Source organism: Dendropsophus ebraccatus, chromosome 3 (assembly GCF_027789765.1).
Source record: "Dendropsophus ebraccatus isolate aDenEbr1 chromosome 3, aDenEbr1.pat, whole genome shotgun sequence".
Classification (NCBI taxonomy): domain Eukaryota; kingdom Metazoa; phylum Chordata; class Amphibia; order Anura; family Hylidae; genus Dendropsophus; species Dendropsophus ebraccatus.
In genome coordinates this window covers 106760143-106876961 of record NC_091456.1, presented here as the reverse complement: position 1 = coordinate 106876961, position 116819 = coordinate 106760143, and the positions used below count along the sequence as shown (strand labels likewise).

At 46.1% G+C, this 116819-nt stretch overlaps 2 protein-coding genes across 8 annotated transcripts; one reads left to right on the top strand and one right to left on the bottom strand.

The window, feature by feature from the left end:
* Positions 1-4643: 4643 nt before the first annotated feature.
* Positions 4644-68748, bottom strand: PCSK4 (proprotein convertase subtilisin/kexin type 4). 6 transcript variants are annotated; one of them, XM_069962451.1, is made up of 15 exons: positions 68695-68748; positions 55470-55574; positions 45920-46015; positions 44645-44773; positions 44466-44542; positions 26965-27053; positions 26713-26885; positions 25190-25402; positions 24134-24234; positions 23948-24051; positions 23747-23864; positions 23479-23658; positions 23280-23404; positions 20276-20395; positions 4644-5262 (listed from the first exon to the last, which is right to left on the bottom strand). In XM_069962451.1, the coding sequence occupies exons 3-15, from the start codon at positions 45941-45943 to the stop codon at positions 4853-4855; spliced, it is 1863 nt and encodes a 620-aa protein (XP_069818552.1). In that variant the 5' UTR covers positions 45944-46015; positions 55470-55574; positions 68695-68748; the 3' UTR covers positions 4644-4852. The 6 variants fall into 6 exon arrangements, with proteins under 6 accessions (XP_069818552.1, XP_069818549.1, XP_069818551.1 ...); XM_069962448.1 differs by lacking the exon at positions 68695-68748 and adding an exon at positions 62956-63159; XM_069962450.1 differs by lacking the exon at positions 68695-68748 and adding an exon at positions 57111-57192.
* A 29-nt stretch (positions 68749-68777) lies between these two features.
* REEP6 (receptor accessory protein 6) lies at positions 68778-82760 on the top strand. 2 transcript variants are annotated; one of them, XM_069962454.1, is made up of 6 exons: positions 68778-68990; positions 70380-70473; positions 76400-76538; positions 79041-79209; positions 79331-79404; positions 82491-82760. In XM_069962454.1, exons 1-6 carry the CDS (start codon positions 68876-68878, stop codon positions 82506-82508), a joined length of 609 nt encoding a protein of 202 aa, XP_069818555.1. In that variant the 5' UTR covers positions 68778-68875; the 3' UTR covers positions 82509-82760. The 2 variants fall into 2 exon arrangements, with proteins under 2 accessions (XP_069818555.1, XP_069818556.1); XM_069962455.1 differs by lacking the exon at positions 79331-79404 and having other exon boundaries at positions 68786-68990.
* The last annotated feature ends 34059 nt before the right edge of the window (positions 82761-116819 follow it).

Sequence of the window (116819 nt, the reverse complement as noted above, 5' to 3'; positions counted from 1 at the left end):
AACGGCAAACACCATACCTAAATACAGTGATCCCTCAACTTACAATGGCCTCAGGTTACAAAATTTTCAACATACAATGTTCCTTTCTGGACCATGGTAACTTGAGACCATACTTAATATACAATGCTACAGATAGTCAGGATCTGCGGCACATGTGAATACCAAGATAAGTGACCAACAAAAGTGGGCATTTTACTGTTAAAACCCAAGTATTAATGAAGAACGAGCACTGGTTGGCTGTCTGGTATCACCTCTCTTTGTAGTACAGTGTGATACTACATGTCCTGTACTGCTCTTTAGCCCTGCCAGGATGAGCACCAGGTGAGGGCAGCTTCATTTTATTTTTCTGGGACCCTGTGTGATCTGTACAGGAGCTAGAGATGAGCGAACCTCGAGCATGCTAGAGTCCATCCGAACCTGAACTTTCGCCATTTGATTAGCGGTGGCTGCTGAAGTTGGATACAGGACCGTCTTAACAGCATTATAGGCCCCTGGGCAGAGGTGCGAGTTGCCCACCCCCAGCCACCGCCATCAAACCCCCCCATCTTTGCATATAGTGCCCCACATAGTAGCCAATGCCCCCATATAGTGCCCCCCATAGTAGCCAATCCCCCCCATAGTAGCCAATTCCCCCATAGTAGCCAATCCCCCCCTTATAATAGCCAGTGCCCCCCCATAGTAGCCAGTGCCCCCAATAGTAAGTAGTCAGTGCTCCCTGCCAAACAGAAAAACAACAAACCAGTTACTCACCCGTACGCCAGCCCCAGCAGCTGATGTCTCCTGGCAGTGAGCACACTCCCATCATCCTCCGGGCACAGGCAGTGGGGTACAGAGAGACTGCCTGTGCCGGAAGTGTCCTGCAGCCTCTATCATGAATGCACGACACATCCGGGACAAAGGCAGCGTCTCTGTACCCCACTGCCTGTGCCCGGAGGATGACGGGAGCACGCTGCCAGTTGACATCAGCTGCTGGGGCCGGCGGACAGGTGAGTTCCAGGACGGACCGCCCGCCCAGCCCGCCCCTTCTATCGCCGCTTAGCTGAGCTGATCAGAAGGCTGACCTGATCGGCTCAGCTGAACGGCGATAAAAGGGGCGGGCGGAGGGGGTCGCTCACTATGCATATGCATAGTGAGCGGCAATAGAGGGGGCGGGCAGGACGGCTTCCTCGGGATCGCTCATCTCTATACAGGACCATGAAATTGCTCTGGTAAATCTACGTAGGAAGTAATTTACCGTCTCCGGTAGCTTTTTCTGACTGCTGTATGTGAAGACTTGCTTTAGGGTGACCTCACACACAGATTTTTGTTGGCATTTTTTATGCCCCAAAAAACGCCAATGTGATGTATGGTGTTTTTTCTGGTGTTTTTGTCAGCGTTTTCCCTGAACATGGAATTCAATGCTGAAGCCCGTGTTCGGGTCAAAATGCCGACCCAAATCCACCTGTTCTAGAAATGAAGGGGTTAAGTGACCCCTTCCTTGCTGGGAGGGTGGCAAATACAGCACACAGATGGTTAACTTACCCTCCGGTCTTCTCCCTGCCTTCTTCTCATCAGGCAGCAGGGACATGGCTTCTGATGCTGATTGGCTGAAATGACACTGGAGCATTGTCATCTTAGCCAATCCTGGCTTCAGACGCTGAATTTTAGGCTCCATCTTTGAAGAGGCATAGCCTGGCACAATTGTAGCTCAGTGTGCCAGGTTTTGCTGAATAACAAAGATGTTGGGGTGAGTATGAATAGGGCACCATTGCACCCATCCCAGCAATGAATGGGGGAAATTAACCCCCTTCCTTGCTGGCATGGGTACATGATGCTGCCTACTTTAAGGGTACAAACACACACGCCGTATATGCAGTGTATTTACTGCTGCGATAAGCAACAGATATGCAGGTGTTACGCAGCAGATTAGATCTAAATAACTGAACAAAGCATCAAATCTGCTGCAGATTTGCTGCGTATACGGTGTGTGTGTGTTTGTACCCTAAAGGTGCAGACTACCTGTCACAATGATGGGTGTTCTGCTCCTGTCTTTTTGTGTGTGTGTGTGTGTTTTTCCCTTATGTTTTTGAGATAACGGTATCCAGACGATTACGTTGGCTTTGCTAGATTGCATCCACACTTAACCCTTTGTGTACCCGACTGAGCAATGTGGCCCCCAAGGGGTTTAGTGAGGATGCATGCCACCCTCACTTAATCCCATGGGGGCTACATTGATGTTAGAATGTACCCATCCCAGCAAGGAAGGGCGTTGATTGGCCCCCTTCCTTGATGGGATGAGTACAGTGCTGGGTGGAGAAGGGGGGCCCTATTGATACTCACCCCGACGTCTACGTACACCATGGCGTTTTATTTATTTTTTTTGCAAAAAAGCCTGCGGCCAGATGTTAGCCAGAAGTCAATGGAAGTTAATGATCTGCCTTGCACACATGGCGTTTTTCTTTTTTTGGGGGGTGGGGATTGCAGCTCTTTGGCAGTTTTTGCAAAACGCAGCATGCTGAGGGTTTCTTTTTGCAAACTATGGCATTTTATCTGACATATGGTAGCTAATAGGTATAGGAAGACTTGAGATCTTTTTATAGAAGTAAATTACAAATCTATATAACTTTCCAATATCAGTTGATCTGAAAGAAAAAGATTTTTGCTGGATAGCCCCTTTAAATTTTAAAAATTTTTTTCTCATTTTGAGGTGATATTTTGGGGAATTCAGAACCAATTACCAGTTATGGTCTCAACATACAATAGTTTCAACATACAATGTTCGTCCTGGAACCAATTAATTTTGTATGTTGAGGGACCACTGTATAATTTTGCACAATGGGAATATAATACTGCTACACATGGAAGTGAATTATGACACACCCTTCCTCAATTTAATTTGCTACACACTGCTTCCCCTCATTAGAATGCACTGTGTCTCCTAATGAGACACTGTGGTTTATACTCACCTGTGCAGCTCCTGTACTGTCCACAGCTGCTCTGGTATCTGCTAGTAAGTAGTGATCAGTGAACTTGCTGAACTTTTGGGTTCTAACCCGAATGCTTGGAATTTGACTCCCGGAGGCTGAGACACCGAGGGTCAAAGGCAAAGCATTCAGGTTCAGATGAACCCGAACATTTGGCAAGTTTGCTTATCACTACTCTTAGGGCCCTATTACACCAACAGATTATCTGACAGAAATTTTTAAGCCAGAGCCAGGAATGGATTTGAAAAAAGGCAAAGTCTCAGTCTTTCCTTTGTTACCTGTTCTCTGTTTATAGTCCATTCCTGGTATTGGATCGAAAAAATCTGTCAGATAATCTGTTGGTGTAATAGGGCCCTAAGAGTAGTGATAAGCAAACTTGCCACTCGTGTCATAGACTCCATTCTATGCATGGGCAGATTCCTTCCGCTGTCCAAAGAATGAACTTGATCAATCTTTGGACGGATGAAGGAATCCGCCCGTGCATAGAATGGAATCTATGACACAGGCGGAGACGCGCGCGCCGCAGTCCGCGAGCGGCGGATTACACGACTACATTTCTGTCACTTTTCAGCAGTGTCAAAGTGTTAAGTATTCTCAAGAGACTGCACAGTAAAGCTATTCTACTTTATCACTGGGACTCAGTCATCTCTTCATCTGCACCAGCACCTATACACACACCTTGGGTAATTCTTCCCCTTTCTGCGGGTGGCGGTACCAATAGTCCAGGTGGGTCGGTTGCCACTCAGGACGACAGTGACAGGAGCCCAAGGGACCCATCACAGCCCAGCAGGTCACTGGCCATTTTAGGGCAGTAAAGCCAGCCATCCTCTACAAAGCAGGTATCACCATCACACCTGTGTGCTGGACTAGCACTGGCGTCACAACATTTACAAGTTTGGCTGAGCTGTACCATGTCACTGATAATATCTCTCCCAGTGGCACTGTGCTGTACCTACCACACATCTACAGTGTTAAACTGCCACCATTGGAGTACACTCTGGTGTCGGCAAATGTGTGGGGAGCTAGGCTTTCTAGGCCTGTGTAAAAAGACCCTTAGCTTTAAGCCGAGTGGTCAGGATGAAAAAGTCAAGCTTCCAGATTTTTTTTTATAATACAGCTAATAAAATGGAAATTTTTAATACCATCCCCAATATATGTTTTACAAAAACCTTGGCCAAAACAATAGGCCATGTTCTAGTGACACATTGCTACTTTTTCCTGCAGTGTGTGAATTTTATTAACCTTCATATAGAAGAAAGCGAGAGCACTCACCAGCTCCTTGGGTTTAACACTTTATTGTATAGCAGGCATTAAAAGACAGTCTGGTGTGTTTGCATAGCAGGAGGGGACAACAACACAAATCCTTTGTCCATGTTGCCGTCCTCTTCGGTTATGGAGACACGCCAGACTGTCTTTTAATGTCTGCTATACAATAAAGCGTTGGACCCAAGGAGCTGGTGAATGCCCTCATTTTCTTCTATATGAAGTTTATCTTGCAAGACTGTGCTATATGGATGCACCACCAGTGGGACACTTGAAAAGAATACTCTTATCATATACCTTCTGCTATTTCAGAGTGAGGCTAGTAGTGCCGGTTGCTATATCTTTGTTGCTCTTGAGTTTTCTTAAACCCATGTATATATTTATACTACTGCACACATATAGTCATGAACTGCCTCAAATAGCTGTAGCTTTAATTTAGACATTGTAACAAACAACCACATTTTGGACTGGTAGAAGGACTGGGATGTTAATAAAAACACAATACTCTTTTTTTCATTGCTCTATGAAAACATTCTTCTTCCATTCTGATCAGAAGAGAGACATCTTTGTTTTACATGTTTTGGAGCATTATTTTCCTTCCCAATTTCTATTTTCACTGATGGTGGCTAAGAAGATGTAGAAAATGCATAACTGTTTATAGACATTCCACTCAGGAATAGCATGGAAAGGGAGGAAATAAAGCAGTACATAATCACAGTGACTCTTACACCAATGGCTGCCATTAATGCAATTCCAGATGTCATTACAGAGTCAGCATTACTAGAATATAAGCCTGGAAAGTGAAGTTGTGAGCATGACCTTTTTTTGATATCATGGATAGAAAATGGAGGACAGGAGGTGCAGTTGTTAACAGAATCACCACTGCAAGTAAAGCAAGAGTGGTGGCATGGAGCACAAATGCGAACAGTTTGGGACTCTTTTTCCATTGTCTTCACTTTATGAGGAGCCTTGAAGTATTTCGGTGGACAGTAGGATATGCAAAGGTTTCCAAAGATATAAAAGGGTGCTTTGCATTCTAAGGGAAAACAAAATTGTAGAAATTAAAGAAATTGTAAACATTGAGATTAATAGTAACAACTTTTTAAATATGTAATACAATATACAATAAAGAGAGACTGAAATGCTCTTTGTTATCATCAATTCATATCAAGGTAACAGAAGAATGGATCCCACCCTCTGTGTGATCCATTTCTTGGTGCCTACATACGGCACTATATACATACGGACATTATGGGTAAGCTGATATTACATTACCATATGCTGTACATTTAGGTATTAATCAAACAAAAAATAGATCCACAAAGGGATCACAAAAAACGCAGGACAGTCAGAGATAAATATTAGTGTATTCTTTATTCAAGTACTACATATTCAATAAAATTCATTAAAAAATAAGGGACGTGAAACAGAACCATACAGAAAAGAAATCAGTGAGGGGACACAAATGTATTTCATGAGGTCTTATATTGCACATGCACAAAAATGCTAGTAGAAAGTGGAAAATTTACTCACCGGTAATTTTCATTTCCTGGAGTCCGTAGGCAGCACACCATGGGTTAATGTGACGTCATCTAACCGGATAGAAGAGGGGTTAACCTAGCAATAAGCATAGTTAATTAGATTAATTCAAACCACGCCCCTTAAGGGGGCTATATCTAGCTGCTAGGTCCAGATACCATCGTATTATACAAATAGCAATAGTACATCAGGGTGGGAAGTTTGTGCTGCCTACAGACTCCAGGAAATGAAAATTACCGTTAAGTAAATTTTCCACTTTCTGGTCGTCCTACGGCAGCACACCATGGGACATGGAAAGCAGTACCTTACATCAGGGTGGGATCATCTTGTAGCTCCTTCGATTATTCCTTTGCCAAAGGCCGACCCCTCAGAGGCTAATATGTCAAGCCGGTAGTGTTTTACAAAGGTGGAGGCCGATGACCACGTGGCTGCCCTGCAGATCTCCTCTAGTGGAATGTTGGCTCTTTCGGCCCAGGAGGCAGCGGTTGATCTTGTTGAATGAGCTCTGAGAGATAATGGTGATTCTAGGCCTTCAGCTATGTAGCAGAACTTTATAGTCTCTTTTATCCATCTCGACAGTGAGGCTTTACTGGCTTTAGCTCCTCGATTAGGTCCGGAGTAAAGTAGGAATAACGATTCAGATGATCTGTTTGTTCTTGTCCTTTCCAAGTAATAAGATATGGCTCTTTTTACGTCCAATAGGTGGGCATTAGAGTCTGAAGTTTCTTCCAGGACTGGAAGAATAATTTCTTGGTTTAGATTTGTAGATGAAGCTACTTTTGGTAGAAACCCTGGCATTGTTCTTAGTACCACTGCATTCGGTAGAAGGTGTAGGTATGGATCTTTACATGATAAGGCCTGAAGTTCGCTGATTCGTCTTGCTGATGTAATCGCTACTAGGAATAGCGTCTTCCAGGACAGCATCTTTATATCCGATGTTTCTAATGGCTCGAATGGGCTGTTGCATAGCTGCCTTAGCACTATGGTAAGATCCCAGGAGGGTACAGGGTTATGGTATGTGGGCCTGAGCTTTGCTATGGCCCGGAAGAACCTGGATATAAGGGCCACTCCTGAAAAACGACCCTCAGTATGGGCATTAATGGCCGTAAGGTGGACCTTCAGGGTATTTAACTTGAGACCCTTGTCATACCCATTCTGGAGAAATTGAAGGACTGAGGCCACCTCCTGAGTTTCTCTGGATGTTTCCCGGCACCAAAGAGAGTATAGTTTCCAAATTCTGGCATACGTTCTATTGGTACTTGGTCGTCTGGAAGCTAGGATAGTATCCACTACTTTCTCAGAGAAACCCCTCCTTCTTAAGGCTGACCGTTCATCCTCCACGCTGTTAAGTGTAGATGGTGCACCTGAGGGTACTTCATTCCTTCTTGCAGTAGAAGATTCTCCTGTTGTGGTAGTCTCCAAAATTCTCCTCTCGATAATTTCAACGCGAGTGGAAACCAGGCTCTGCGAGGCCAGTAGGGTAGTATTACTATGGCCTCTACTTCTTCCTGCTGTATCTTCCGCAGAACACGGGGAATCATCGTAAAGGGAGGAAACACATAAACAAAGATTCCTCTCCAATTTTTTGACAATCCGTCTATGGCGACCGGATTCCCTTGTCTCGACAGGGAGCAAAACCTTTCTATCTTCCTGTTTCGATTGGACGCCATCGTGTCTAAGGCTGGGCGTCCCCACCTGTCCACTATCTTCTTGAAGATGTTGGGGTTTAATTCCCATTCTCCGGGAAGGAGGAAGTTCCGGCTTAGCCAGTCCGCTTGAATGTTCAGGATCCCCTTGATGTGGATTGCCGATATCGAGTCTACGTACTTCTCTGCCCATATCATTATCTGGGAACATTCTTTTTCCAGTTGTGGACTTCTTGTCCCTCCTTGTTTGTTGATGTAATATACAGCTGAGAGATTGTCGGACTGTACCTGGACTGGCTGATGGCATAAGAGATGTTGGAAATGAGCTAGTGCTAGCTTGACTGCTCTCAGTTCCCTTAGATTGGAGGAAAGTTTTCTTTCTTCTGGTGTCCATTTTTCTTGTATCCAATGATTGTTGACAATGGGCACCCCAACCCAAACCTGATGCATCCGAAGTGATGACTGTAGGAAGACGATGGACTAGAGATCTCCCCTGGGTCAGATGAGGTGTAGTCAGCCACCAGTTGAGGCTGTTCTTTACTGATGGGAACATCGGTATTTAGTTGTCTAGGCTGCCCCGGGATCTGTCCCAGAAATGGAGAATATGCCTTTGTAGGGGGCGGAAATGAGCCTTCGCCCAAGGAACTGCCTCTATTGAAGATGTTAGTAGTCCCAAGACCTTCATGGCTTATCTCACCCTGCAGAAGTTGTAACGCACTAGGTTGCGTACTGAACTCTGGATCTCTGAGATCCTGTCCTTGGATAACTGAAGGTTCATCTCTCGAGTGTTGATGATGAAGCCCAGGAATTGTATTCTGGAGGTAGGAATCAAGTGAGATTTTTTGTAGTTTACCAGGAAACCGTTTTTGGAGAGGCACTGTAGGGTGACTGAAAGATGGTGTGTAAGGGTTTCGGTAGAGGGCGCTCTGAGGAGCCAATCGTCCAGATAGGATGTGATGAAGATTCCCTGTAGTCTCAGGACTGCTGCTAGGACTACCGCCACCTTTGTGAAGACCCTGGGTGCCGAGCTTATGCCAAATGGGAGGCACGTGAACTGGTAATGAACGACTTCCTGCGAAGTGCGGACTGCCAAACGAAGATATTGCCTGTGGGCTTTCAATATCGGAATGTGCAAATACGCATCCTGCAGGTCTATTTTCACAAGCAGATCGCTGTCCTGGATGTTCATCACTGCTGATTGAATGGTTTCCATCTTGAAAAGTTTCTTCAGAAGAAATCTGTTTAGGTAGGTAAGGTCTATAACCAGACGCCCTCCTCCACTTGCCTTGGGGACTGCAAATACTGGTGAATAAACCCCTCTTTGTTGTTGGTGGTGTGGAACAATTTCCAGGGCTCGTTTTTGCACAAACTGATCTAGCAGGTCAAAAATAACAGGCTTTACATTTTTGTTTATCATAAACCTTTCTGGTGGGAAACTCTGGAACTCTAGGCAATATCCTCGGGTTATCGTTGAAGTGACCCAGGCATCTTGAGACGTCTTCGACCAGTGATCTGCAAAATGACTTAATCTGGCTCCCACTGGTGGATTGGAAGGCCTGATGTCATTGGTCTGATTTCTTACCCTGGAAAGGCTTTCTCTTTGCGGAATTATCCTGCTTCGGCTTATATCCTCCTCGTCTGCCTGAGGGGCGAAAATTACGTTGCCGTTTCGGGGAGTTTCTGGATCTTCCCTGAAAATACCTGGGATTCTTCTTCCTATATGCCTGAGGGAATTTCACACCCTTTTCCTCGTTAAGGGATTTTAAAATTTCCTTCAATTGTGGACCAAACAGTGAGGACGGATGAAATGGCAGCGAGCAGAAATTATGCTTCGCCGGCACATCCCCCGCCCACTGTTTGATCCACAAAGCTCTTCTGGCTACATTGGATACAGCTATAGTTTTGGAGGCGAATTTCAGTGAATCCATCGCACCATCACAAAGGAAGTCTGTCGCAGATTTTAACATTGACATATCCTTCAATAAATCCTCTCTTTTCACTCCCTGCTCTATATCCTGAGTCAGCTGACTCAACCAGACTCGGAGGGCCCGGGCTACCGGGACACAGGAGGAAGCCACTCTGGCAGAGCAGGAGGCAGCCGAAAAAGATCTTTTTAACATAGAGTCTGCTTTTCTGTCCATAGGGTCGGGGAGCAGGCAAGAATCGTCCGCCGGGTAGACCGATTTCTTTGGTGCAACAGGTAGATCAATCTTCGGGGGGTTTTCCCACTCAGAAAAAAAGTCAGGTTCAAGTTTATAAATTGATTTAAACTTGGCCCCTTGGTCAAATCGCTTTTCAGGTCTGATCCAAACCTTCTGAAGCCAGTCCTTAATAATTGGATGATTGGGCAACACCTTATTTCTAGAGATGGGAAAATGAAAAAGTTGCTGTCTTTTTGTATTCTCACTAACATCCATATCTGATTCCAGAGTATGTTTAACATTGGAAATTAATTTGGGCATACGATCTTTATGGAAGAGATAGATTTCATCCTTCTCCTCTATTTCTGACTCATAATCCGCAGAATCAGCATCAGAGGCCTCAGGAGAGGCAGATGATAGAATAGGCTGAGACTGAGCATGCTGAGCAGATTGAGCAGGCTGGACTAACTGCAGGGGCTGTGATTGCTTTAGAGTAGATTTGACCTCTTGGAATGTATCCAATAGCTGGCTCTTAAACCATGACAAGAAGACTGCTGTTTCCCCCTGAGAAGATTAGTCTGAGGCCAAACAGTTGGCACAGGAGTCCTGGTCCCAGGTTTCCAGCATGGGCTGTTCACATCTTGTACAGACATTATGTTTAGCCTTGCGTAACCTTTTGGAAGGAGGACTCGACATCTGAAATACAGAATGGAGTCTATGAGAGGGTAGAATCTCTCTGATTATATCAGCAAGAGCAAACATAATAAGCCTATCATATGAAAACACACAGCCCCCTTATACTGGCTATATTCCCGTGGATAATCAGAGAAACCTCTAATGTAAACCACCAGATAGCACTGCCATATATATACAGGGCCGCCATCAGGAATTTCGGGGCCCCATACAACCAAAGTGTCTGGGCCCCCCACATTAATAAAAAAAAAATAGTGTGTTCGCCCCACGCCTTGCTGGGAGGTATAATTTGGTTCCGATCAATTCTAGAGAACTGGCTCATATACCCCATTTTCCCCAGTGGCTTAAAATGTAACCTCTGTTATACAGTTATAAAATTGTAGAAACTAAATGTGAACAAGGTGCAATTTAAATGTCACCATATAGACACTTACTTGTATAGCTGCCTCTTGTGCTCTGTATGCAGTGCATTATATCCACCCCTGCAACGTACAATTTATAGCGTGTCTACAAGCCCAGCGGGGCTCATTATGATGGAGACTAAAACTTATACAAGAGTGGGGTAGGGGTTCCCCTGTATTCAGAATGCTGTTGAGTACTAGGCAATGCCCCGTTTGGGGTTATTGAATTTCGAGGGTCTGGGGGGCTGTTTGATTTGTATATGTTCACCAATATCCACCCCCCTCCCCCGGTATGCTCACTAACATAGAATATGTTGATAAGGCTAATATAATGAGGCTGTTCCATGTTAGTGAGCATATACAAATCACACACCCCCCAGGCAGACTAGTTTAGCTCACCCAAGACAGTGATAGCGAATACATGGCGGTGAGAACGCTTTCTAGGAGATCCTGTTTGTGCAGCAGAGGTGTCTTTATCCTGCTCTGCATAGACCCTCGAAATTCAATAATCCCAGACGGGGCATTGCCTAGCACTCAACAGCATTCTGAATACAGGGGAACCCCTACCCCACTCTTGTGTAAGTTTTAGTCTCCATCATAATGAGCCCCGCTGGGCTTGTAGACACGCTATAAATTGTACGTTGCAAGGGTGAATATAATGCACTGCATACAGAGCACAAGAGACAGCTATACAAGTAAGTGTCTATTTGAATTGCACCTTGTTCACATTTAGGTTCTACAATTTTATAACTGTATAACAGAGGTTACATTTTAAGCCACTGGGGAAAATGGGGTATATGAGCCAGTTCTCTAGAATTGATCTCACACACAGACACCAGCACACATGTATACACACATACAGACACCAGCACACATGTATACAGACACCAGCACACCAGGGCACAATAAAGTTTGAACTTCTGCAACCTGGAGAAATCACCTGATATCACCTGCAGTCCTATGTAACACCACATAACACAGTGGTATCTCTGAGTACAGATAATGTAGTAGATTTCACCTGCAGTCCTATGTAACAGCACAGATAACACAGTGATATCTGAGTATAGATCATGTAGTAGATGTCACCTGCAGTCCTATGTAACAGCACAGATAACACAGTGATATCCCTCTGAGTACAGATAATGTAGATGTCACCTGCAGTCCTATGTAACAGCACAGATAACACAGTGATATCTCTGAGTACAGATAATGTAGTAGTCACCTACAGTCCTATGTAACACCACAGATTACACAGTGATATCTCTGAGTACAGATAATGTAGTAGCTGTCACCTCGGGGCGCCCCTACTAAATGATGTTCTACAAAATAAGAAAAGTGTCATACAGTGACTCACAGGTGACGTCTTCTTTGATCTGAGGCGTCACTTTCCCTTTTCCTCTCCATCCGGCCCAGACCTCCAGGATGATTCCTTCCAGATATGTTTCATCTTTTCAGAACCTGCGAGACAAACAATTTAGGCTCCGCACATTTCTAGCAACTTCCTTCCCTTTCTCCCTCCTGTAGGCTCCCATAGTAACTGCGCTGTTTAGTGTTATGTGCAGTAAAGCGAGTAGGAATGTGGGATGCCCCCTGTATGTAGGATTCCCTGCTGTGCCCCCTGTATGTAGGATTCCCTGCTGTGCCCCCTGTATGTAGGATCCCCTGCTGTGCCCCCTGTATGTAGGATTCCCTGCTGTGCCCCCATGAGCTAATAATGCCCCTAGAGGTGGCCCCCATGAACTAATAATGCCCCCAGAGGTACCCCCATGAGCTAATAATGCCCCCATGAACTAATAATGCCCCCAGAGGTGGCCCCCATGAACTAATAATGCCCCCAGAGGTGCCCCCATATACTAATAATGCCCCCAGAGGTGCCCCTAAAAAAACAAACATCCTACTCACCTAATCCACGCTGTGCAGGCAGCAGCTCTTCCTCCTCTTCGGGCTCCATCTTGCGAGCCGCAGGGACGGGACTTTCGGCAGGCGTGATGACGTCACATCATCACGCCTGCCGGAGAGGTCACGGCCCGGCCTCCCATAGGCTGCTGGTATGAAGTGCCGGCTGCCTATGGGAGAGAATACAGGAGGAGGACACTGACAGGTCCTTCTCCTGTATTCTGATCTCTTTAATGTTCTGCCCGCTCACTGTGCTCACTGTGCGGGCGGAACATCAAAGCGATCAGTGCATCCCGAGAAGCTGCGCGGCCGCAGCTTCTCGGGATGCTCAAAAACAGGTGGCAAGGGGGGCCGTGCGGGCCCCCCCCCCCATGTCTCTTAGGGTCCGGGCCCCATACGGCAGTACCGGTTGTACTGCCCTATTGGCGGCCCTGTATATGTATATAAGTACCGTTTGTGCTGGAGTGAAAAGACAGGTGCACTTAAAACCTGGAAGGCAGGGAGATACCACTACAGACATTCATGCATAATAGTACCCCCCTCCTTCATATCCATCAATGTAACTTCATATGCTGTGTCATCTTTGCCTGTGAAACCACAGGCAGATATGATATTGGTTACTTACGATTGCAGAGTAAGAGACCGGCTTCCCGGCGGCACGCAGGCTTGGCGCCATGTGCTGCTTCTTTTAACCATACCGCCGTGGCGTCCGTCCACTTCCTGGTGCATCACATCCTGTGACGCACTTCCGGTTGCGGCCCAATGCCCGGCAGCCACGGCTCCCGCTGTCGTCACTTCCGGTGACGTATTACCGGTCCCCGATCAACGTCTTGCTGACGCCAATCTTCCAGTAGTTGCGTCTCCAGGAGGTTAAGCCTGACAGCGTCCGCGCACGTGGTTCAGTCTATATGTACCGGTATTTCCCAATATGTTTGAGCCGTGGCGCTATTATTGACATTGTCCACATAAAACATGCAGTATGTCTGGTCAGCGTATTGCGTGGTACAGGTAATCCAGCCTCTGGAGTCACTAAACAGTGTCTCCTAACTGACTTTTCTACCTTATTATTGTTATGCTATCCCTGGATAAACATCCCAGGACTCCTTACATGGAATAAAAATAAAATAAAATAAAGATATTTAGTTAGCCACAGGGAAAAACCCCGTGGCTAACCCTCTCTATCAGTTCAGAAGAGAAAAAAATACGATGGTATCTGGACCTAGCAGCTAGATATAGCCCCCTTAAGGGGCGTGGTTTGAATTAATCTAATTAACTATGCTTATTGCTAGGTTAACCCTCTTCTATCCGGTTAGATGACGTCACATTAACCCATGGTGTGCTGTCGTAGGACGACCAGGAAATGAATATATGGGTATTGTAATACAAGCAGCCTCCACTAGATGGCAGAAAAGTGTTTACAAGTAATTAAATTGAATGGCAAAGAGAAAAAAAAATATATATAATATTATATACATATATATACACACTACCGTTCAAAAGTTTGGGGTCACATTGAAATGTCCTTATTTTTGAAGGAAAAGCACTGTACTTTTCAATGAAGATAACTTTAAACTAGTCCTAACTTTAAACAAATACACTCTATACATTGCTAATGTGGTAAATGACTATTCTAGCTGCAAATGTCTGGTTTTTGGTGCAATATCTACATAGATGTATAGAGGCCCATTTCCAGCAACTATCACTCCAGTGTTCTAATGGTACAATGTGTTTGCTCATTGGCTCAGAAAAACCTTGTGCAATCATGTTCACACATCTGAAAACAGTCTAGCTCGTTACAGAAGCTACAAAACTGACCTTCCTTTGAGCAGATTGTGTTTCTGGAGCATCACATTTGTGGGGTCAATTAAACGCTCAAAATGGCCAGAAAAAGAGAACTTTCATCTGAAACTCGACAGTCTATTCTTGTTCTTAGAAATGAAGGCTATTCCATGCGAGAAATTGCTAAGGAATTGAAGATTTCCTACAACGTGGAAGGCCACGTTGCACAACTAAGCAACAAGATAAGCACATTAGAGTCTAGTTTGAGAAACAGACGCCTCACAGGTCCCCAACTAGCATCTTCATTAAAGGACAAGTGCCATGAAAAACTTTTTCCCAGTAACTGAAGCACATTAAAAAGTTATATAACTGTGTAATGTGTTTCAATCACCTATCTGCCTCCCTTCCCTGTCTTTTCCCCCCTCCACCCCCCAGCAGGAAGCGTCCTAACTCAGACCTAACACAGACCTGATTACTGTCGTCACCGTCACCAGGCAGCTCCTTCTTGTGAGGATGAGTCATCAGCAGGAGGGCTGCTCTAGGTCCTGTTACACCAGCCTCCCCCTCCCCTCCTTGTCAGGTGACTCTGCTTGCTCAGCTTATCTTCTCTAGTGACATGACTCCTTCACTGAGTCCATGGCAGCAGGAGAGAGGGTATGAGGGGAGGGGGAGCTGCCTATGTGCCCGAGTCAGTCTGAAGGAAGATAAGCAAGTGAGATGTGACAAGTGATGGCTTGCAGTTGTTCAGCCAATCGGAGGTGAGCAAGCCTGTCACCTGACAAGGCAGGGAAGGGGGGAGGCTAGTGTAACAGGAGAAGGAGCTGAGAGAAGAGCTTGGTGAAGGTGACGACAGTAATCAGGTCTGTGTGAGTCAGGACACTTCCTGCTGGGGGGTGGAGGGGGGAAAAGACAGGGAAGGGAGGCAGATAGGTGATTGAAGCATATTACACAGTTATATAACTTTGTAATGTGCTTCAATTACTGGGAAAAAGTTTTTCATGGCACTTGTCCTTTAAATAGTACCCGCAAAACACCAGTGTCAACATCTACAGTGAAGAGGCAGCTACGGGATTTTGGCCTTCAGGGCAGAGTGGCAAAGAAAAAGCCATATCTGAGACTGGCCAATAAAAGAAAAAGATTAAGATGGGCAAAAGAACACAGACATTGGACAGAGGAAGACTGGAAAAAAGTGTTGTGGATGGATGAATCCAAGTTTGAGGTGTTTGGATCACAAAGAAGAACGTTTGTGAGACGCAGAACAGGAAGGAAGGAAAAGATGCTGGAAGAATGCCTGACGCCATCTGTTAAGCATGGTGGAGGTAATGTGATGGTCTGGGGTTGCTTTGGTGCTGGTAAGGTGGAAGATTTGTACAGGGTAAAAGGAATTCTGAATAAGGAAGGCTAGCACTCAATTTTGCAACACCATGCCATACCCAGTTGACAGCGCTTGATTGGAGCCAATTTCATCCTACAACAGGACAATGACCCTAAACACACCTCAAAATTGTGCAAGAACTATTTACAGCAGAAGCAGGCAGCTGATATTCTATCGGTAATGGAGTGGCCAGCGCAGTCACCAGATCTGAACCCCATTGAGCTGTTGTGGGAGCAGCTTGACCGTATGGTACGCCAGAAGTGCCCATCCAACCAATCCAACTTGTGGGAGCTGCTTCTAGAAGCGTGGGGTGCAATTTCTCCAGCTTACCTCAACAGATTAATAGCTAGAATGCCAAAGGTGTGCAATGCTGTAATTGCTGCAAAAGGAGGATTCTTTGACGAAAGCAAAGTTTAATGTAAAAACAATGTTATTTCAAATACAAATCATTATTTCTAACCTTGTCTCTTGACTCTATTTTCTATTCATTTTACAACGTATGGTGGTGAATAATTGTGACTTTTCATGGAAAACACAAAATTGTTAGGGTGACCCCAAACTTTTGAACGGTAGTGTATGTGTGTGTATATATATATATATATATATATATATATATATATATATATATATATATATATATATATATATATACATACACACACACACACACACACATACTACCGTTCAAAAGTTTGGGGTCACCCAAACAATTTTGTGTTTTCCATGAAAAGTCACACTTATTCACCATCATACGTTGTGAAATGAATAGAAATAGAGTCAAGACATTGACAAGGTTAGAAATAATGATTTGTATTTGAAATAACATTGATGTAAAAACAATGTTATTTCAAATACAAATCATTATTTCTAACCTTGTCAATGTCTTGACTCTATTTCTATTCATTTCACAACGTATGATGGTGAATAAGTGTGACTTTTCATGGAAAACACAAAATTGTTTGGGTGACCCCAAACTTTTGAACGGTAGTATGTGTGTGTGTGTGTGTGTATGTATATATATATACATATACATATACACACACATACACTACCGTTCAAAAGTTTGGGGTCACCCTAACAATTTTGTGTTTTCCATGAAAAGTCACACTTATTCACCACCATACGTTGTAAAATGAATAGAAAATAGAGTCAAGAGACAAGGTTAGAAATAATGATTTGTATTTGAAATAACACTGTTTTTACATTCAACTTTGCTTTCGTCAAAGAATCCTCCTTTTGCAGCAATTACAGCATTGCACACCTTTGGCATTCTAGCTATTAATCTGTTGAGGTAAGCTGTAGAAATTGCACCCCACGCTTCTAGAAGCAGCTCCCACAAGTTGGATTGGTTGGATGGGCACTTCTGGCGTACCATACGGTCAAGCTGCTCCCACAACAGCTCAATGGGGTTCAGATCTGGTGACTGCGCTGGCCACTCCATTACCGATAGAATACCAGCTGCCTGCTTCTGCTGTAAATAGTTCTTGCACAATTTGGAGGTGTGTTTAGGGTCATTGTCCTGTTGTAGGATGAAATTGGCTCCAATCGAGCGCTGTCCACTGGGTATGGCATGGCGTTGCAAAATTGAGTGCTAGCCTTCCTTATTCAAAATCCCTTTTACCCTGTACAAATCTCCCACCTTACCAGCACCAAAGCAAATTACCTCCACCATGCTTAACAGATGGCGTCAGGCCTTCTTCCAGCATCTTTTCATTTGTTCTGCGTCTCACAAACGTTCTTCTTTCTGATCCAAACTCCTCAAACTTGGATTCATCCGTCCACAACACTTTTTCCCAGTCTTCCTCTGTCCAATGTCTGTGTTGTTTTGCCCATCTTAATCTTTTTCTTTTATTGGCCAGTCTAAGATATGGCTTTTTCTTTGCCACTCTGCCCTGAAGGCCAAAATCCTGCAGCCGCCTCTTCACTGTAGATGTTGCCACTGGTGTTTTGTGGGTACTATTTAATGAAGATGCCAGTTGGGGACCTGTGAAGCGTCTGTTTCTCAAAACTAGTGACTCTAATGTACTTATCTTCTTTCTTAGTTGTGCAACGCAGCCTCCCACTTCTTTTTCTACTCTGGTTAGAGCCTGTTTGTGCTGTCCTCTGAAGGGAGTAGTACACACCGTTGTAGGAAATCTTCAATTTCTTAGCAATTTCTTGCATGGAATAGCCTTCATTTCTAATAACAAGAATAGACTGTCGAGTTTCAGATGAAAGTTCTCTTTTTCTGGCCATTTTGAGCGTTTAATTGACCCCACAAATGTGATGCTCCAGAAACACAATCTGCTCAAAGGAAGGTCAGTTTTGTAGCTTCTGTAACGAGCTAGACTGTTTTCAGATGTGTGAACATGATTGCACAAGGGTTTTCTAATCATCAATTAGCCTTCTGAGCCAATGAGCAAACACATTGTACCATTAGAACACTGGAGTGATAGTTGCTGGAAATGGGCCTCTATACACCTATGTAGATATTGTACCAAAAAACAGACATTTGCTGCTAGAATAGTCATTTGATACATTAGCAATGTATAGAGTGTATTTGTTTAAAGTTAGGACTAGTTTAAAGTTATCTTCATTGAAAAGTACAGTGCTTTTCCTTCAAAAATAAAGACATTTCAATGTGACCCAAAATTTTTGAACGGTAGTGTATATACAGTATATACATATATATATATAGCGTATGACTATCATTGGGAAAAGTTGATGATGTTTAATACATGTATAGGCAAAATGCAATGTTTTATACTTGTTGACTAGTTCTCATACGCCTGTTTGTGATGGTGCAATGTCTTTATGGGGTAATACAGTAATATATTTTATGAAAGGTATGCCCATGGGTGTTTCTTTAATATAATTTGTATCTCTGGGTTTCCAAGTTAGTGAACCATCTAGTTACTTGTGTCATGTATTGGAGATAGGAATATTTACTATGATGAGAGTTGTTGAATTCATTTGTTGCCACACAGAGCTTTTGTGAATACATGATACATCACATAGCTGGAACAACAATATAATACAGGTGTATTTTGTAATAACAGTAAGAAAATAGGGTCAAAACACATGCCTATAATCATTAAAATCTAGCTCTGTGATTCATCCGGCAATGGAAACCAGATAGGAAGGAGAAACGGGGGGGGGGGGGGGGGGTAGTGAAAAGAAGTGGAGAAGAGGAGGAATGGGGTGGGGAAATAGAAGAAATTGGGGGTTGGGGGAAGAGTGTTGTGAATAACTTTGGCGCAAGAGGGGGGTAAGGCAGGGGAGCATTTTAGCACTTTTAAACCCATAATTATTATTTTATCTGTAAAAGAAAACAAACATAGCTCCTCCCTAGGTGCCTGGAAAAGCTAAATCCAGTCCTGCAAAACTCCTCTCAGTTTCCCAGGATTGGATCCAGCTTTTCAAGGCACCCAGGGTGGAGCAGCACGGCATTCAAAGGCAGCTGGCTGATAAGCTTCCTGCCGAGATAACAAAGCGCTTTGCTTCATTTTTACTGTAAATTTGCTTATCTCTAGTCCTAAGTCAATGGGAGCTAATGTATGATTGATTCATATGGGCACCATAACTTCCTGCACCATGGACTGTTTTTACACCAGCTCTACAAGGAGGGGAAGACAGTCCAAATGGATGAATATACTAAGGTCAGATAGATAAAGATATGATAATTAGATTGTTAACTCTAATAGTACTGTTTCTAGCTGCCTCTGTGGTGTCATGCTGGAATTCCATAAGACATAAGCCCCTATTACACGGGGTGACTTAAGGAGCAAACGAGCGCTGTCAGTGCTTGTTGCTCCTCGCTCCCTGCATGGGAGGCTGCCCGGGTGATCACTAGATTGTCCGAGCAGCCCATAGAACATAGTGTCGGTCTGCTGCCGCCGCTCCTGTTCCACGTGGGGGGCTGCAGATCACTGCTATATGAGTCGTTTGTCTTTAAACATGTTAAAAGACAAACGACTGCAACAATCAGCCGACATTGTTCATGTCGGCTGATCCTTGCTTTCTATTACACGGAACAATTATCCGTCCGATAATCATGCCGTGTAATAGGGCTTCAATTTGTCGGCCACTGGGGGGAAAAGGGGGCACAAGATTGGCACTCGTTTGCAGTGCCTTTACATCTTCCTGCAAAAAATGAGTCCAAAACCAGCTCTGTCATGTGAAAGATAAGGAAGCTATGGATCTCTCAATGTGGCAACAGTTTTTGATGTGTTTTTTTTTCAGGAAGATCGTTTCTATTCTGCCAAAGTGGTAATAGTTAAAAAACCCTATACAAATTTTGTATCACTGTAACCGTAGTGACCCAGAGAATACATTTATAATGTTATTTTTACGAACGCGGAATAGTGTATATTTGATATTAAAAAGAAATATAACCGGCTGCAGAAGCGTTTCTAGTACCACTTGTGCCTATAATCAGCCTGTGCAAAAGACCCTTTATAGCATAGCACAGGAAGATAGTCAGGTAGTCTAATATTCATTATTTTGCTTGATCATTAGCAGATAGGAGGCTGAAATACAGGAAAGTGAGTGCAATATATAAAAAATGTATTCCTCGGCAAACAGAGCGCATATAACATACCCTGGCATACTCCACTGGGGTCACGGCTCCAACATTCTGTTAATACAGGACTTTTAATTTTTCTAGCCATCAAGTCTTCATTAGTACCATACAGAATAAGCACAAAACTGTGCAAGAATCCTAGGAGACATAGAAGCTAATAAGAGTTTTTAAATATTTAAAACATAGCTGAAAAAAAATTAGAGACAAGAAATAAGATTTATTTCAGCCGCTAAGAGGCACTGAAGTTCCAAAGAAAGAGTACTATAAACCAAAGCTGGTCATACATTTCAGACAGCTGTCCGCTGAACAATCTCACCATACATAGTAGATGTTTGTTGGGTTTAGGTGTCATTAATCTAATGTGTATGGCAGGCATAAGGGGCCATTCACAATTGACATGTCAATTCTTTGGGGGGAGAGGCGCGGAGACCGGAGGTAAGCGAGGCCTCCTATTGAAAGAGATATCCGGCGGGATTCGGCGCAGAGTCTGTGGGCGGGCGTTCAGAGCTAAATTTCGGCACCAATTCTGTAGTGTGAATGGGCCCTAAGAGGCACAGACCCCTGGAAAATCAAACTTTTGGTCCTTCTTATAATCCAGACAATCAACAACAATAATTTGACAATCAACAAAAATGTAGATAAAAAGCTCTGCATGTGGATTTTTCAAGTCAACACACAAGACCGGAGGGAGAAATACCACTTTTCAGCACATTCTGACAAGGTTAAAGGGGTATTCCTATCTCAGGTAATATAGCTAAACTTGTATCAGATTGAATATTTTTGCTAATACATTCATTTACATTTAGCTCATTCTGCTATGTCCACTCTTTTCCTCCCACCATTGATAGCTCATTGTTTAAGTTACCGAACACCACTTTGCTCTAAAAGCAGTGGTCTGGCTGTGGGGAAGGGGGGACATAGCAAGGTGCTGAGGAGGCACTGCTTCCCCCTGGGCCTAAATTTTCATGGTTTATGCCTGCACACCATGCAGAAACCTACACCTGATCTGGAGCAGGTGTAGATTGCTGCACCAGTCTGCAAGCTTTACTATAAGGCATGCGCCTCTTAGTAATTCTGGCTGGGTAAATTGGAATAAGGTTTTATTTAAAAAAGGTGAACTGGAGTATGTCCCCCATATTGTCTATGCATATGTATCTATACCAGTCAAACCTCTGTTTTTCAGCAGAGAGGTAGTCAGTAACGAGCTGTAAACAATGGGAAGGCAAGAGTAGACATATCAGGAGAAGGAGGCAAGTTTTCTAAACGAATATTAATTGCAAAAATATTTACACCTAGATGTGTTTTATAAGTATGACTGTGTTGGTTGGGATGGGAATTCCCCCTTATGTATCTTGGTGGTTCATGTCCTTTATGTCTTTATAACCTTTTTTGCTTCTGTGTGATCTCTTCATTTTAGGGATTAGTTTAATCATAGTTATTTTCCTGTGTTACTTCTATAGTAATATCATTCATAAGTGATTATGAAGGCCCCTTTCACACATCCTTATAATACTGTCTGCAATTACAGATCCGTAATTGTGGACAATATTGTACCCATTGATTTCTATGTTCCCTTTTATACATTACTAATTGCTACAGATCCGTAAAAGAGCAGGGATCAATCCATTACAATCAATAGGTTTGTGCAAATGTGGATGGCTAAGGATGCACATCAATAATCCTGTCCGTGGTTGCAGTTCCACAATTATGGATATGATTACTGATGTGTCAATAGAGCCTTAACCTTATGGGGTTTACAGTTTATTATCCTGACACACAACACTGTAATAAGGGTGGACTAGAACTCACTGTGGAAATTGAGGGTGGCTAGAAGAGAAAAATGGACAATGCTTGTGCTATCATGTGATGATCACCTTAGCTGGGGCAGAAATGGGAAGTTTGAGGTATCTCTTGGTACATGGTCCTGGTTGGGGCAGTTGAATTACAGTTTAATGGCGCTAGGAGGCAAAGGGAACACAAGGGTGCGCCTAAGGATATTAAAGAGGAAGTCCGGGCAAAATAATTTTAAGATATGTTATTGACCAACAAAGTTATGAAAAGTACTAATTGACACTTATTATGGGAAATGCACCTATAGTGTATTTTCCCTGCACTTACTACAGCATGGCGTGTTTTGGTCTCTTTAAAGTTGGTGATGTCACATAAACTGCTAACACCTGCTGCAAGTGTCGGCAGTTCATGTGACATCACCAACTTTAAAGACCAGAATATGCCATGCTGTAGGGAAAATGCACTATAGGTGCTTTTTTCCATAATAGGTGTCTTAAGTAATTTTCATAACTTTTGTTGGGCAATAACATATCTTAAAATTATTTTGCCCAGACTTCCCCTTTAAGTTGTGATGGACAGTGGTTTAAAAGTGAACTGCTGGCAGATGGTAATATGTTGAACATTTGTAATTCTAATTTTGATATGCATATGCAAAGGGATGTTATGGGGGTCAACGCCCCACCTTCCAGAAATCACAGTAGACCGTAAAGAAAGGCTCTCCTCTTCCAGCACATATACATATTAGTCATAGGGTTGTGTTTTTAGATTTTGAAGCTGAATCTGACACTATGTTTATGCTGCCTGAAATTGGGACAGCATAATTTAGTTGCAGATATACTGAACAGAACAATGTATTAATTACATAATTCTGTACCACTGTTCTCCTAATACGCATTAGAGTGGGTTCATGCCGCACCACTCCCTCCACCCTCTGTCTGACTATATACAGTATATATAGACAACTCCCAATTAGTAGCTGGTGGGCAGAGGATGCTGTTGCTCATGAACATTGTGGATTACTCAGCACACGCACATAATGGAAAAGACTAGTGTGCATTGCTCTGAGTCCTGCTCAGTGTTACATCAATATGTTTAGCTTCTGTCACTAGTTAATGATACCCTCAGAAAGATCAGCAATCATTAAAAACATAATCAGTTATATAAAAGAATGTTTAATTTCTTCATAACAAATGTTCAGTATTTACAAAACATAAAGAAATGTAGTACCTACCAGTATTCCTGTAGTCTCCTTTATTCACCAATTCAAGAGTCCAAGTGCCTTGTGGATTCTCATCCCATGTGTGTGTACTCATGAAGGACCAGTTTTTGTAACCTGCGGAACTAGTATCATATGGTCTAGAAAAATGAAGAACATTTTAGACTTCCTTAGTTTATATAATCCAATATCTTTATTTATATGACAACTTTACCTCAATGCCACCAGCACAGAACGTGTCCCCATAGGGCTGGTCAGGTAGATTTCAAGATCACCCCGGCGAGTATAGCTGAGGGAGAGTTGAACTTGAACATGTTCAAGAGACAAAATGTAGTTTGGTCTTCCTGAGCAGCTGCTGATGTTGTGACTTACTACAAGATGGGAAGATACTTTTCTACAACAGCAACAAAAAAAATTCTACAGTACAAGACACTGGGCAAGATTTTAGTCAGATCCACATAAGAAGACACATTTACACTTACTGAGGACTAGTCACAATCTTTACCAAACACATTCTCTGAGGACGTGTAGTTTCCCACTTTAAAGCTAGGTCCACCAATTTTCCAGCATCCAAAAGCCCATAACCAAAATGGTGACTCACTCAAAAAAAAAAAGAAAAGAAAAATAAGTTACAATTATACAATTGTTAAGTGACCTGTTAAGTAAATGGTTCCAATGCTTACCTTCCCTGCCAGCTCCATTAATCACCCAGTCATCAGCTTTTAGGTGAGCAGAACTGGATGCACGCACCACAATGTGTTGCACATCTCTCCATGTGAGAGCAGGACTGTGTTCACAAAGTTCACAAATCAGTCAAAGGATTCCTTTAATGCTGGAATATAAAAACTTCTAATACTTATACTTCTTACTTTGCTTCCAGGGCAAGTGCAATAATTCCAGCAGCTAGAGGAGCAGATGCTGATGTTCCAGTGTGGTGCTCTGTACAACGGTAACGTATATCAGTAGTTATCTGCAATAGATTGACAGCTCTATCTGAAGTCATAGAAATGTCTTGTAAAAGTGTACCTTTAACCCCCGACATTATGTAAACTGGATTACCTACTATATTCTCTTTACATCATTTGTAAACATCCCCTCATTGTGCCATCAGATAATGACCTATTGATTGTGCTGAACAGCTGTATGCAAAATAAATGGACACCATATGGAAACAAATAGTGAAAAAAATAAAATAAAAAACAGGGTACTTCTTACTCAGCGCTGCCCAAGGAAGACATCCAAGAGTTGCCAGATAGAATAAAGATGCAATTTATTCATAAAAAGCACAGAAATTGACACGTTTCGGGAACAAGCAGGTCCCCTTTCTCAAAATAAGGTGAATAGCTGTCTTGGCTAACTAAGGTATAGGACTGAAAGCTCAGCCATGTATATTAATAAAGACAGAGAGGGTGTGAAATGGAAGAGACGTGCATGCTTTGGCTCAGCATCTGTAGCATTTCAGCTTCCAAGGATAAATTAAACTTTGTAACTCTGCCAATGGCCATCAGCAAAGACAAAGACATAATTTTTTTTTATCTTTCTTTAATTTTTTGTATGTGTCTGTGTATGGACCTGAAAGATTCCCTTTAACCTCACTTAAAGGGGAACTTTGACAGGCACCTCTTTTTCAGCAAGGCTGACATGAGCAAGGTATGGAAGCTCCTGGAAGTGCCAGAGACTGAACTGTAACGCACTTACAAAACTGTCCATGGAAATTTTGTGAGTTCCCATACCTCGCTTGCGTCAGGAGAGACAGCCTACCTGTCGTCATTTTCAAAGTATCCTGCTGTGCTGACCAAGTGATAGGTACCTTTTAAGCACAGCCACGTGGCAGCAAGTCCAGAAAGAGCAAAAAAAGAGACATTAAAGGGTTTTTTTACAGCGAAAAATAAGGTTGCATAATGAAATAAATATATAGCCCTCACAATTTGTCTGTTTTTGTTGGGGCCACTGCTGTAGGTGGTAGTGAGTGTTGATGCACAAGCCTCACTATACCATGGGACTTCTCCATCCTCTGTGGTGCTGCCAACTGATAAAGTGAAAATATTGTTGGTGTAACCATCGCAGTTGCAGTTATCATAACGCGAGCCACCATTTCCTGATGCCCAAACAAAAATAGAGCCAAGACCATTACGTCCCTAGAGTGGAAGAAGCACAAAGGAAGAGGCTGAGTGACATCAATACAGGCTATGCAGAAACAAAGGGGGAAATTTATCAAAGAGTGTACAATTTAGACTGGTGCAAACTGCCCAGAGCAACCAATCACAGCTCCTCTTTCATGTTACCAGAACTGAAAGCTCAGCTGGGATTGGTTGCTGTGGGCAGTTTGCACCAGTCTAAATTTTAGACCCTTTTGATAAATCTCCCTCAAAATGTTATAGGAAGAACAAACTTATTACAACTTAAAGAATTTCACATATTACAGAGGTGCTCATGTTTCCATGCCCCAAGCATAAATTTTCTAAGCTGTGTATCGCTTTTTATACATATGATTTGGTAAAACACAGGTAATAGAATATTGGTCAGGTGAAGCTGCTTCAGTAATCATAATGATACAATGATACCTGAGATCATAGACTGTCCTGATCAAACACTAAAAAACTCTCAGGTTGAGATGAAGCTCTTTTTTAACTTAAGGGTGAGGCACTTTAATCCAGATTTATTATTTTATTTTTATTTTTTATAAACTAAGTTAAAAGAATGCTGAAGAACATTTTTATACTAGGAAAGCAAAGCTATTTAGACTGATCAGCAGGACTGTTAAAAATGAGCTATAAACATGAGCACACATTTCTGCTCCACTAGTTCTCTGTCCTATTCTCCTGGCCTCAACACCAATTAGAAACTTGGAGAGAATTCAAACAAGATGTCATCCCAGATAACTAAAGGATGTATATGACCTGGAGGATTTTGCCAAGAGGAGATGAACGTCTTCGCACATGACAACACAAAGCACTAAGGAGCTAATGTCTGGTACTAACGGCACTTTTACACGGGCTGAAAGGTCGGTGATTGTTTGCTGAGCTTTCCCAAGACTTCATCAAATGTGTTGCCAGGGGTATAATCACTGGATCATTTGTATGGCCCTTAAAAATCATTATTGTTGCTCATCACCCTCCGCATTACATATAGCGATGGGTGGCCAATGACAATAATCTAAATGGGCACACAATAGTGTCTGCTCATTCGTCAGGTGATGGCTAACCCATTTTCAGGTTTTTGTATAAAATATTACATAATGAGATCTACCGTCTGTCTGGAGTATATACAGTTATGAGCACAACTGTAAACTGAACTTCCTCGTCAATGTTATTCTTTCAGATATAGAAGAATATGAAGCAGGCACTGTTAACCAGTCAAGAGACCTGTTATTGTTTACGATGGACACTTAAAAAGGCAGACAAAATGTAATGTTAGTGAGGAAAAAGAAAAAATATAAAGGACTCACATTTACAATTCCCTTATAAAAAGCCTCTGTGGCCAGTGGGCCTGGTCCATCCAGAGTTTTGCCATCATCTTCTGGTCCCCAGCTGGCACTGTAGATTTGTATATACTGTGAATTAAAACTTAGTGACCGAGCCTCTATAACATCAGTGATCAATCCATCAAGCATCCGCACCCCTAATAAGAAAAGGATGTGTTTAGAACAACTGGTGTCAGCAAAAAGAACAGTGTCAAGAGCTGGTGGCCCTTACATTACCTCCAATCCTTGCATTGTATGCAATCCCAGCACCACAAATGTCATTATTAACAGCTGCAGCCACCTCCCCAGCACAACGGGTTCCATGACTGGAAGCAGATTAAGACATACACAAATAAATGCAGAACAATGGATACTGCAAACGTCACATGTTCTAGTGATTTATTATTAGTAGGGCAGAAAAATTATCACAGGCACTTCCTGTCTGTATGTCCATTTCAGATACATAAAAGTCATGGTGGGGGGATCCTCTATTGGAGGCCCACCATAAAAGGCAACTCCCACTCTGAAGGGCTTAAAGGAGAGGTCCGGCCAAAAGTATTTTTTTTAATATGTTATTACTTATAGAAAGTTAGACAAATTTCTAATGTACATTAAAGGGGTATTACCCCCAAAATTATTTTTGCATTAATAGGTTGCCCACCCGTAGCTTTCCATCTTTCCAATATAAATTTATTATGGATTCTGCACAGTTTTGCTGTTATCTAGGTGCCCCCACCCCCACAGATTGCATAGAATCATCAGACCTCAGTCCACTCCAACACGCTCCCTGCTCCTGGCCCGCACCCTCTGAGACGGCATCACGTGTCCTCCTTCTCTTCAATGGGCTGGGATAGCACTTCTAACCCAGCCAATCTGAAGTGAAGGAGGACGGCAGTGGCTGCTGTTAGAGAGGGAGACAGTGATCAATGCAGCTGTCACTGTCTCCATCTCTAACAGCAGCCACCCTAGTCACCGGTACCGTGTGCCCTCCCCCCCCCCAGCCCCAGAGCTCACCCCCTGACTGTGACCCCTGACGGCACCCCCGTCACCCTTGTCGCCCGCAGTACCCTGCGACGCTTACCGGTGGCACATGCACCCCCCCCAACCCCCCACCCCCCCCGTGGCAGACTGTCCTCCGTCACCCACGACGGCACCCCCCCCCCCTTCCGTCCGTCACTGGCGATGCTGGCCCGCTTACCGGCGTGACAAACTGCTACACCATCTCAGCTCTGCTATGCCATCACCATCTCAGCTCTGCTACATCATCTCAGCTAGGCTATGCCATCACCATCTCAGCTCTGCTACATCATCTCAGCTGTGCTATGCCATCACCATCTCAGCTCTGCTACAGCATCTCAGCTCTGCTATGCCATCACCATCTCAGCTCTGCTACATCATCTCAGCTCTGCTATGCCATCACCATCTCAGCTCTGCTACACCATCTCAGCTCTGCTATGCCATCACCATCTCAGCTCTGCTGCACCATCTCAGCTCTGCTATGCCATCAACATCTCAGCTCTGCTACGCCACCATCATCATCTCAGTTCTGCTACGCCGCCATCATCATCTCAGCTCTGCTAATTCATCATCAGACATAAGCATTGCATGATGGGAAATGTAGTTTCCTATCTTGATTATGGACCATCTTTTAGAAAAACTTGTAACTCAGGAACGGCAGCAGCTAGAAAGATGGGAGACGGCTCAAAATACTCGAGGAGACTTGGTGAGTAAGAATAGCTAGGTTTGGGGGCATTACATTTTTTTTGCTTTTGGGGGGAATACCCCTTAAATTAAGGGAAATAGCCCTATATGTGCATTTCCCATAATTAACTAGATCAGGGAGACTTCAATTTCTCAGAAATACTGTGACGTCACGAACCAGGGTGTAATTCCAATGGAGTGTCCAGCAGGGGGTGCACTATATATAGAACTCAATGAGTACCATTGACTTCTTTTTTTATTAATTCTCAATTTTATTTATTTTTCAATTTATATAACAGAACATACAGTAACTTGCCGCACCCGCAGGGTGCATTGACATATAATCATACCAACAGAATGTAGTCAGGTGTACAGTAAAAATCAAAAGTAAAACTATAACAAATACCAAGGCAATCCACAGTTCCCAGTGGGTGGCTAAGCATATCGGAAAGGAAGTGAGGGGAAGGGAGGGGGAGTAGAGGGGACCATTCCTCACTGAGTCAGGAGAGATCGAAATTCGGTTGATTCGGTAAACTGATCCCAGTGGAACCATGTCCGGAAAAAGCGAGAGTTGCAGCCATGCAATTGCGCCGTAAGGTCCTCCGTGCGCTTGATATCTTCCACTTTACGGAGCCACATGGAGATACTCGGGGGATCAGGCTGACGCCACAGCACAGGGATACAGGCACGGGCAGCGTTGACCAGGTGACGGAGTACAGAGCAACGGTAGGACTTCAGAGGGATCTCCGACAAGTGCAGGAAGAAGAGTGATGGGGAGAAAGGAAGCTGATAGTCAGTGAAAGTAGAGGAAATGCGCCATACTTCCCTCCAGAAAGGTACCAGCTTAGGACAGCTCCAGAAGGTGTGGAGAAGGGACCCCTCTCCACCACAATTCCTCCAGCAAAGCGGGGAGACCTCGGGGAAGATCCAATGGAGTCGGTTGGGCACCCGATACCAACGAGAGTAGTTTGTATCCAGCCTCTTGCAGACGAGAGGCAATGGAAGAGGAGTGTGAACACATGAAGACACGTTCCGCCTGCGCTGCAGAGAGTGTAACATTAAGGTCCTCTTCCCACGCGGCGATAAAAGGTGGCGGGGGCTGTTTGGGAGGCGAACCCAACATGGCATATAGAAGGGAAAGAGTGTGGCAAAGAGGGCCGGAGCCCAGACAGAGGGATTAAAACTTAGTAGGTGACCGTGCAAAGCAGGAGGGGTTAGGAAGGGAATGAAGGAAGTGGTGGAGTTGTAACGCCCGCCAGAACCCCAGAGGTGAATGGTCCGTGAGATCATTGAGCAAAGACAGAAATAGCCAATACGAGCCAGAGAGGAAAAAGGATGCACGGAAATTGCCAGCACGGGACTATGTACGAAACACTGGGTCTTCTATGCCGGCCAAAAAGGAGGGATTGCCCAAGACTGGAAACAAAGGAGAAGGGTGTGATGCTAGGAAGCCAGAGGAGACATGTTCTTGGCATATCTTCAGGGTCGGGGCAATGGTAGGGTGTTGGGCAAGTCGGCGACAGGCGTCTGGTAGCCACGGAGCCGCCAGCAGCGAGAGGGGAGACAATGCCATTTCTAGGCCTACCCATATTTTCGTGTGAGCGTGACGTTGCCAATCTACTACTCGCGAAAGGTGGGCAGCGACATAGTAGTGATAAAGGTTAGGAAGCCCTAGTCCCCCTCTCAATTTCGGGCAATACAGGACCGCCTTCGCTAGCCGAGGCTGCTTATGAGCCCAGATAAACCTGGTGAGGATCGTTGAAAGTTGCCTAAAGTAGGACAGGGCCACCGCCACCGGGAGGGCCTGGAAGAGGTACAAGAGGCGAGGCAAGACATTCATTTTAAAGATAGAACAGCGCCCAAACCAGGAGAAAGTGCCCCTGTGCCACCTCAGCAAGTCTAGTTCAATACGTTTCAGCATAGGATGGCAGCGGATATCGGATATCGGAGGCAGAAGGCGTCAACTGGACCCCCAGATACGTTAGGGAGGAGTGTGACCATCGAAAAGGGAAGGCGGCCTCCAGCAGGGTGGCTCCTGTGGAAGAAGGGAGAGAGAGATTAAGCGCCTCAGATTTTGCAGGTTTATCTTGTTGTTTGAGAGGGTTTGGTACTATGAAATTTCTGAAAGAAGGTTAGGAAGGGACACAGAGGGACGTGTTAGAAAGAAAAGCAGATCGTCTGCATACGCCGCTACCTTATGCTCCACTCGCCCCACACTCACCACAGAGATATTTACATTGTTCCTAACATGCCTAAGGAAGGGTTCCAATGTCAAGACAAAGATGAGAGGGGACAGGGGACATCCCTGCCGTGTGCTGTTAGAAATAGAAAACGGGGTGGAGGGAAGGCCGTTGACTGAGACCTGGGCTGAGGGATGGAAGTATAGCGAGCCTAACCACGTCAACATATGAGGGCCGAGGCCGATATGTTGGAGTGTGGCAAAGAGGAAGGGCCAACTGACTCGGTCAAAGGCCTTCTCCGCTTCCGTAGATAAGAGCATTGATGGCAGGCCTGAAGACCGGGCATGGTGAATGAGATTGATGGCCCGGGTGGTATTGTCCCGTGCTTCCCTCATGGGCATGAAGCCTACTTGATCCGGATGTATAACGGGCTGAAGGAGGGGCGTCAAACCGTCTGCTAAGATTTTAGAGAAAAACTTTAGATCTAAATTTAGAAGGTAGATGGGACGGTAGTTTTGACAGTAAGAGGGATCCTTACCCTCCTTGGGGATTACCGAAATGTGGGCCTGTAGGGAGTCTGGAGGGAGTGAGGAGCCAGTGGAGACGGCATTGTATGCAGACAGGAAATGTTCCTTCAGAGGCCATATACACTCACCGGCCACTTTATTAGGTACACCATGCTAGTAACGGGTTGGACCCCCTTTTGCCTTCAGAACTGCCTCAATTCTTCGTGGCATAGATTCAACAAGGTGCTGGAAGCATTCCTCAGAGATTTTGGTCCACATTGACATGATGGCATCACACAGTTGCCGCAGATTTGTCGGCTGCACATCCATGATGCGAATCTCCCGTTCCACCACAAAGATGCTCTATTGGATTGAGAACTGGTGACTGTGGAGGCCATTTGAGTACAGTGAACTCATTGTCATGTTCAAGAAACCAGTCTGAGATGATTCTAGCTTTATGACATGGCGCATTATCCTGCTGAAAGTAGCCATCAGATGTTGGGTACATTGTGGTCATAAAGGGATGGACAGCAACAATACTCAGGTAGGCTGTGGCGTTGCAACGATGCTCTATTGGTACCAAGGGGCCCAAAGAGTGCCAAGAAAATATTCCCCACACCATGATACCACCACCAGCCTGAACCGTTGATACAAGGCAGGATGGATCCATGCTTTCATGTTGTTGACACCAAATTCTGACCCTACCATCCGAATGTCGCAGCAGAAATCGAGACTCATCAGACCAGGCAACGTTTTTCCAATCTTCTACTGTCCAATTTCGATGAGCTTGTGCAAATTGTAGCCTTAGTTTCCTGTTCTTAGCTGAAAGGAGTGGCACCCGGTGTGGTCTTCTGCTGCTGTAGCCTATCTGCCTCTAAGTTCGACGTACTGTGCGTTCAGAGATGCTCTTCTGCCTACCTTGGTTGTAACGGTTGGCTATTTGAGTCACTGTTGCCTTTCTATCAGCTCGAACCAGTCTGCCCATTCTCCTCTGACCTCTGGCATCAACAAGGCATTTCCGCCCACAGAACTGCCGCTCACTGGATGTTTTTTCTTTTTCGGACCATTCTCGGTAAACCCTAGAGATGGTTGTGCGTGAAAATCCCAGTAGATCAGCAGTTTCTGAAATACTCAGACCAGCCCTTCTGGCACCAACAACCATGCCACGTTCAAAGGCACTCAAATCACCTTTCTTTCCCATACTGATGCTCGGTTTGAACTGCAGGAGATTGTCTTGACCATGTGATTGGCTGATAAGAAATTAAGTGGTAACGTGCAGTTGGACAGGTTTACCTAATAAAGTTGCCGGTGAGTGTAGAGTCACATAATAAGATCGGAAGGCGTCGGTTATTTGGGAGGTTAGGGAGAGTTTAGAACCGGAGGCTGAAGAGACCTGAGGAATAAAGGATCGAGCTCTTTGCGATCGTAAGGCCCAGGCTAAGGTCTTGCCTGGCTTATTGCCGAATTCAAAATAATGACGGCGGCAGCGTGCTAGAGCAGGCTTGGCATTCGCAAGGGTAAGGGCTCGCAATGTACCCCAGAGGGCTGCCAACTCCTCCCCAGTGGCTACCGCGAGCGTCCTCTTATGTTGCTTGTCCAGAGTCGCAATTTTGGAGACAAGGGAGAGTATCTTAGCAGACCGTTCTTTCTTGAGGCGTGTGGCCAGTTTAACCCTTTAAGGACATGGCCCATTTTCGTTTTTACGTTTTCGGTTTTTCCTCCTTGTGTTTAAAAGGTCATAGCACTTGCATTTTTCCACCTAGAAACCCACATGACCCCTTATTTTTTGCGTCACTAATTGTACTTTGCGCACGCGGCGATAGCAAACATGTTTATTTATTTATTTATTTGTTTACTTTTATTTAAAACCTGGGAAAAGGGGGGTGATTCAGACTTTTATTAGGGGAGGGGGCTTTTTACTATTAACAACACTTTTTTTTTTTTTTTTACACATATACTAGAAGCCCCCCTGGGGGACTTCTAGTATATACACTGTGATCTCTCATTGAGATCTCTGCAGCATAGATATGCTGCAGAGATCCATGAGATCGGCACTCGTTTGCTTTCGGCTGCTGCAGCCGAAAACGAACGAGTGCCGAGCCGAGGACGGCGCCATCTTGGACGCGTCCCCGGCCGGCATCAGTAACGGAGATCGCTCCTCCGGGACAAGGTCCCGGAGGAGCGATCTCCCCCACTAGACACCAGGGAAACGTTGCCTCCGGTAATCGGAGGCAGCTGTCAACTTTGACAGCTGCCTCCGATTAGCTAATTAGCGGGCACGGCGATCAGACCGTGCCCGCTAATAGCAGCGGTCCCGGGCTACTCGCGGCACCCGGGATCGCGGCACTTCAAAGCGGGGCCGCCGCGCGGCCCCGCTTTGAAGTGCAAGTGAGGACATATGACGTACGCATACGTCCTATGTCCTTAAGAGGTTAATGAACGTTTTGCAGATAAAGCATTTATGGGCTTCCCAAACTACCAGGGGAGAGAAATCTGTGGTGACATTGGTTGAAAAGTAGTTGGTCAAGTCCGAACGCACTTCGGCAAGGACCTCAGGTTCTCTAAGTAGAGTGTCGTTGAGGCGCCAACGCCACGTCCGCGGTTGAGGGGGTGTAAACGATAGGGAAAAGGAGATCAGCGCATGATCAGAAAATGAGATGGAGTCAATGGAGCCAGTGGTTACAAGGTCAAGGTGGGTATGCGAGAGAAAAAAGTAGTCAAGACGCAAGTAAAGATTATGCAGATTGGAGAAAAAGGTGTAATCTCTGTCATGTGGGTGGAGGAGCCTCCACACATCCATCAGTTGGTACGAGTGTAGGGTTTGTTTGGTGCGCCGGAGAGAAGAGAAAGAGAGAGAGGAACGGCCCGAGGAAGAGTCTAGGAGGGGGTCAAGGGCCATGTTGAAATTGCCTCCGAGAACAACCACTCCCTCCAGGAAATCGTCAACTTCTCCAAACAGCGCTCCAGGAAGTCCACCTGTCTAGAATTGGGAAGGTATACCGTGCCAAAGGTACACAGAGTACCTGCCATCTTGCCTTTTACAAAGAGGAACCGGCCCTCAGAGTCCGACACCTGATCAACGAGTTCCCACGGGGCAGAGCGGGCAATCAAGATGGACACCCCTTTCGTTTTAGAATCAGACGAGCAGCTATGGAATGCATCAGAGAAGTTACGATCCAACAGATTCTGGATTTGATCTTTCCGGAAATGGGTCTCCTGGATGAACGCCACCGAGGCACGTTTGGCCCATAAGAGGCGCAACAGGGAGGAGCGTTTCTCCGGGATGTTCAAGCCCTGCGCGTTAATAGAGACACATAAAACCAAAGACATGGTCAGTGAGGAACGGCCCGCGGGAGGGAAGGGAAGGAGGGAACGACGAGGGTGGGTGGGGGGATAAAGCTAGAAATAGGAGACTACACAAGGAGAGGGGGAGAGAAAAAGGAGAAGAGGGGAGAGCAAGAAAACTCAAAGATGGGTATCAAAGACCCAGACACTAGGTGTGGCAGGGACACTACGGCCACCGGCCATAAACCTGTGCAAAGAACCAAGCGCTAGTAGCTAGTGTAGCATACTGCAAAAGGGGGCACTGACAAAGGGTGCATGTGCCTCCCTAAAACACTGTGCGGTCAATGTTGGTGAGCAGGTAAACAGCTGGTCAGGTCCAGGTCAGAGAACAGGGTGACCGTGTATCAGTGACGATAGAAGACACGGGGAAGGGACTGCGTAACTGCCGGTCAATAAAAAGGACGGGTACACAGCCACTCTGCGCAGACCTGTTGACCCTGCAAAGGCATGGCGACTACGTCTCCAGGGGAGAGTACCTGTAAGGTATCTGCAATGCTTGATCAATTAGCAGGTAAACATGCACAACATACAGCATAAACTAAAAATAACCAGACCATAGAGGAACAACACGTCCACCCCCCTCCCTCCTAAGAACTCAAACGGACCCCCCCACCCCCCCAAACGGTAATACGAACAGTTCCAGTCACTGAAGAACGGAAGGAGGTCTAGTGCAACCTGTCTCGTCCTGTTCCCGACAGGTACGCAGTGATTCATCTTTGTGCAGGGGGAAGATAGGGGGAAACAGGGAGCGGGGGGGGGGGGAGGGAGTCCAGATGAGGGTAAGGAGAAGGGATGAGAAGGCACCCGGATGGCACAGCAGCTAGAGTGAAAGGCACATTGTGGCAGCTTCGCTCCAGCCTCAGAGTTGTGTAGCCGGAAGAGTAAGACAGTCTCACATGACTCACGGCAAAGTCCCGAGGTGTAGCGGAGGTGTTCAGGCAGACAGGGCTTCACGTGCCTGATCCCTGCGAGTTTCAGCCGGCTGACGGGGCTGGAGAGCGGGGGGTCCCATAGGCGGGGGGGGAGCGGGAACCTCTTCATAGCGGAGACCTAGATCTTAGTGTCTCTGAACGCGGGGAGCGGCCTCCCGGTTGCGGACCCAAGGCGGGAAGCGGGAGAATCGGCAGGGTCCAGTCAGCAATCGCAGATCACCGTGGTCTAGCAGCTGTAGCGCACCAGGTAAATCAGCAGGCGTGCACAGGATGTAGGAGGTGGTTCCTGAGCTGATAATCAGATGGAACGGGTAGCCTCATCTATAGGAGGCCCCAGAGTCCTGGATAATGTCCAGTAGTGGTTTTAGCAGACAACGCATGGCCAGAGTGCGTCTGGATAGGTCGGGCAAGAGAGTGATCTCGGCTCCTTCAAAGGTCATTGGGCCCAGTTCCCAGGCGCGCTTTACGTTGTTCCGACGACCCCGATTTTCTAAATCGTCGACATGCAAAATCAGGTCTCGCAGGACGGCCTCCTGTGCGTCCATGCGGGGGGTCAGTTCATTTACCGCGTGGTCCAGAGCGGCATGTCGGGTCTCCAGTCCCGATACAGCTGCAGCGACTGCTGTCATGGAGGATTTGATGTCCGCCATGTTCCCTGCATGTCTCTCCTCCATACGGGCCAGCTGCGTTGTGAGGTCGTCATGGGTCGGGAGAGCGTGCAGGAGGGACTGGACTTCTGTCAGGAGCAGGGCCAGGGTTAGAGAGGAGCGGGGGACCTGATCAGAGGTGGCCGGGGAGGTCAGGTCAAGTTGACCAGGAGTCTGCAGGATCTCCGGTATTGTCTGGCTCAGGAAAGGCAGGGGCTGTCTTCAGAGCAGTGCTTCTGGTCACAGGCGCGGCGGCTATCTTGCTGCGCTGCTGGGCCGCGGGCGGATTGCGCCTTTCTGAACGGGCAAAGCGGGCCAAAAATGCCTGGGAAGATGCCACAGGTGTCGAGGGCGTCTTCCGAGATCCGGTGGGCATAACGGGACAAGGATAGTGTATGGTATAGTCCCGATAGTGAGGAGCTGTGCCCAGAGCTAAGAGCTAACACGTCCTCACACGGCCATGCTCAAACCACGCCCCGAGTACCATTGACTTCTATATATAGTGCACCCCTGCTGGACACTCTATTGATTCTATGGATGTGTATGTAAAAATGTTATGTACAGTGCGTTTTTGATTGAATACATTTATGGAATACTTTGGGGAGCAAGTGTAATCCAAGTGTGGAGCAAGTAATTCATAAATGTATTCAATCGGTACATTTGGAGGGCACCGAGCAGGGATGGAGAGGGCTGCCTGTGCATCTACCTGCCCCCTCCCTCCCTGCTTGGTGCTGGACACATATACACAGTACTACTCCTCCCATCATGTGCTCACAGTATGAGCAGATGATGGGGGAGTAGTACATGTGCTATCCCCATCACCAGCACCCCCTGCCGCCGGCCGCGCCGCTCCTAACACAGGGGCTTCAGCATGCCCCCTCCGCCGCTCCCCCTCCTCCTCCCAGCTTCAAATGTCAAACTATCCCGCCGCCGACTCGCCGTCCGGCCGCACTGGCCGACTCGCCGTCCGGCCGCACTGAACCACTCACTGCCTGGCCCCCGCTCTCTGTTTAAATGCATGCCGGCCGGGGACACCGGGAAGCATCTGGAAGATGTCGGCGACGCTTGCGCTCCAAGACGGTGGCGCGATGACGTCTTCCGCACGCCGCGCACGCGCAGTACGTCAGCGTCTTCTCCCGCCGTACTACGCATGCGCGGCATGCGAAAGACGTGGCGCGCCGCCGACGTGAACGCGGGCCAGAGATGACGTCGGTGGAGCGCAGATCTTTGAATCACGCCCGTCTGGGCGTGATTACAGCGCCCGGGACCGTTCAGCCCACCTTGACTAGTTCAGCCCACCTTGACTACTTGGGGCTGATTAGCATACACCGCGGGACATCACAAAAGTAAGATTACGGGGTAATAAAGGAGGGGACGGAGGGGACAGGGGGATGTTTGGGAAGCGTGCTGGCTGATGTACCAGCACGTTTCCTTATCAATGGGGGCAATTTCGGCGTGATTGGTTCCCTTTAACACAACAATGTTATATATGGTTTAAGACTGTGTAACAGGGGTGCAGCAAGCCTCTGGTTACCCAAATTAATCGACTGGTAAAAAATCAAAAATAACTTTACTGTTCTCCAGACGTCCTCTTTACGCAGAAAGTACCGCCCATTGTGCTGCATACTTCCTGCCATGGAGGAGCAGACATACCAGGCCACAGGCCTGCCCTACCAGCAGGGTGCAATTTGCTACATCATGTGCACAGAAGGAGGCATTTTCTACATGGAAGTGCACTCAAGGGGGCATTATTTCTATGGGGGCACAGCAAGGGGAATTTTACATTGTGTGGGTGAACTGCAGGGGGCATTTTTCTATGTGGAGGTGCACAGCAGGGGCATTATTACCACATGGAGGGCACAGCAGGGGCATTATTAGTATATAATGAAAGGGATCCCACATACAGGGGGCAAACCAAATACCTACTTACTTTCCAGCACATGACCAAAACCAAACAGTGGAATTACTGATGTTTGTGACCCTATAGAAGGAAAAAAGGGACACACGTTGCTGGAAAAGTGCAGAGCCTAAGATGTTTGTCTGGCAGGTTCATGAAACATGAATTGTAGCTGGAAGAAATCGTCCTGGTGGTCCGGGACAGATGGAGAAGAAACAGGAAAGTGACGCCTCAGATCAAAGAATACGTCACTAAATGACTTTTTTGTATTTTGTAGAACATTATTTGGTAATGGTGCCCTGAGAAAAAAAAAATTCTCAAGGGGTGCACTGAGGTAAAAAAAAAGGTTGGGAAGCACAGCTTCTAAAACTTAAAGGGGTACTCCAGCAAAATACTTTTTCTTTCAAATCAACTGGTTTAAGAAAGTTATACAGATTTGTAATTTGCTTCTATTTAAAGAGGATGTACCATAAGGTACATCCTCTTTAATCTGACCCAGGGATAGAACGGCGCTGTCGCGGGGAAGCCGGTGCCGCAATCTATTTTTTGAAGTGCGGCCCGGTTCCCGTGTACGGCGCCGCTCAATCCACGGGTCCCGGGCCAGAGCTGAAGCACAGGAGGTGGGCTGGCCCGCCCCCAGTGGGAGGGAATTCCCTCCCCTCTATGACGTGGCTTCATTACAATCAATGGAGCTGCCTTATACAGGGGCGGGAGGTTCCTTCCACTGGGGGCGGGCTGGCCCGCCTCCTGTGCTTCAGTTCCGCCCGGGACCCGTGAATAGAACGGTGCCGTACATGGGAAATGGGACGCGCTTAAAAAAATGGACCGCGGCACCGGCTTCCTTGTGTTAGCGCTGTTCTATCCCTGGGTCAGATTAAAGAGGATGTACCTGATGGTACAATCTCTTTAAAAATTTCTAGTCTCCCAGTATTTATCAGCTGCTGTATGTCCTGTAGGAAGTGGTGTATTCTTTCCAGTTCGACATAGTGCTCTTTGCTGACATCTCTGTCTGTGTCAGGAACTTCCAGAGCAGCAGCAAATCCCCATAGAAAACCTTACCTGCTCTGGAGAGTTCCTGTCTTGGACAGGGCTGGCGGCAGAGAGCACTGTGTCAGACTAAATATAAAATACCACTTTCTGCAGGACATACAGCAGCTGGTAAGCATGGGAAAAAAGATTTTTAAATAGAAGTAAATTACAAATCTATATAACTTCCTGAAGCCAGTTGATTTGAAAGAAAAATACTTTTGCCGGAGTACCCCTTTAATGGCCAATCCTCTGCACCTCCTCTATCAGTTATTAAAAGTGCCACAGCTCCATCAAACAGATAATACATAGGGTGCCAGGACTCAGATATCCAATGATCTAATATTAATTAATAGACTATCTGGAAAATAGGCCTCTTAATGTATTGTATTTTGGAATATTGCTTATCACCTGTAGCATGGATTAGCCCAAGACTTTGGTGGAGGCTCCACTTAGCTAGAAATTGTCAAGCTCTGCTTCCTAGGCTACTGTCTTCAGTGCACAAGCCAGCACTATATTGGCCTATGGTACTGGGTCCCATACTGCAGTGATTTTCAACCAGTGTGCCGCGACACATGGTCGGGTGTGCCGCGGGGAAAGTTCCCCAAACTATGGTGCCCCTGCAGATCGCCCCGCTGCTGCTGTCCACCTCATCTACTGTCCGCCTGTAGCGCCCGGACGTGCTCCTCCTATCCAATCAGGGGAGACCGGGAGCGTGGAGCGCACCACGCTCCCGGTCTCCGCTGATTGGATGAGCACGTCCGGGCCCTACGGGAGGCCAGTAGGTGAGGCGGACAGCAGCGGCGACCATCTCGGAGGAGGTGAGGAGGAAGGGGGGGAGAGAAACCTGGGGATGGGGGAGAGGAACAGGAGAAAACAATGGGGGAGAGAAAGCTGGGGATGGGGGGAGAGAAACATGGGGATGGGGGAGAAACAGGGGAGAGAAGCAGGGGGGAGAGAAACATGGGGATGGGGGAGAGAAACAGCGGAGAGAAGCAGGGGGTAGAGAAGTATGGTGGAGAGAAGCATGGGGGAGAGAAGCACAGGAGAGAGAAGCATGGGGGAGAGAAGCACAGGAGAGAAGCAGGGGGGAGAAGTATGGTGGAGAGAAGCACAGGAGAGAAGTAGGGGGGAGAAGTATGGTGGAGAGAAGCATCATAGTGGTAACCCCCAAGGTCTTTCTTTTACGGCCATCGATGGTCTAAAACCATCTCCAAGAGGGGGAGACATGGATAGAGCCCTTCCTCAGAAAGAGGCCAGATGGATCTATTCCCTACAGACAGTCTCCCCTCGAGGGTTAAATGAAATGATTAACTTTGCCTGCTTTATTTGATACAACTGTATATATATCACAACATATATGGGGTAGTATACCAGTCTGGGTAGGTAGAGAGGAACGGTCTTAGAGGACCGTACTTTAGATAGTAGACTGGTCTTTTTTTCCCCTTAAGTAGGGGGCTATAGGGCATTTAGGGGTAGGATCCAGAGTGGGACTGCCCTTTTTAGGGCGGCCTCCCCACCTAGGCTTAGGGAACCCGAATTTAGGGATTAATAGGGATATATAGGTCCAACTGTTGTCGTGTCCCATTGTTCCCGATCATGATATATTCCCAGTCCCTTAAATATGTGATATAAGTCTGGCGTATGACCTATAGACCTCTTCCCTATCATGAAAGCCGTGTTCATGTATTCCCTGCATACCTATTTCACCCCGGTCCATTTAGTTACGGCACCCCAATTTTTGATGCCCCTTTCCCCCCCCCCCTTCTCCCATGCAAATAGCTAATAGGCACCTTCTGTATATACACTCTTATTTTGACATATCCAACTTGATATAACCATGTCTTACTACATTTGAGCCACGTTTAATTCATTTAGTTTAATACTAGTCCTTAAGCCTCTTAGATTGTTAGCATTTGGGTGTCTTACAATTAGCCCTTTGCTTTGTGCATCGCTAGCCTCGGAAGCGCACATTTAAGTCGGTCCGATACGGCTCTGTTTATTTACGGAGCTTCAGACACTCCTCTTGGGGCGTTACGGGGGAGTGTCATTGAACCGGCGCGCTCCAGTGGAGCTGGTGACGTCAGACGCGCCCCCGGGCCGCGCCGCCGACATTAAAGGGCAGCGTTGCTGGCGCTCTGGTCATTCTGCCACTGCAGGATGATGAGAGCGGTTCTGGTCTCCGGATAGAGGTCTGCTTGTGAGTACGTACTTAGTGCCATATATATGCAGTATTTATGTGTGAGGAGCTAGTCATGATCCTTACGGGATTTTGAATATTATTTTCCCTAGGTAGGCGATGTATTGACTGTTAATACTCACCTGTTTACATTGACCATACGGATAGAGTGAGTAATCTTGTCCCACTCCTTTAATTATTATGGGACTGGGACCTCTGGGACTAACTCTAATGTTTTACACGTGCCCCTCCTTTGGCCACTGTCTTTTGGGACATCTAGTCCGTTGGTCTTCCTTAAAGGGTAACAGTGAGTAATTACCTGCCACAGGCAGTCCTCTTATCTACACATTGTTCACCATATTAATAAATTAACCAATGTTGGTGGTGTGTATGTTTTGCTGTACTATGTCCTGTTACCTCATTTGCCCCTGATGACGTCACATTGTATCAGTGACAGAAACGCGTAGGGTGAGGTGTACGGCATTTGGGCACTTGTGTGGTTGGTTCACTGACAGATATTTGGCTTTTTAGCCTAGTTGGTGACTCTTCTGCGACACAAGTGTGTTTTTTGGATTAAAAGAGTGACTGAATCTTTTCCACTCATACGGTCTGTTGGACCTCTGAACTACTATTGGCATACATAACCTAATTCAGAGGCTAGCTACGTTATGACCTAGTGGATCTTTAGTCACTCTAGGAGATCTTTTTTGATTACACTAGTCCCGGATGGGACCTATTTAATTGTGGATCTTATTTTATCTTGATCTTAATAAAAGTTATATTTTAAGCTATACCTTCATATTTCATATTTCTGTACTTCTAGCGAAGGTTCCCTATACTACTGATTGGTGGGTGTACCCTATCTACACCACTGTTATATTATCATGCTTGGACAGCCTAAGCTTTGGCTGTCCAGACATGATATTCTTAATGAAACGTCAAAGAAAATGTATTAAATAGCCATTGATGCCATTATCTTTTCTTTATTTCCTCTTCCATCAGACTCCTCTATAACAGTGTTTCTCAACTCCAGTCCTCAAGACCCACCAACAGGTCATGTTTTGCGGATTTCCCATACAATGAACAGCTGTGGCAGTTACTGGTGCACTGACCATAATTATATCCCCTGTGATATCCTCAAAACATGATCTGTTGGTTGGTCTTGAGGACTGGAGTTGAGAAACACTGCTCAATAACTTATTCTTGTAATTTACACAGACATCTATGTAGACATCTATGTCTAGATCTATAGACACCTCCTCCAGATAACACCACATTGTCTTAAAGAGACAAGGTTTATGTTTCCTTAAATGAGGGCAGAATAAACTATTGATAGAAATGCTGTCCTGATCTCATCAGTGTATTAATTACAGCATTCTGTTCAGCTGTTCTCCTAATATGCAGGAGAATAGGATTCTTTCCACACCCCTACCCCCTGCCCTCCAGCTTCTGATTGACAGGTGACTGCCTATACATAGAGTGGATAGATAACTACCAATCAGCAACTGGGGGGCAGAGTTTTCTGTATCTCATGAACATCCAGGACTACTGGGCTCATTCTTCTAATGGAGAGGACTACTTATTGACCATGTTATTCAGGTGGTTGTCTCCATATCAGCTGCACAGAAGAATGTAAGTGATACATCATTCTGTTCAGCTTCTCTGTCACAAGTTGATGCTACCCTGGGACGGGACAACATAAATCTGCTGACAGAGTCTCTTTAAAGAAAAAAATGCTAGAATGACATCATAGAACATACCCCATAAATGTTCATTAACCCTTAGACGACCCAGGGCGTATAGTTACGCCATGGAAGTCTGTCCCCAGACGACCTAGGGCGTAACTGTACGCCCTGGGTGTTTCTCACGCTATGAAGCGTGCTCCGGAGCGGAGCGCGCTTCACAGCAGGTGGGGGCCGGCTGCAATCAGCAGCCGGGACCTCACCGGTAATGACACGCTGCAGCGATCGCGCTGCCGCGTGTCATTAACTCCTTAAACGCCGCGATCGCGGCGCGACCACAGCGTTTAAGTGTAAGTGACAGGGGGAGTCCCCTGACACTTACCGATAGGGACCCCCGCAGTGTGACTGCGGGGGTCCCGATCGGTAAAACGGGCCGCCGGAGGTCTCTCACCTGCCTCCGTGCGGTCCGATCGGCGATCTGCTACACTGAGCCTGCACAGGCAGGCTCAATGAGCAGAGCGCCGATAACACTGATCAATGCTATGCCTATGGCATAGCATTCATCAGTGTAAAAATCCAAGTAGTGGATGTAAAAGTCCCCCAAAGGGACTTCAAATGTGTAAAAAAAAAAAAGTTAAAAACACACACACACACAACCCCAAAACCCCTCCCCCAATAAAAGTTGAAATCACCCCCCTTTCCCATTATATAAATAAAACATATAAAAATAAATAAATAGATAAACATATAATATACCGTAGCGTGCGTAATTGTCCGATCTATTAAAATATAACAAGCGTCATTGCGAACGGTAAACGGCGTACACGAAAAGAGGGAAAAAAGTGCGCGGATTACCGATTTTATGTTACATTATATATATAAAAAAATTAATAAAAAGTGATCAAAACGTCCGATCTTCACAAATATGGTATTAATAAAAACTAGAGATCATGGCGGAAAAAATGACACCCCATACAGCCCCGTAGGTGAAAAAATAAAACTGTTATAAGCGTCACAATAGTCCCATTTTATTTATAATTAATTGCCAAAAAAAAGGATTTCATTTAAAAAAAATATATAACATTAGAGAATCTGCGTAAACCTGCATATGGTTGTGTTCGGAATGACCTATAGAGTAATGGTATCATGTCGCTTTTACCATATAGTATATTACGTAGACACAGGAACCCCCCAAACGTTACCATATTGCATTCTTTTTTGCGATTTCACCAATTTATATCTTCATAAATAATATATTTGGAATTCCATCATACATGTTATGGTAAAATGAATGACGCCATTACAAAGTACAACTATTCCTGTAAAAAACAAGCACTTACATGGCCTGTAGATAAAAAACTGAAAGTGCTGGAGCTCTTAGAAGGGGGGAGGGGAAAACGGAAACACTAAGATCAAAATTTGCGCGGTCCACTGGGTCATTTTGGGCCTGGTCCTCAAAGGGTTAAACATATGTTGTTTTGGTCTGTTTAATACGAGTGAAATACAAATGCATTTGTTCTACAGCTGAAATTTCTGGCCTGGCCACGAATCTTACTACTAAGATTTGTCACTATATTGCAAAATGTGTTTGTATTCTGCTCATAAGGAACTGGCCTTGGCTATATGCATATACAAGCACTAACCGGTTTTCATCAGATGGATTATACCGAGGCTGGGGATCTGAGTCATCATTATTAAAGTCATAGCTTGCCAAAGGATCCTAAAGAAAAAAAAAAGTGTAATTTCTCAGTGCAGTCGCAGTGGACTAATATACTTTTAAAGGGAATGTTCAGTCTCAGAAGTGTTTCTTAATAAATCTTACATAATTCTCTTCGAGGTCAGGATGATCTTTTTCAATTCCATCATCCAGGATGGTTACGACTACTCCATGTCCGGTGAAGCCATGACCCCATGCTGACAGTACATTCAAGTCTTGGCTAATATTGTGGTTCTGGAAGGCAGTCCCAAGAATGTGTTACAGTAGTTTCTAGCATTTCTATGTACAGCTTTTTCAGTGCTGGAGGCACACATGCAAATTCTAACAAGAGTCTCCATTCTTGAGACTGAGTGGGGGTATGACCACCGGGGCCCCCAGAATCTTGAAAGCAGGACCCCAGTCTCCTAGAATGTGAATCCCGTTGTACATGTGGATAGGATATTACTTTGTCGATTGGAATGCCCATTTAATAGCAATAAATCAAATGCAAAAAATAGTTTTGCTAAAAATACTTGTAGATAATAGACTACAGTATGTCACACAATGTCAGTCCGCTGCTTCTAAGGCCAACAGGATATTGTCATGCAGTAAAACAGGCATGGACTCTCAGGACAGGGGATATAATATTAGTGTCTATATTAGGACATAGTCAGGAGTCAAAGTCAAGAATCATTTTTACACAGGTCTGACACCTGACTCTGATACGTGGGTATTGACAACTGACTTCTGATAACAGACAACTGACTTTTGATAACTGATCTCTGATACCCAACTAATGATAAGTGCTACCCGATTACTGCTGCAACCTCATCTGTAGCATGCTGTTTGGTTTTTGGTCCCTAGAGCTGGAGAGGGTACAAAGGCAGGCAACTAAACTAATAGGGGAATAGAGCATCTTAGTTATGAGGAGAGATTAAAAGAATTATATTTGTTGTGAAAGGAGACATTTAAGAGGAGATATGATCAACTTATATAAAATGTCCCATAAAAGAAATACAGTACAAAAATGTTTCGGGTAAAACTTCTTTAAAAGACAAGAGGGCACTGCCTCAGCCTGGAGAAAAAAAGGTTTAATCTTCGGAGACAACAAGCCTTCTTTAACATAAAAACAGTGAATCTGTGGAACAGTCTTCAAAGCTTCAAAACCGGCCAAGACAAGTTCTTAGACCAAAATAACATAAATGCATATTTATAGAACCTACCTGTCATCCCTCCCCCCTTCCCTCCATGGTTGAACCTGATGGACATGTGTCTTTGTTATACTGTAGTAACTATATAATGTAGACATGACAAAATTGCTGATGTAAGCTCAGTGATCTTTGTGCTCAATTAGAAAACTTTAAAAATATCAACTTATCAAATCTGAAGGAATTAACTTACCATATACCACTGCTTTCGGAACATGGGATCTGTGGGCACCACACTGATCTGTCTTTTCGTCCTCTTCTTTACAGTCTGCTGCTCAAACCAGTGCACCTGGTGGTTGCAGGGAAAAAAAAAAATCACATTGCGGGGAAATGTGCAGGTCATGATCAGAACATAAGCACCAGCGAAGTAGAAATAAAATAACAGCTTGTCATGTACAGATGTAAATAAGAAGGCAGACACAGGGCCAGATCAGGTGGCCTATTATATATGTGGTATTAGTGTGTTCATACAGACCCACAGTATAAAGATAAAGGGGGAGATTTATCAAACTGGTGTAAATTAGAAGGGGCTTTGGGATATTTTTAAAAACATTTTTGAGGCAGGCTCTATGACAAGAATGCCGACTGGACTACATATAGGAAAGCAGTATACCTTCGGCAGTCCAGGAAAGCGAAATCACACTGTGGGGATCCTGATCGGTAAGTGACAGGAGATGCACCTGGCACTTAAACTTAAACGCTGCAATCGCTGCATTTAAGGGGTTAATGACAGGTTGCATTGCGGTCGCTGTAGCCTGTCATTAATGATGAGGGCCTGGCTGCTGATAGCAGCTGGTCTTCACTCGCTATGAAGCGAGCTCAGCTACTGAGCACCCTTCATAGCGTTGTAAAACTATTGCCATGAGAGTACAGCATGGATCATCTGGCGACAGTCGCTCATGTCATACGGCAAGGGTTGTCCAGTGGTTAATGTGACTGCTAAGTGGTAAATATGTATATGAGGCGGTTTGGAGCATTGGGGGGTGGTCCTGCAGTTCTTAGCACACTGCTCTGCCACCAATTCCTGCAGTACACCTCCTTATGAATATTCATAATGGCCGTCTGCAGTGATGGCACTCTCTGCCACCACTCACTGCAGAGTGCCATCATGAATGGAGGTGTGCTGCAGGAGTCGGTTGATCGGTGAACTAAGGGCTACAGAGCTATGTTTGATGCAGGCTTTCTACAATTTTCACCAGATAGGACTAACTATAGTGGACACTCTTTGATATTTGATGCAGGCTGTATGTTTTACAAGACTCTCTAGGGCTGCATCCAACTTCTCCAGCCACCAGGAGTCAAATGCCAAGTATTTGAGTGAACGTTTGGCAAGTTCGTTCACCACCACTAGCAAACCACATAAAGCAACTAGCCCTCTCATGTATGTCTGGAACCATGTACCATGTTACTGTATCAGAATAGTTTTTTCTTTCATCATTACCTCAAAATGACAAGGGCAGCAAAATATTTTTAGGAGACTACACTCTCAAAGGGCCAAAAGCCCAAAGCACACCTGAGTGGGTTCCCACTAGTACAATATAACTTTTATTGGCTTATAGTAAAATGAAATATCTATTTTTGTGGTGAAATTAAAATCACACTCAGCTGCTGCCCTGTAACATACATTGATCAGACCACAGTGGGTGCTAGTAAGTGGTAGCTGCAGACTACTAACTAGCTGATAGAGTTACTGGCTATCTATTTGAAGGACAGGTACTGAGTGATATTTAAAAACATAACCGCATTTCCTCTTAACCGCTTTCACCCACAAATAGGCGTCATCAGGAGGAAGGCATATGGCAGTGCGGCACCCCACAAGACTCATTAATTGACTTACTTGGCCTGCCAGTACAGACAGTTGTTGAATGACGTAAAATGTCAACAAAGCTTACCATAGGCTGGTCCCATTGATCGTCAGCATCGTGACCATCCTTGTCACGGCATCAGTGTGCGCCACTGACCCCTGTTAAGGGAATTACTTCCGGTTCACCGTCGCATCTCCTAGTGGTCACGTGACCCGTACCTGTCATCTGACTCACTTTCAAGCGCGATACCTCTGTTTACTGTCAGCTGTAGACACTGTGTGGTATGCCACAATGGGTGTTGTTAGCCTGTACACCCCTCGCAAAAGTCTGTACTCAAATAAAAGTAGTAATGAAGTTATGCCTAAGTTTTGCCACTAGAGGTCGCTAGTATGTATCTTTGCACTTGTGTATATTGCACAGCTGTAGTGAACAAGGGGTTATTGTTTATTTGTAATCTGTGCACCAATGAGAGCTGTTCTTCTCTACCTATCTCTAATCTCCTTTTACTTTGCACTCACTTCTCCACCACTCACGGGAGTCATTACACACCCTGTAGGAAGTTGTCACACTGGGGGAGAAGGTGTACACCCACACTTAGGGAGTTCTCCTCTGGTTCTTGTGGAAACAACACACATGTAGTCTAGTCTAGAGCGAGGTAGTGGAGGGATCTAAATGGAAGACACAGAGACTCTTTCTTTTCAAGCAACACTTGAAACTTCTAACTATGCAGTGATAAACCACTCAAGAGAGGACAAGTCAGGGATCATCCCAACCCACGCCGAGAACATCTCTAAAGGTGCAGGTAAGTATCCTAAAGCTAAAGGAACTGATCCGAATAAAGCAAAGTTGGTACAAGATTACGTACTCTATCTCGCAGCGCAGATGTAACCAGGTAATTTTGTCCACCTTGCTTAACTCAGGTAACAAGGTGTGGGGCTTGTGTCACCTTGTTAGGACGGGTCACCCGACATTCTTCTACTCTCAAGAACTCTCAAGTATTCTACTTATTCTTCTTCTAAAGTTCTGGCAGAGCACAGTAATAAATTGGGTTGGGACTTTCAAGACAAACTCCTCTCCACTACTCTGGACTCTCACAACCTACTCCTCTCCTCTGAACTTACTCAACTCTTCAGCACGTACCCAAGTCAGCACTACTATTCTACCTCTAAAGCTCTCAGAACATATTTTGTCTAGTCAAGTAAGAAGTCTATTATCAGCTGGTGTACTAAGTGTTCCTCCAGTAAAGAACAGTTTATTTATTATTACAGGACTCAGTGGTTATTGCACCTACACAGTAGTTACACCGTCCTTGGGTCATCTCCCCTTTCTTTGGGTGGCGGTAGCGACAGTCGGGGTGGGTCATAACTCTACTCCGGACCACAGTCAAAAGCACCCAAGGGACCCATCACAGCCTGACAGGTCACCGACCACAGGGAAAGGATATAGCCAGCTATCCTAAACTAAAAGCAGGTGTGCCTCCATACCTGTGTGCTGAGAATACCAGTAAGTATAGCTTTGTTTTACAGTATGATAGCAAAAAAATAAATAAATAAAATTGCAAACTTGCTTTATATCACATCTACTGTTGATTTGGATTTTAAAAGTTATAACAACAGCAACACTTTTAAAGGGGTTATCCAGCGCTACAAAAACATGGCCACTTTTCCCCCTACTGTTGTCTCCAGTTCAGAAGCAGTTTGCAATTAATCTCCATTTACTTCAATGGAACTGAGTTTCAAAACCCCACCCAAACTGGAGACAACAGTAGGGGGAAAGTGGCCATGTTTTTGTGGCGCTGAATAACCCCTTTAACTGCTAGATTCTGTGGTTCCTCACCCTACACCTGCACCACTCCTGCACTACAGGAGCAGTTCTATTTAAAAAAAAAAAAAAAAAGTGTGTGTCAATAAATCCAGGGGTGGGCACATACCACTCCTGGCCAACGTGACAAGTGCCTCAGCGGTACATTTTATCTTTCCCAGCTAAAGACCACCTGTCTCCCCTGGATTACCGCACGTTCAGCAAGGCAGAGCGTTTCTGTATTCTTTATTAGGAGGGGAAATCTAACAGTTCGGCTTATCTCTCACCGACAACAAAGGGGTTGGGCAGAGATTTTTCTATCATGCCAGACCCCTATCTTCACTGACATTATCTTTTGGTGGATGGTCAGAAGAGCACCATATACCTGTGAGAGGTGGGTATTGCTGCAAAAGTATAAAATGTATGGGGACCTTTTAGACAGTAAAATGCATGAGGGTCAACAGTCCCACTGAGGCTGTCCAGCTTTCCTGAGCATGCACCAGTCCCACTGAGGCTGTCCAGCTTTTTTGAGCATGCACCAGTCTCACTGAGGCTGCCCAGCTTTCCTGAGCATGCACCAGTCCCACTGAGGCTGTCCAGCTTTTCTGAGCATGCACTAGTCTCACTGAGGCTGCCCAGCTTTCATGAGCATGCACCAGTCCCACTGAGGCTGTCCAGCTTTTCTGAGCATGCACTAGGGATGCACGATGCACCGAAATATCGATACTACTATCGATATTTCGGGCAAAAAAACGATTCGGTACCAGGATTTCCTGGTATCGATACTTTATGTTAAGCTGCCTAATAACGCAGCTTAACATAAAGTATAGAGCAGAGCACACGGCCGGCGGCTAGCAGAGCGCCGGCCATGTTCTCTGTGTGCCGCCCCCTGCCCCCACTTCCTCCTCCTCCTCCTCCTCCTCCTCCGCCCGCCCCTTCCTCCGCTCACTGCAGGGAGAAGTTATAGCCGGCACACAGCGATCGCATGTGCCGGCTATATAACTGTGCAGAAGCCGCTGTTACAACTGACAGCGACATCTGACCCATCCTGAGCCTCTCCAGAAGCAGTGGGGGTCGGCTACTATGTGTAACAGACCCCCGCTGCTAATGACCCGCAGCCCGTCACACCGCAGCCTCCTGTACCTCCTGGAATGCAGCCGGTGTGAGGAGCTGCGTCTAGGGCTGCACTCAGTGTGAGGTTGGTGAGACTGACTGATGCCGGCTCGCCCTCCGTCCATCCCCGGCGCTGTTCCTATGCATATTCATGTGTGCACACTCTGGGTGGCTGCGCTTCCTGACCGGCCTGAGTGTGCACACATGAATATGCAGGAGGAACGGAGGTCCGACAGCTGGGGGCTTCCCGGAGCTGAGGGGAGGGGGGATTTGTAAAGGGAGCTAATTTAAGGTGGAACAGACCGCCTGAATCTTGGCCAGCAGCAAAGGTTAATCTTCCTGGTGCCCGAGGTTCAGGCTGTCTGTTCCACCTTAAACTCCCTTTACAAATCCCCCCTCCCCTCTGCTTTGACAAGCCTCATGCTTTGAGTGGTACCGCAGTAAGTGAGAGCAGGGGATGTGTGCAGACATTGCAAACATCCCTGCCCTCTGGTGTGCCCCCCACATCCCTGCCCTCTAGTGTGCCCCCCACATCCCTGCCCCTCTGGTGTGCCCCCCCCCCACATCCCTGCCCCTCTGGTGTGCCCCCCCCCCCCCACATTCCTGCCCCTCTGGTGTGCCCCCCCCCCCCACATTCCTGCCCCTCTGGTGTGCCCCCCCCCCCACATTCCTGCCCCTCTGGTGTTCCCCCCCCCCCCACATTCCTGCCCCTCTGGTGTGCCCCCCCCACATTCCTGCCCCTCTGGTGTGCCCCCCACATTCCTGCCCCTCTGGTGTGCCCCCCACATTCCTGCCCCTCTGGTGTGCCCCCCACATTCCTGCCCCTCTGGTGTGCCCCCCACATTCCTGCCCTCTGGTGTGCGCCCCCCCCCCCACATTCCTGCCCTCTGGTGTGCGCCCCCCCCCACATCCCTGCCCTCTGGTGTGCGCCCCCCCCCCCACATCCCTGCCCTCTAGTGTGCCCCTAACATTCCTGCCCTTACACCCCTGCCCTCTGACAGGAACTGACCTGCCAGGCAGAGTAACCCTCTCTTGTCTGTCCAGACCTGGCAGCCTTCACCAGCTCCCTGCAGTGTGGGGGTTGTAGTCTGTACCCAGTGGCGGATTAAATGTACCCTGGGCTGTTCACCCAACCTGGATCCCCCCCCCCCGTCAATCCGCCCACTACTGCCCCCCCCCCCCATGCTGTCCCCAATAAACACAATGTTTGGTCCCTTGCTGCACAGAGGATGTCAGGAGAGGAGGGGGCTGATCTTATAGGGGAGGTCACAGCAGCACAGAGAATGTCAGGAGAGGAGGGGGCTGATACTATAGGAGAGGACACAGCAGCACAGAGGATGTCAGGAGAGGAGGGGGCTGATCTTATAGGGGAGGTCACAGCAGCACAGAGAATGTCAGGAGAGGAGGGGGCTGATCTTATAGGGGAGGTCACAGCAGCACAGAGGATGTCAGGAGAGGAGGGGGCTGATCTTATAGGGGAGGTCACAGCAGCACAGAGAATGTCAGGAGAGGAGGGGGCTGATCTTATAGGGGAGGTCACAGCGTCCCAGCAGCACAGAGAATGTCAGGAGAGGAGGGGGCTGATCTTATAGGGGAGGTCACAGCGTCCCAGCAGCACAGAGGATGTCAGGAGAGGAGGGTGCTGATCTATAGGGGAGGTCCCAGCAGCACAGAGGATGTCAGGAGAGGAAGGAGTGTGCTGATCTTATGAGAGGTCACAGCAGCACAGAGGATGTCAGGAAAGGAGTGTGCTGATCTATAGAGGAGGTCACAGCAGCACAGAGGATGTCAGGAGAGGAGTGTGCTGATCTATGGGGAGGTCACAGCAGCACAGAGGATGTCAGGAGAGGAGTGTGCTGATCTATAGGGGACGTCACAACAGCACAGAGGATGTCAGGAGAGGAGTGTGCTGATCTATGGGGAGGTCACAGCAGCACAGAGGATGTCAGGAGAGGAGGGGGCTGATCTTATAAGGGGGGGGTTGTATTTTTTTTCGAGGTATCGAACTGGTATTGAGTATCGAACTAAAAAATCAAGTATTGGTATCGAACTCAAAATTCTGGTATCGTGACATCACTAGCATGCACTAGTCTCACTGAGGCTGCCCAGCTTTCCTGAGCATGCACCAGTCCCACTGAGGCTGTCCAGCTTTTCTGAGCATGCACTAGTCTCACTGAGGCTGCCCAGCTTTCCTGAGCATGCACCAGTCCCACTGAGGCTGTCCAGCTTTTCTGAGCGTGCTGCAGTCTCAGTGAGGCTGCCCAGCTTTCCTGAGCATGCACCAGTCCTACTGAGGCCATCCCCCACTCCTGAGTGTGCTGCAGTCCCACTGAGGCCCGTCATGCTGGCTTGAGTCCCCTCCAATAAACCTTAGAGGTCAATCCACAACTGCTTCAGCAATATCTCCCCACCCTTGTCTTATGGGAGATGGTACCAGGACAGGAAACAGCAGGAGTGAGACATCAGAAGACGTGTGGAGCGTGTCCTAAGTGGAGGAAAGGAACCGTGCAGGAGTTTGACGAGGTCAAAGGCAATGGCTTTCTGAGGGACATCCTACATGGCCATACCTCATTTGTGAACAGAAGCTCTGTAAAAAGGGACTAGCACTTGCAGTAAATAACCCAGTGAGGAGGTGGACTACATCCCTATGCAAGGGCGTGTGGATGGTGGGCTGTGGCAATCACCCTGCAGGTGTGGTCACTGGAGCCGCCTTCTTTTCCCAGAGAGAGTCGGAGAAGTGGGACAAAGAAGATCTCCTGCAACAATGTTACGCCCTGGTTGACACACCTGAAGGCCTGAGATCTGGACATGAAAGCCACCTCCCGTGAGCAGTAATCATTACTGCGGCACCCAGTTTTACCTCACTAGCTTGAGTCCCTCAAGCGGTGACACCTTCTCCCACAGCGTCAGTCCTTTCCCCCCAAAACCCACCTCTACATCCAAAGGTGTCAAATGTGGTCCTGTGTACCCCATCAGGAGTCCTCCCATAATATTATTATGGTGACTATGGTCTCTACCCCTTCTTGCCTAACACTGCACTTAACTTCATTTGTGTGTTTTACACTGTCACTTTGTTGTTTTCTATGCAGGATTGTGAATCCAGAGTTACACAGCCTACACTACTACCCTCACACTATTCTTTATCTGTCGCTAATACCTAATAAATCTTCTCTAACCCTGTCTGCCTCTCAGTCTCTACCTATCTCTCTCTAGTATAAGGTTGGAGGGGGGGGGGGGCATTTATGGATAAACCCTTGCAGCCATACTTTTGCTGTTATGTACAATGTTCCGTACCCATTTCGGATCAGGTTTATATGAACGTTGTAAAAAGTTCAAGTCGGGAAAGTCAATGAACTGATCAGCTGCAAGACACTACTGCCACTGCACTGTGAACACTTAGCTCCTCCCTGCAGTCATTACAGCAGATCACCACTAGCAATTGACCTACCTACCTTTACATCACGCAGGGCTAGAGCCTACCAACAAGATACAACTCAGAGGACACACAAACACTGCCTGTGCTGATTTGCAAAGGAAACAATGAGTAATAAAGAGCACTCACAAGATACACAGGCCCATAACTTTCTCCATCCTCTTGTCATCACTTCAAGCCAGCAAGCTCTACAAACTGATAGTGGGTAGAGCTTGGCCACAGAGAAATTACAAGGAGAGTGTGGGCTGGTTGAGTCAAGCACCCACCCTCTTTCTTTAAAGGGGTAGTCCGGCGGGGGAGGGGGGCATTTTTTCCCTGACATCGGGGAGGAGGTGGCTGAGGGAAACTACGCCCACTCACCTCCCCGGTTCCAGCGGCGGCTTCCGCATTGTGGCGCTCCGGTCCCCGGCCGCTTCCTGGTGTCTGACGCGGGCCCGAGACGTGACGTCTCAGGTCCGCTCAGCCAGTCAGTGACGGAGGCGGGATCTGTTTCAAGTCCGCTCAGATCCCGCCTCTGCCCGCCAATTCAATTCAGAAAACAGACATGTCAGTTATTTGCGGCGTTGCACGGGATCCCGGCTTGAGTGTATACGATGTGTATATGCTAGAGCTGGGATCCCATAGATCAATAGGAAGTGTTCACAGGCGCATAAAGTACGTCCGTTGTTGCCGATGACAACAACGGTCGTACTTATACGTAGTGTGAACATAGCCTTAGTGTGTGGTTCTGCAGCTCAGTTCGGCTGTTTTACTGCAGTACTGTTGCTTGAGAAAGAGGGTTCCTCCCTCGAAACGTAACGTACGTCTTACGTCATCATTCCCTCGAATGGACAGAGACTTGCCGAGCACTGGAGCTTAGTGCGAAGATCATCTGGCGCCTGTTCATACACACTGTGGTGACGTTTATTTTTCACTTCTGTCGTTTTGTTATGTTGGAGATTTGTAACTATCGTGATTGTTACTATTCACACAATATAAAGAAAAACTAATATTTTTGCAACTAAAAGTTGTCTCTAGTCCTGTGGTTTCATATTTTGCTGGATTGTATACCAAGTTGGCGGCTTGGTTGGGACTTGGTCACACAGTGTGAATAGCACCAACATTACCTATATATAACTGCAGCGGCAGTGTGTCAATGCAGTAGCGCAAAGATTTCAACAGTTTTGGAGCTCGCAGTATTATTAAAAATGTGATAACTCATCATGTTTAGTGGCTGCTGCATTGTAAAGCCATACTGTATATCATTATAGGCACGGACAGTCAGATGTTCAGGAAAAAGGGAATGCTAGGACGAATGGGAGTAGAGCAAGAGGTCACAGTGCCATCTAGAGATGAACGAACCTCGAGTCCATCCAAACCCAAACGTTTGGCATTTGATTAGCGGTGGCTGCTGAAGTTGGATAAAGCCCTAAGGCTATGTGGAAAACATGCATATAGTCATTGGCTGTAGCCATGTTTTCCAGACAACCTTAGAGCTTTATCCAAGTTCAGCAGCCCCAGCTAATCAAATACCGAACGTTCGAGTTCGGATCGACTCGAACCCGAACGCTGTTCACTCATCTCTAGTGCCATCACAACTATGCAAAAATCACCTGAGGTTCTTTCTTAAGCCAGACTTGTCTCCCCCAGTGAGGACTAAGAGATTTCTTATGCAGTCCTCGATGTTGCAAATGGTAATAATGACTGCCATGTATAACCTGTGTGTATAAAAACAAAAAGAGAAAGAAAGCACTATAAAAAAAATTGTGCACACCCAGGCAATGTATAGATTAGCATTAGTAAGTCAGGCTGCACTTAATTAATGACTTTTATAAGTGACTTGACTATACAAATGTATTTAACCCTTAGGGGACACAGCTAGTTTTGGTGTTTATGACACGGACAAATTTTTCAAATATGACGTGTCATTTTATATATTAATAACTCTGGAATGCTTTTATCGATCCTTGTGGTTCCAAGATTGTTTTTTCGTGACATGTTCTACTTTATGTTAGTGGTACATTTGGGCTGATACCTTTAACTTTTTTTTGTGAAGAACTCCAAAATGTTGTTGAAAAATTGAAAAAATAGCATTTCTCTAAATTTGAAAGTCTCTGCCAATAAGGAAGATAGTTATGCCACAAAGGTTATTGATTAATTCACATCTATAACATGTCTACTTTATGTTGGCAGCATTTGGTGAACATGCTTTGACTTTTTTAGGATTTTAGAGGCCGTGATTGTTTAGTAGCAATTTTCTAAATTTTTGTGAAAATTTAAACTCAGAATTTTTTAGGGACCAGTTCAGTTTTGAAGCATATTCTAGAGGCCTGTATACTAGAAACCCCATTTTAAACTCTTCACCTTTTGAAGTATTCAAATTGACATTTAAAACAGTTAACCCTTTAGGCATTTCACAGGAACAACTGCAAAGTAAGTATGAAAAGTAAAAATTTCCATTTTCTTTGCAGACATTCCAATTCAATCCTATTTTTTTCATACCAAACCTGCTATAAAAATTGAAATGCAATAAAACATTTATTCCTCTGAATCTGCAGTTTTAACAAATACCCCATTTGTGGAGGTAAAGTGTTGTGCGGGCGCACAACATGGCTCAGAAGAGAAGGAGCACCCTTTAAATTTTGGCGTGTGGATTTGGCTGGAATAAGGGGTACAGTGGGCATTTGGACCCTACAGGTTTTTTACAGTTTTTTTGCAAAAGTGGGCCGTGAAAATGAAAAATCACATTTTTCACACTTATACATTGGTGAAACCCCAAATTTTTCAAATTTCCAAAAGCTTGGAGGAGAAAAAAAAAACAACATTTGTAAAGCAACTTTTCCTAAGTACGGAAATACCCCATTTGTGAACGTAAATTATTGTACGGGTGCACAACAGGACTCAGAAGAGAAGGAGCACCTATGTCTATGTGTGCACTACTGCTGTAGCAGTAAATGCACGGACATTTACTGACACTAACGGACACTGACTGACGTTTACTCACACTTACTAACGGTCACTGACTGATGCTTACTCACACTTACTAATGGATGCAGACTGACGATAACTAACTGACACTGATTGATGCTCAGTAACGGACACTGACAGACTCTTACTAATGGATGCTGGCTGACACTTACAGAAGGTGACTGACGCTTGCTGACACCTGCTAATGGACGCTGACTGACTCTTACTAACGGACATTGACTGATACTGACGCTTACTAATGGACACTTACTGACACCGACACTTACTAATGGACGTTGACTGATACTGACGGACGCTTACTGACGCTTACTAACGGACGCTGCCTGACGCTTACTAATGGACGCTGCCTGACACAAACGGACGCTGCCTGACGCTTACAAATGGACGCTGCCCGATGCTTACAAACGGACGCTGACTGACGCTTACTAACGGACACTGACTGCTGCTTACTAACGGACGCTGACTGACGGATACTAACTGATCTCCCTTATAACTGGGAGATCACAGGGGAGGGGGTACTTTTTATTATAGGTGTGTGTGTGTGTTTTACACTATATGGATGCAGGCTTTAATTTCCTCACAAAGTGAAGGATCAGAGCCTGCATCCATGATCAGATACTGTGATTGGCAGCTCTGATCACAGAGCTGCCAATCACAGTATATAGCAGCATGTACCAGCGTCATTACACAGACGCTGCTACATGCTGCTGCAGCAGGAGGGGGTCACAGCAGAGATCGCTCCTTCCCACTCCTCCTCGCAGCACTGGCTCCCCGGTCCCGGAACCCACTCTGAGCTCCGGGATCCGGTGAGCTAGTGCTGCTGGCAGGAGGAGGGGGATGGCTGTGGCCCTCAGGTGAGCGGCGGCGGCGGGTGGGTGGTTGTATATGGATGGATGGATGGGGGGGGATTGGGGCCGGATGGCACAGCAGCAGGGGGAGGATCGGGGGAGGACACGACATCAGGGGAGGTGGAGGAACGGAGGACACGGATCAGGGGAGGACGCAGGACACAACATCACGGGAGGAAGTGGGGTACGGAGGACACAGGACACGGGAGGGGGGGTACGGAGGATACAGGACACAGCAACGGGGGGGAAATCAGGAACACACGGCAGCGGGGGGCGGGGTCCGAACGGCAGCAGCTTCCCCCGGATCCCAGAACTCGGCAGAGACCGGGGGTTTACTGCTTATTTCACTGGCATCCGTGGATCATTACCGATCCACTGATGCCGGTGATCGCCTGTGCTCGACCCCTTCAGGGGGTCCAGCAGCAGCTACACTAATCTGTCAGCTATCAGCTGACAGTTTAGTTGCGGCTCCCGGTCACTGTTTATGTAAACAGTGAGCACCGGGAGCCGGGCAGTTATAGTACGTCCTGGTGCGGATAGTAACCTCCTGCCAGGACGTACTATAACTGCCTGGTGCGGCTAGGGGTTAAAGCGAAAATGTTCAGAAATCAATAAATATCAATAGTACAAGCAATTGTAAGAAACTCTGTAACAGGTTTTATTCAGCAAAAGAGTTTCATTCCTTACTCAAAAAGCAGTTTTCCTTCTTCCTCCCTCAAAAGAAGCAGGATTTCTGTGTCCATTATGGTCTGCCGAGGGGGATGAGCGAGCATGGAGAGGAGAAAAGGCATCCCTGCACAACACATCATCCTGCAATCTTCTCTCACCAAGCTCCCAGACCAGCAGTGAGCTTTCTGACCTGTGAATCCAGCGTTTTATCTGCCCAGACAGTCTCCATACTGCAGGGCTACCTGTCTGCTCTTCCTGCTCACTTATCCCCCTCCATAGGTTTCCATTGTTTTCTGCAAAAAAATATTAAATGACAGTTACACTTTAAGGCTAGGTTCACACTACGTATATTTCAGTCAGTATTGTGGTCCTCATATTGCAACCAAAACCAGGAGTTGATTAAAAACACAGAAAGGCTCTGTCCACACAATGTTGAAATTGAGTGGATGGCCGCCATATACCAGTAAATAACTGCCATTATTTCAATACAACAGCCGTTATTTTAAAATAACAGCAAATATTTGCCATTAAATGTCGGCCATCCATTCAATTTCAACATTGTGTGAACAGAGCCTTTCTGTGTTTTTAATCCACTCCTGGTTTTGGTTGCAATATGAGGACCACAATACTGACTGAAATATACGTAGTGTGAACATAGCCTAAGGCTGGGTGGTCCTCATATTGCAACCAAAACCAGGAGTGGATTGAAAACACAGAAAGGCTATGTTTACACAATGTTGAAATTGAGTGGATGGCCGCCAAATATTTGCTGTTATTTTAAAACAACGGCTGTTGTATTGAAATAATGGCAGTTCTTTACCGTTATATGGCTTCTATCCAATTCAATCCACTCCTGGTTGAGGTTGCAAAATACTTACCAAATACTGACTGAAATATACTGTGTATGAACCCAGCCTAAGGGTCCTATTACACCAACAAATTATCTGACATTTTTTTGAGCCAAAGCCAGGAATGGACTATAAACAGAGAACAGGTAACAATGGAATGACTGAGATTCCTCATCTTTTCAAATCCATTCCTGGCTTTGGCTTACAAAAATCTGTCAGATAGTGTGTTGGTGTAATAGGGCCCTTAGGGCCATAATCTACATTAGGCCACGGTCACATGTGACACACACTAAAAACCTGCAACAATGTACAGTAAAATGTTTGTGAGTTATAGTTTACAGAATTAAAAAGATAAGCCATTCTGTGTGTGCCACCGCCCTTGTGATATACTAGGTACAGTACCATTCCTGTCATCTGCCAGCAATTAGATTTTTCAGGAAACAGTTGATTATACAATTTAAATTGTCTTCTTAGAGAGGTAAATAAAACGATAATAAAAGAAAAATAGTTTTTTCACTTGGATTTATACTGAAAAATAGTGGCACGCTTCTTCTGATGTAAAAGAGTGGATATAAAAAGTTTTTAAAGCCCGGCTACAATGCCAGACCTAGACAAATTACAATTCCAGATTCATATCCACCTTCAATGTGATCTGTACAATTTCATTAAAAACCAATTGAAATCATTTCTAATTTTAGCTGTGTTTAGAATGAGTTTGTTTGCTTACACGATCAGAAGCTAAACTGTCTGAAGATCAGGTTGTTTATTAGGAGTAGAGATGAGCGAACCGGGTTCGGGTTCGAGTTGATCTGAACCCAATCGTTCGGCATTTGATTAGCTGTGGCTGCTGAACTTGGATAAAGCTCTAAGGTTGTCTGGAAAACATGGATACAGCCAATGACTATATCCATGTTTTCCCACATAGCCTTAGGGCTTTATCCAAGTTCAGCAGCCACCGCTAATCAAATGGCGAACGTTCGGATTCGGATGGACTCGAACCCAAACCCCCTTCGCTCATCTCTAATTAGGAGGCTTGAAAACTGGAGGGAAAACCACTGGAAAAAAAAATGCATGCAATGTGGTTTTTTAGATTGAGCTTAAAAAAAATGCATAAAAAAATGACGGCCATTATGTTAGTGCCAAATGACGGCCACAAATAATGTTATCGAGCATCATAAGCGGCCATCATTACCGACAGACGGCAGTCTTTTCACACTAATATGACAGCCGCCCAGAAAGAGTCCACAAAAACCTTGGAGCGTTTTTGCAATTAAGGCTAGAGTCATACATCTGTGATCTATGGTCCGCAAGCTAGTTGTATATCATGGACTGAACTCTATGGGACTTCCTGCATCATAATTTAGTATGATACAGGAATAATTAAAGGGGTTGTGCAGGAGAAATTCATAATTGGACATCTTACCAGGGCTGCGGGGGACATGTCAGTAATGTATACTTACCTGTCCTGTTCCCCCGCAGCTGTTGGTCTCGGTCCACCAGTTCTCCACCAATGTCAGTGTTTTGGAAACATTCTGTGACGTGACGCTCTCTCCTGAAATGGCCAGTCAGCATAGACCGTATAGAATCTATGCTGACTGGCCATTTCCGGAGGAAGCAGCACATCAGCGGATGTTTTCATAACACAACAGCAGCAGAAAATAGACGGTCCAAGAGCCAACATTACTGACTTTTCCCCCCAAACCTCTGTAAACACTAAGCTGTTTAAACTGACAGAGAAGTGCCAGTTTAGTAGCAAACAGCTGTAGCCATTTGGGAGCTCACTGCATCATATTAAATTATGATGCACAGAGTACCATGAGAGGGTTCAGTCTGTAATATATGGCCTGCTTATGGACTATATATCACAGACATGTAAGAGTAGTATTAGAAAGTTAAACAGATTTGTAAATTACTTTTATTTAAAAATCTCAAGTCTTTTAGTACTTATCAGCTGCTGTATGTCCTGCAGGAAGGGGTGTATTCTTTCCAGTCTGACACAGTTCTCCCTGCTGCCACCTCTGTCCGTGTCAGGAACTGTCCAGAGCAGTAGAGGTTTTCTATGGGACTTTGCTACGGCTCTGAACAGTTCCTGTCATGGACAGAGGTGGTAGCAGAGAGTAGTGTGTCACACTGGAAAGAATACACCCCTTCCCGCAGTGCATACAGCAGCTGATAAGTACTGGATGACTTGAGATTACCAAATAGAACAAAGTTACAAATCTGTATAACTTTCTGCCACCAGTTCATTTAATTTTTTTTCCAAGGGTGTGCATATTTATGCAAACACATTATTTTCTTTATTTGTGTTTTCTACCCTAAAAAACGTTCAGCATTTTCAACTGAATTCACCTATTTACCAGATACTAAAACATGTTTTTTTTTTCTAATCCATTTCTATATTCTGTTTGTAATTTTTTTATTTCATTTTTGTATGTTATTGCTGCCATCTTGCCTTTTGTTCACAGCATTTAACATCATACTTTACTACAAGCCTCTTGGACATAGACAGCAATAGACATAACATTTCTTATAAAGGCTTACAGACTCCACAGCCCTGGTGATGTGCTCCATTTTTCAAAACGCCACTGATTCCTGCAATCTACGCCTGTTTCTTCATGTGCACCAGTCCGCACTATGCACTGGAGGCGAGCCTGGCACTCCCACTGTAATGGTATACCTTCCCCTTGGTAAAGTGCCCAGACTTGATTCTAACGAAGGGGTGTCACTAAGGGGAGGGGATATTATTACATTGGGGGCACCTGGCGCGCCTTCAGTAAATAGAGTAGGTTGGTGCACATGAAGAAATCGGCACTGATTGTGGGAACCAGGCGGCATTTTGAAACATGGACAGTGTCATTGCGATCTCTGTGCCGACCGGGTAGTAAAAAAAAAAAATTTACTAAGCAAACTGGTACATTCACTTTAAAGGTCAAAACATGTTTGTATTTTCTCAATAGAAAAATGGCTTTTGTCCACAACTTTACAGCCATAAAATAAATTGTCACGTCTTTATCAGCCGTTTACAAAATTACTCAAAAGCAAGCAAATAAGCGATTAATTTTTTGTTTTGTTTCACAATTTACACCACAGCTACACAAAAAACATTGATAAATGTGTGAATTAAGGACATCTATAAACAGAGATCAGGTCAGAAAGGAAAGACTGAGATTTTCCCTCTTCTCAGATCCATTCCTGGCTTTGGCTTCAATAATCTGTCAGATAAATCTGCATGAGTAGAGGCAACCTTAAGGCCCTATTCCACCAACAGATCTGACGACAGATTATCTGCCAAAGATTTGAAGCCAAACCCAGGAGTGGATTTGAAAAGAGGAAAAATCCAGTATTTCCTTTATGACCTGATCTCTGTTTATAGTCTGTTCCTGGGTTTGGCTTCAAATCTTTGGCAGATAATCTGTCCTCAGATCTGTTGGTGGAATAGGGCCTTAGACTGACCTAATAACATCCCCCCCCCCCCCCCCCCCATTACAACCATCTAAAAGATTTACTGGGCAAAATGATGAAAAGCAAAGGAAACTTGAGCCATTGCCCATAGCAACCATGGAGTCCAGGTGTCTTTTCTGAAAGGACCAATTGTAAAGGATGTAAGGCAGTCCCATATAGGATTAGGTTTGCTAAATCTGGAAACTAGGCCTCCGGGTTCCTTTGCAGCATCTATGTACCGCCAAGTACCACACTAACACAGTGTGTACATGGCCCTTTATGGACCAATCTGCTGCAGTCATCACCTGGCCCTTATTGATGAAGCCATACTTCCTGGCTATTCTGTCCGCCTCCTCGGGGCCTCCAGGCACTTTCACCGCCCAGCTGTTTGTGTATACCCGCAGAGCCAACCCCAAGGGCAGCCAGATGAGCAGGGTCAGTGCGGCACCCCCCTTTAGCATGGTGCACAGTGCCCCAAAGCTTGAGATAGATGCTAGAGTGTATCCTCTCCTTTGAGTGTGATGTCAGCAAAGAGGCGGGGTCTCATTCAGTAGGGGCGGAGTTATGTTAAGGTTAGAAGCAGGAAGCAGCAAGCTACTGCGCTATCCACTGGTGTATGCTCAGAGGGAAGGAAGCTCCAATATTGACAGTAAGATGGATCCCCCTGGATACAGGGGAGAGGACTGGTGTGTGGGGTCTGTATACAGGGGGAGAGGACTGGTGTTTGGGGGGTCTGTATACAGGGTGAGAGGACTGGTGTGTAGGGGGTCTGTATACAGGGGGAGAGGACTGGTGTGTAGGGGGTCTGTATACAGGGGGAGAGGACTGGTGTGTGGGGGGTCTGTACACAGGGGGAGAGGACTGGTGTGTGGGGGGTCTGTATAAAGGAGGAGAGGACTGGTGTGTGGTATCTGTATACAGGGGGAGAGGACTGGTGTGTGGGGTTTGTATACAGGGGGAGAGGACTGGTGTGTGGGGTTTGTATACAGGGGGAGAGGACTGGTGTGTGGGGCCTGTATACAGGGTGAGAGGACTGGTGTGTGGGGGGTCTGTATACAGGGGAGAGGACTGGTGTGTGGGGGGTCTGTATACAGGGGAGAGGACTGGTGTGTGGGGTCTGTATACAGGGGAGAGGACTGGTGTGTGGGGTCTGTATACAGGGGAGAGGACTGGTGTGTGGGGTCTGTATACAGGGTGAGAGGACGTGTGTGGGGTCTGTATACAGGGTGAGAGGCCTGGTGTGTGGGGTCTGTATACAGGGTGAGAGGACTGGTGTGTGGGGTCTGTATATAGGATAGAGAGGACTGGTGTGTGGGGTCTGTATACAGGGGGAGAGGACTGGTGTGTGGGGGTCTGTATACAGGGGGAGAGGACTGGTGTGTGGGGGTCTGTATACAGGGGGAGAGGACTGGTGTGTGGGGGGTCTGTATAAAGGAGGAGAGGACTGGTGTGTGGTATCTGTATACAGGGGGAGAGGACTGGTGTGTGGGGTTTGTATACAGGGGGAGAGGACTGGTGTGGGGGGTCTGTATACAGGGGAGAGGACTGGTGTGTAAGGGGTCTGTATACAGGGGAGAGGACTGGTGTGTGGGGTCTGTATACAGGGTGAGAGGCCTGGTGTGTGGGGTCTGTATACAGGGTGAGAGGACTGGTGTGTGGGGTCTGTATATAGGATAGAGAGGACTGGTGTGTGGGGTCTGTATATAGGATAGAGAGGACTGGTGTGTGGGGGTCTGTATACAGGGGGAGAGGACTGGTGTGTGGGGGTCTGTATACAGGGGGAGAGGACTGGTGTGTGGGGGTCTGTATACAGGGGGAGAGGACTGGTGTGTGGGCGGGTCTGTATACAGGGGGAGAGGACTGGTGTGTGGGCGGGTCTGTATACAGGGGGAGAGGACTGGTGTGTGGGCGGCTCTGTATACAGGGGGAGAGGACTGGTGTGTGGGCGGGTCTGTATACAGGGGGAGAGGACTGGTGTGTGTGGGGTCTGTATACAGGGGGAGAGGACTGGTGTGTGTGTGTGGGGTCTGTATACAGGGGGAGAGGACTGGTGTGTGTGGGGTCTGTATACAGGGGGAGAGGACTGGTGTGTGTGTGGGGTCTGTATACAGGGGGAGAGGACTGGTGTGTGTGTGGGGTCTGTATACAGGATAGAGAGGACTGGTGTGTGTGGGGTCTGTATACAGGATAGAGAGGACTGGTGTGTGTGTGGGGTCTGTATACAGGGGGAGAGGACTGGTGTGTGTGTGTGGGGTCTGTATACAGGATAGAGAGGACTGGTGTGTGTGTGGGGTCTGTATACAGGATAGAGAGGACTGGTGTGTGTGTGGGGTCTGTATACAGGATAGAGAGGACTGGTGTGTGTGGGGTCTGTATACAGGATAGAGAGGACTGGTGTGTGTGGGATCTATATACAGGATAGAGAGGACTAGTGTGTGGGGGGGTCTGTATACAGGGGAGAGGACTGGTGTGCGTGGTGCCTGTACAGGATAGAGAGCACTGGTTTGTGTGTGTGTGTGTGTGGGGGGGGGGGGGGGTCGGTATACAGTGGACACACCAGTCCTCTCTATATACGGACCCTATACCAGTCCTCTCACCCTGTATACTGATCCTGCAGCGGTGGGGGTGTGGGGTGGCTCGGGGACAGATCTGTAGGGTTACCGGAGGTGGCTGGGGCCAGATCTGTGAAGTTACTGGCGGCGGGTGTGGGGACGGTGGTGGGGGCTTGGTGCTGGGGATGTCCCTGGTACTACTCCTCCCATCATCTGCTTATACTATGAGAAGATGATGGGAGGAGTAGTAGTGTCTATCTGTCCCACTGCAGCAAGCAGGGAGGGAGGAAGTAGTTAGATGCACCGGCTCCTCTCTCCCTGTTCGGTGCCCTCTATTTGGGGAGCAAATGTCCTTGCTCCCCAAACTATCCCATAAGCATAGTCTATCAATAAAGTGTAGTTTACATTACATTGCAAACATATTAAAAAATACTTTTGGACGGAGTTGTCCTTCAATGACATATTAAAGGGGTAGTGCGGCGCTAAAAAATTATTCACAAAATAACACACATTACAAAGTTATACAACTTTGTAATGTATGTTATGTATGTGAATGGCCCCCTTCCCCGTGTTCCCCGACCCCCACCCATGGACCCGGAACTGTAGTGCATTATACATAGCTGATTCGTGTCAACCCCGTCCGCATTTCTTCTGACAATAATGTAATCTTCGGGAGGCCGGCCGACCCGCTCCTGCTGTCCCTCATGCTGGCCCCCCTCTGCCGCGCCATAACTGTGCTCAGCCGCGATTGGCTGAGCATAACTGTGCTCAGCCAATCGTGGCTGAGCAGCTGATGACGTGTGCCATGTCATCAGCTGCTCAGCCGCGATTGGCTGAGCATAACTGTGCTCAGCCAATCGAGGCTGAGCACAGTTATGATGCAGCAGAGGGGGGATGGCATGAGGGCAGTTATTACAAAGTTGTATAACTTTGTAATGTGTGTTATTTTGTGAATAATTTCTTAGCGCCGCACTACCCCTTTAATTCTTTGGGCGGCCGGCAGAATTCGCTGGCAAAGATCATTGAATCTATGGAATAGGTGGAGCTACAAGTGGAGGCCGCCCAGCGGAATCTGCTTAAAGTCTCTGCAGATTCTGCCATGTGAACGTACCCGAAAATCAGAAATTTAGGGTGGGGGAGGATGACTTTGTGTCCCTAGTTCTGAGAGAGATCACATACACGCAAGTCTAATTTCAAGTAGTATTCATTTTTATATATATATTTTTTTTAACATTGTAGACTTGTTGTTCCTTTCAGAGTTTGTAATGTTCCTTTTTTAAAGGGGGTTGGTTGTTTATATTGAAAATTAATAAAGATTTAATAAGAAGCACTGTGAGAACCTTTCGGTTTGTGTGTGTGACATCATAGTGAGAAACTGTGAGAACCTCTGTGTGTGACATCACTTCGAGAATGTTTGACATCACTGCAAGATCTGGTGTGTGTGAGACACATCACTGTGAACTAGAGATGAGCGAATTTACAGTATTAATGAATTGAAGCGCGTTTTCTCCAAAATCCGCTCACCAACTGGCTGACGTTTAACTGACTGCCACTCCGTACTGCTCCTCTCTGTGTGCTGGGAAAAGTTCCAGTCCTGGGAAACTGGGACTGCAGCACAGTACTCTGTCCGCTCTGTGTCAGTGAAGAGTTGGACTCCATAGACTTCTCCTGGCTTGTTCACCTGACTGGTATGGGTCTGAACAAAATTTCTAACATGTCAAAAGTTTTTTTTATTTTTTTTATTTTATGATGACAGGTACACTTTTAATGTGATACCATGCACCTTCTTATAGATAATGGACCAAAGATTAACTAAGTTTATCTAACAGCCTGAGCCACTTAGAGAAATCTGATTCTCTAAATGCCCCAATACACTTTATGGGTGCCTTCACATGTACCGGATTCGCAGCAGATTTCACACTGCGAGTTTGCTGCGAATCCTTGTACAGTGTAGTTCAATAGGGTTACATACTCGCAGCAGAATTTTCATTCCACTGCTAGTATGTAACCCGACCCCTTTAACCTCACCAGCATACATTACCTGCTCTGTGGCTGCATATAAGGCTCCCGGCTACCATCGGTCCCCATCAGCCAATCAGTGCTGATTGGCTGATGGGGACCGCCGGTAACTTCGCATGCAGCCGCATCACCAAACAGGTTATGTAGGCTGCAGGCTGTGTGTGTGTGTGTGTGGGGTGTTTAAAGGGGCCGAGTTACATACTGGCAGCGGAATAAATTACGCTCCGGATATGAAATCCATTGAACTTCACTATACAAGGATTTGCAGCGGATTTTACTGCAAACTAGCAGCGTGAAATCTGCTGCGAATCTGGTACATGTGAAGGAAGCCTAAGGCTATGTTCACACAGTATTTTTGCAACAAAAAACAGGAGTGGATTGAAAATACTGAAAAGCTATGTTCACACACTGTTGAAATTAAGCGGATGGCCGCGGCAAATAATTGAGGTTATTTCAAAACACGTGTTTTTGCCATACGCACAACAGTGGTGTTTTTGAGAGAACCAGAACAATCCTATTGAAGTCTATGAAAGAAAAAACGCTACACCCTCAGCAAAAGCCTCAAAACGCAATAGGCGAGGAAAAACGCAGATCATAAAATTCCACTGACCTCCAGCTAACATCTGGCAGCTGGTGTTTTTACAAAAGGAAACTCCATGGTGTTTTTTCAAAAGTTTAAGGCAGTGTGAGCCAGCCTCAAAGGCATAAGCTGGTGCCAGAGCAGTCTGTCCGCAGCTTACCCATCCGCTCTCCATAAGGAAAGCCCTTCGGTTTACATCCGTCATCATTTACCCCCCTAAAAACCATGTGGACTCTCTGAGGTGGAGGGTTGGACAAAAACTGAGCACAACTGTTCTGAGTAAAACCTATTGGAGTAAATGGGGACAAAGCCATCATCAAAGAGTCTATTCGGTGCCACAAAAATACGTTTTTGGATTGGATACTAACTAAAAAAAAACCCTTTGACTTTATTGGGATCTGTCAGGTTTCTGTTCATTTTCCAGGATTTGAGCAGACAAAAAAATGACTGATTGTAGGATGTTTTAGGCCACTCAGATCCTGCAAAATAAATGGAGGTTGTGAGGGAGCTTCCTAATCTGAGCCCTGGCAAAAGTGTCACGAAATGAGAAGGAAAGAAGGGCGCAGATGTGAACTAGGCCCTAATCACATACTTCTCACCTATCACAGGTGAGGCTGATCACACATAGGGATGGTCACACCCAGGGACAGGGATGGTCCCATACAGAGAAGGTAATTTATCAGGAGCAGTTCATGGGTCACTGTCAGGAGACATACTGACCGCAACCTGAATAGAGTGAAAAGTATACTGTTGAACAATAGGATCAATATGTACTATGTTCCAGCAGAGTTCTTATAAGTTCGTGGCCCTTTAAGAGCTTGGGGGCCATTGTAGCCGCTGTCCTTATCGTTTGTGTACACGTCACTAGTGGGAGCACCTGCGGCTCTGCTCACCTGTAGTAACACAGCGCAGCGTGTACTCTATGCGGGCACGGCCGGCAGACTCCTGCACCTGTAGGTTGCGGACACGCCCCCGCCATCCATTGGCTGCCAAATGGTCACGTGATGCACGTAGCTCCAGGTCAGGCATCAGTTGAGCCGTCCTGTGTGCCGCGCTGTACTCGGTGGAGCCGCCATGCCGTCCCTGCGGGAGCGCATCAACAACTACCTGAACGGGGATAACATAGTGTCCAGGCTGCTGGGGAAGGCGGAGGAGAAAACCGGAATCAAGAAGTATTATCTGGCGACTGGTGAGCACGGACCAGTACTACATATACACGCGTCACTGCTCTGTACCGGGACGGTGTGATCATGGGGCTACATGGGGACACTAAGCCGGATGATAGTAGATGCACCTGTCCTGTGCCCGGCGGCCTGCATAGGCTCTGTGGTGTGTGCCGGCACCTCACTGCAGTGTTGCCCAGTATAGTGTCAGGTGTAGCAGTGCTGCCCGGTATAGTGTGATAGCGGTGCTGCCCTGTATAGTGTCAGGTGTAGTAGTGCTGCCCGGTATAGTGTGATAGTGGTGCTGCCCTGTATAGTGTCAGGTGTAGTAGTGCTGCCCGGTATAGTGTGATAGCAGTGCTGCCCTGTATAGTGTCAGGTGTAGCAGTGCTGCCCGGTATAGTGTGATAGCAGTGCTGCCCTGTATAGTGTCAGGTGTAGCAGTGCTGCCCGGTATAGTGTGATAGCAGTGCTGCCCTGTATAGTGTCGGGTATAGCAGTGCTGCCCTGTACAGTGTCGGGTATAGCAGTGCTGCCCTGTACAGTGTCGGGTATAGCAGTGCTGCCCTGTACAGTGTCGGGTATAGCAGTGCTGCCCTGTACAGTGTCGGGTATAGCAGTGCTGCCCTGTACAGTGTCGGGTATAGCAGTGCTGCCCTGTACAGTGTCGGGTATAGCAGTGCTGCCCTGTACAGTGTCGGGTATAGCAGTGCTGCCCTGTACAGTGTCGGGTATAGCAGTGCTGCCCTGTACAGTGTCGGGTATAGCAGTGCTGCCCTGTACAGTGTCGGGTATAGCAGTGCTGCCCTGTACAGTGTCGGGTATAGCAGTGCTGCCCTGTACAGTGTCGGGTATAGCAGTGCTGCCCTGTACAGTGTCGGGTATAGCAGTGCTGCCCTGTACAGTGTCGGGTATAGCAGTGCTGCCCTGTACAGTGTCGGGTATAGCAGTGCTGCCCTGTACAGTGTCGGGTATAGCAGTGCTGCCCTGTACAGTGTCGGGTATAGCAGTGCTGCCCTGTACAGTGTCGGGTATAGCAGTGCTGCCCTGTACAGTGTCGGGTATAGCAGTGCTGCCCTGTACAGTGTCGGGTATAGCAGTGCTGCCCTGTACAGTGTCGGGTATAGCAGTGCTGCCCTGTACAGTGTCGGGTATAGCAGTGCTGCCCTGTACAGTATAGTGTCAGGTATAGCAGTGGTGTCAGGTAGTCCTCAGTGCTTATAATGGGGGAGGGGTGACACTAATCTCATGAACCTGCTGCACAGCTTACGCTGCCTGGTGGTACTGGGGGATTACTGGGTATTTATCACTAATTCTTCTGTGTGATCTAAGACAACGCAAGCTTTCTTCTATCATATTCTCTAATAATATGTATAAAATAAGTATGACTAACCCTGCACGCTTCTGTCTCTTAGGCTCCATCTGCTCGCTGGGCTTGTACCTTGTCTTTGGCTATGGGGCTTCTCTTGTCTGCAATTTAATTGGCTTTGTGTATCCTGCTTACAGGTCGTAAGTATCCGGATCCCCTGGATTATCATCAGGGAGTATCGGTCATGTCTGTACAGCTGCTGGGTGCTTGGCTATACACATTAGGTGCTGTCAGCCTCCCCACTCCTCCCATACACCTACACACTTTGCCAGTCCGGGGCAGCTGTTAGGTACAGCGGTAATGGCATGCGTCTGTCGCATGTATTAATCATTGCAGCCAGCACCTGGAATTGCTGCCAGCATAAAGCCCATGTGGTAGCCACAGTCATCAGGGATTCTCAAATACTAGAGCAGTCAGGTGATCAACACATGAGACAGCCGCGCACTATTGTTGCCACGTCTGCATTGTAGATATAGCAGTGGAGAGAGCGCGACACTCACTGGCCGCTAATTCTGTCAATATTTTTCATAGTAAGTCTAAGATGATAGTAAAGAAATGAGCAGCTGGCCGGGGAGTGCTGCAGTGATCTCTCCATGGCTATAGCTCCTGAGCAGGTCTCAGCTGTGATCAGTAACTTTTGACATATCAAGAGTTATCTGTAGTGACAGTATTTAAGTCACACCCCTGTTCCTATTTTGTACATCATAAAACATATTTGCCACAGCATACATTACCTGCTCCACGCTCCAGCTTGCTTCGGGGGCTCCCGGCGTTTGGACGTCCCGCAAAGCCAAACAATGACTGTGACGGGGCAGCACACAGATTGGCTGAACGGGAAGTCCAGCCGGGAACCCCCAAAGCGTCGACCTGGTAATGTTTGTACCGGCCGGCAGGGGGTTCTACTGCATGTGGTCTATATATGTTAGCAGTTCCACTGTTGTGTTTTTAAAGCTTTCTTTCTACCAGTTGATACACAGATTTTATTCGTGAGTAAGATTAGAAGTTATATTTTAGTTGGGTCCCATTAAAGGGGGTGTTTGTCATCAGGGATTGGGAGTATATTGTATTTGTAACCCCCGGCCACAACTGTAGGGTCGAGTATATTAGGTTGGAAATCTGTAACTTGTCACATCTGTGTCCCCAATACCAGCCCATTTTGTTTAGTAGCTGAATCAGCAACTGCAGCTAGATCCGTGCAGTGTGGCCAGCTCCCCTCCCCCTGCTGTCTGTATACACAGATCCACATTGCCGCACAAAGTAAAGAAACACAGTAAAAATATCTATACCTATTGCTTTTCCTTCTTCTGAACACACTTAGAGTATGTCCACACTACAGAATCCAGATCACCCGCCACAGATTCTGTAGCTCGCAGACGCTGGTGAGCGCTCGCATCTCCGCTGGCCCCATAGGCTTCATTCTATGGTTTGCCAGATTCTGCCGTCTGCCCGAAGAATGAGCTGGTTTATTCATCGGGTGGACAGCGGAATCTTGCAAACCATATAATAAAGCCTATGGGAGCAGCGGAGATGCGCACGGGGCGAGCTGCAGAATCTGCAGCGGGTGATCCGCCGGGATTCTGTAATGTGGACATACCCTTACTATGCTTGTAACTTTCCTGCCTAGATTTAACTATTTGCCTCTGTGATACAGGGCACTTATACTGTATGCAGTCCAGTGTAAATACAGTTTCATTACACATCCTTGGTCCTATATAGTGTCAATGGTAGCCATGTATGTCCCCTGCAGCCAGATATGCCCATTGTAACCAGGTATGCCTCATGCAGCCAGATTTACCTAATGTAGCCAGATTTATCCCCTGTGGTCAGGTATGCCCCATGCAGCCAGATTAACCCTCTGTAGTCAGGTATGCCGTGTTCAGCTGGATTTACCAGCGGTCCTAGTGATCATTTAAGTAGTCGCAAAACTACTGCTGTGGGCCAGTGCAGTCCAGTGTAAATACAGTTTCATTACACATCCTTGGTCCTATATAGTGTCAATGGTAGCCATGTATGTCCCCTGCAGCCAGATATGCCCATTGTAACCAGGTATGCCTCATGCAGCCAGATTTACCTATTGTAGCCAGATTTATCCCCTGTGGTCAGGTATGCCCCATGCAGCCAGATTAACCCTCTGTAGCCAGGTATGCCCCATGCAGCCAAATTTACCCCCTTGTGGCCAGGTATGTCCAATGCAGCCAGATTTATCCCCTGTGGTCAGGTATGCCCCATGCAGCTATATTTATGCCCCCTTCCCCCCCAACCATTGCTAAAATTCAACACATTTGCCAATGTTTAGTAATGTTTGATGATGTTTAGTATTCACTGCTCCACCCACCGGTCCTAGTGATCATTTAAGTAGTCGCAAAACTACTGCTGTGGGCCACTCTGCCATTTTAGGCTACTGCTCCAACTCATCCCTGTGCAGGTATTTTGTCTTTGCATTGGCTCAGTGAGCAATCACTGAACACTGCAGCAGTGCTGAGGCCAGGTGGGAGTGCCGACAAGTAAGTTTTACAACACTGTCACTACATTCTCAGTGGTATAGAAATGCTTTGCAAGAAAGGAATGCCATAGACTTTAATGGTACTCAGTATTGCAGAGGATTTTACTGTGCGACTCTGTGTGTGAAATCTGCTGCAATGCGCTATGTGTGAAGGTACCTAAATGGTCCCTCTCATTCACACATACTGAATCTGCTGCAGATTTGATGCAGATATCAATGTAACTAAATAATGGAATGGAATACAGCATCAAATCTGCTTCAGATACTGTATGTGTGAATGGATCCTAAGAGGAACAGAACCCTGCTCACTAGCCACAAGGCCTTAAAGGCAATCTGTCACTAGGTTTGCTTCCATAAATGCTGCCTACTTATTGTATATGTTGTTCAGGAGGATATCTCTGGATTAGCTGCACAGAACAATGTAAGTGATACATCATCCTGTTCAGCTTCTCCGTCACTAGTTTATGCTACCCTGAGGTAGGACAACATAAACCTGCTGACAGTCTCTTTAAAATATCGTAAGGGGTTTGAAAAGTAAAATAAATGTTTTCTGAAAAACTCCAAATTAACCATTGGCAATGTGCATGGTTTTTGGTGTTCAATAAACATAGCCAATAAACATTTGTTGATGAAAAAAATGGCCAAAATTTGTCATCTCGTGTATGTGTGTTTTTTGTTTTTAACTTTTATGATATTGGCTTCCAGTATCTAAATTAAATAGTTGGTATCATCACGATACCAACATTTTTATTTCAATACCATCATAGCCTGGAGTAGTTGCAGCTCCAGCCTCCTCTTCCTAGGGCTGATGTTCAGGAAGGGAGGAGGAGTGCCGAGTGGAGAAGCAGTCTCCCACACTTTCCCGGTATTTAGCTCAGTGATTTGCCCTGCATACAAAGCACCTCTCAGCCACTGGGGTCTTACACATTATCAGGCAGGTGGTTTATATTTATGGCTGACTGATGTATGTTTGTCATGTTCAGTGCAGAGGGTCGCCGTTAAAGTGTAACTGTCAGGGCCGTATCTGCCATGAGGCGAGGTGAAGTCTTCGCCTCAGGCGGCAGATAACACCGCCCTTGAGGGGGGCGGCATCAGCGTCCTGTGTCCTTATCATTACAACTAGTTACGGCTCAGTGCCCAGCCGTGTTTCCTGTCAGTTGCCTCATGAGAAGCGCTGAGGAGGCTCTGGAAGCCTCGTATTCACATCACATAAGACATAGATATAGTGTCTCCTCCTGTTAACCCTTTCAATAATGCAGAGTTATTACACTCTGCCATCACTTACACACTGTAGAAAAGTAAATGTTAACAGCAGCGGGGACGCTATATTATGTCTTCTCTGCACTGCCGAACTCCGAGCTGACCTCAGCATAGTGCAAGAGCAGGAAAAGAGGCATAAAAGTAATGTTCTGCTCTGCTGTTAACTCTTTCTATATTGCAGAATGTAAGTGATGCACAGTAATACTCTACATTCTGCAGTACTGAAAGAGTTAACAGAGTAGCCAGTTTTTATGGTTCTTCTCCGGCTCCTGAGGTCAGCAGTTGCAGATTGTTGTTTGTTTTGAAGCTCTCAGGGGGCCCATAGTGGCTCAAACAGTTAAAAAAAAATCTGGTCACCACACGGCGCACACTGTTATCTATAGTGCTGTCCCATACACACTGCGATGCTGCACTGTGCCTGTCCTGGATCTTCTCTCCCTGACTATTGCTCTGAGGTCCCTGCAGTTTAGACTGCTGTCAGGTCACAGGATAGGATACTCAGCTGAGGCATTAATCATGTTGAATGGGGGGACATGGGAGTGCTGGAGTTCTTGTATGGGGAATGTGAGAGGCGGCAGAAAAGCTAGAATCGACCCTGGTAACTGTCATCATGCCTGCGCTGCAGGATATGCTTCTGAAATGCCGACAGGTCCATAGTCCGCTTTTAGGCTAGTTTAACACGTACCGGATCAGCAGCAAAATCCGCTGCGGACCATTTGCCTGTTAATTTCACTGCGAGTATGTAGAAACTAACAGCCCGCTGCAAGTATGTAAGTGACCCCGTCAACCCCCCGCTGGCCGGAGCATACTGTACGTGCTCTATACTCCGGCTTGCTTCAGGGGTTCCCGGCTGGACATCCTGCTCAGCCAATCAGTGTGCTGCCCAGCAACAGCCACTGATTGGCTGTCAATTGCGCTGTAAGTATGTATTCTCATAGAAACTAACAGGCAAGGGATCCACAGCAGATTTCGCTGCAAATTTGCAGCGTGAACTCTGCTGCGGATCCGGTACGTGTGAATCTAGCCTTAATGTGACTGGTCTACAGAACTGCTAGAAACTCCATAGACTGCATTGTAAGTGTATTACAGTGCAGTCTATGGAGCTTCTGCCTGTTCCGTATATGGGTCATGTTAGGAACGGACTATGGACCTGTGAGCATTTTGAAAGCATATCCTGCCGCACGGGCAAGATAATAGTTACACTTTAAAGCGTAACTGTCATGTTTGGTTTTTTTATTGCAGAAATCAGTAGTATAAGTGTTTTTAAGAAACTCTGTAATAGATTTGATTAGCCAAAAAAGCCTTTCTGTGCTCAAGAAGCAATTTCCCAGCCTCCCCCCTGACTTCTTATTTGTGCCTTATCGGGCAAACACGTCTTCATTACATAGAAGCCAGTGAAGACTGGTTCTGCTGTCTCCATTATATCCCTATGGAGGGGGAAGGGGCCGAGGCAGATGGAAGAGGAGACATGAAGGTCAGCTGTTTGTAGACCGTCTGGGCACCTAAAACGCTGGCTTCAGGGGTTAGAAAGGTCAGTCCTTATCTAGGAACTTGGTAAGAGAAGATTGCAGGGTGTTGTGCTGTGCAGGACTGCTCTGTGCTCAGTCACTTCTAACAGCCCCTCCCCTCTCCATAGACACATAATGGACACAGAAATCCTGCTTCTTCTGATGTTAGAAGGGACCTAGGAAAATTAGAGTTTCTTAAAATTGCTTGTACTATAGATAGATATTTATTGTTTTCAGAAAAATGACCCTGAAATGACAGTTATGCTTTAAACTCTACAGTAATTATAGAAATTCAAATTCTGGTTTCTGCTTTTTCTAAACATTTTTAGACTTTACTGGGGAAGTGATCCTTAAGGGGAATCTTTCACAGATACTATACTAACAGTAGCCTAATATACTAACAGATGTTTTGTTTTTAGTGATCTGTTGCTTGAGATCCCATCAGTAATTTTGGAAAACTTAAAGCAAATGTGGCCATGTAAAAGGACCTTTACAATGTGAAGTTTGCAGTGCTTGCCTGTCACTAGCAGAGATTAGAAGAGTTTTCAGGTGCTGCTGCCCCCATCTGCCAGTGTATGACAAGCTTCTTCCGATACACAGTGACTCCAAAACTACTGATTGAATCTGCAAAAGACCACTGGAAACTGGTGCTATATTATGCTGTTCTCATAGGGGGAGCATGATCACCATGAAATTTCCTTTTGGACCCACCAGCACTTTTTTTTTTTTTTTTAATTTTAGAGTTTTGTAAAAAAAAAAAAATTGATAAGCATCCATGTGCTTTCTCGTTACCAGGATTAAAGCCATTGAAAGTGAAGATAAAAAGGATGACACAATATGGCTGACATACTGGGTAGTCTACGGAGTGTTTAGTGTCGTGGAGTTCTTTTCAGATATATTTCTCTTTTGGTTTCCCTTTTACTATCTGGGAAAGGTGAGAAGATACTGTAACTGCATAGTTTGGGAATTTTAACACTGAGTGCAAAGTTAAAGGGGTTGTCTAGTGAAAATCTTTTTCGAATCAACTGGTGTCAGAAAGTTATGTAGATTTGTTATTTACTTCTATTAAAAAATCTCAAGTCTTCCAGTACTTATTAGCTACTATATGTCCTGCAGGAAATGTTTTATTTTCAGTCTGACACAGTGCTCTCTGCTGACATCTCTGGCCGAGACAGGAACTTTCCAGAAAAGGAGTGGCTTTCTATGGAAATCCCCATGGAAAACCTTTCCTGCTCTCGACAGTTCCTGTCAGCAGAGAGCACTGTGTCAGACTGAAAATAAAACATTTCCTGCTGGACATATAGTAGCTAATAAGTATGGGAAGACTTGAGATTTTTTAATAGAAGTAAATAACAAATCTACATAACTTTCTGACACCAGTTGATTTAAGAGAAAAAGATTTTCGCTGGACAACCCCTTTTAAGGCCCTATTACAGGAGCGGTAATCTAGCTGATTATGGCCCTGTGTAATAGACAACGATCAGCCGAAGAAACTATTATCGGCTGATTATTGTCTTTCAACTTGCTAAAAAATGATTGGCTGGCAATCCTGTCCTCGGTCCCGATGTTCTCCTAGCTGGAACTTTTGAGCCGGTCTCTAGTGGCAGGCTGCTCAGATGGGTCAGTGAAGCGGCCAGTGATTGCCTGACTAGCCTGTCACTTCAGAGATCGGCTGTGAAGTTTCAGTGGTGGCTGGATAGGTATGTATAAAATGTATTATACATTTAAAGCAATACAAGCAATAGAATGGTGTTTAGCCCTGGCCGGTGCCTGGTAATAGACAGGCGTCGTGCGCGAGAACCGGGTTGTGGTTGAAAAAAAGGACCCCGGCAGCAACTTTCCTGTGCAAACGCTGTTCAATTGAAATGGTACATTCGCTTTAAGGAGAGGGCTGCACAGACATTGCTAACAATGTTACTGCACGATTATTAAGACGTGTAACTGGCTCAATAAGTGAGCACCGATCTAACACTAGGCATCAGGCGGTGTAATGCAGTGTTTAAGCTATGTTCCCAAAACGGGAAAATGACAGCTGTCTATTGGTAATAACTACTATAAATCATGTTCATGATCACTATTTGCAGCTGTCTTTTGCCGCTAAATGATGGCCGTCCAGAAAGGCCATCAATTTCCTGTTTTGGGAATCTAGTCTAAGAGCCCTAGTACACCAACAGATTTATCTGACAGATTTTTGCAACCAAAACCAAGAACAGACTATAGACAGAGAACAGGTCATAAAGGAAAGACTGAGATTTCTCTTTTAAAAACAGTTTCTGGCTTTGGCTGCAAAAATCTGTCAGAGGTCTGTTGGTGAAATAGGGCCCTAAATGCGTCTATACACATGAGCTAAATGTCTGCTGGACCGGATAATACCTGTGGGACCAGCTGACTAATGTGTATAGCTGCTTCCAGATGTTCTCCAAGATATTAAGGGAAAGATGTCAGATTTGCCTGATCCTTTTGTTTTGGGGAATTTAAGCCGCTGCCAGAGGAGTCAGGACGTGGCTTCCTTCCACTTCCCTTTGAGAGCAGATGTGATCTGAATAGAGCACACATGTATGGGACTGGGCAAGCATGCAGCTGACAGCTATAAAACGTGTGGCCAGCTTAAAGTATACCTGTCCTTCTTAAAGAATTTGACATGCCCTATTTTAAGGGTTTAAACAGAAGCCTAATATTGTAGCTAAAATTGATTCTGTGTAAAGTAGCATAAGAGAGCAAGTTAGCAAATTTATATTGCATTGTTTCAGAACTTTTAACAAAAAAAATGTAACCCTTTTAATTAGAGAAAAGGTCTACTGCAACTCCAAAGCAGTCAGTTTGGCATATGGAGAAAAAGGAAGACCACGATCTACAAAGTAGCACTTGTTATCCAGATAGTATATGTTTCAGAATAGGAATTATATAGGTTCTGACCTATAATTGTCGGCCACCGACCACGTACTGCTACGTGTAATAGCTGTGCGCGGCTGACGATTTGCAAAATAAATGCACTACCTATCCATGGTCCAGGGCTCCTCTAGCTCCTCTTCAGCCCGGGTCCCACATGCTGCAGCTTCAGAGCAGCCTGTCTTAGCTGACAGGCTGCTCAGCCAATCACAGCCCTGGACCGCCGCGGCCAGTGATTGGCTGAGCAGCCTGTCAGTTAAGACAGGCCGCTCTGAAGCTGCAGGTAATGTATGCCAGTTTAGCAAGGGCTGCAAGGACATCGGTAACAATGTCCATGCAGCCCTTGTTAAAAGATTATCGGGCCGTGTATTAGGCCCAGTAAACAAACGCTCGTTTACTGTTATTATCGTGCCCCCATGGACCTGTGTAATAGTACCCTAAGAGTTAAGTAACACAGGTCATGGACGAGTAGTGCTGTTTCTGGGGGAAGGTTTGGAGGAGTACCAGGGTTCTAAGTATATTTAACACTACCAAATTTGTCTTGCAGTGTGCTTTCCTGCTCTGGTGCATGGCTCCTTTTCCATGGAATGGCTCACAAACCATATACAGCCGCTTTGTCCGACCATTGTTTTTAAAGCATCATCAAACTGTAGATAGTGTAGTAAGTGATCTTGGTGGTCAGGCTCTCAACACAGCAGAAAATGTCACAAGACAAGGTATGTTGTTCTGCCAATGTGGCCCAAGATTTTGTCCCATCTTCTGTTTGTTGTCTTTTTTTTTTTTTTTTTTTTTTTTTTTTTTTAAATCGATCTCTTTCCTTTCTGTGTAACGCTACAGTACTGCAGACTCTATCCAGCAGCAGATCTCTTCTGGCTCCAGTGGGAGGCCAACAGGCTCTTCCCAGCACCTCTGTATGTACCTAATTCCAGACAGAGAGCTCAGTTTGGTTTTACTTGTTAGTTATATTATATGTTCCAGCATTTGTAGTGCTGTGTACTGAAACTGCAGATACAGCTAGCCCTCACAATCCACACCTTTATATTAGGCTGCCTGAATGCAGCTCTACAGATAAAGGACTTTCTGGGACTTGGCGGTGGTGGTGATTAACCCCTCACAACCAAATATTGGAGGCCTGAGGATAGATTTAATAAAGTACTGAAAAACTACTTTAAAAGATAAAACAATTGTTAATGAGTAGAAAACCATTGGTGTGTTGTTTTTTTGTTTTGTTTATTTGCCCCCTGACAATATTTGCTTTAGTAATATTTGCACCACTTAAACTACGGTAATTCAGGAGGCCACACAATCTCAGACTACAAGACATGCTACTTTGCTGCTTGTCTAGTATAGTGGTGTCCAGTTCTCTGAAATTTATTTTACAGTTTAGTTTTTTTACACCACAGCCCTGTTGCCAGGATCATAGATTAATGATGTTTTGATGTGGAAATCTAGTCGTATTATTTTAAATTGAAAACTGCCTACTCCAAGCTGAGCTCTTTAATGAAGTTTATGAAAGTTTTTGAAAGTCTCTTGTTTTATTTACACGTAGTGGCTCAGATTTACTATTGCAGATGTGCTAAAATTTTGGTGCAGTTTTGCACCAAAAACACGCACATAACTTTCACCACAATTATTATTTTTTCACGCTAATAACATAATTTAATATTTTACGACAAAAGAAAGATAAAAAGGATGTGGCCTATGTGTTCCAAAAATAACCTAAAATTTTGGCCCACAATTTGGGTTTGAGTGCCAAAATCGATTTGGCAAGTCGATTGATGCCATAATTAGTAGTTTGCCTCAGACACCCAAACGTGGCACATTTGAAGACTGTCTAGTTGAAGTTTGCACCGTGGAAGATTTATACGGTTTTAGTAAATCTGGGCCTATGGGTTTTCTACAGTGACTGGCTAGTAAACGTTCTTGCTGTACACTAGATGTCCTTCAGCAGACCAAAGTACTAAAATGTGTTGAACGCCTTCCTTTTGTTTGAGGGTTGTCAGTCATTCCATGGTATCAGACATTGCAGCACTAACAGTTACGACCTGTTGATTGATGGGTATTGAATTTATATGGAGATACTTTGGCTGCATTGTTTGGCTGCACCCTAGTTCCTAAAATATCTCTCATTTGTAGAGTTTTAAATTCTTGAACCTCTGAGATGCTTATTGATCTCGCAGAATAACTGGTTATGAGGTATGCTAACAGAATCTGTCAGTTCTGTACCAGGTACAGAGCTGCGATAGGTGTGGCACTTCTGCTTCCGAGGAAAAATGCATTGTTATAACTTTGCATATGACCATGAGCAAAGACAGACATCATTTGTTTTATCTTCCTATTACCTATCTGCCTGTGTCTGCAGCTCTGTACCTGACAGTTTCCTTTTAAGCTGCCACTTTAGAGGGGTCATTGTGACTATGTATTATATAGTTACCCCTGCAAGGTCCTTATTTAGGGGAGCATTCCATTAAAACAAAGACTGTATTAAATAGTACAGTGGTCTGCTGTGTCGTAGACTTTAGTAGAATGTTACATGTCCACCCTAAATAGTCTGTCAAGAGCCCTTGCAGCTTGTGCCCATTGCCCTTATTGCTTAGAAATATGTATACATTCATACAACAAGCCTTGTTGTTGTTCAAAACATATTTAGAGAAAATTTGTTTGCTGTGATTCACATTCCAAACTGCTGACACTGTTAGATAGCTGGATATATGAAAAGGTACCAGGTGTCTCATTGACCTACAATGAGACACCTGGTACCTTTTCATATATCCAGCTGTACCTTCAGAATGTAGAAAAATACTTTTATTCTCTAGCATAAAGAGTCAGAGACCTCCTATTCCCCCCCCCCCCCTGCTTGATTGACAGCCAGAGGCTGAGTCCCAAGCAGGGTCAGGGATGGATGGAGGAGGTGCTCCAGACTTCTGCATTTCATGTTCTTGGAAACGCCCCTTTGACCCCTTTTACTATAGAATAAAAGCATTTTTTTCTATGTCATAGAAGCACAGACAGACATGTGTCTCCCTGACCTAATGGCTGTCTAACAGTTTCAGCAGTGAGGAACATGAATTGCAGATTCACAGATTCATTCTAACGTGTGAAAATTTGTATTTGACAACTAAAACACCAAGTGGGACATTTACTAAGGAGTCTAATGTGTGTGACTCTTCTAATCAGGATTGGTGGATATTTTGTTCCAATATCTTGGTGGATATTTTGTTCCAATATCTTGACTGATTTATTAAAATGTAGTACTGCCATAGTGAATGTATCTAAGTAGCACAAAAAGTAGCAAAAATTGGGCAAGCATATTCACCTGGTACTGACCAGACGTAGGCCTGTGCCTGTTTCTGCGACTTTTGTCGCAGAATGATAAATTGGGCGCTAATCCCAGATTTTGCAAACTTTTGGGTGAATACTGAAAACAGGCAGATTAAAAAAAAATTGCATGTAAAAAATGGCCTCCTGTCGAATACTGGTTCATAAATAGAACTTCCAAAAAAAATCCAATTATTTACCTAAAAATGGGCACAAAGCCCTTGATACATTTCCCCCCATGTGTCTTGTCAAGGATTTAGCAGTACTTTTGTTATCTAGGCAAATCATTTTTTTTTTAATTCTGATTTAATCTAACTGAAGTATTTTATTTCTGTTCAATAGTAAGATGTGAGCATTGTGCACAAGCTGCTTTGTATGCCAGTTAATGTTGGCAATAGACAAATACTATGGCCATTTCATGTAGATCACTAGGTTTCTTTACCTGTTATCTGACCTTCTAAGCTTTAGAGATATATATATATTTCCAGTCAATTAGAATTTTTTTCTCATAGCTCGGTGGTGTTAATCTGTTACTAGAAAATGTGAGACTTTAAGGGCTACCTGGGTGTTTCTGGTTGGGGTCACTTGTACTATGACTGGTTTCTGGTAGCCGCTGTTGTAGGTATCATGCCCCAAGAACTCTATTTCTATGATTGTAATTTTTTTTTTTTTTGTGTAGCATTCAAAGGAGCATTGATTAATTCCCTGGAAGCTGAAAAAAGCAAGTGATGGTCTAGGATGCCTCATACTGAAGAAATCCCATGAAAATAGCCTTGTTCTTCTTGCCCTTATTTCACTCCAGGTTTTATGCACATTACACCCCCACCCGCTCCATTGGGTTCAATGTGTCCTCTTTATTTTTGTGCTTCGCAGCGGAAATTTGTGAGTTTTTTTACTTCAATACAAAAGCTGGAAATGCCATAATAAATCTGAACTGATGGTTGTAAAATGGTGGTTGTTTTTTCTAAAACAAAAACTTGGAAGCATAATGGTTTACTGGAATATAACACAGTCCTAAAAAAGGATTTTGACCATACTCATAGTTACATAGTTAACACGGTTGAAGAAATACTCATGTCCATAAAGTTCAACCAAGGAGGGGATGGATGGATGGAGGGAAGGGGGGTGGGTTATGGGTAGATTCTACACATATGCATTAATGTTGTTTTGGTCTAAGAACTTGTCTAAGCCTGTTTTGAAGCCCTCTACTGTTTTTGATGGGACCAGATCCTTGGGTACACTGTTCCAAAGATCTCAAAAGATCAATGCCACAATCTCCCCACAGATCAGTGTGGAAAGATGCAGGTAACACCAGGAAATTGCCATAGAAACTGTCCCATATCTCCTAACTTGTTGGACGGCCAAAGAGGGACACTTGTGGTTCAGTCTAGGAACATTTTACAGACATTTCTATACTTTTTAATTGAAGGATGGATGCATCCACACATACATTAATATCTGCAAATCTGCAGCAGATCCTGTATGTGTTAATGCACCCTTAGGTCTCAGTCACACATCAGTAACCCTGTAATCGTGGACCGGCAACTGCGGACAGGATTACAAATGTGTTTCATATCATAGCATTGACCCTTTAAAACCATTAAAGGGCAACTCCAGTGAAATCTTCTTTCAAATTAACTGGTGTCAGAAAGTGCCAGAGATTTTGTAATTTACTGCTTTAAAAAAAAATCTTAAGTCTTCCAGTACTTATCAGCTGCTGTATGTCATAGACCTAGACATGTAGTACATACAGCAGCTGACAAGTACTGGAAGACTTGAGATTCCTTAATAGAAATACATTCTAAATCTCTGGCACTTTTGACACAAGTTGATTTAAAAGAAAAAAAACATTTTGCTGGAGTTGCCCTTTAAACCTTTTCTTTTACAGCAATATAAAATGTCAGCTAGATTGATACAACAGAAGATCTAGTCCTGCATAATTCTACAAAGGATAGCTTAACAAGAAAATTATTATTCATGCAGACAGAAGTAGTTGATTACATGTCAAAGGTAATCTCAGATTATGTTATCTTAATGGCAGGGCAAAATACGCATTGCTTACTCTTATTACTCAGTGACCAAGAATTCTTTATCAGCACTCAGTCTACAAAGTTGTCTACAAGTTACCACTGATAAACCATCTATGTCAAAGGTGTGCAGAACAGCCCATGTCAATGTAAACTAACAAAGTTGGGCGGTGGATATGCGCCACCTAATCCTGGGTGCTCATCGACTGACATACCAAGAAACACTTACACAATCCAAGAAAGAGAGATCAGTGTATGTCATATTATCGAAGGCAAACGTAATTCAAATACTAACGATAATCTTTATTGTGTAGAAAAAATTAGACTCTGTTCCTAAAAAAGTCCCTAACCCAGTTTAAAACATTTCAAATAAGCCACTCAGTATAAGACAGCTGGCCCCACAATCCTGCAACCTGGCTAGTATATACTGTATAACTACCCTTTAAGCATACAATTCATATGACACCATTACACTACCACACCCAAATATACACCAATCCATACGGAAACTGTAAACAAAACTGCCAAAAAGGAAAACTTCCGATTCCGGCGCGTATGAGATGGCAGCAGTGTGAGTGAGCTCCTCCACCCTCCGCTCATAATATAGCTCCCCGCTCTGACTCCTGACATTACCGGCCCTGCCGGACCACATCTCTGACTTCTCTAAGTGCCAAGGAGTCGGAGGCACCACTTCATTAAGCGGGGAACCAGTTATACACCTCCCCATAAGCCCTCCTTCATTTACCTCACAGCTCTGTCACAGGGACACCTAAGATGGCGCCGACACGAGGTGCTGCTGCTGAGGCACACAGAGGAAACACATACCTCACAAACCCCAGTGCCGGACCTCTGTGACACCATAATACCAGGACTAAATATGTCTTGCAAGGCACTGGCAATTCAAGTGTCCAAAATGATATTAAATGACATAAAATCCTCTCTTGAGGCCACTATAGTTTCCTCCCTAGCAACCATACAGGGAGATATAGCAACGCATACCACACAGATTACTGAACTTCAGGAGAGAATCAGCCTGCTAGGAGATTAAATACATTCTACAAAAATAAAACTACAACAGAATATAAATGTCACAGCTTCATTTCAAATTAAGACTGATGATCTAGAGCAGGGTTTCTCAACCTGCGGTACGCGGGTAAGGGGGGAAAAAAATAAAATTTTAGTTTTCAGTGTCGGGACACTGCTATCACCCAGCAGTGTCCCGGCACTGATGCCCGTGGCGGCTCCGATCTCCCTTCCAGCTGCAGCAGCTCTGTACACTGGTGATGCTGCTGAGAGGAAGGAGAGTAGTGAGAGCCGTTCCATTTAGCCGGCGACCACGCGATGCGCCGGCAGTGACATCCCCGGACCCCACTCAGCTCGTGATAGGATCCCGACTTCCCTTCCCTCCCGGACCACACTCTGCGAATAGCGGCAGCTTGCCCTCCCCCTGGCTTATTATCGAGCGGGCGCCGGTGCCACGCGCCCTCTGTGTCAGGGGCGCAATCACTGAGCGCTGCATAGCACGTCCGATGCCCTCCATCCCGGGACTCGATCGATAATGAGCCAGGGGGAGGGCGGACTGCCGCTATTCGCAGAGTGTGGTCCGGGAGGGAAGGGAAGTCGGGGTCCTATCACGAGCTGAATGGGGTCCAGGGAATGTCACTGCCAGCGTCTCCTGTGGTCGCCGGCTGAAAGGAACGGCTCTCGCTACTCCCCTCCCTCCCAGCAGTATCACCCACCCGCGGGTGCTATGGGACGATTGCGCCTCCAACAAACCCTCTCTTCTCCCTCCCCCACTCCCTCCTTCACCTCCTCTCTCCCCCCCCCCCTCTTCTCCTCCTCTCTCCCCCCCCGTTCTCCTCCTCTCTCCCCCTTCTCTTCTCTCCCCCCTTCTCTTCTCTCCCCCCTTCTCTTCTTCTCTCCCCCCTTCTCCTTCTCTCTCCCCCCTTCTCCTCTCTCCCCCCTTCTCCTCCTCTCTCCCCCCTTCTCCTCCTCTCTCCCCCCTTCTCCTCCTCTCTTCCCCCTTCTCCTCTTTCCCCTTCTCCTCTTCTTTACCACTTCTCCTTCTCTCTCCCCCCTTCTCCTTCTCTCTCCCCCCTTCTCCTCTTCTTTACCCCTTCTCCTCTTTCTCTTCTCGCCCCCCTTCTCCTCCTCTCGCCCCCCTTCTCCTTCCCTTGTCTTCTCTCCCTCTTCTCTCCTCCTCTCGCCCCCTCCTCTTCTCTCCCCCCTTCTTCTCCTCTCTCCCCCCCTTCTCCTCTTCTTTACCGCTTCTCCTCCTCTCTCCCCCCTTCTCCTCTTTATCTTCCCCTTCTCCTCTTTCCCTTTCTCCTATTCTTTACCCCTTCTCCTCTTCTTTACCGCTTCTCCTCCTCCTCTCTCCCCCCTTTTCCTTTCTCTCCCCCCCTCCTTTTCCTTTCTCTCCCCCCCCCCCCTCTCATTCTCCTCACAAGTGACCCCTGAGATGAAAAAAGACGTCACTTGTGAGTCACTAAATGATGTGTTTTTTTTTTCGTAGAAAGTTATTTAGTAGGGGTGCCCCAAGGTAAAAAGACATTTCCAAGGGGTGACCCCATCACAGACCTCTCTGTTCAGCATTAATCAATAGCAACATCAAATCAACCATCAAAACATCTGGCTACATATCGAGGTATCTGACTACATGGGGGGGGAGGTATCTTTTTTACATGGGGGGGAGGTATCTGGCTTCATGGGGCTGGTATCTGACTACATGGAGGAGTTATCTGGCTACATGGGGAAAGTATCTTGCTACGTTGAGGGGGGTGGGGGTTATCTGGCTACGTTGGAGGTGTTATTTGGTTGCAGGGAGACATATCCAGCTCAATGGGACACATCTGGCTAGCGGCAAATCTGGCTTCTAGACTTCTATGGGGGCGTCCGGGCCGGAATTCCGGACAAAAATAGGACATGTCCTATTTTTTCCGGATCTATTTTCCGGAACGGACACCCTTCTGAAAAAATCCGGAAGGGTGTCCGTGACTAATAAAAGTCTATGTGTCCGGAAATCCGTCCGGATTTCCTGATAGGAAATCCGGGTGGTTTTTCCGGACGTGTGAAGGGGGCCTTAGTTTACAATTAATATCGGATCCCTTCTGAAAAATATCCCTTATTTGGAGATTTCCTTCTCATTTAGCTAGTGATGAATCATTTATAAAACTATTAAAAAAATGGTGGTCAGACTTTTATTCTAATAATGCTCAACATACACAATCCCCAATACTTTTCTGGGAGACTGCAAAAGCAGTTCTAAGAGGCCAAATAATTTCTTATGTGGCTGCCCAGAAACGTGAAGCATGTAAAAACTATCTTCAACTTTCCCAAGATCTGTGCTCTACATACACTCTTTTCCTGTCTTCCCCTACAGATGACAATAAATCTAAATGGACAGCAGCTAGACAAGCTTTTGAAATTGCACAGGAAAAACTCAATGCTATATATAGAGATCAATACATATCCCGTTTATTCCGCTATGGTAATAAATCAGGGAAAATGTTAGCTAACCTTGCTAAAGGACGTAGACCTACTACACATATCCCTGCTCTCAAAGATACAGCGGGTAATATACAAAAAGATCCTAAAGTCATATCACAACTTTTACAACAATTTTACCGCTCACTATATTCCAAAGATAGGCTTGATCTAGCTGCTGGTAAGAACTTTCTAGAGTCATTAACTCTACCTTCTCTTGATACACCTTCTCTTGATTCTCTCAACGCCCCAGTCACATTGGAGGAAATTACTGCCACTATCTCTACACTTAAAAATAACAAAGCTCCAGGCCCTGATGGCTATAGTGCGGAATTTTATAAATCTATGTCTTCTGTCATCTCCCCCACTCTTCTTTCTATTTTCCAAACTATTCTGACTGACCATCACATGCTCCCCTCAGGAGATACTGCATATATCAAAATACTACATAAACAGGGGAAGGATCCGACATCTCCTAATTCGTACAGGCCAATCTCTTTAATAAATTTAGACCTAAAATTGTTGGCAAAGATTATGACCAATAGATTGGCAGACATCAAGTTGGCTTTATAAAAGGACGTTCTGGTGTCACTAATATAATAACGGTACTAGCGGCCCAGTCTGGTGTCCAATCTGGGGGTCGTTCCAGCCACTCTCCAGGTCTGTTGGCAGGGCCGCCATTAGGGCAGTACTGGTGTATGGGGCCTGGCCTATGGAGGGGCCCGTGCTGCCTCCCACACACTTAAGTTTGTGAAAAGCCTGGTTTACACAGAGTGCAGGGGGAGGGGACAGCTCCCGCTGATGCAAGGGGCCCCCTCTACTTAACTCAAACCATGGGGCCCCCCTCCTCCCTGCACTCTGTGGTCCGGGCTGCAGAACTCCCCCACGGACCGGGCTCCGTCCTCAGCAGCTCCCTGGCTCTGACGCAGTGACTTCCGGCCTGTGTGCTCTCCCAGGAGACAGGAAGATGCAGGGGGCCCCCTCTCCTCTCTCCTGCCTCCCTCTCAGCTGTGACCTCTTTTCCCTGGTGTATACAGCTCTGCAGTCGGGTGCAGAGGGGGAGGGGCTGCAGACTGGGCTGGGAGCAGAGACTTCACTAGTGACCCCCCTGGAGCCTCCTGCATAGTAAGTGTGTGTGTGTGTGTGTGTGAGACCATATATCTGTGTAATCTGCATGTGTGTGCTTCGGTATCCATGTGTGTCTGTGTGCTAGTAGAGGTATATATGTAATCTGCATTTGTGCATCTGCCACTATGTGTGCTGTCTGTGTATATGCATCTATATGTGTCTGTGTAGAGGTATATATGGAATCTGCATGTGTGTGTCTGCATCTATGCTATGTGTCTGTGTAGAGGTATATATGGGATCTGCATGTGTATGTCTGTATCTATGCTGTGTGTCTGTGTAGAGGTATATATGGAATCTGCATGTCTGTGTATATGCATCTATATGTGTCTGTGTAGAGGTATATATGGGATTTGCATGTGTGTGTCTGTATCTATGCTATGTGTCTGTGTAGAGGTATATATGGGATCTGCATGTGTGTGTCTGTATCTATGCTATGTGTCTGTGTAGAGGTATATATGGAATCTGCATGTGTGTGTGCATCCATGCTATGTGTCTGTGTAGAGGTATATATGGAATCTGCATGTGTGTATCTGTATCTATGCTGTGTGTCTGTGTATATAGGTATATATAGGATCTGCATGTGTGTGTCTGCATCTATGCTATGTGTCTGTGTAGAGGTATATATGGGATCTGCATGTGTGTGTCTGTATGTATGCTATGTGTCTGTGTAGAGGTATATATGGAATCTGCATGTCTGTGTATATGCATCTATATGTGTCTGTGTAGAGGTATATATGGGATCTGCATGTGTGTGTCTGTATCTATGCTGTGTGTCTGTAGAGGTATATATGGGATCTGCATGTGTGTGTCTGTATCTATGCTGTGTGTCTGTGTAGAGGTATATATGGGATCTGCATGTGTGTCTGTATCTATGCTGTGTGTCTGTGTAGAGGTATATATATGGGATCTGCATGTGTGTGTCTGTATCTATGCTGTGTGTCTGTGTAGAGGTATATATGGAATCTGCATGTCTGTGTATATGCATCTATATGTGTCTGTGTAGAGGTATATATGGGATCTGCATGTGTGTGTCTGTATCTATGCTATGTGTCTGTGTAGAGGTATATATATGGGATCTGCATGTGTGTGTCTGTATCTATGCTGTGTGTCTGTGTAGAGGTATATATGGGATCTGCATGTGTGTGTCTGTATCTATGCTGTGTGTCTGTAGAGGTATATATGGGATCTGCATGCGTGTGTCTGTATCTATGCTGTGTGTCTGTGTAGAGGTATATATGGAATCTGCATGTCTGTGTATATGCATCTATATGTGTCTGTGTAGAGGTATATATGGGATCTGCATGTGTGTGTCTGTATCTATGCTATGTGTCTGTGTAGAGGTATATATATGGGATCTGCATGTGTGTGTCTGTATCTATGCTGTGTGTCTGTGTAGAGGTATATATGGGATCTGCATGTGTGTGTCTGTATCTATGCTGTGTGTCTGTAGAGGTATATATGGGATCTGCATGCGTGTGTCTGTATCTATGCTGTGTGTCTGTGTAGAGGTATATATATATGGGATCTGCATGTGTGTGTCTGTATCTATGCTGTGTGTCTGTGTAGAGGTATATATGGAATCTGCATGTCTGTGTATATGCATCTATATGTGTCTGTGTAGAGGTATATATATGGGATCTGCATGTGTGTGTCTGTATCTATGCTATGTGTCTGTGTAGAGGTATATATGGAATCTGCATGTCTGTGTATATGCATCTATATGTGTCTGTGTAGAGGTATATATGGGATCTGCATGTGTGTGTCTATATCTATGCTGTGTGTCTGTAGAGGTATATATGGGATCTGCATGTGTGTGCCTGTATCTATGCTGTGTGTCTGTAGAGGTATATATGGGATCTGCATGTGTGTGTCTGTATCTATGCTATGTGTCTGTGTAGAGGTATATATATGGGATCTGCATGTGTGTATCTGTATCTATGCTGTGTCTGTGTATATAGGTATATATAGGATCTGCATGTGTGTGTCTGCATCTATGCTATGTGTCTGTGTAGAGGTATATATGGGATCTGCATGTGTGTGTCTGTATCTATGCTATGTGTCTGTGTAGAGGTATATATGGAATCTGCATGTCTGTGTATATGCATCTATATGTGTCTGTGTAGAGGTATATATGGGATCTGCATGTGTGTGTCTGTATCTATGCTGTTTGTCTGTAGAGGTATATATGGGATCTGCATGTGTGTGTCTGTATCTATGCTGTGTGTCTGTGTAGAGGTATATATGGGATCTGCATGTGTGTGTCTGTATCTATGCTGTGTGTCTGTGTAGAGGTATATATATGGGATCTGCATGTGTGTGTCTGTATCTATGCTGTGTGTCTGTGTAGAGGTATATATGGAATCTGCATGTCTGTGTATATGCATCTATATGTGTCTGTGTAGAGGTATATATGGGATCTGCATGTGTGTGTCTGTATCTATGCTATGTGTCTGTGTAGAGGTATATATATGGGATCTGCATGTGTGTGTGTGTGTATCTATGCTGTGTGTCTGTGTAGAGGTATATATGGGATCTGCATGTGTGTGTCTGTATCTATGCTGTGTGTCTGTAGAGGTATATATGGGATCTGCATGTGTGTGTCTGTATCTATGCTGTGTGTCTGTGTAGAGGTATATATGGGATCTGCATGTGTGTGTCTGTATCTATGCTGTGTGTCTGTGTAGAGGTATATATGGGATCTGCATGTGTGTGTCTGTATCTATGCTATGTGTCTGGGAAGAGGTATATATGGAATCTGCATGTCTGTGTATATGCATCTATGCTGTGTGTCTGTGTAGAGGTATATATGGAATCTGCATGTCTGTGTATATGCATCCATATGTGTCTGTGTAGAGGTATATATGGGATTTGCATGTGTGTGTCTGTATCTATGCTATGTGTCTGTGTAGAGGTATATATAGAATCTGCATGTGTGTATCTGTATCTATGCTGTGTGTCTGTGTATATAGGTATATATAGGATCTGCATGTGTGTGTCTGCATCTATGCTATGTGTCTGTGTAGAGGTATATATGGGATCTGCATGTGTGTGTGTCTGTATCTATGCTATGTGTCTGTGTAGAGGTATATATGGAATCTGCATGTCTGTGTATATGCATCTATATGTGTCTGTGTAGAGGTATATATGGGATCTGCATGTGTGTCTGTATCTATGCTGTGTGTCTGTAGAGGTATATATGGGATCTGCATGTGTGTGTCTGTATCTATGCTGTGTGTCTGTGTAGAGGTATATATATGGGATCTGCATGTGTGTGTCTGTATCTATGCTGTGTGTCTGTGTAGAGGTATATATGGAATCTGCATGTCTGTGTATATGCATCTATATGTGTCTGTGTAGAGGTATATATGGGATCTGCATGTGTGTGTGTGATGCCCTGGCCCCTGGGGGCCACTTCCGCAGTGCTGGTGTTATGAGCGGGCAATGACCGGGGCAGCTGCAGGGGTTATACTTGTCACGGTATAGGCCTGAGGGCGGCACAGCTGTAGGGCCGGTCTGTGGAATCTGCGGGTGATGATAGGCATGCGATTCTTCGCTGCACTTAGTCAGGGCACCAGTTAGTGGACATCAATGCCAGGGTTCAGTAACAGCGGTTTTATTATAGATGAGGTAACTAGTAGCAACAGTTCTGTCCGGATGCAACCGGGTATATAGCAGGCTTTGACAAATAAAGCAGGAGTGGTGCTGCATAGAATGTGAGAATATGTGCCGGATGATGGGAGTAGGAGTATGAGAGAAATAGCGTTGCTGGGTGGATTAGCTTGAGAGTAATACTTGCTGTGAATCCTTGCAGCGATGAGGAGAGATAACGGAATGACACCCAGATGAGAGAGAAGACTCCGGACACTTGAGCAGGCAGATACAGCCGAAGACTTGAACACAGCAGAGCACCTGATCCACACTTCTAGTGGTGAAGTGGGAGCTGCAGAGAAGAAGCCCAACTCCTCTGAGGCAGGAGAGGGACGACACACATCCTCCTTGCTTGGAAGCAGGGGGAAGACTAACTTGTTAGGAGGAAGTGGGAGGTCACATGGTTGCTCCTGGCCAGAGCTAGTCGGCCACTGGAGGAACCATGGTTACAGGTCACGTGATCAACAGCCTTGCATACCACTGTACAATGCAATAATACACAGGAATACATGAGAATACACATGAGAATGCACATTACCAGAGAATACTAGGGGAAAACCAGCAGCAGTTGCAGTGCAAACCCTTACCAGAACAGGCATTGACATAGCAATAGAAATGGCCATAATAGGAGTAGTAGTCTGCATTTTCTGGGACACTACATACCTCCCTAGCAAATTTGAGCCGACCTCGGCAAATCTAGAAGGCAGCAAACATGAATAGACTGGACAATCAACCAACAGGAATGAATGATGAGAGTGAGTGTGATGAGGTGTGTGTTTCCCACGCCCAAGGCACAGGTGAAAAGAGAGAGAGAATGAGAAACCCTAGTGGCAGGACTTCACCTAGGGGTGCCTAACGTACTCTGGCGACCAGGTAGCTAGTGCGTGAACCATCTGACGTGTAAGCCAGGACAACTTAACTGCTGGCGGGTGACCCTCCATATTCCAGCCAGTTAGTAGGTTTTCTGTTAAATGTGTTACCCTACTGGAGAAGAACTGTGAAGACCTGTGTACTACCTTGGCGTGTCTGAGTAGTGTCTTGGATACCTGGAAGAGAAAAGAACAAAATAATAAAAGCAAACATACATGGGGAGCTCCCTTTCATACCACTCAATCACACACACAAGCACTCCACAGGCCAAACACACGAAAAGGCATCCAAGGTGCGATATGTATGGACCAGTGTGAAGGTTAGGTATGACTATGTGTGATAACTACTGTGTTGGGACAAGACAGAGGCGAACAAATACTGGAAACAAAAGGAAGGGAAACACAAAAGACAACAAATACTGCGAGGTCTTGAGGAGAACTGGCTCACATGAATCTGAATGAAACCTGAGAGAAATCTGGAGGAAAATCTGCATACGAACTGGCTCAACTAAATCTTTCCAGCTATAGATACGATAATAATACACAATACTGAGACTGGATGAGAAAATACACTCCTACATAAACTGGACTTTCTCTGAGGTATATATAAACTGACTTCTCTTACTCAGAGGAGGAGCTATCTGACTGTTTTACAAAAGAGGCACTCTACTCTGAGGCAATCTATGTAACCTTGTGCTTACTCAGAGGAGGAAATACAAATGACTCCGATAACACTGGCATGCAATGGTATAAAAAATGCAATAATACCCTGTGTGGAACACACAATCACAGGAAAGTGCATTAGGAAGGAATGGATTAAGTGTCTCTGTTAGGTAAAGTCTCTTTTAGGCAATTAGACATCGTCCATGTAAAAGGCTCTGGGACAGGCACTAGAGAACTTTTTGTTATTGTAAGTGTCCATCAGCTCATGGCTGGTTAGTACAGGGAACTTGGTCAGGAGGACCAGGCACGAACCTTGAACGTTGCAGGAACTGGAACAAAACAGTTAGACAACAAAACAGTTTTAAGGGCTCTGGTCTCTGTAACGGAGTGGAGGGATTCCTCTGGTAGAGCGCTCAGACCGTCTCAGCGGAGGATCCTCTTCAACAGTGATTGGTGCAGGTACAGGTCGAAGATCACCCCCAGCATCTGGTTGTAGAGATGGAGTTGTTGGAGGCACAATTGGAAGTGGAGGGGCCACTGGAATGTGTACAGGGACCGCTGGATAGCCTATGACCATGAGGAACGGTTCAACTTGGAACATTTCTTCCAGAGAGAGAGGTTTAGCTGGAGCTGCTGGGGGAGCCGGAGGCGTGGATGCAGGTACCGGACACGGTGCTGTAAGGCCCTGTAGGTCCTCCTTAGTGCAACGTTTTATCCTATTCCGGTGCACCGTCTGTGGGGCTAGCCCTGGCTTTTTGACTTCATACACATCAGTCTCTGGGTAAGGGATAGAAGAGATGACATAGGGCTCAGGCTCCCAAAGGCTTTCAAGTTTGTGAGAGCGATGATATTTCTTTAGCCAAACTTTATCTCCCACTTGTAGTGGTGTGGCATTCGCCCTTTGGTTGTAGGCATCCTCTTGGCGCTGCTGAGCTTCCCCCATCCTCCGGTCAACAATTTCCCGGGCATCCTGGATTCTCCTCTGATGCTCCCGAACCCAGTCAGTTTCAGGTAGGGGGTTGAAGGTGTCAGGAGCTTGGACTCCAAGAGCACGGTCCTGAGGAAGTTGGCCTTGGCGGCCAAACATCAGTTAGAACGGGGAGTAGCCAGTGGAACAATGAGTGGTATTGTTATAGATCTCCACCAGTTCATCCAACAAGTGGGGCCACTCTACTCTCTTCGTCACTGAAGCCGTTCGGAGCATGTTGATAAAGACCTGGTTAACTTTTTCACACAGACCATTCCCTTGAGGGTGATAGGCCGTGGTACGGAGCTTCTTACATTCGTGGTAGGCACACAGCTCCTGGAAAAGTTGCGACTCGAAGGCCGGACCCCGGTCCGTCAGCAGAGACTCTGGGCACCCATAGTGCTTTACATACTCCTTGTAAAAAGTAAGGGCGGTGGTCTTGGCGGTCAAGTCTCTGACAGGTACCACGACTACCCACTTGGAGTAATGGTCGACCATGGTGAGGGCGTAGGTATACCCGCATCTTGTAGGGGCCAGCTTCACATGGTCCAGGGCGACTAGCTGATTCGGCCGGTGGGAGGTGATTGGATGCAAAGGGGCCCTGACTTCTCTTCCCCCAGCTTTGGCGATATTACAGGCAGGGCACTCTGCACACCAGTTCTCGATGTCAGCCCTCATCCCGATCCAGTAGAACCGCTGTCGGATAGTGGCCTCAGTCTTGTGTACCCCGAAATGACCGGACCGGTCATGGTAGGCATCTAGCACCATCTTAGCGTCTCATCGGGGAATGAGGATCTGGTGGCACCTCTCCCCAGAGACCGGGTCGAGAGAGTTCCGCAGGATCAGTCCCTTCTTTCTTTGCCTCCAGAGTCGCCTTAGCTCGACATCAGGATAGGGCCTCTTTATCCGCATGGGGACCCGACCAGTAGAGAGGTAGTCATAGATCTCCCCCAGGACACGGGACTCTTCCTGGATGGTCTGCCACCTGGCCAAGTCTTGCGGGGCCCTAGGTGGAGGCGAAGGCGTTTCAGGCCTAGCTGCATCAATAGCACTCTGGGTAGCGAACCTTTGATAGAAGGGAGGCATTTCTACATCTTCCCAATCGCTGTCCTCTGGGGCCTCTTCGCCCTTGGGTAGTCGGGACAGGAGGTCTGCATTGACGTTAGCCTTGCCACTGCGGTACTTAATTTCAAACTGGAAATTGGCCAGTCGAGAAGCCCACCGCTGTTCCAGGGCGCCCAGCCGAGCAGTGTTGAGATGCGCCAACGGGTTGTTATCCGTATAGATGGTAACAGGGGTGGCAGCCAGGTAGTCCTTGAACTTTTCGGTGACGGCCCACACTAGGGCTAGTAACTCCAACTTGAAGGAGCTATAATTGTTGTCGTTCTTTTCAGTGGCCCGAAGACTCCGGCTGGCATAAGCTACAACTCTCTTTTGGCCATCTTGAACCTGGGACAGCACAGCTCCCAGGCCTTGGAAGCTGGCGTCCGTGTAGAGCCGGAAAGGAAGGTTATAGTCCGGGTAGGCCAGGATAGGAGGCATGGTCAACAGGCGTTTCAGGGTTTGAAAGGCAACCTCCTGCCGTTCGGACCACTCGACGGGGAGTCGTCGGTTGTAGCTTTCTCGAGGGCAACCCCAGAGTAACTCATTGAGGCGCTCGGCCACTTGGGCAAAGTGGGGAATGAAGCGGCGGTAATAGCCGGCAAATCCCAGAAAGCTTCTCACCTCCTTGACGGTCTTAGGGGTATCCCAGTGTTCCACAGCCGAGATCTTCTCTGGATCGGGTCGTATCCCCTCAGCACTCACAACATGCCCCAGATAGTTCACTTGGGGTTTGAGAAGGTGGCACTTGGAAGGCTTGATTTTCAGGCTTTTTCAGGATTAGGACCTGAAACACTTCAGCCAGATGATGGACGTGATCTTCGTAGGTACGTGAATAGACAATCACATTATCTAGGTAGAGCAGGACACTCTGAAAGTTGAGATGGCCGAGACACCTTTCCATCAACCGCTGGAAGGTAGCGGGGGCGTTGCACAGACCGAAGGGCATGCTGGTGAATTCAAAGAGCCCCATGGGGGGTGGTGAAGGCCGTCTTCTCACGGTCTTCGGGTGCCATGGGCACCTGCCAGTACCGACTGGTGAGGTCCAAGGTGGAGAAGTAGGCGGCTGACCCCAAAGCAGCAATAGACTCTTCGATCCGGGACAAAGGATAGGCATCCTTGTGGGTGATTGTGTTTATCTTCCTATAATCCATGCAGAACCGGATGTTACCGTCTTTCTTTTTCACGAGGACAATAGGGGCAGCCCACGGACTCTGACTTTCTTGGTTAACGTTAGAGTCTTTCATCTCCTTGAGCAGTTTCTTGACCTGCTGATAGCTGGCAGGAGGGATTGGCCGATGTTTCTCTTTGATAGGCAAATGGTCCCCAGTGTTGATCCAATGCTGGACCAGATTGGTCTTCCCGAAATCGAGGGAGTGTTTGCTGAAGGCCTCGTGATACCTTTTGGCCACCTTGAGGATGCCGTGGAGGTATTCAAGTGGGGTATTGGCATCGCCAATATGGAGTTCGTCCCACCAAGGGGCGAGAGCCCTGTTTGAGTCCCTTTGAGTGCCACGGATGGATCTCTGATAGGCGATGGTCTCCTCACAGACGATGTCCTCAGGATCGAGTTGGTATAGCATGGCCACGGTGGTGAACTTGGGTAGGTCAGCTGGGGAGTCTCCAAGGTTCACCAGACATACAGGGACCTGACCATTGGAGACGGTCACCAGGCTTCTAGCGGCCCTGACAAGAGGTTGCCCCTCAATTTCAATAGCATCCAGAAGGGCCACATAGTCAGCATTGTTGAGGCCCGGACGGACCCTGCACCAGATGAGGAACTCACTGTTAGCTGGGATGGTGATCGGACGAGCATCTCTAGTGCGGACACAGCAGATTTCTCCTCGAGGATTGGCAAACTTCCGCTGAGCGGTGAGCACTTTAATGGTCTTCTGGACGGCTTGCCTGTACTGAGGAGAAGCACAAGACATAGAGGCATTCAAGGCATCCAACACTTCAGTGAATACATGACGGATAATATTCATGCCTAATACCACGGTCCCACTATCTCCCTGAGCCTCAGTAACAATGATACCCTGACGTGCTAGCTCTCGCTTCCCTATGCAGACAGTGGGTTCCCAGTAACCTAGTTGCACAATAGGACGACCATTACTAGCAATAAGTTTCAGACGGTATTTCTCAACTGGACCTAGGGTTCTCAGATCCCAATGTTCTTCAAACACATGCCTCGGGATAGTGGTAACCTGGGAACCTGTATCTACCAGAGCCTCCAGGGGGACTCCGTCCACCCAGAGAGTCACATGCGGGCATTGTGAGAGGAACCTTGAGAACCACTGTGCTTCCTGCGGGCCTGGATCTCGACCTCCTGGGTGTTGGCCCTCGAACCCAGGGGTAGCCCGTTTAACTGATAGCACTGAGAGCGGTAGTGTCCATGTCGCCTACAGTGGCGGCAATAGGGGCGCTCAGGGGATCTAAGTCTCTGTGGAGGAGGCCGATCAGGAACTGAATACTCAGGGCAGGGGTCCTGTGGTGGTGGAGGTGTTCGATAGGCCCCTTGTAGCCCCCTTAGGGCTTGGCAGAGGGAGTCAACCACTTGCGTAAGGAGAGCAGGGATCGCTGGTGAGCTAGCCGGGATAGACTGTTGGGCAGATTGTATAGCAGAAACCGGCGGAACCATAGTGGGCACTGGAGGTGAGGGTATAGGTCCCACCGGGTCCGGGGAATCTGAACCCGGAGTACAGCCGGCACAGGGATTGTCAATGCCAACCACCCTCAGAGCCAGAGTCTTGAAGTCCAGGAAAGGCATTGTAGGGTTTTGGGCAGCTAGCATACGCAGTTGGCTCTGGATGAGTCTAGAGTCCACCCCCTCTATGAAGCGGTCAGTGATCTTACTCTTCACAGCCTAGGGGTCTATGGTATCAACCTGTCTCAGGGCCCGGTAGGCAGATTGGAGTGCTAGTGCATAGTCTCTGAGGGTCTCACCTGGCCTTTGTCGTCGGTCATAAAACTTAAGGCGGACCTCCGTGGGTGACTGTACCTCAAATTCTTTACTCAGCCGGGCCAGGATCTGTTGTACATTAGCTTTCTCCGTAGCTGGCCATGACCGCACCTCCTCTGCAGCGGGACCCTCAAGTTGTCCTAGCAGCAACTGCACCTGCTGAGTGGGAGAGAGTGAGACAAGTTCAAGGGTGCGGGAAATTTTTTCCTTGAAAGCAGCCAACGTGTGGGGTTCCCCTTTATAGCTGGGGAGATTGTTGGGCCCAATGAAGAACGGAACCGCTGCAGTAGCCATAGCAACGGGAGTCGCGGGTGACGCCCAGGCCATCAGCGGACTGCCGGACCCGTCAGAGTCACTGTGATGGCCGGTGGACATGATGAGGGGTTCCGGTGTAAGGCGCCTGGAAGGGAGCAGAGGTGAGGAGAGCTCGCGGGAACAGCAGGCACCGATAGGCAGGGTGTCCGGGACCGGAGAGGGATAGGGCGGAAGTCAGCACCAACACTTCCGGCGGTCCGGGCACAAACTTCTTCCCTCCTGCAACAGAGGCTTGGGTACTGCAGGGCCGGGGCGGAGCTTGAGTGGAGTGCGCGCCCGCGCGAAGACAGTGCGTCACCAGCTGACTTGACCCCTTAGCAGGCCGCAGCGCGGCAATAGCAGAGTCTCTGAGGATGATGAGGGGAAGCAAATATGAACACCGCGGGGTGTACGTGATCCTGTTCGTGACGCCAAAAATGCGATGCCCTTGCCCCTTGGGGCCACTTCCGCAGTGCTGGTGTTATGAGCGGGCAATGACCGGGGCAGCTGCAGGGGTTATACTTGTCATGGTATAGGCCTGAGGGCGGCACAGCTGTAGGGCCGGTCTGTGGAATCTGCGGTGATGATGGGCATGCGATTCTTCGCTGCACTTAGTCAGGGCACCAGTTAGTGGACACCAATGCCAGGGTTCAGTAACAGCGGTTTTATTATAGATGAGGTAACTAGTAGCAACAGTTCTGTCCGGATGCAACCGGGTATATAGCAGGCTTTGACAAATAAAGCAGGAGTGGTGCTGCATAGGCTGTGAGAATACGTGCCGGATGATGGGAGTAGGAGTATGAGAGAAATAGCGTTGCTGGGTGGATTAGCTTGAGAGTAATACTTGCTGTGAATCCTTGCAGCGATGAGGAGAGATAACGGAATGACACCAAGATGAGAGAGAAGACTCCAGACACTTGAGCAGGCAGATACAGCCGAAGACTTGAACACAGCAGAGCACCTGATCCACACTTCTAGTGGTGAAGTGGGAGCTGCAGAGAAGAAGCCCAACTCCTCTGAGGCAGGAGAGGGACGACACACATCCTCCTTGCTTGGAAGCAGGGGGAAGACTAACTTGTTAGGAGGAAGTGGGAGGTCACATGGTTGCTCCTGGCCAGAGCTAGTCGGCCATTGGAGGAACCATGGTTACAGGTCACGTGATCAACAGCCTTGCATACCACTGTACAATGCAATAATACACAGGAATACATGAGAATACACATGAGAATGCACATTACCAGAGAATACTAGGGGAAAACCAGCAGCAGTTGCAGTGCAAACCCTTACCAGAACAGGCATTGACACAGCAATAGAAATGGCCATAATAGGAGTAGTAGTCTGCATGTTCTGGGACACTGCATGTGTCTGTATCTATGCTGTGTGTCTGTGTAGAGGTATATATGGAATCTGCATGTCTGTGTATATGCATCTATATGTGTCTGTGTAGAGGTATATATGGGATCTGCATGTGTGTGTCTGTGTCTATGCTATGTGTCTGTGTAGAGGTATATATATGGGATCTGCATGTGTGTGTCTGTATCTATGCTGTGTGTCTGTGTAGAGGTATATATGGGATCTGCATGCGTGTGTCTGTATCTATGCTGTGTGTCTGTAGAGGTATATATGGGATCTGCATGCGTGTGTCTGTATCTATGCTGTGTGTCTGTGTAGAGGTATATATATGGGATCTGCATGTGTGTGTCTGTATCTATGCTGTGGGTCTGTGTAGAGGTATATATGGAATCTGCATGTGTTTGTATCCGTGTAGTTTCTCTATGTTGGCATATTTGTGTATCCTGTAATCTGCCTATCTGTGTGTGTATACATGTATTGGGGATCTATATATGTAATCTTCCTGGGTTTGTATCTATGTGATGTGTTTGTGCATACTTGTGTATAGGGCTGGGAAATTAATGCGCTCAGAATGTTAGAATCGTTTTGATTTTTGTGAAAATCATAAATTCGATTTTCACAAAAAATCATTGAGGGCGGGGCAGCGAGCGGCCGAGCAGCGAGAGAAGAGGGGCGGGCGGCCGAGCAGTCCAGAGATGGGCAGTGTGGGGCCGGCGGGTGCTGCCGTGAATGGGGTGGAGGCCATGGCAGGTGGATGAGGTTAGGAGATCCAAAGAGGAGAGAGACTGAGAGCAGGGCGCCCTCTGCCGCCTGACACCCCGCTGTCCCCGCACACTGACTGACTTCCCTCGCTTTTATTAAAGCGGGGACAGGATTACTCATCTCTTCCTGCTCTGATAGAGGAGAATGGCCGCCAGAAGTGCTGGGGAAGTGTCACCACACCAGCTCACACGTGACTGGCCAGCTACTGCCAAACTACAGCTCCCAGCATGCCCTGACAGCCTGTGTATAACTTACTGCCAGCATGCCCTGACAGCCTATGTATAACTACTACCCCCAGCATGCCCTGACAGCCTGTGTATAACTATTACTGCCAGCATGCCCTGAAAGTCTGTGTATAACTACTCCCAACATGCCCTGACAGCCTGTGTATAATACTCCCAAAATGCCCTGACAGCCTATGTATAACTACTACCCCCAGCATGCCCTGACAGCCTGTGCATAACTACTCCCAACATGCCCTGACAGCCTGTGTATAACTACTACCCCCAGCATGCCCTGACAGCCGGTGTATACTACCCCCAGCATGCCCTGACAGCCTGTGTATACTACCCCCAGCATGCCCTGACAGCCTGTGTATACTACCCCCAGCATGCCCTGACAGCCTGTGCATAACTACTCCCAACATGCCCTGACAGCCTGTGTATAACTACTACCCCCAGCATGCCCTTACAGCCTGTGTATACTACCTCCAGCATGCCCTGACAGCCTGTGTATACTACCCCCAGCATGCCCTGACAGCCTGTGTATAATACCCCCAGCATGCCCTGACAGCCTGTGTATAATACCCCCAGCATGCCCTGACAGCCTGTGTATAATACCCCCAGCATACCCTGACAGCCTGTGTACATACCTCCCAACTTTGGCTGAGAGGAAAGAGGGACGTGGACACGCCCCTAACCCACCGAAAGACACGCCCCTAAATCAGTAATAAACGCAATGTTTTGGTAATTCGATCGCCATTTTTCAAAAATGGTGATTGGTGATGGTGATTGACTCGCCGAAACGTCACGTTTGTGACTGTTTGCTGTGCTGCACTATTTGTTAATGCTTTGCACGTTGATGGAATAAACACTTCTTTTGCAACATAGAAGTTGGAGTGCCGTGAAGTATCTGTATGGTATAGACATCTATCTCTGGTCAAGATTTAATTTGCTGGCACCAACATCATGGCTTGTGCTACTGACATTTGCTATCTATCTATCTATCTCCTATCTATCTATCTATCTATCTCCTATCTATCTATCTATCTATCTATCTCCTACCTATCTATCTATCTATCTATCTATCTATCTATCTATCTCCTATCTATCTATTCCCTATCTATCTATCTATCTATTATCTATCTACAGTATCTATCTATCTTCTATCTATCTATCTATCTATCTATCTATCTATCTATCTCCTATCTATTTATCTATCATCTATCTCCTAGATAGATAGGAGATAGATAGATAGATAGATAGATAGATAGATAGATAGATAGATATCTTAGATAGATAGATAGATAGATAGATAGATAGATAGATAGATAGATAGATAGATAGATAGATAGGAGATAGATAGATAGATAGATAGATAGATAGGAGATAGATAGATAGATAGATAGATAGATAGATAGATAGATAGATAGGAGATAGATAGATAGATAGGAGATATATAGATAGATAGATAGATAGATAGATAGATAGGAGATAGATAGATAGATAGATAGATAGATAGATAGATAGATAGGATAGAGAGAGAGATAGGAGATAGATAGATAGATATATAGATAGGAGATAGATAGATAGATAGATAGATAGGATAGAGAGATAGGAGATAGATAGATATATAGATAGGAGATAGATAGATAGATAATATATAGATAGGAGATAGATAGATAGATAGATAGATAGATAGGATAGAGAGATAGGAGATAGATAGATATATAGATAGGAGATAGATAGATAGATAGATAGATAGGAGATAGATAGATAGATAGATAGATAGATAGATAGATAGATAGATAGGAGATAGATAATATATAGAAAGGAGATAGATAGATAGATATCTCAATCATATAGGCAGCACCTATAGGTGCTGCCTATATGATTGAGATATTGATATGTGACTGAACGGCTGGCACCATTATTACTCTAATAGACGTGGACTCGAAATCAAGATGGATCAGCGGATTAGACAAAATTTGACTAGCACTGTTGCTACAGCCCAAGCCCATTCCTTTACGGAGATTGATGCGGAGAGAATCATAGGCGGGATCCGCCGTGGTGAGAACTATCTGGAATCTTTTTCTCATATTGACATAAAACGTAATTATGAACAGTTATCTAAGAAAATGATTACATTGGATTTACATATCTTCACACTGGGTGAATACTATCGTGCCAAGCGTATTCCAAGGGGGATGAGAGCTCGGCTCAAACCCACTATGCTTTTGGAAGATGCAGAGTTTCGGAGATTGTATGAACTGTTGTCTAACAAATATGCTTTGGATTTGATTCTGCTTCATATTGACAGTATGCAGAGACAACTTACGGACATTACCAGCTCCTTGGAAGCCCTCGAGGAAACATTACAAGCCATGATGAGTACAGAGGAGTATAATCAATACTCCACAAGACAAAAACAATATCTGGATAAATTTAAGCATGATTTGCAAGAGGAAAAACGCCATAAGTGGTACAGAGATCTTCAAGATTACAAGACAGGCCGTATATATGTGTGGACATCTGAAAGCATGAATCAACCTGCACAAAAGAAACATAAGAATAAGGATAATACTCCAAGATCGGTTTCAACTTCTGAGAATTTTTTAGTGCAGCGCCCCCGAGAGGTAGAAGAACCCGTCGAGGGGGCAGAAAAAGACAACGAAGTAGGAAAAACTCGAGCCCAGAGGGGAGCACGTTCGACAACTCCAAGGACTGTACCCAAAAAGAAGTAATTGACACATACGTGATGTTGAGAGCAAGGAGAGTCGTGGAGGATGACAATAGGTTGGAGACTGCATTGAACAACATGGAGGGCAATTTCAAGGAGAGAGGGTATCCGTCTAGATTGTTGAAGGACTGTAGAAATAGGGTCAAAGAGATTGAACGCAAAACATTGTTCAACCCTAAGGTTCACACAGACAAAATTGAGCGTATACCCTTCGTCAGCACTTATTCTCATCTATCTAAAAAAATTAACAGAATCATACTGAAGCATTGGTACATTGTTAAAGAACAACATAACACCATACCTGAATTCCAGATACCTCCTTTGTTCTCTTATAGGAATATACGGGATAGAGTGGTGACAACTGACGTGAACAAAACAGACAGTGTTAAACAACGTTTACTCACACCCGGCGGTAAGGGCTCTTACCCATGCCGAGTGTGTGTAAACTGTAAACACATGAATAAAGGCAACGTATTCATACATCCCACGACTGGCAAAGAATACATGATACATCAATATCTGACGTGCAATACAGACTGGGTGATTTATGTTTTAATGTGCCCATGTAAGTTACTCTACGTGGGGGAGACTACATTAGATGTCAAAACCCGCATAGGGCAACACCGATACAGCATCAGAAAGGGGAAATTGGATTTGCCTGTTTCAAAACATTTTGTGGAGGCGGGTCATACAGAAAAGGATTTACGCTTTATGCTATTAGACAGAGTTGTACAACCCAAAAGAGGAGGTAATAGAAAAATTGCACTGCTCCAGAAGGAGCTCTTTTGGATTCATGAATTGCGTACCCTTGCTCCATACGGTTTAAATATTGAGTATAAAATTAACAACTTAATGTTCAGATAGGTACTCACATGCTGGAGGTCGTCCTGTCATTCTCTCTATATGATTCTCCTTGACGAAATAAGACAACAAACAATTCTCGTTTATCGTTAATACATTTTTGTTATTTATATTTTTTATTAATTTTGTATTTTTCTGTTTATTACAGATCAGTATTTTTGGAACCTTTGTAACACAGAAGGCAATACCACAATTACCGGATTGTCCAAACCAATGCAGAGATCGCACTTGGTCTAATTTGTTCTACGTCATTATGTGGTGGTCATTCAGACATTGCGGCTATGAGGCGGCCAAGACCGGAGGTGCGGCAGTACCTGAGGAGGAGGAGTCGTTCGTCAATAGGTGTGTTTACATGCTTGTGGGCTGGTACGGCTCCTGCTGGGGAATACTCATCCTGTGTGATGAGGATCTCCAGACACTCCGGGGGGAGGCGGCTTTCCTGGCCAAGGTCAATCTATGCCACAGATCGTTTTACGTTTATGAAGTTACAGATTAGTTACGAGAGCATTGGATTTGAAGCACGACAAGACCAGTGGAATTGCCTTCTTGTGAAATGATGGAACAATACGTATTACGCTGTATTCAAGTTTATATACACTTTGTGGTGTGTTACACATTTTTTATGAATGGACACTTACGTCACGTCCTTTTTGAGTCACTCAGATGATGCCGGTCTGGCTCTTACTACTAACGATGATGGACACCTTATAGCACCTATTAGCACGCTATCAACATTGAAAGGGGAAAATCACATGGAAGTGATTGACAACTGCTTACACCAATTATATGAATTTTTTTAATTACTGCACGTGTATTTAAGGAGAGATTGTTTGTTATTTCAGTACACTTGAAAATGGCGTATGTGGACGCCGAAACGTCGTGTCACCTGTTACTTGGTTGCTGTGTTTCGTTTTTGTGATGCAATAAATTCACTTCACGTTTTTCAAACTTATCTGGAGTGCTGCGGAGTATCGATTTATAGATAGATAGATAGATAGATAGATAGAATAGAGAGATAGGAGATAGATAGATAGATAATAGATAGATAGGAGATAGATAGATAATATATAGATAGGAGATAGATAGATAGGAGATAGATAGACAGACAGACAGACAGATAGATAGATAGAAAGGAGATAGATAGATGGGATAGAGAGAGAGAGGGAGAGAGAGAAGCAGGTTCAGGGGAACAAGCCTAGGGGCACTGAGTGCAGGGGAAGGAGGGGGATAAGGACCATGTACTGCTGGGGGACACCTGACAGAACCCCCAGACACCCCCTCCCCGGAGCACTCACCACTGCTCTTCTCTCCCTGGTGATGCAGGTCATGTGTTCTGCCCCCTTCCTGGACCCCGGCAGCCTCCTCCTCCGGCACCAGCTCTCACTGCCAGGTATTGATACTGTATAGGGGCGCACCACAGAGCTGTGATAATCCGGCCCTGGCAGGAGCTATGGGGGAGAGAGCGGCCTCTTGTGGCCGGAGGCAGAATGACGCCTTCGGCTACAAGAGTCTTTGCAGAGCAGGAAGCCGATGTCTCCTGCTCTGCCAGTGTAAGTGAGGTGCGGGGGGCGGCGGGACACATGGGGGCTGTACCGGGACGGAGGGACATGACCCCAAAATCGGGACTGTCCCTCCAGATCCGGGACAGTTGGGAGGTATGTGTGTATACTACCCCCAGCATACCCTGACAGCCTGTGTATACTACCCCCGCATACCCTGACAGCCTGTCAGTTACCCCCAGTTCCCCTAAGTCACCCCCAGTCTTCCCCAGTCACAGGGGGATCGGGAATCGTCCAAATTAATAATAAAATTGAGATTTTATTTTTTGGCCATATCGCCCAGCCCTACTTGTGTATATCTGCCTATTTGTACAGTATGGGTTTGCACATCTATTATATATTTATGTCGTGTGTATTTCTGTTTGGTAGTACAATATATGTCCTGTGTGTAGTGTGTGGATATGTAGCACATGTATATACATTGATGGATTATACTGTAATATGGGGGTATAGGCGGCAATCCAGGACTCTCAGGGGGCCCATAGCTGCTCACACTCTCCATATTGTGTTGCAACCCCCACTCTACATGCCCCAGATTCCCATACAGTCGCTGTATTCCAGTGGCAGGTGACTTCACACGTACAGTATTTCAGCAGATTTCATGCTGCAACTTCCGCAGCAAAATCCGCTGCAATACTGTCATTTCCTATGAATCTACATTCTTGCAGCAGATTTTTAATTCCCTGTGACAATGTAGCCCCTGCCACTTAATCCACCAGCTGCCGGGCTAATATGTCACCTGGCTGCGCTCCCATCTGCTTCTCTGGGTCCTTGGCATCCTGCTCAGCCACTGTGCGATGTCCCGCCGCAGCCACTGATTGGACATCAGGGAGCCAGGAGCCAGAGAAGCAGGCAGGAGTGCGGCAGTGGTGGGTTAAGTGAGCAGGGGCTACATTTCCGCAGCGAATTATCTAAAGCCACAGCTGTGGAACTCACAGTGTGAAATCCCCTGGGTTCACACTACGTAAGTTTCCGGCCATAGCGCGTTCCGTGAATAAGCGGCCGTAAACTTACGTAGTTTGCGTACTATGTAAAGTATACGATCTACGGCCGCACAGTTCACACTACGTACAAACTTACGCCCGGATCGTATGCGGCGCCGTAAAAAATGAACCAGACCATTATTTCGGGACGGAAATGCCGTAACTTACGCCCATAGCGTTACATGCGGTCCCGTACGTAGTGGTGATTTCTTCATTTTGAAAGCTTTTTGTGCCGATCCAAAAGGTTCTGTGGGGTGTCTGGGGCTAGGCGAAGATTTCCAAGTAAAAGACCGCTGTCAGATCGCTACGTAGGGCGCTCGGGAAGAGTAAGTACACTACGGGCGTAAGTTTGCGTTCCGTACGTATCCGACCGCAACTTGCGTAAAGTCCCGGCCGGAGTTTCATACGTATATGTCCGGCCGCGGAAAATATGCGGCCGGACATATATGTAGTGTGAACATAGCCTGATACTGTATATATGAAGTTTGTATAAGTGTAGGATGCTGGAAAAGTGCAAAGCCTAAGATTTTTGTCTGGCAGATTCTGCGGAGACGAGGCCGATAGAAAGAGAGAAGGAAAGTGAACGACTCCAAACGAAGAAGACGTAACCTGTGAGTCACTGGATGTAGCTACACTGTAGTGACTATATGGGTCTAATGTTGGTCTTTATATTGTGTTTTGTATAATAAGCAGTATGATAGTGCTATCCAGTCATTTGGGTGTGGGAATTTGTGGTCATGGTGTTGCTGTAGGATTTTCTGGTCATTTTATTCAGTATTGATATATAGCAGCATTATTCAGTCAATTGGGGTGATCGTATATGATGTGTCAGTATTATTTGTGGAAAAATGACATTTTCAGCCATTCTTGCATAAACCAATAGTTATTTTTAAGGCTGAAAACATGGCCTAACTGACTTGTAATTTAGCACATATTATGGTCTTTAAATAGCCAAACGTATGTCCTGAGTTTACGGTTTTTTTTTATTATTGCATTTGGTAATGTGGGGGCCCAGACAAGTTGGCAGTATGGGGCCCTGGAATTCCTGATGGCGGCCCTGTCTGTTGGCAATCGACGCCGAAAAGGCTTTTGATAATATCAGCTGGGAGTGGCTGGACATGACCTTACCAAAATTTGCTATCACAGGTCAATTCAAAGATTTTATTTCCACACTATACACATCTCGGAAAGCTAGAATTCATACCCCGGGTTTCCTTTCAGATAGCTTTCCCTTACAAAAAGGTACCAGACAGGGTTGCCCCCTACCCCCTCTATTGTTCAATTTGGCGATCGAGCCTATTGCTAGATATCTTATTTCTTCTGACTTTTTCTCAGGCATACGGGTTGGTTCCCAAGTCATCAAAGTTACATGCTTTGCTGATGATACTTTAATATATTTAGATAACCCAGATCTACATGTTCCGGCAGTACAATGCCCACACTTTTGTCCTCATGCATCAGTTAATAATTAGTACCTTATGGCAAATTGTAACGCCTGGAGTAGTGGATCCACTGGACCGTCACTAGCGATAGCACTAACCTCACCAGGGAGCGGAGTCTAAGGGGCCGCTGGTTTTCACCAGAGCCCGCCGCAAGGCGGGATGGACTTGCTGCAGCAGGCGACCCCCAGGTCGCTACCCCTGGCTTGGTTGCTAGTGACGACAGGCGAGGCGTGGCAGGAGCAGTAGGCAGGAGATGGTACTGGCAATGGTCTGTAGGTGAGACCGCACGTGACAGGCTGAACACAGGAACCAAAGTGTAATGGGGAAGCAGGAACCAGGAACAAGGAGTGGGGACCAGGTAGCGGACAAGAATCAGGAACAACAGGGAGCTGGGCCAAACGCTATGGGAAGCATGTAGAGGCTCCAACCCCTGTAGTGGGGCAGGGCTGGAACTTATAGGGGCGTGATTGACAAGTGGACCAATTAGGAGCTCACTGCCCCTTTAAATCCGAGACAGCCGGCGCGCGCGCGTCCCCGCCTCCTAGGGCACAGACAGAGACAGGAGCGGAGGAGAGGCGCCCCCAGGGGCCGAACTAGCAGCAGCGCCGGGTCCCTGCACAAGGACCCCGGCGGCTGCATGGGGCAGGAGGAGGTCGCGGCGGTGGCCCGGAACACGGGACGCCGCCGCGGCCGTGACAGTACCCCCCCCTTTGGCCTCCCCCTCTTTCTTGCCTGCAGAAGGAGGCATCAGGCAAATCTTGGTATTCCGCCGGTAGGCCGGACAAAGGCTTGGCGGGCTCCGGTGACAACATAGAATGTTTAGGCTGAGGTGACCTCAGACACTGGTTGGAACAGTCCTGACCCCAACTGAAAATCTTCCCGGTTCTCCAGTCCAGTTTAGGGGCATGTAATTGCAGCCAAGGGAGTCCCAGGAGGATGGTGGAAGAAGAATGGGGCAGGACGTAGAAGGAGATCTTCTCCAGATGTGAAGTGCCCACCTAGAGGACTAGAGGTGCGGTCTGGTAGTGCACATGGTCGGTAAGAATCTCGCCCGTGACCGAGGAGATAGACAGGGGTCTGGCTAGTGGTGTCACGGGTAGCCGCCATCTCTGGACCAATGTAGCTGCAATAAAATTGCCTGCTGACCCAGAATCGAGAAAGGCAGTAGTTTGGTGAGTTTGTCCTGAGGGTGTCTGGATGGAAACTGGCACAGACAAACTTGGAGAGGTGGCATTCACACTCAGGGAGACCTCTCCCACCGGACCTAGGTGCTGGAGTTTCCCGGACGCTTGAGGACGTTGGGGACATCTCAGCCGAAAGTGATCCGAACCACCGCAGTAGAGGCAGAGATTCAGCTCCAGACGACGAAGTCTTTCATCAGGCGTCAGGTGAGCCCGTTCCACCTGCATAGGAATCTCAGGAGTCGACTGGGACTCCGGAACGTCAGGATACTGGAAGACCGGCGCCAGCTGGTGATGGCGACGGGACAGGCCTAGTCGCCGTTCATGCCAGACCTCCTCCTCCCTCTCAGAAAAACGAGTATCGACCCTGGTGGCCAGTAGGATGAGTTCGTTCAGGGAGGTAGGTAGGTCTCGGGCGGAAAGCACGTCTCTCACCCGACTGGACAGACCCCTCTTGAAGGTGGCTATTAGAGCGGCCTCATTCCAGTCTAATTCTGCCGCAAGGGTGCGGAACTGGATGGCGTAGTCACCAACAGAGGAGCTCCCTTGAGAGAGGTTGAGGAGAGCAGTTTCAGCTGAAGAGGCACGGGCAGGTTCCTCAAAGACAGAGCGGAACTCGGCCAGGAAGGTTCGGAGATTGGCAGCCACAGGATCATCACGGTCCCACAGTGGTGTGGCCCAGGCCAGAGCTCTTCCTTCCAATAGGCTGATGATGAAAGCCACTTTAGAGCGCTCGGTGGCAAAGTGACTACTTAGAAGTTCAATATGCATGGTGCACTGAGTCAGGAATCCTCTGCACAACTTGGAGTCACCAGCGTATTTGCTTGGGAGAGCCAGTCGAAGTGTAGAAAAAGCAGCAGGAGGTGGTGTGTGCTGGGCTGTGGTATGCTGCTGTAAGGCGGCAGTGAGTTGCTGGATCTGCTGCGACTGTTGCTGGATTTGTTGCGCCTGTAGGGCGACCACTCGGGCTATGTCACGGATATCAGGCACCTCGCCGGGATCCATGGTTGGAGCCTACTGTAACGCCTGGAGTAGTGGATCCACTGGACCGTCACTAGCGATAGCACTAACCTCACCAGGGAGCGGAGTCTAAGGGGCCGCTGGTTTTCACCAGAGCCCGCCGCAAGGCGGGATGGACTTGCTGCGGCAGGCGACCCCCAGGTCGCTACCCCTGGCTTGGTTGCTAGTGACGGCAGGCGAGGCGTGGCAGGAGCAGTAGGCAGGAGATGGTACTGGCAATGGTCTGTAGGTGAGACCGCACGTGACAGGCTGAACACAGGAACCAAAGTGTAACGGGGAAGCAGGAACCAGGAACAAGGAGTGGGGACCAGGTAGCGGACAAGAATCAGGAACAACAGGGAGCTGGGCCAAACGCTATGGGAAGCATGTAGAGGCTCCAACCCCTGTAGTGGGGCAGGGCTGGAACTTATAGGGGAGTGATTGACAAGTGGACCAATTAGGAGCTCACTGCCCCTTTAAATCTGAGACAGCCGGCGCGCGCACACCCTAGGAGGCGGGGACGCGCGCGCCGGCCGGCACAGACAGAGACAGGAGCGGAGGAGAGGTGAGGCGCCCCCAGGGGCCGAACTAGCAGCAGCGCCGGGTCCCTGCACAAGGACCCCGGCGGCTGCATGGGGCAGGAGGAGGTCGCGGCGGTGGCCCGGAACACGGGACGCCGCCGCGGCCGTGACACAAATGCCTATCTGGTTATTGTGCATCTAGTCGTACTGCTACTACAGCTCTACAGACAATTACCTCCAAAGAAAAACAGCTGAAAATATGTAGCCAAAAAATCAATCTTTATTAAATACAATATTAAAAACAATTCATTCTATTAAAAAGAGAAAAACCAACATTAAAGAACAATGGCTATCCTGGAGGAGGTATAATGTTATACTGAACTATAATTGCACATGCCGCGTCCCTGACCAGTTTACCGTACCATAATATAGGCAGACAGTTAAAGTGCTAGTGCAAACCTATCAATAATATTAGTGCATAATATTAGACATCTTATCACAACTTGCCTACAAAGTTCACTGACCCCAACGGTCTTAGAGACACAGCATAAATACCTGTCACGTAACTTCAGTATATGTCCTCCGGGATGCCACCACCCCGACGTGCGTTTCGTAGTCTTCGTCCCGGAGGACATATACTAAAGTTACGTTTTTTGGCTACATATTTTCAGCTGTTTTTCTTTGGAGGTAATGTTCCGGCAGTATTAGATGCCTTAAAAAATTTTTGGTTCCTTCTCTGGGTATAGAATCAATATACATAGAAGTCAACTTCTTTACCTAACTCCACATAAGAGGTCTACTTGGGTCCTGCGGGGGTCTCCATCGCTAAATCTTATATTACTTATCTTGGAATCCAGATTGGCAGAACACCCTCCTCACTATATTCCCTGAACTATCACCCTATAATTTAGAGAATAAAACAAGCCCTCCAGAGATGGGAATCTCTACCATTGTCGATTCTAGGCCAGACCCACTTAATCAAAATGATGTGTTTTGGAAAATTGTTATATCCAATGCAAACAATACCCCTTTTACTCAAACTCTCCCAGACATTTCTGAGGTAATCTCCGCTCTGAAGGAGATCTTTCATTAGGAACTTTTGGATGTATTGCGCACCAAAGAAAAATCAACAAAAACATTTATGTCCAAATGGACACAATTTCTAATTCATGATTTTACTATAGAAGAGAGAGACTCTGTCATTAATCAATTTAAGGACACTGATTGGTATTGCATAGCCGCCCAAAAGGGAACTCTGGGAGCACTCCAAATATCTTAAGCTTTTCCCTTTCTCTGTTAAAGACAATTCTCTCCATTCTATTGGTAGCATATTTGAATATCTGACATCTATACCATGTTTTAAGGTGATATTATAGGTTACTGTTTTTCTACCTATGTTTTTTATTAAGACTACGTTGTATTGTATATGATAATATGTCTTTTAAGGTTATTACAAAGGCAAAAAGTTATTCAACTGGAAAAAGACTTTCCCAAGATAGAGAAGGAGGTGTCGGCCTTAAGTTCTAACTATAAGGAGAATGGGAAGTGCTTGTCAGACCTGCAGAATAAAATCAGTGACTTGGAAGATCGCTCAAGGAGAGCTAACATTCGAATTATAGGATAGCCAGAGGGATCGAAAGCAGCAGACAGCATTAAATTTTGTGAGAACTGGTTAACAGAGGTTGTGGGCAAGGATACGCTGTCACAGTTTTTTTCCATTGAGCGGGCCTACAGGGTCCCTACAAGGCCGCTGCCCCCGGGTAGTCCCCCTAGGACTCTGTTGGTCAAGGTGTTATTAACTAGAGACCGGGATGCAATTTTGAGATCTGCAAGACTAAAGGGGGAGATCTTGTATAATGGTAATCGAATTGGACTATTTCCTGATTTCTCCAGGGAGACTCAGAAAAAATGTGTGGCCTTCAGGACGATAAAGAATAGACTGCGACAGGCTGGGATCTCTTTCTCTTTAATTTTCCCTGCTAGACTTAGGGTGGTGTATAAGGAGTCTGTGATGTTTTTTGTATCCGCACAGGAAGCTACGGGCTGGTTGGATCGTGAGGGGATCTGATTAATGCATTGTGAAGGGTTTTGAGTAATGTATTATTGGGTAGTAGCTCCGGTGTTGGGTCTGGGGGGGTGGGGGTGGGGGGATGGAGGGATGCAGCTAGTGGAGAGGCTTGGGAGCCAGTAATGGCAAATCAGGTCACTGTCGGGGAAGGGGGTGGGGCGGAGAGAGAGTTTGGGTTTTTCTTTTTTTGTTTCTTTTATTTTTTGTTTATTTTTTTCTTTTTTTTTCTTAAGCTGTTTGGATGGAGTCCCTAAAATAGTTTTTTTGGAATGTGAGGGGGACGGGGGAGAGACTAAAGAGACGCGCAATATTTGATTTAGTAAACTATCATCTCCCAGGAATAATTTGTTTAGCAGAAACGCATTTAACCCCAGAAACAGTGGTAAGGGTAAAACGGAAGTGGGCCAAGTTTGAACTGCATTCGGTTTTTTCCAACTACGCAGCAGGAGTATCTATGTTTGTTCATAACCGGGTTCCATTTACTTTGATAGCTAAACAGGTGGACGATAGAGGCAGGTTTATTTTTACTCATTGTAAGGTGTTTGGTTGTGAAATGATTATTGCGTGCCTCTATCTCCCTCCCCCATTCTCCTCTCAAGTGGTGGTGGAGCTAATTAAGTTTGTGTATAACAGAGATCCTTTGCCAGTTTATGTTTGTGGTGATATTAATTGTGCCATGGATAATCTATTGGATAGAAGAGGGAAAACGCAAGGAACGCACCCTTCGGTATTAGCCAGAATCGTGAATGAAATCGGGTGGAGGGATGTGTGGAGGGAGCTGTATGGGGAGAAGGTGGCTTTCTCCTGTTATAGTACCACCTTTAAGGCGGCCTCCCGTATCGACCTTGTGCTGGCTAATGATCTTGCTTTAAAATGGATCTCTAAAATGGTATACAGCGCCAGGTCAGTATCGGACCACTCACCTTTGTTTATTATTATTAGGGGGCCCTGGAGTGGAACGGGAAGGATTAGATCGTTTAATTTTAATCCACATTGGTTGTCATTAATAGGGGGAAAGGATAGGATCAGGGAGGAATTGATGAGCTGCTGGGCTATAAATAAAGGGTCAGCCAAAATCCAGATAGTATGGGATGCTCTCAAGTCCTTCCTTAGGGGTCTCCTGATAAGGGAAGTAACTATTAGGAAAAGAAGGTTTCAGGAAAAAGAGGAGGCATTAGGGAAGGCCATTGTAGGAGCAGAGAGGTTGTACGCGGGTGCACCCACTAGGGAAAATGGGGATAGCTTAAAGAGGGCTCAAGATGATTATGCAAATCTACTTGTTACAAAGGCCCAACAGAAGTTATTCTTTCAGGGTCAGAAGTTTTTCGTGGAATTGGGAAGACCAGGGAAGTTGGTAGCTGGGTTACTGAAAGCCCAGGAAGAGAGGAACCCAATTATGGCATTATATAATAGAAATGGGAAGCTGGTACATGATGTAGAAGAAGTGAAGAATATTATTTTGGATTTTTATTCTGAGTTGTATAAATCGGAGGTAACGGTAGAGGATAAAGGGGTGTTGGGTTATTTGAAAGAGCTGAACCTTCCAGTGATGGATGAAAGTGATAAAGAAAAATTGAATAGTCCTATTACCTTAATTGATTTAAAACAAGCCCTTTTTAGTTTTTCGGGTCGTTCTACTCCTGACTCGGATGGCCTCCCGTTTGAGGTGTACAAAGAATTTGAAGATGTGTTACCCCATTTTTGTTGGAAACTATAAATGAATCCTGTGTGAGCGGCGCTCTCCCTGTCTCTATGTGTGAATCCTGTATAGTTTTAATCCCTAAGAAGGGCAAGGATATCCAGAGGGTGAAGTCTCTCCGACCGATCTCACTGTTAAATTCAGATTGTAAAATTCTGGCAAAGGTTTTGGCCAGGAGGCTGGCTGGAGTGGCTCCAAAGCTGAATGGCCCGGAGCAAACGGGCTTTATTCCTGGAAGAATGTTGCAGGAGAACTTATCTAGGGTTTTTCTGAATATACAGTTAGACAACGAGGTTTCCCGCTCCATCCTGTCGTTGGACGCTATGAAAGCCTTCGACAGGGTGGAGTGGGACTTTTTATGGAATACCTTGAAGACCTTTGGGGTTGGTGAGAATTTTTTTGAGTGGGTCAAATTACTGTACACTGCCACTAGAGCGAAGGTTAGGGTTAATAATGAATTTACTGCGTGGTTTGAACCATCTAGGGGGACAAGACAGGGGTGCCCTTTGTCGCCCCTGCTATTTGCCTTCTTTATTGAGCCGCTGGCTGCCAGACTTAGGGGCTCGGATGAATTCCTGGGGTTTGGGTTGAATGGCCAGAACGAAAAACTGCTCCTTTATGCAGATGACATTTTATTATTTCTGAGAGACAGGGAGTGCGCCGTACCAAAAATATGTAAGATAGTGTCTGAATTTGGTTCCTTTTCGGGATTAAAAATTAATTGGGAAAAATCCTCTTTACTGCCCCTAGATGGAGATCATGATTCCCCGTGTCCTCCGGTTCACGTGCTGGGAGAAGGGGAGACACTGGAGTATTTGGGGATACGCATATCGACCAAGTGTCCAGATTTAAAAAAGATAACTTAATTCCCTTCCTTAACAGAACTTTTGGTGCAAATTGCCCTTGTCTATGGCAGATAGGGCAGCTATTATTAAAATGATAGTTCTTCCACAAGCCCTCTTCTATCTGCACGCCTCTCCGCTCTGGATTAGTGACTTATGGTTTAAGAAGTTGGCGGTTTTACTTAATTTTTTGCTTTGGGGATCGGAAAAGGGCAAGGATTAAATATAATGTGTGGACACAGTTGATGGGTGAGGGAGGGCTCGCCCTTCCGGATTTGCAGTGCTATTATTGGGCGCTAAGGGCACAAGAGTTAAAAAAATTGAACTCATCTGTAGTTCTTGTATATATAATGAAACAGCTTAAGTTTAAGTATAAGGATAAATTTGAAGCAGTTGAAGCGGGATTTGGGGGGAGCACATGGGCTACTCACCTCTATATGTATTGCAAAGTTTGGAAGGCACTAAAGAGAATTTTTGGAATTAAAGGTAGTTTCACGTTTACCCCTTTGTGGGGGAATATGCATTTGAAAGAATTTGTTGGGATGCCTGAAGCATCTTTTTGGGGAAATAAAGGTATTCGGTATGTAGCACAAATGGTGAATAATGGGAATTTGCGATCTTTGGCAGATATGAAGGTA

Bases quoted from the DNA above. Each gene is read 5' to 3' on its own strand.
- PCSK4 (XM_069962448.1), bottom strand. From the start codon at position 63,111: ATGCTAAAGGGGGGTGCCGCACTGACCCTGCTCATCTGGCTGCCCTTG. The intron at 44,543-44,644 runs GTAAGATTTATT...TTTTTTCTTTAG, and splicing joins CTGACCTCGAAGAGAATTAT to GATCCTTTGGCAAGCTATGA. The intron at 24,235-25,189 runs GTGAGGGCTATA...AATCTATTGCAG, and splicing joins CCAACAAAAACAGACAAATT to ATAACTACTGATATACGTTA.
- REEP6 (XM_069962454.1), top strand. From the start codon at position 68,876: ATGCCGTCCCTGCGGGAGCGCATCAACAACTACCTGAACGGGGATAAC. The intron at 70,474-76,399 runs GTAAGTATCCGG...TCTCGTTACCAG, and splicing joins GTGTATCCTGCTTACAGGTC to GATTAAAGCCATTGAAAGTG. The intron at 79,210-79,330 runs GTATGTTGTTCT...GTAACGCTACAG, and splicing joins AGAAAATGTCACAAGACAAG to TACTGCAGACTCTATCCAGC.